This window comes from Ptychodera flava, chromosome 21 (assembly GCF_041260155.1).
Source record: "Ptychodera flava strain L36383 chromosome 21, AS_Pfla_20210202, whole genome shotgun sequence".
NCBI classification, from domain to species: domain Eukaryota; kingdom Metazoa; phylum Hemichordata; class Enteropneusta; family Ptychoderidae; genus Ptychodera; species Ptychodera flava.
In genome coordinates, this window is record NC_091948.1 from 6,733,612 (window position 1) to 6,877,790 (window position 144,179).

Genomic DNA, 144,179 nt, shown 5'->3' on the forward strand with positions numbered 1-144,179 from the left:
GTATGTTTTAGGTACTCTGTAATCAGCTTATTATAGCGACGGTTAAATTTCTACAAATCATATGTAGTTATCTTTTATAGTTGAATTTGGGCTATGTAAATGACGCTTTCTGTTTGTGACTTCCATGCGAATACGAAAAGGAAAATGAATATGAAAATATTTTCAGGATCTTTTGGATCATCATTGATCATTACGGGCTTGATCAGCGCCGCCAACGGACTGCTCCTTTTTGTTTACAACTGGCGAGCAAGACTGCGCATGTATTTCCGACTGTGTACGGTTGTAGACGAGAATGACGTCATCGGTGAGACCGTTCCTCTTATTAGTATATACTGTCTCGTAGTCACTAGAATTTCAGACATATTGACTTGAAATAATAAGATTGTTGCAAAAATCAACGAAGAAGCAAAAAATTTTTTAAAATTCGGCACATAGATTACTGCGGTGACATCACATCCGGAAACATGGCCGCGCGAATTTTCTGAAATCACGTGACCTCCTGCTTTTGTGACTGCATATTATAAGGTAAAAGGACCCTCTGGAAGTGGGAGATTTTATCGTCGTAAGATATTTCTTGTTTGAGTATTTCAAACTGTCTCAAATATTGGCCGTCCTGATAATTATTTAGTACATATTTCACTTGATGCTTCTTTCTTTGTGACGCAGAACAAAAACTCTGAGAAATCCAGCATGGCGTCACATGTCATCTATGGTTGATCACTGTTTTTGTTCATTGTCGTTCTATTTTGATCACCTGTGTTGAGAAAATCGATATTGTTTGTAGACGACGTGAAGCTTAAACTAATGTAGTTTGACGCCACGCTTGAAATTTTGAGGTGACAGGGTAAGAATGGGAGAAACTCGAAGTGCAGTTTTTACTTAATTATGATAATTAGACGAATGTAGTCGGCGACAAGCTACATACCAAACTCTCGTCCTTAGTCACTGTTTCTGATCCATAGTTCCATAGCCACTTCCGCAAGTTTATCTCTCATTCGACCGACCATTTGCGCTCTCATTTATTTATTTTCTGCTTTCAGATTTTCTATTTTGTACATATACGTTTTGTATATACTGTATATGATGTCTACAGTTGGCACGACACGTGCAAACACGCGCAGTAGTAGTGCACGAGAGAAGCCAGCATCGAAATCAAGTACACACAACACTAATCACACCACAGTTCAACCAGGGAAGCAGGTAAGGGACACGGGGAAGTATAAGACAAAGAAAGTTCTGTCAAACCGTCAGGTCACTAAGAAACCTACGGCACAGTAGCGTCTTGTGGTGGGCAGTTCCCATAGATGGCCCCTTCCAGGTGAAATCAACAGTAATATTGTCAATACCGTACAAATAAAATTACCCGTAAGCATTCAAGCAGTGATATTTCACGTGGGAAAAACTCCTGTGGTAAAGTTTTATTCTTAATATTCGCCATGAGAAATTTTTAATAGGTTCAGAATGATGACCCAAAACTCCATACCAATTGAAGCTGTCAAATTTCTTGTGATCACTCTTTTGTCAGTGTGTAATATTTGAAATGGAGACAAACCTTAACTAGAAATTCAGAGAGAATGTCAGTTTTGTCTTCTTAGATTAGCCCTAAAACCATGATATGATGATACTTGTCTCTTTGAAACCTCACAAGAGTTCAAGGTAGTTTGTATGGTAGACCTCCATATTATGTGGTTCAAGGTTTCCATTGTGGGTTTCATAGTTACTTTATGTACTCAGTCAGATGTTCAATTTCATTTTCAGGACATCAGTCACGGTAAACATGTTTTTTTGTCATTAATATTTTGTCATGTTGTGAAAAATGTTAGAGCAATTAGCAATTATTTGTCTGAGAGTGGCAATATGTAGGTTGGTACATTTGATGCAGCAATTTTGTATATCAGTGTTTTCCTATGGTCCAATGTCATCAACTTGAATTTCTTAGTCATTTCTCATTATCATAATGCTCAATAGCTGTAGGCAAAAACATTGTATTATATATAGAATATATTTTTGTCACAATGTTGATGATACCTTTACATCAGAAGTGCCGTTACACTGTGTTTACTGCAATTATGAAACCAGGAAGTCCATAGTATAATATCCTGTCATCAGTCACCAGCTTAATCATCGATTGGCAAAGTATTGAATGATAAATTGGAATGTGGGGAAAATTTGACACGCCTTGAAAATGAGGGTATGATTGATGTGGGACCTGTGTACTACTCATTACTGTAATTAGAGTGACATCCATTATGGTATTGTCTTGCATGAGGCTTGGTGTTTTATTTCTTGTCAAGGTCATTGACTCAAAGGTCAATTTGATGTATAGCATCATAATAACAATGTATTGTTTACCAACACACTTTCACATATCAGCGAGTGACTAGACAAAACAAAATGGTGATAAGTTTTATTTGTGAAAAAAACGTGGTGAGAGTTCTCAAGTTATGTTGATTCAACTCCTTTCGAGCAAACTCGTAGTTTGAATTTGTGATGATCAGTGTTTTTTCAGGATTGAGAATGGAGGTAAATCCTTAAGGGACCCCGTTACCATTAAGGATTTCCCCATGCATGATTATATTGATTCAGCATGGAGGAAGTTCAGTAAAATTACTGGAAAAGATTGTTAGCCTTTACCAAGATACCTTTCTTCACAAAAAAACTGAATCGTGGTAGAATTATCTTGTGGTAACCATGTAAAATTTTGAACTTGATACTAAGAACTAGAAGTGCTTTTCCAGAGATTAGTCAATGACAATTGGTTGATTTCTGTTAAATTTAATATTACCTTGACTGTAAAGAGAGAGGTCCTGTCTGTGACTGTATATGGGACACATACAATGGGTGTATTGCTATGTACAATGTATTCCAACATCCCTTGTACATACCCAAAATTTTAAAATGGCGACTGTACCGAAACTGTCGACCCCAGTCAAAGCAGCTTCATATGTACGAAGGGACAGAACCAACATTTATTTAGCAAAGTCTTGCAGTGATTGGAAAGCTACAATACTGATAAGCTATGGACATGCATCAAATACTGAATTCTCTTCACATTTGTTCTGCGCTCATCTCCAATTTCTGGAAAGAGGCAATGTTATCAACAAGAAAGTCGCGCAGACTGGACAATCCCTCCCTTTTAAGTCATTCAGTCATTAAGAAGACTACAAATCTGGCGCCAGCTAGTGTACGTTACTACACTTCAAAGTTGTTGCCTTCATTTATTAGAGTGATATTGGCAAATGTAACCACTAGGTTAGGGATGCGACCTTTTGGTTATATGAACATTACCCAGAAAAGAATTTAAATTAGAATTTAAAAAAAAGAAAGAGAAGAATTGAAATTAGAATTTAAAAAAAAAAGAAAGAAAAAAATTAAATGACTTCAGAATGTAAACAAAGTCACAGTGAATTTTTTCTTCTTCATCACAATCTGGTGTACCACAAACATTTACCGCAAATGCGATGGGTTGATTACAGTTTGTTGTAGTTGTACAGCAGTTCTTCAGTGATCATTAAGACATTATCCAAGAGCAACATAGGAATGTCCAGTTCTTTTTTCCCTCCATAGAATTTGATGTCACAGCTGATATAATCTAGAAATAAGGAATACATCTCTGTTTGCAGTTTGTTGACATACAAGTTCAATACTTAATCTTATTTTCAATATTTGTAATATTTATTATTTGAGCCACATATCAACATTTTATTTTGACACAAGTTAATAAACATCTTGATTGTAAATATCAATATGTATACATATGTCTTTTAACATTAAACATTATGGCTGTGTCACTGTCAGTAAACTTCACAGTCATTCTGTTACTAGTGCGTAATGTAACGAGAAATCATGTGTTTCATTCACATAATTGTTTAAGATCTCAGCAGCTGTTATTCTTAAAGTGCTGTGATCATTTGATATTTTTTTGCCCATTGAATTCAAACCAGTTTTTATCTGGTTTGTAATCTGTTTCAAATCCAATCCAGTAGGGTTTCAGGTGCCAGGTTGTGGTTAAAATACATCTTAGTTGTGTTGAGGTTTTCTGCGATAGTAGTGTAATTCAATAGCATTTGATGTCATGATAAAGTTCAGCTTTCTTACCAGCAGTGGAGATGAGATGGATTTAGCAGTGTAGCTATAAATACCACCAGAGAGAAGAAAGAAGATAGCTTAGGTTTCATGTGTTGTATTATGTCTCATCCTCAAAAGCTGTTAGGCCTGCATGCATGATTCTGATAATAGCCACAGAGCTGTGACATTTGTATGGGATTTTTTTTCTTTGAAAGTGAATGCACATGTATAGATCTGTTGAATGTTTAGGTCTGCGAATGACCTCTGAACTTTGCAAAGATGAGATTGATAACCGTGAAGTGAAAGCTACGAGATGAGATGTGGAGAAGCTGTAGTAATTGCAGTAATCTTTCAATGGGTGTTTAGCCATTCTCTTTATGGAGAATTCATAGAGATTTTGTGTGGAAACTCATGGGGTATACATCAATCCGATACTTGTAATACAGCCTGTGGCATTTAATGTTATTGTAAAGACTTGCGTACGTATGACCTGATTATGTTATTTTGAAAAATAAAAGGAATGTTTTTAGTAGGTAATATAATTTCTTATGGATTACCCCATAAACTCATCATGGATGGGGAATAAAGAAGAAAATTGCTGTCCTATGTAATCTATGATGACTTTCTTGATGTATGGATAGGCAGGGTGGAAATGATGAATAATGATGTACAAGAATTTATCGATGGACATTTCCAGACTGATTTGCGTGACTGTAACTTCATATTTGCAGGTGACTTTTTTTTTTTGTCATCGCTGTGGATGTTAAAGAATAGACATTTTGGGAGAACACCTTCAGGTAATTAAGTTTCTCTTGTCTTTCAGAATGTTCAGCCCACAGCAGAACAGCTTCGTATGGCACAGATAATTTCCTCAGATGATCCAGAGACATTAGCAAAGATACAACAGGTACTTTCTTTGTTGCTTTGAATGTTTTCATTTCTTTATTTGTACATGTCTAAATTACAAAAATTTCATATAGGATGCATTAATAAAAGTATTACATATATTTAAGTAGCTGCAATATTTCAAAGGCGATATTATTTTTGATTTACATTCATAAAGGCAAGTGGACATTGAACTTGTTTAACATTTTTCCACACTGTGTCATTTGCCTTGTCAGGATGGGGAAGTGTCATAGATACGGAGTTATATTTCACTCACACATTATTCCACTGTATCTTGGTATCATATTATAGTTACAATGAAATATGCTTTAAAGAGTGTGGGTTTCCATTGATATTCTGGCATGGCGTGGTTCCAAATTCTCAACATTCCTGTTCGAGAATACTTGTAGCTAGACTACTAGTACCCACATAAAAAATGTATGGAAAATTTCAGCACTTTCCAGTGTTTTCTCCAGGGCGCGCGAACGCGCGAATCGCGCATTTTCAAAGAGCAGTCACCCCAAAAATTTATCTGGACGCGCGACCTGGCGCGCGTCTGTGGCCCCTGCCATACCAGACAGTTAGTTGGCCTTTTGATTTTGCAATACGTCACTGACTCGTCACGCCAATGCGTCTGTAATGCGTCTGCTGGTGCCTAATATCGCTACATCGTCCCTGTGGGAAAAAAAAATAATCGCTCAGCTCTGGTATCTGCTTGCCGCGCCTGTGTCCAAAAATAAACAACTGCCACATCTGTTGTAGCGTATCACAGTCCGTCATTTCCCTTGTGTGTTGGTCTTGGCCGCCTGTCAGAAAAAAAAAACTTTGTTTATTGTTCAATGACATCCGCCTGAAATATAAGTGTTACTATGTTTCAAAATTATAATTAGCATCGGCCTGGGACGAATCACTTTGATGCTGAACTTTCATTCGAATTCCCCTACCAGCCACCGCCACGTGCATTTGACGATCGAGATACAAGTCATGAAACGAAATCGCCTTATTACTGCCTTTTACAAACCCAAGTCTGATGACAAAACGTCTGAAAATTGTGAAGCGGAAGAAAACAAAAAAACTGATAGTGAAGAGACGAAGTCTAAAGATGTGCAGAGAGACGTTGAAGAAACAGCTGAGACGGCCGGAGAGACGGGTGCTGAAATTGGAAAGCAAGGAAGAGAAAATCCTGGTGAAGTTACATTGGATTCAGACGACGATACTGAACGACTTCCTTCTAAAAAAAGAAAAAGGGAATCTTTTTGGCAAGACTCTGGCTGAAAGGTTATCCCTGGCTAGAGAAACCTGAAGATGGGCGTGGAATGCGGTGTAAGGTATGCCGTGAAGCCGGAAAAGATAATTCGTTCACTACGGAGAAGGGTTGCAGTAACTACCGAACATCAACTTTAAAACGCCATGTCAATAACGGTAAACACAAAGATGCAATGAGAGAAATATCTTTGCGGTCAAATCTAAAGGTTGCCGTCTCAAATGCAGTTACTCAAAAAGAGGATGCAATTCTGGTCGCTATGAAGGCTGTATATTGGCTGGCAAAGGAAGCAGTCGCAACCGATAAATACGCGTCGCTTTTGGAGCTGTTGAAAGCTGCGCGGTGCGAACCCGTGAACAATCTGGAGGTAGGCAAAAACGCTACCTATCGATCGCATACGACGGCAGAAGAATTACAGCAAGCCATCGCTGATACGATCAAAGCCGATGTTGTCGATAGAATAAAAGACTGTGACTTTTATAGTATTTTGTGTGATGAAAGCACGGATATTTCGACATCGGGCGTCTAGTCGTTTACGTGAGAAGTGTGACCGGAAGTTTCGATGTTGAGTCGCACTTCCTGGGAAATTTGTATATCATCGAAAAAGACGCAGCATCTTTGACGGAAAAAACTTATCAGTACGTGAATGAAAACCAGTTAGAAAGGTCGAAAATGGTTGGTTTCGGAAGTGACGGGGCCTCTGTCATGACCGGTGTGAAGAATGGCATAAGCGCAAAATTGAGAGATATCAACCCGTTCCTCATTAATATTCATTGCGTCGCACATCGTCTCGCGTTGTGTACGAGCCAAGCTGCCGCGAGTGTCGAGTACTTGAAGGAATACAAGACTATTTTGACAAGTTTATTCTACTATTTCAAGCAGTCGTCGCTGCGATCTTCACACCTGAAAGAAGTTGAAGACATGCTTGAAAGTCCGCGTCTCAAGATGAAGGAAATCCATGACGTCAGGTGGTTTGCGTTCTACGATGCGTTACAAACCGTATACAGGTCATGGAACGCATTGGTGACCTACTTTGACGGGCAGCGTTCATCGAAAGACCCAAAGGCGGCAGGCTTACACGGCAAGTTGACGCAGTATAAATTTTTGGCGGTGATGTATTTCCTCATGGATGTGATCCCCATCGTGATGCGACTCAACCTTATTTTTCAGAAGGACGACATAGATATTGCAGCGATCAAGCCGACGGTCAGCGTTGTCCTCGATCAACTGACACAGATCAAGGACGGCGCAGTATCGGGTTTCTACACAGACAAACTTTCGGAGATAGACAGTGACAATGGGACGTTGATGGGACACAGAATTATGAATAAATCGAAACAGAAAATGCTTGTTGATGATGTGAAAAGGGCATTTCTAAGTAATTTGATCGATAATATCCAAACCCGTTTTCCTGCTGATGGTACGGGGGTAATATCTGCATTTGATATTCTTGGTATGAGAGATTTGTCATTTGTTGCTAGCGATCAGTTACCGCATTACGGCAATGATAAATTAGAGATTTTAATCTCACACTATGGCTTTGAGAAAATGAACAAAGAAGGTCAAATTTGTGCGCCTGTTATCAACCCAGATAACACACGGCATGAATGGTCTGTTATAAAGCCAGTAGTCTTACAGCAGGCCTATCCCAGAGATAATTTCACCACTTTGTGGAAATTTATCAATTCAAATCACAAAGATACAGTGCCAAATTTGATAGCACTAGCAAAGATTTTGTTGTTTTGCCAGTAACCACTGCAATCTGTGAAAGGGGCTTTTCAGCCCAAAATAAAATCAAGACATCATTGAGAAACAGGCTAGAAGAAAGTTCCATTAACAGACTAATGACAATTCTCATTGAGGGCCCAGCACTACCTGACTTTGTTGGTGAGAAAGCCCTGAAGCTGTGGAAAAGTACAAAGGCCAGGAGAATTTTCTCAGCATCAGGCAGCAACACAAAATGACCTTGCACTTAATGTACAAACACTGTATTCATAAGGTGAACTGTGGACTGTTTAAAGCTTGCTGAAATTGTAGTTAATGTAAAATTATTGTAATTAATATTGCATTAAACTGCAAAGTCAATAAACTCCAGTATTCAAATAAATAACTTTATTGAAATTTGAAAGATGAAAGCTGTGTAGATTGGTCTGCAACAGTGTGAAGAGCTTAGTGATTACAGCAAAACCTACAGTAGAGATGAAAAAAATATTAATAAACACTTACACTATGAATGCATACATATATTTAAATTACTGAATTAATTTGCATAATTTATGCGCCCCCCTATTCTCAATCAAATCCCCCCTATTTTTTTATGTTATGGGTGACATTCCCCCCTTTTTTCAAAATCCTGGAGAAAACACTGACTTTCAAGTCTTTTTAAAGATTTTTTGGGTCTCGTTGAAGATTAGAATACTCTATAGGTGTGTGTGCAGTCCAGCATAAAGTCAGAATGTGCCTGAGGAGAGAGATTCAAATATTACATGGCTTGCCTGAAAGCTGTTGAAGCTTGTCAAGTAAATAAAGTTCTCACCATCTAGTTTTTGAGAAAATTGAACGTTTAATTATTTACCATACAATTAAAAGATATTGGCCATTTTTAATTTGAAATATCTGGAAATTTCGGGTTTTGTTGTTTTAGTATCAAATTTGCACAACAAAATCAGTCTTGATATTGAAAGATAAAAAAGTTTAAAGTTGCCTTGAAGCAATTTTCAGCCAAAGATAAAATCTTTAAGTTTCGTGTCACATACATGTACTACCTTAATATTAGGTCAACTGTGACTTTAAATCAGCAATACAAATTCTTTTCTGTCAAAGCTGCTTTTGTGTTTTTGAAAGCAGGAAAATGTCAAAAGTGACTGTTTTAGAAAGAAAAGGCTCTTTTTCATTTGTTTATAGTAACTGGCCTGATGGTTATTAAAGAGCTCATGGGAATGGTTTGTTGACCTCCATAAGATTATCTTCTTACATTTTAGGTGCATTTTAAGAAACACATAGGCACACCACAGAGATGGATGAGTTTTGAACTATTTCAATGTATGATTCAATTGTGAATGCTGCAATCTTCATAGGTTAAGGAGGACAATGCATAAACATGGAAATGATAGTGTTGGTGTTTGTAGATGACGTTTGTGCATGAAGTTATTAATTTCCCGTGGGCTTGTGAAATTATTTTAGGTCAAACCTATTGTACAAGAAGACAAAAATTATAGAATTCAAAAGAAATTAATTGCACTCCACAGATTCTTGAATTCTTGAATTCGAGTCAATTTGCAAAAATCCTGTTTCTTGAATGGATCACCTTTTTTCTGAAAAAAAACCCCAAAACATGAGCAGATGTGTTTTGCTATGTGCCAAAGTGGTCATGACTGTTTTTTTTCCTGCCATGCTAGGTGCAAGATGTCACTGGTAAAAGCCAAGATGAAGTGATGGTAGCGTTGCATGACCACGATGATGATCCGGAAAAAGCTATCAATTTCCTCCTTGAAAATGGAGACGCTGATCAGGTAAGTGTCATTGTTTCTACATTCTTTGTTGTAACTGTGTACTTGAGTTTGTCACTGTCTGAATCAAAATCTTGTCCAGTCTTAAGAGATGCTGTCCTATGGCCTTGCCCTCTTTCTTTCAATGTCATCACAGGACAAAACACTGCAGTACACAATGCCATACCTTTGTAGCAGAGAACAATACCAGCAGATCATAACTTGCCTTTTCTTATCTCTCTAGATCTCCACTCTATGAATTCATAGTCTACAAAATCATATCTTTTACTCTTATGCAACTAGAGATGGGGGCCTTGATTTTAAAACAGTGTTCACAAAAGCGCACAGTGATGTTGTTTTGCTGACTATGCTATTTGCTTTTTATTGTGCTAGCAACCTCAAAATGAGTCAGAGTTCAGCTGGTATTACATCAGTTGTTTTCAAGGTCAATCTCTTAGATAACCTATGTTCGAAATCCTGTTACTCATGTAGTGTTAGATATAGAGACAACTAAACGTACACTGTACAAAAATGTGTGACCAAGTTGCATCATTGGAAAGAAACCATGTTTACTCTTTTTAAAACTGGTTAATTAGCATAATGCTTTTAAAAATTGTAAATTATATAGTAAAAACTTATAAAAACCCCAGGAACTTTGATCATTTGCAGTTTTTCTACCATTGCTGTCAATTTTTTTTTCTATATACATGAATGAAATTTAGTTAATTAAGAGGTTAAGTAATTTTAAAGTGTACAGAAATGTTAATTAGAGGGCTCGAAATCAGCGGTAGTCTCGTGTCAACAGACTACCAACTTTTCCCTGGGGCTACCAAAGTCCATGAAATGGTAGCTCACATGGACTACCAAAGCCTGGGACATGAAATTCAGTCAGTACTTGGCGTGCTTTGTCCGGTCTTTCCCTTTTGGACGAGCTAAATGCAGTCGAACCCAGCTGGACACAGTAAGGCCAGACCATGACTTTGTTTTGCAAATTACAAAGACGACCCTGCGATGGAACTTTGCAACAAAGTTGCAATATCTCAACCGATGTACTTGGATGAAAGGCGCAGAAAATGATAGCAAATGAAAACGTATTCTCATTGCATTTTGATCAAAAGGTATCAATCCCAAACTCATCCTTACTACAGAAAGCCCATGGTCTGTTTAGCCCTGCTGAGAAGGTAGTGGTCATTGCCATGAAGACTATCAAAATTGGCATGCAACTCTGAGAATGAAATGGTTGTCAATGCAATGATAGGTCACCAAACTTTTTAGTATCACTGTTGTCAATTATACCAGTTTCCTTTGGGGAACAAAGGCGTGCAAGTATTCACATCAAATGTCTAACAAATTCACTTATGGGCAGAATCTTGAAAAAATGCTTTTTCTTGTCTCGGTAATGAAAAACAATAACCCTAAACTAAATTATGCATGGGCTACCACAGGGCTCGACGCAAGGTCAAATCATCCACTAGCCCGAAGGGCTAGTAGCAGTTCATTTTTAGTAGTCCTAAATGAAATCTACTAGTCCTGCTCAAGCAAAGCCAAATGTTGCTCTCATGTTGTAAAGAGTGTATATGACAATTCTCATATTTTTTGTCGCAAAGGTTTTTAAACCCAATAACTAACTTTCATGCAAGACTAGCACCTTTGCTTACTGCAAAATGTTTAACTTTGAATCATATATAAAGCACTAAAATAACCTGAATGAAATGTCCTGTGTAGGAGGAGAGGTCATGAAAATAGCCTATTGCCATCAAGAATAAAATCAGAGGTAGGGATGAATTTGTTGGAAAATCCTTCATAGCTCAGGTAGTGCACCACTAATTTGCAAAGAACATGTTTGTTCATGGTGGGGACAGATTTGTTTCTCCTGAACTGAAATTCGTACAGCCATTCACAAATGTTCCTGTGGAGTGCCTTCATATTTTTGACATATATCACATTTTAAAATTGACCAGCTTGTGGGGAGGACCTCTCATTTGTAATAATGGTTTGTGAAAAATTTAGTTTTTATAGTAAAAATGTTGCATTTTACCATTTCATGTGCTTGTGTCTTTTATGAGTTTTTGCCAGTTACTGGTAACAAAATGTGATTAGCACAAAAATAACCAATGACTCCCAGAAGTGATTGGATACAACAGTCTGATACACCCATTTCATACGTTGTTTTTTCACTACTATTTTAAGGTTCACTTCACTATTATTGCCCCAATAATTTACACTTTTCCGCTAAAATGGCAAAACAATAAGTTGCTAGCACCAAGTTATTATCTGTGAGGAATTTCCTCACCCGTGCAAGCAGTAGCAACTTGCTATAGCACTGTTTTGGCAAGCTAGACGGCTCTTTTTAAGATCAGCTTCAATTAAACTAGGGGGTCTTGACTATATATGGAGGTCAGCATGTGGAGGCATTCTAAAGCAGGGTCAAGCTGGCTACGAACGATCGGAGGTGTTGTTCGGGAATGCCCCTGAAGAAATCTTGAGAAAAATCTTCTTTGAAAGGCAAGGATACAGTGTTTGAACGAAATTGTGGGGTTGCTCATGTTTTTAGGCGAAGTGATGAGCTTCAAGCAAACCAAAATACACGACGTGCAGACAATTCTGTTTGATGCTCAGCGTTGAGCCAATCCCGGGGCCATGTTACTGTACTGGCATGTACAGTACAATTTGATTCTCCCTAGCAGGTAAACTGTTTCATTTTAAGTTGGTGATCAATAAAGTTTGCTTCACTGTTTCACTGTCCAATTTGTTTGGGTAAAAGTCAGTTTATTTTTATATAAAATGATCGAGGCTTGGTTCATTCTTATCGAATGAGTGGCCCGGCGTCCCATTAGTTTTGTAGAGATAAACTTTCCTGGACAACTATCGAAAAATTGCACTAGTCCGCAGGACTACCTCCGAAGACATTTTAACTAGTCCTCTTGAAAATTTACTAGCCTCGGGCTAGTGGGCTAGCGCTTATGTCAAGCCCTGCTACCAGCCATTGTTACTGGGCTACCAATTTCAGAAAATGGTGGCCCAAGTGGGTTACCAGGGAAAAAAAGTTAATTTCGAGCCCTGAATTAGTTAAGTAATTTTAAAGTGTACAGAGATGTTAATTAGTTTAGTAATTTGAAAGTGGACAGAGATATCGAAGATTGATTAAATAAGTGTTTGTCAGTCCCCATGGAAAAAACCCATAGGGACTTGAAGAATAGACAAGTCAGCATGTCTGGCTGTTTCAAGTACCCTATTCTCTCATAGGACACATAATTTCAGGTTTTTAGATTTTTGTAATGTGTTCCAATATTTGTTATTAAGGGAAGGAAATTCCCTAGTTAGAGAGGAATGTACTTTGTTTCAGAATTTGTGTAATAGTTACCCCGTTGAAATCATTGTGAAAGAGCAAAATGATAAAAAATAACATAATCAAAAATGTAATTCTCTTTAAATTATACCATTTTGAAGTAACTGCCCATATTTCATGAAGTCTTTCTATGAGCATAACATAGAGTACCTTTCGTATATTTGCGAAATTGAAATAATTTTATATTCAGAACATTTTGTTGTGTATTCTCTATGTTCGTTTCTTGGATCTGAGGGGTATCAAATAACAACATCTGAATATCTGGCATTGAACTTTCCATATATTGCCCAAATAACCTTCAGCAAATATGTATCATTTTCCCTGCCCAACACCAGCTGCCTGCTGCTATGGTTGGTTGCATTGTTTTGCAGCTAACGATTTACATCTGTCATCTGTCAATGAAATTACAGGGACAGTGGGAAACAACAGGTCGAAAGAAGAAAGGTCGGAATCAGCCAGCGATACAGCGGATGGAACCCTCATCTACTGCCAGTAAAGACAAAGTCAGGGAAAAAGACCGTGACAGAGACAGAGGTAGCAGAGAGAGGGAGCACAGAGACAAAGACAACAGAGATGGTAGCGCTAGCCGTGGTCGAGGTCGGGGACGTGACCGTGATCGTGATGGCCCACCACCACGTATGAGGGGTTGGTAACCAATACTTTCTTCACCGAAATGTTTTGTGCTTCCTATAATGTAGTCCTTGAACAAATTTTTCCTTCTTATTTGTTGTGGATGATTTGATATAATTTTAAAAGCTTTGAAAGTTAAAGTTCATAGCAGGCGGTGTTTACGAATGTGATGTAAATGGTGTGGCTTTGATTGGCATTGTATCATGTGTTCACTAATTACCGTAAAATTCCCAATTGAGGCCGCACCTCTAATTGAAGCCGCACCCTGACTTTGAAACATTGTCTTGGCTCATTGTTTGCCCATTTGGGGTTTTTGAATTGTACCATAATAGAAGCCGCACCCCTTCTCTGAGCCCATCATGAAACAATGCATGCTGAAATTCACACCAGCTGACTTGCATCGCGTCATTGACTTGTGCTAATGATTGACAGGTGTCTTTCTTACAGAAAAAATACCCAATAAAAAGTTACTTTTTAACACTTCTACCATTGTGCATTTTGTCATTGATAGTAACAAAAGTACAAACAATGCCCCATGTATCGGCACGTTTGTGTGAATGTTTGAACACGGCAGTGTTTGTCAGTGTGGTAAACATCGCTATACCTGATGCAACAATTTTGAAGCAACGGTGTTTGTGTACAAGTTAAAATAGTGGACAGATTGAGATACTATGTTTCAAATACGTAGTTTTCATTCAATACCCACGTACCCTTACCGATGCCTGACGTACAATTTACAACAACACCACCTGCATCATATTGACACGGTGAACTGCCTATACTGTACTGTGGCTGCTGAATGACTATGATGGGTGCATATAAGCTTGTACACGTTCCGTTTTTGATCATGAGAAAATAAAATTTGACCACAAAACAGTTCACAAAAACATGCCAGTAAAGTTACCAAAGGTCATTCACTTGCCTTTATTGCACTATCCGAGTAAGAGCCACCGGTTCGGCAACGCAAGACAGCTGTAAATCATGGGGACCCATTTGCCATGGACACTTAATTTATGCTAATTTTATGCACGATTTTTTTCAACATCATTTGATCTTCTATCGCTTTCAAAATCGACTTACACGTCCAAAGAAATTGATTGTACAATCTCTGAATACAGAAGTGACATTTTTGTGAAATTTCAGCGTCAAAAAAACCCCCTAAACTTGAAACAAAGACATCATGCATGCCGCTGGTCAACATGGCCGACCTTAGTGAGACTATTCTATTTAGGGGACGGGGGTCAGCAGGGTCAGAGAATCAAGAAAGTACTGGAAAACGTGTCATTTTCCTTACGATGCTGTCAAGGGAACTCCAGTTTCCCATGGTTTTAACAACTTTTAATAGTTTCCTTATTATCTAAAAGTAATTTTACCAAGTTTAACGACCAAATACACTCTCCTAACGTTTCTATATTGGAGTTACACTAGGGTAGGTGCTTTTAATGCGGGTAATTTATTCACGCAGAATTCATTGGTACTAATTTGCATAACAATAGCGATTGCCCCTGCAGTGCTTGGTGAGCATCGAGAAAAATATCGAAACACAGGAAATGTACGTAATTGAAGCCGCACCGGGACTTCAGTGCATGATCCCAGGGGTCCCTCAAAAATGTTTCTAATACAAGCCGCGGCTTCAATTGGGAATTTTACGGTATATTTATGACTTATACAACTATTGAGTAATAACACTAAGATTTGTACCTCATTTAACAGTTTCCACCTGCGGGAAGTTTTACTAAGAGATTGTTCATATAGTATATCGGTTTTGGGACTACTGAAAAACACATCTTTTTAGCCAGCATCCTTTTCTAGCCAATTTAGCTAACTCTCTCAGTTTGCTAATTTAAGATGCCACTATTTAAACTTTTCACCATGTTTACTGTGTGTAGGATGTCATTTTAGCAAATTTAAAAATCTGCTGATTTCAATGAAAATAAAAAATCGCTTTAAAAAATGCATGGAGCTTATTTAAAATGTCCTAGAGTAATTTGCAAAATTAAATATGAGACGAGTTTTTTATCTGGTATCAAAATCCAAATGTTACGGTTCAGGGTGAGATGCTGACCAGATTAAGTCTTTGCTGATGTGATTTTCATAACTAGTAATTTCCATATACAGTTATTTTTGGCCACAAAATATTTCATGATAGAGTCCACCATACAGGTACCTCACATGATTTTGACTTATACATTGAGTGTATGCCAAGATACATATGTTTACACACATGACTTACATATTAACCCTTTGGGTGCTGTCATTTTTCCCATCAAAATTCTTGTGCAACATTATATCAATTCTGAGAAAATTTCGCATTTTTTTGTAATTTTTGAGCAGATTGACATTACTCTTTATTTGCTATACTTTTTGAACAAAATTTAGGACAAAATTTAAAGAAATTTGTTTCGATATAGAAAAAAATTGTCTTGGTTGTATTTTATAGTCGTCAAAATTGACTTTGGCACTCAAAGGGTTAATGACTTCTTTGCACAATATATGCTTACTGATGATCTCTTTGCATGATAACTGATCAAATATTCCACATCACTCATCAGCGTCCCAAAAGTCAAGTTATGTGACTTGACTATAAATCACATAATTCACTTCGATAAATAGAACGCCATTGTGTCAAGCAATTTGACCCAAGTTTCATAGAATTCACAAACTGAAATACTTTTCAGACATCTTGAAGCAATGTACCGGTACTTTCTGATTATATATCTCACATAATTATGGAGAGTGTTTCTTTATCTCAAATTTCCTGTAAATGCCGCATGAATTGGCAGAACTTTCATCGTACGCCCATTGATTATTTTAAGTAATGCACCCAGAAATGGAATGGTGTGGCTTGCATAACAGTAATCTGCTGACAGCAACCTTGTTTACATGTACGTCCCAAGTCAAGTCACTCATATTCAAAATTTTCATTTTGGTCCTATGAGTAAAAATATGAAACAGGACAGTATAAATATTTGCTTTTTGTTTGTGTGTCGTAGGTCACTTTTGTTAACTTTTTTAAGTGTCATTCCGATAAAATAAAGGAAGATGTGAAATTCCGTTTTCACTGGTATCATTTGCCACCTTTGTTTACTTGCTAGGTCGAGGAAAAGAAAATGGATCTGTGTCGGAGCGAAATGAAAGAAACCGTCAAAATGGTGAATTTGGAGGTCGCGGCCGTGGCTCCAGGGATCGTGATGACAGGTGGAACAGAGATGATAACCGTCCAGGTGGGCGATATGGTACGTCTATGATACTTTCATGTCAATTATATGTCGTAGTTACTGGTTAGAGTAAAGGAGAAAGAGCACACAAACTCCACATGAGTGTCTTCAAGAGAGTGTGTGACAATTCTGAGTTATACAGTATCCCTTAAAAGTTTAACTGTGCTCCAGAAGGGTGATGTGTATGGTATCGTTGTATTACAGGTCAAATGAATGGGCCATCTCGCAGAGGTAGAGGACCAAGAATGGGGTAAGGCTGTGTGTAGACTCAGTCCAGTCAGTAGTCACTATGTCTGGCTATAGTAGCTTTCTACCGAATGCATGGGTGGAATTCAATAGAAGATTGCACTGTGTTGTCATGCGCAAGTGACAGCACATTTCTGCAGTCTCATTGATTTGAGTATGCTTGGATATTCCTGCAGTCTGTGTAACATTCAACGGCACTATTGTTAAAAAGGAAATCAAGCTAGTCTCACCTGAGGGTGTTTAAATAATGGATAAGACTATAAGACTTCTTTCCTTGAAGCCAGAACTATTTGGTATAGCTAGGCTAGGTGATCATGCTGAGTTTGTTGTGAGTGTTCAGATCTTCACTACTTCCTAAGATGTAAAAAGGCTGCTTAGCCCTTTCACCCCCAATTTCCTGTGTGTTGGTCCGCCAAACCCATTAACAACAACAGGATCGTTTCACTCTCTGGTGCTAAAAGAGTTAATAAGCATGGTAGAGAAAGTTGGTTGGTGAAGGAATAATTTTGCCATATATTGAATAGATTCTCCTCTGCTGTAACATAGCTAAGTCCAAACCTGTTTTCATGCTTTGTGTGACAGGACTTTTAACAGCAGTGATTACAAAGGCTCCAGAGAATTTGTCAACAGTAAGTTGGATGAGATCAGTGTTTGGAGCAACCCTCCAGAGAGTACAATAGCACCAAATACAACAACAGAAACTGGTAAGATTTCTTGCGTTGTCTGAATCCTGTTGACTTTGTGCATAAACTTCAACCTGTAGAGAAATTTCTCATCCAGATGTGAAATGTTTGCTCCTTGTAGTATCACGTTGAACATGTAGAGATTTGTCCTCAGTGTAACATTTATATGACACAAAAATTCCTGCAGTTTTTAAATAGATGATAGTGTTGCAATATTGTTGGTGGTATTGTGTACAAGTTTTTGTATTGTAAGCTTTTAGCAGGCTACTATTGCGCAAACTTTTAGGGGTCCTAATTAAAAAACAGTCGTTTTAATTTTTGGCATATTTTTTGACGCAGCACACCAATTGTTCTTTACATATGTACTGATCGAATTCATACTTTGCAAGTCTTCGTTTTCTGTTGAAGTTTAATATATATTGAAACAATTTGCTTTCTGTTTATTCCATTCAATAACATGCATCTGATGTAAAGCTATAAACACAGTATGAAATACATGTGTTGTGCTGTGTTTCATCTTGAACATCAAAACTTTTCCTGATATTTGTACTCTGTGTAGACCTTTGTTCCAGTACAGGAGAACATTTTCAGTGTGAAACTGTCAACTATTGTGCATTTCTCCAAATGATTGATGTCTTTATTATGTACTTTGTGTGTTTTTGTTTCAGGTACGTGGGGTGATGTGGTTCATAAAACAGAAGAATGGGGTGCTGAAGGTGATTGGGGTGGTGACTTGACTGAAAGCAAAGTCTTTACCCCAAGCATTGCCCCGCCGCGTTCCCAAGCTCAAAAATCTCCAATACCAGACCAGTCGGCGACTATGTCGAATAGTATAAATATCGCGGCATTGCTCCAGAAATCGACGGAGCCTACTGCTCCAGCAGGTGGTGACAGTGTAAGTTCAGCACGACCAAGTTCCCATGTGCTTGGTGGTGATAGTGTCAGCTCCGCCAGGCAGAGTTCCCATGTTTTGAGTCAGTTTACTGACATGAAAACACAGGCTGTTACGGAACCTCCAAAGCCTCAGGTAAGTGTTCACTTTTCAGCCTGGCCTGTAGTCTCCTGTTGAAAGTTGTTAAAATTTTCTCTTATATAATTGCACTGTGAGAATCTGAAATGAACAACAGAATAAGTTCATGATTATTGACACATATAAATGTAGAGAAATTTGGATTGTACCAATCATCACAGTTTTCTGCGTATTTTTGTCCTTTTCATGTAATTTCAGGCAGTAGAAATACACCAAAAGTGATGTTGACAATAGATGATTGTTTGAAATTTGTGTGTGTGTGTCTAAGTATGGGTGTATGCATGTTTGAGAGATATTGACAGAAAGGTTATAAGTCATTTGTACTTTGCCTTGTTTTCATATTATACACCACTGTTTGTGTACCATTGTAGGTTGGACTTGTTAGCCAATCCCAGACGCTTGGCCCCCAGTCCCTCGGACCAACCACATCTGTTTCAATTGGGCCAGTCTCGCTGGGTACCATCATGGCGGTTGGTTCTTCACCAGTTGGGAGTACAGCGGGAATGGTTGGGTCTACCTCACATCCACAGAGGCCTCAGCAACCCAAACCACAAAAGAAGAAAATGCCACCGCCATCAAAGGTAATATCAGAGGCTTTCACCATTGTGAAATCATTTCGTGAGCTTCATCCAGTTCAGTCCTCTTTCTACCAGGCTCCATAGACAAACCACAGAAATAAATACAACTTGGGAGAAAGAGGATTAAAGGTATACTGTCACCTGTTCCAATTTTACCACAGTTACCATGGAAAGAGAAAATCTAACCAATCACAGATTTTAAGCGGGTGGCTGGTTTTTAAAAACAGCGCCCTCACATGGGTATTTTGAATACCAAGGAATGCCCCTTTGACCATATATGAGCAATTTAGATTACAGATGACTGTATACCTTTAAGGTGCAAATGTGAGCAGAATGCCAGAAGTTTTAGAAAGGAAATAAATGTGTGTCAGTGTAGACTTTCTGCTGAATACGTTTCTGAAGGAACATAGGAATTGTACTTTCTCTAGACTGCAATCTGTTCTTGTGTCATTTGAAATGTTGTTGTAGATATCTGCATTCCTGTGTTAACATACACAACTGTATTACTGCAATATTGACTGAAATACTTCCTTCACATGCATCAGAGTGACAAACATTCTTCAGTCAAGTACCTGCTGTATTGACATCTTATTCAAGTGCAAAATTGAAATGTGACTGACACATTATTACAGTGTATCAATGATAGGTTCTGTAACTCCTCTGCACCCTTTGTCGGCACCCAGCAGATGAAGCCAGTTTAGGAACTGATTACATAAGATTCAATCGTTTGTCTCAGATTCCAGCATCAGCTGTGGAGATGCCAATGTCTTCATACAGCAGCTCCATGGGGAGCTTGGATGTTCAGTTTGGTGCACTTGAATTTGGAAGTGACGTTGGAGACTTCAGCAGTACTAATGATTCAGTTGCTACCTGTTCGGCACCATCTCTGATGTCCTCAAGCTCTGTCAGGTAATGAGCTGGTAGTTATCCCTTTTCCTGCCAAGTCCATATTTCACCACCAGGTCAAGATGGTTAAAATTAATGAAACATAACGTATTCCATATGGTGTATTTTAACATAATACTGTACATTTGAAGGCTGTTTAAAACATAATACTGTAAAGTTGATTTTTTTTGGACAAAAGATGCTATAACATACCAAGCCAAGTGGATGAAAATACATCATGTTTTGGCTCAATACCGCTTTTTACTGACTTGGCTGATGGGGAAGTGATACAGTTATTACTGTCTGGCAGGAAAAGGGTTAAACCACCCTCTGTGTTGATATGGAGAGATTACATTGGCCAATGGGTCATTGAATGAGTACTGATATGTCTAGTATAAGATGTAGCAGCATCATTCTGTTTTACCCTTATCCTGTTTACCCCAATTCCCTGTAAAAAGGTCCACAATCACTATATAACAATGGGCTTGGGCCAAACCATGGTGGTGAAAGATTTACTGATATTTAAAATTCAAAATGGCCGCCATCCTTGTGTTAACTCTATGGAGAAAAATAAAATTTTCAAATTTCGAAAAACTGAGCTGTTAAAAAGTTTTCTTACACCAAGAGTTTTAAAATGAACCCCCACAAGTGGTATATCAGAATAGAATTATGAAACTTTCCCAAATATCTGTCCCCGAGGTGCGATCTACCTTAAAGGCGGAGCCTCCCTTTAAAAGGAAGCCAAGGTATGGCGGCGTTTATTGTGTAAGTGGACACCAAACAGGCAACATGCGGGCATACGCTCCTGAAAATGCCACTTTTTAGTTTTCCCCGGCTGCAAAAACACAGACAGACTGCCAAGCAGTCAGCGCGAAGCTGCTGGTGATTGAACTCTGTGGTTATATTCAAAGTCTAACGCGACGGGAAGACAATTTTTTAGGAAATTCGAGCGTTTGTGGTGGGGAATCAATGACTGTTGGCGATTTGAACCGACTGTCAATCAAAAGCTTGCATAAACTCTGTTTGCAGGATTAGCAAAATGTGACAAAAGGTTGAGATCAGTTTGTGTAATCAAGGTTTAATATAAAAATCAAACATAGTACTGGCCAAGCGTTTGACTGGGAGGAGAACTCCACTAATGCGAGAACCTGGGATTGAAAAGTGCGGCTTTAAGGGGTGAAAAGGTGTCCTTCAGATTCTACAAAGTTTAAATTTCAGTTTGATGAACTCAGAAGGAGAGGAACGCAGACCTCTAGCCAAATAGAAATCTGAAGTTATTTTCATATAGATGGCCATAATGATCTCTTTGCTAATACACAACAGAAATATTGTGAGGTATTTGAAGTGACATCTTTTCTGTGCTTTGACAGCAGTGTTAGTGAAGTGTCATCCGTGAGTAGCCACCTATCATCGTTTTCAAGTAAACCCAGCGATACCTATGATGGTTCTATGATGAGTTCATCTATGATGTCTAGTACGTCAGTCACAATGACAACCACGGCACCCATAGTGTCCTCCCTTGAACAGTCATCGATGCCAGCCTACAGTCAGTCGACGTCCACGTCACAGAGTAAACCTGTAAGCATTTGCTTTGTGATTTCTGTTTATGCGTATCATTAGTCAATTTTCCTTCAGCACTCTCTTGCATGTTACTTCAGTTGCTCAAGAGAAGCAGTATGATTTTGAGAATGTCCTCTTGATACATGTCACTCAAAATTTTCAGGCATTGATTTTGTTTCCGAGAAAGCCATTGTATCACTGTCATTGACACATCCCATTGAATTCTCCATCATTCCATGGAATTCTACATGTTCCCTGTCTTTGTCCATGACTGATCCCTGATAAGAATGACTTCAACTCCAAGCTGTTTTCGAAATCAAGCTTTGACTAAAACACTACCTACTGTACATTATGGTGTGATTGATGTTGAATGATGAGCAATGCTTTTACTGAGAACGCATCATGAGGGTTCAGTGTAGCTCTGACAACACACTCCGCACCTCCTGATCAAACATTTGATCTGTAAGAGATGGCAAAGATACTTTAATGCACCTAGTGAGCTTCTCTTATTAGGAAAGATGTAAAACGTCAAAATTCGGTCACACATGGTGAGAATTCCATCTTAAAATGTTTAAAAATAATAGCTGGCGAGAGAACACAGATGTAACTTTGTTGTTTTTGTTTCAGTTGCAGCCGGACCCTCTTTCACTGCCATCTCAGTCAAGTTCTCTCATGGGATCCAGCCAGAGAATTTCCCAGCAATCGGCACTGGATGGTAGGTTACACTGCCCATGTTTATGTTTCCAGTTGGGTTTTTCTCAAGGACCGATTCACCCTGAATACCTCTAACTTTACCCTAGCTTGTTATGTTTCCAAGAGCTGAAAATTTTAAATAACGGATTTACTTGAAATATCAGATGAGGAAAGATACATTTTGTCAGTTGCATTTCAGTCCCTTGTAACTGATGTCGTCTGTCCTTGTCATTTCAGCTGTACGGTCTGTCACTTCGACGTCGAGTCCATCATCGATGACGTCGTCGATGTCAGTTCCACAGACAGGACCAACATCACTGTCATCAACAGTGCCGCCACCATCATCACTGTCATCACTCAGCAGTCACAGTCACTCATCAAACTTACCATCAACGTTACCATCAGCTGGCAGTAACCTCATGTCGTCAAGTAGTCTCTCCAGTCACCACAGTGGTCTCTCACCGTCTTCTCATACTGTGAGTCCTTATCCCTTTCATGATCTGGATATATCATATATGGACGGTATTTTGATAATTTGGATATATCATATATGGGATATATCATATATGGACAGTATTTTGATAATTTGGATATATCATATATGGACGGTATTTTGATAATTTGGATATATCATATATGGACGGTATTTTGATAATTTGGATATATCATATATGGACGGTATTTTGATAATTTGGATATATCATATATGGACGGTATTTTGATAATTTGGATATATCATATATGGACGGTATTTTGATAATTTGGATATATCATATATGGACGATATTTTGATAATTTGGATATATCATATAATGGATGGTATTTTGATAAGTTGGATATGTATCATATATGGATAGTACATATATATGGACAGTATTTTGATAATTTGGATATATCATATATGGACGGTATTTTGATAATTTGGATATATCATATATGGACGGTATTTTGATAATTTGGATATATCATATATGGACGGTATTTTGATAATTTGGATATATCATATATGGACGATATTTTGATAATTTGGATATATCATATAATGGATGGTATTTTGATAAGTTGGATATATATCATATATGGATAGTACATATATATGGACAGTATTTTGATAATTTGGATATATAATATATGGACTATTTTGACAATTGGATATATATTATAAGGACAATATTTTGATAATTTGGATACAGTATATATAGACAGTATTTGCATCATCTGGATAATATAAATGGACAATATTTCGATATTTTGGATTATGTAACATCCAATTTACTATTTTGATAATTTGGATGTATCATATATGGACAGTATTCTGATAATTTTGATATGTATGGACAGTACTTTGATAATTTGTATATATATCATATATGGATTGTATTTTGACAATTTGGATATGGAACATCTTTGTTTGATATGTAATTTGGATATGTGTCACATATGTTTTTAGTATTTACATTTCTTAACTAGGTTACACATTCTGTCAAATCCATGGAGTTTTCTCTCAACATACAGATGTCTGTATCGTTCAAATTCTGTCCTTGAAAATGGGATTGGGTCCATTTGTGTTATCTTTTAGGCACTGAGGGATTGACTTTACTCAAGTGGTTTGCAATATTCACAATGCAAGAAGACAAAGGCAAACTTAATTTGAAGAAATGTTCGTTCAATGACAGTAGCACATATGACGAAAGTAGTTTATTTTGATTGCAGGGGCTGGGATCGTCCAGTCACCAGCCAACGTATTCATCGACGACAACGCTTCCAAGCCATTCTAGCAGTGGGCTGTCAGGGTCGGATGTGACTGGGAGCTCTCATCCATCGCATTCGTCTGTGCAGAGTTCACCGATGTCAGCTGGGAAGCTATCGGGACTCAGTAGTGTCAAAGATAGTTCACTTGATAGCCATGTACATCAAAGCCAGGTAACAATGCTACAACAAAGATTTGTTCATGTTTGAGAAAGGGTATGACATAATTCAGGGATGAGCAAATCCTAGTAGGTGTGAAAAAGTACAATCCCGCTGTAAGAATCCACTTGCCCCATGGTCAACACAGTTCTAAATTTTGTGTCACCTTCAATCTCATTAACAATCATCACAAAGTGGTGTATGTTGGAAATATTTCACTACTATGCTGTGGATTACCTAGTCTGGCAGAGACCCTGCGATTCGCGTTCTTCCCTGTCCGAACACGCGTGCGCCCTTCAGAGACGCGACGCAAATCCCAGGGTCTGGACGTTCTTGCAAGCGACTGGTCGGATTTCTGCCTGATCCAGGTACTTTATAGAACACCACACACCCGTTAATCAAAAAAAAATGACAAGTACCATAGCCAAATAAAATTAAAAATGAAAAATAAAAACATACCGCGTAATGTCTACCAACTACTAGTATATATTCTCTCCGCCCAGTTAGATAGGTATTTCTTTTGACGTAACTACGCTTATGAATATTCATATACTTGCAAGAACCAACAGTCGCTGTGTCTGGCAGCGCGTGCTCACAGCTGCACAGCGTAGTCTTCAAATGCAGGCCCACCGTGGACTCACACAAAACAAGGCAAAACGACTGTGGAGAGTCTATGGATTACCTAGCAATGACAATGCATTCTGTGGAAGTACATTCTGTAGAAGTTCTTCTTCATCATCAATTTTCCCAAAGTAACTAGTCTGCTGGGGTATTTGATGAAAAAAGTGCCTTTGAGGTTGTGTTAGTGGAGTTGCTCACCCCAACGACATTGAATAGAAGAATGAGTGTATAGCAAAGGACTTGCTCTTTGTCACTACCATGATAGGGAGTATCTCTAATACACACACACACACACACACACACACTTTGATTTTGAGAATTTTTAACCTCTGCATTGCCATGGTTTGGCCAAATCATTGGTCATCAATTGTGATTGTTGAGCTGTGTACAGGGACTTTTGGGGTTTGGGAGAGGTTAACTTGCATTCTCTCTGATTAGTGTTTTCTGTTTGTATGGCTGCCATGATCATGTTGTCCGCATAATTTAGACTTAGATTTTATTTTCATACATATGTCACTTGCAGATGCAACATACTATACTTTCTGACAATAACACAGTTTTTCTCTGCACATGCTTCATAGAATATTTAACCAACTTATTAAAATAAGTTTTTAAGGATATTTTTGAAGGCTCTATTGCGGTAAAATACTCCTTTCTGTAAGATGATACTATTTGTAGTTGTGGCAGTACTATGTTATGTGTTCGATCACAGTCTTGGCTCCAGCTACCTGACTTTTGTGATGGCGTGCTCTTCTGTGTACATTTTCTGATTTCTGTGTGATCAGATCATCGATAACTTGTTTATTCAGGAATTAGAAATATTTACAGCAGCACCACTTTAATAGTAATCTTAAACTGTTTTATATCAAAAAAGGACTTGGCAACTTAGGTTGTAATGAGCAACATACAGACGTGATAATTGTACATTGGGAATTCCACAATTATTTTGTTACGATAGTCTAATTTTCCTACCTGTTTTGATTTCTTTTGGCAGTCAACATTGGGTAGTGGCAGTCTGGGATCGGTTTCCTCATCTCATTCTGTGCCATCGTACAGCAGTCCCAGCACCACGTCTTCGTCGACCATGTCGGCAAATGTCTCGGCAGCATTGGGTTTCTCTACAAGTACGGCTACTACTTCTTCAACGACAACGAAAGCGACAACACAGAGTACATCCAGCAGTAAGAGCGCCCTCAACCTTCCCCCTGGCATGCCTCCGTTGCTAAATCAGCTGGCAGCAGGACATCAGTACATCATGGCACCTGGCTTGCTTCCCGCCTATGTAAGTAACTATGGAGTGGTAGCTGTGTTCTCTTCAGCTTTGAAAAAACAGGGGGGCGGCAAATTTACATAGTGATGCATAATTTGCATTTCTTTTATCATGAAAATTTATTCTTTTGTATAGTTATTCACATATTCACTCCAAACACAGAGGGGTGGAGCACCCCTAAAACCCTCGTGGAAAATCGTTGGTAGTAAGATTAAAAGATGAAAACAATTTTAGAAATACTCGATTTTCTAGATCAGCCCTTACAGATCTTATCAAATTAGTGCAACTATTGCCACTCTGAGGGGTTTTTGCCATTGGAAAAGAAAACAGGGTGTATGTGCATTTATAACATTGAGCAATGGCAGGTAGCTTTCATTTCAATATTCTTGTCAAAAATATGACTGCAGGCAAATACGCGTTTTAATAGGTCTAGTATGTGTGTACATGGCTGAAAGATTGACCTGTAAAAAACTTGAAGACATATTGTGAGAGGTTCTCGAGTGGCTATGTCAAGTGATGATGAAAAATTAAACTTTCGTTCTACTGATTACTCTCTGAAGAGTTTCCTGAATCTGATGACAAGTCAAAGCTGTTTGTTATTGTGCAGAAAAATGGGAATGACATGTAGTATGTAAGTTTTTCTGATTTTTTTTCCATAATACCAGCACCAGCCGATGTACAACTATGAGGATCTTCAGCTACTGCAAAGAATGCCAATGGTAAGCAAATCACTTCATTTGGAAAAACAAACAGACCAGAAATTCATTTTGTCCTTACAGCTTTTGATTTTTGAATGAGTTGAACTTGAAGGTGAAACTCTTGAAAATCAGTGAAGAATTTTTAACCATAATTTGGTTTTTGGTTAAAATCTAGTAATTTGTCACCATTTTCAGTCCAATACTGCCATTTGATTTTGTGCCCTGTTGATGTTTGTAAGGATGCTCTGAAGTATGGTGTTGGTTTTTGATTGCCCTTTAAAGGTGATATCCAAACAAGAAAGATGTTTTGATATTCGGTTTATTGTGATGTCAACTGATGAATAATATCTACTTTCGTTCTACTGAACATTTCTTCTGTAGAGTTATTGATTCTGATGATGTCACATAACTACCTTATTTTTACACTGTCTGTCGTCGTTTGTGTCAAAAAGGCTAAAATCATATACAAAGTGGCAATGTTACCTCAGGGACATTGTTTGTTGCCAAGAAGACTTCAATGCCTGTAGTTAGGATGCAATACCACAGTACTCGGGGAATTGTCTTTATGGCATTATCAAAACACTGTTTCGCAAATACTCATACAAGCTTCAGTTGCTTTGTTAGATTTAAATGTTTTGCTGATATTGTGTGAAGAGGTTTTAAACAAAAATTTAAGCATTACAGTTCTACATTTTTCTCCTTACCGGTTTGGAACCATGGCACAAATAATATGCAGTGTTGGTTGCTGTGTGTTAGATGGGTTGTGTTGACCTGTGTTTTTTGTTGTGATTTCTGTACAGGGCTATCCCTATGATATGCAGCAGTTCCAGCCAAACACTACAATGACCACTGACAGGAGTGGTGCTTCACTCGGTAATGTGCAATATTCTGTAACTGAGGCTACCAAATTCAGTCGTACAGACGCTTCCTCACCGATCGTCACCTCAGTAGCATCGCAGCAGCAGCAGCAGCAGCAGCAACAACCTGGGCAAGGCAGTCACCACCAACAGCAACAACAGCAGCAGCAGGCATTCCTCAATCCAACGCTACCACCGGGATATAGCTACGGAGGTCTTGCGTATTATCCAGGAACCGCTGGTGTAGTTCCAGGAATGCAGTATGGTCCTGCTATGTTCCCAACAGTTGGCACTGTAAGTGAATACAACTATATCCCAAGTAGAAATGGTCATCTTTGACATAGGGAAGACCCCACTAGAATGTGATTTTAATTCCGTCATACCTTTGCAAGGAAATCTTATTACACATTGACTGTACATCTGAACTTCCTGTATTGTCATTCACTATGTCGATCCTCATTCCTAACCCTTCGACAGACATGGAAGACATTCTCATGTTTATCTTCTGTTGGTTGTGGAGTACTACCATTTCGTGATCATTCCCAAGAGCTGCAACCTAGTGGATGAAATGATAAATTCTTTGCAGAAAGCTAATTTTTGATGTACTGCTATTTCTGTCTTCAAATATACAGTAAAAATCAATCAGTGAAACTCTTGTACTTTATTGTATTTGTAGGTACCACCATCAACAAGGTCGCAAGGCAGCACTGCTCCTCATTCTGGATTTCAGCAACCAGGGGCTTACGGACAACATGGCTCTCATGGTGGATATGGAACTGGTATGTACATCTTGCGCCAAACCCTGATATGCAAATCAAAGTAATCATAACAACTCAACTAGGGTTTACACTTTGTAAACTGCTTCCAGAATAAAGGTTAGAGGGCCCCTACATTAGAAAAGCATATCAAAGAGAAGATAACTGTGACATGAATTCACCGTAATAGAGCCTAGTCTAGCCCCCTGGCCATGCTTTTCAGATGCACAATCAAACATGAGTGCACTGTTCTAAATTGCCAAAAAAAAACATAGCCTGGTTCTAATCTGTACTGGTGTTCCGGAGTTCCTGATTTTCTATCTCATTTATGCAAGTGGGTAGCACACTTTTGTTGTGTGACTGAGGTGACTTGACAATGCTGATTCCATGACCCATGTTGCACAAGTTCAATAAAGTATGCACCATAGAAAATGTATGAGGTTAACTTATGAATTTGTAGTGGTAAATGTAAGATCAAACAGTCGTGGCAATGTTTTTCATGGTTCTATTCACATTTTAGGATTGTTTACACAGCATGGCACATAACACTGTCTTACATTTTATGTTGTTGTAGGTTATGATGATTTGACTCAGACGGCTGATTTCAGCAAGCCAGGATACCAAACAGCCTCTCAATCTCAATCCAAAGGTACTGGGGCATCAGGTAAAAGTGAGCAATGAGTATATTATTTCTCTTCCTATTCCTCTCCACACATCATAACCCTCCTTTGACCTTTATATCTCTGATAGTCAGCTGTTCTGTAATGAATTTTCTGTCTTACCTGTGTCTGTGCAGTGATTGTGCAGTTTTGAAGGCGAATGGCATGTTTGAAATGTTCGTGATAAGATCTGTTGTTTAAGAAGTCAGCCCTTCAGAGTTTCTTGCATAATCATTGTCATTTGCAAATTTGTAAGACCATTTCTGCTCATAGCATGTTGTCAAGAGGAGTGCTTGATAGTTTTACTGTAAAAGTCTGAATTGCGTCTATCGGTTATTTATACATTGAAACTTTCCAGACCTGTTGTGACCCAAAAAATGTGGATCATTCTCGCAGCACAGCTTAAGAAGCCACAGAAATTTGAAGGGGATCATTTCAAGCTGAGCTAACTGACAAGTCTTTCACAAATTAGTTTCAGGTACGTCAACTAGTGCTGCAAGCGACATGTCAGGCTCAGTGTATGGCAGCAAAACACACGCTCAGACCTATGACAAGCAAGGATTCCATGCTGGAACCCCACCACCATTCAACATCCCCCTGGCCAGTGGCAGTCAGGGTGGCACCATGAATCCCGCCACTGGGTACGCCACCTCACCAGCGCAGTATGTGCCGCTGATGGCACATCCACATCAACATCAGCACCAACACCAGCACCACTCACCCATGCTTCCCCACCAGCTGCATGGTGATGGACCACAAGCTGGATCTGCTCAACGCTCTCAAGCCGGCAGCAACCAAGCCAAGCAAGGAGTCAACAAACAAACCTATTCCTATAATTGGGGAACCTAAGGGGACAGAAAGATAAAGTCACAGTAACCATCAGATGTTACCATGGTGACTTTTTATTTCCATCTCCCCCCAGCTCATGATGTCATTTATTTTCTACTGATGACATCACTGCCCTATGTGACATCTGTGATGTCACAGTGACAAAAAAAATTGCCTTTGTTTTATACTTTGACTATTGTCACTGTAGTTCAACATTGATAAGTATGGTAAATCCCAGCTGAATCAGGACATTGGACGAAAGAAAACATGAAAATTAGTGTTGTGTGTGCAGGAGTAATTTGAATATAGTCTATTTTCCTTTGTGCTGTGTATAAAAAAGCTGCTTTATTTGAATTTAATAGGTATTTGATAGTAAAAGAAAAATACAAGGAAGCAAATTTAATATTTGGATACTTAGACTTTGCTGGCTGGCTTCTCTGTGTTTTTCTCCTTGAATTACCAGTATATCCTCTTTCTAATTTTTTTGTTCCGGAGCACTCAGTGTGTAGTTGAAGACTATCTCAGGACCTGCAGTTAGAGGCAACATTTATAGTTGATGTTTGGGGAATAAAACGAGTTGCCTTTGCTAAGACAACTCTCACAGGTTGATGCCTGGCTTTGTTAGAAGGCAGGCATAAACAAAAGGTGCTGTAAATATTTACCTTGTGAGGGCGTTAATCTGGTAACTGCTTCCCAGCATCAACATATTTAGCAGTGCCTTACCTTTAAGGCCCCTGGGATGATCTTCTAAAGACTTTGCCACAGAAAACACAATTTTTTCTTCTAATAATTGTTCTGAATCAGTTTTTTTTTTTTAAATTATTAGGATTTTGTGTCTCCCACTATAGAACAAAAGACATTGCCGACTCTTAGCCACGGAACTTGATCTCAGTGTTAAAACAAAAAAACAGCTGACAAGTCCAGTTGGAAAATACAAATAAGGTAACTGACCGACAGCTACCCTGGCAACTTTAATGAAAAAAAAAGATAGGTGCGCACTCTTCATGTGTCCAATGATACCTATAGGTTATTTATTCATAGATATGCAAAATTACTCCGTTATGAGGTGATTAAGCTAGTTTTTACCACAGCACCACCATGAACGGACACCAGATCTGGAAATGCCCCTTTCTTCTCAGCCCTTTTACATTGAAAGCCAAAACGCTACAGTCCCCTTTATAAAAGTGTGCTTAATTCTAATAAAATTATGGATCAAGTTTTCAAACTTCCATGTAGATTCTTTTTCTTTTGTATGTTCCTGTATTTTTTCCATGTCTTAAATGTATTATTGTCGTTTTATTTGCTTGTCGTCCATAGCTTCAACAACCATCTTCCGTTTTTTTTCTTAATAATTTTATCCTTTTTCAAGTTGAATGTCACATGAAGTGGTATTAAAATGTCAAAACTACATTGTATTCCAGTGTCCTAGATTCGGTTCATCTTCTGTCAAATCCTACAAGCCTCACAGCAGTTGCGATCTTACGTTGAAAAAAAGCATTCTTGACAACCATGCCAATACCAAGACTGGATAACTTTGTACCTAGGGATGATCCCTCAGACAAGTTTTACCATAGACCTTGAGAAAAGTTCTCTGTAGGGTCTGTGGTTTGTTCACTCACTAAACTTTTTACGAAAGACTAACTTGGGCTCATTCTCTGAATATATTGACAGTAAGTTGAGTATGTGCAGTATTGCTGGTTGAATTTTTATCGACCATAAACGGTGTCCAAACTTCAACATCCGAACTGCAATTGAAATTTTGACTCGATAGATTTTTTCCTGACAAAATTTAAAACATTTCAATGGTTGCACAGTGACCTAGGTGTGATGCCAAACACGTATGCTAGGGATGGATAAGAGGCTGGCAACAGCATAAGCTTTTCAACTCCTGGTGAATGGTCATTGTGACAACCACGGACAGTAACCAACAGTAAACTTACAAAGGTCGGTATATAAGCAATATTTTTCTGTTATTAGTATAGTATGTGGGAAATGTGAATGCTCTTCTCAGTGAGAAACTGATAAAGCCCAACGGGCTTGACTTCCTTGACTGAGGGGAGGGCAGTTGGGACCTTTTTTAATATGGAGGGAGGGAAACTCATTGGGAGACGGGGAGGGGGGGGGGTGCCCAGATGCGAAAATGCATCTAAAAATTTGAAGTTAAAGTAGAATGCATAAAGTTAGGGGAGAACCATTTGATTTTTTGTTTGGGGTGCTATGGGGGGTATGGAGGAAGTGTGTATGGGAGCAATTTTTTTTCCTGTCAGTGACAGCAATTTTTTTTTTGTACTGTCAGACCTGCATCAATTTTTTTTTCAAACACAGTAGCAGTGCAAATTTTTTTTATTGGTCATCAAGTTTGTAATGTGTTGTATATAAGGGAGCCGTCATTGTTTATGGCTTGAAACTCCGAAATTTCGAGTGACCCCCCCCCTCGCCAACCCTGATGAATTAGAGTGACCTCCCTCTCTAACTCTGAAATTTTGACCGACCCCCTCCCACTTAGAAAAGTTAAATACCAATACATGTAATTGTAAAATTTACAAAATACAGCAACAGTAAAGACCTTTTAAATCCTGATCTACTCTGCTAGACTATCGTCAGTTATCTCATGATGGTTCAAAAAAGGTGAACCCATCAAAATGAAATTCAAAGTCACAATAAAGTAAAGATATAAGTGCTCACGCTATAACCAGTACCGGTATCTAACCATATAGTGTATTGTTTAATTTGGATGGGTATTATGACAGGGTTTTCACTAGGATATCTGACCGGGCAGAATTTGAAAGTGCAGGGGGAGAACACGCGAGAGGCTGAGGGGGAAAGTGTTACAGGGGCTTTCCCCTATCTTGCATGGAAATTTTTAAGACATTGATGTGTGCAATGGTGCAGTCTGGTGCAATCTGAGAGATGTTTTTAATTGTTTTTAATAAGTGAAACTGTTAGAACACCCCAAGGGGGAGAGCACGAGAGGGGGGTTCCCCCTCTCGTATTGGAAATTTTTAGAAATTGATGTGTTTAATGGTGCAATCTGAGAGGAGTTTCAGTTTATTTTGCACTCAGTAAAACTGTTTGAAAATGACATTGAACACTGATATTTTTTTAGATTTTTGCATGATCAGTGTTTGAGTCACAATATTTAACAACCAAACAATGACAATACATTTTGTGAAAAATAGTTCTGTTTGCCAGAGACTGAAGACAAATGAATATACAGGAATGGAAAATCTGTCCCCTTCTTGTGTCATTTCTCCAGCTGCCAGCTTCTAATGAAAAGCCTGAATATGGCAGGTTAAACTGTCAAAATGGTCATTGAACTGAGGTCAGTTAAAATGTGTTTCTGTGATAATAAAGGACGAATTCACAACAGTTCAGTTTTGTCCTAGATCCTGTGAAAATTTTGAGAAATTGATGTGCGCCACAGTGCAGTGAAGTGCAATCTGAGAGGTATTTTCAATTTGTCTTTTACCATTAAAACTGTTAGAAGACTCAAAGGGGGGAGAGCACGAAAGAGGGGTGCAAAATATGATTTCTTGGGTCAGAAAAGGGAAGGAAAACATTGGGTGCACTGAGGTGTAAAATGACCTATGTAGTGCATGCTTATATCATAAGTGCTGGGAAAAAACATAAGAATTGCTTGTGGTAAAAACATTTGCGCCGCCTATGGCGAAACGCCGGCAAAGAATACATGAGAATAAGGTTTCCAAATTTTGCTCATTTGTGGTGCATTGTGACAATTTTTTTTTTCACTTCTCTCTGTTATGACAATTTTTTTTTTCTCAGGCCATGACAGGATCAATTTTTTTTTTCCTTCTATTGCACCTGGTGACAAATTTTTTTTTCTCAAAATCCTCCATATCCCATTCTCGCAGGCCAGAGCGATAATTTCCGCTCCGCTGACCTACGCAAATTCGGCGTTGGGTGATGAGACTCGCCGAAGAGGGCGTGGTGTACGATGATGCCATATCCCCCCCCAGAAATCAAATGGTTCTCCCCTTAGAAGGTCAGAAACTCAGGTCGACTGTTGTATAAGCACAATGTGAACATCAGAGAAGCAGATTATCTCCCTTCAATCAACAAATTCCAATGTAGGGCAGAATGATCATCATACAGATGGGAAACAATTCCATAAACCTGATATCAGCATCACATGTTCACAGACCCCACGCATTCACGGTTATTCCCTTCTCATTGTAATCGCCATACATAGGATGTGAAATACAAACGGGAACTTGGAGTGTCTGAAGTTCTCTCTGTTTTTAGCTATTATAGACTGTAGTCTATAGAAGCTATTTGGATGGGTATCCATCCGGCGTCAGTCTGTATGTATGTATGTCCGTTTGTGAGGCTGTCTGTCCACTCAAATATCTTGAGAACCACAGTGCTTACTGATTTGATATTTGTTGTGTAGATGAAAAATATGATTATGAGACTTTCTTTTATTTTTTGATATTTTTGAAGATATGCAAATTAGCGCAAAAAAGGTGTTCTTGGTAAAAAATCTTCATAACCGCTGGTCAGACAGCTTTGATATTTGATATACAGGTCCCTAGCGATAACCAAACTTAGATTTGTTCAAATTGTGATGAAATATGCAAATCTGTATTTTTAAGGATTTTTTTGGTTATTTTTGGTCAAAAATTTATTTCATCAAACCGCTTGTCTGACAGCTTTGATATTTGGTATACCAGGTTCATAGGGATGATCAAATATGATATATTCAAATTATGATGAAATCTACAATTTTGTATTTTTGGGGCAATTTTTTTTATTTATAGTCAAAAATAATTATTTCTCAAAAACTACTCATCTGATGGCTTTTATATTCGGTATACAGGTTCCTACAGATGAACTAAATATGGTATGATGAAATTATGATGAAATCTGCAATTTTATTTTTTTGGTACAATTTTTGCCAGTTTTGGTCAAAAAATTTGTTTCTCAAAAACGACTCGTCTTATACCTTTGATATTTGGTATACAGGTTCCTAGGGGTTGTCTTAGTGTGATATATTGAAATTTGAGGAAATTTTCAATTTTTGAATATCTGGCTTAATTTTTGCCATTTTTGGTCAAAATCTTTGTTTCTCAAATGTTACTCATCTGATAGCTTTAATATTTAGTATACAGGTTCCTAGGGTTTATCTAAATGTAATATATTGAAATTATGATGAAATCAATAACCAATTTCGTATTTTTGCAGCTAATTTTGCCATTTTTGGTCAAGCCATCCTGAAATGAACTATCAAAGATATCCACCTTCATCATCACACAAGTGTCACAAAAAGTTATTCTCTACATACACAGTGGAGCTCTGTTGACTGTTCGGTCACTTGCTTTTTCAAAACCGCTGGTCAGACAGCTTTAATATTTGGTATACAGGTCCCTATGATGACCTTAGTGAGATAATTTCATACAGTCAGGAAATACTTAATTTTGTAACCATGTCTATAGTAGCTTCAGGGACATTGGCCTCATGTTTTAAGGTGGTGTTTTTACTTTGCACATAAAAGAATACTTCATCACATTTTTAAAAGTATGAATCACCGGTTTATCCAAGTTTAGCAAGTTTTTTATATCTTGATGAAGAAGAATGGGATGACAAAATCCGAGACCAATCCACACGAAGCCCCTTCCTTGACAGCGTAGAGGTAATTTGCAAATTTCTAGACCCGTGGCGGAGAGATTGATGGATCATCCAGAAATGAGCGAACATAGCTTGGTGAACAACAAAGGTACAAGGAAGTAAAACTTATAGCGTTGACAGCCATATACAAAGGACCTGCACATGCGCAACTTTAGTTTGTGAAGGTTTAAGCAAATACAATTTTATGATCCGTTGGTATCAAAAATACCCTTTCTATTCCTCATCCACATTTTGTTTTGGAAGAACTATTTATGCGGCTTTCTTTTCGGCACGAGGGCGCTATTTGATCAAAGACGCGGTGAAATATCCATGCATCTCTGCGAACAAAAATACGACAACCAAAATACTATTTGACCCTTGAGAAGAACAAAGAAAGAAAGAAAGAGGGACTCGATCAGCCCGTCCCGCGTACAGATCTGAAACAAGCCTGTTACATGTGTTAAGAGCTTTGACGGCAGGATTCCAGATAAGTAGAACACAGGACGAAACGCGCACCTGATGTTCGATAGTATCACGGAATTTAAAACTGCACGACTAAAACTCAGTAACAGAGAATATGGCAGATCTCCGGTCTTTGCAATGGACATGTTTATTCCAGGTTCATCATCAAATCAGGTACAAATTAATGGTAAAAATCTGTATGTTGTGCTGTGTACAGAGCTTCGTGAAATCACATACTATTAAACATGTACTTTTGATGCCTGTAAATGAGGCGTGTGGCATGCATGTTGGTTAACTGAGAATAAACAAACAAACGAATGAATCAATCAATGAATGAATGAATCAATGAATGAATAGATAATAAATAAATAGATAATAAATAAATAAATAAATAGTATACCCTATAAACCTATTAAAGTATCGATCAGGCTCTCCTTGAAACTTCTTGAAACTCCTTGAAACTTTGCCTGGCAATAAATTCACATAAATTGAGAGCTGTTTTACATAATTTCAGATTAAACATTCTGTAAACATAGAGAAAAGTAATAAAGGCGGCGCGAATAAACTCTGCCTAAGAGATAAGTATGGGTTTGCCTTGTCAATTAAAGAATTTACTTCAGTTCGTTGATCGTATTATCGGAGGTTGTAAAGGCCGCCGTATGCACTATATCGATTTTTTCCCGGTTGTTTGTTGCCATGGTTCCCGCTAGCGTCCGCGTTTGTAACATACTTCAGCCGAATCACCCAAACATGCTGCATACTTCATGACGTGGAAAATATAGGTCTGCCCGTGGGTGCTGTGAAAGAGGTGAGCCATGGGACCCTTAGCGTAGATATTGACGTCGTGGTTTGCCCATTCGTTGCGGATGAGGGACTGTTGTAAGAAAGTTGGAGACTCTGAAATCGAAAATGGACGTCGACAAAATATAAAAGATGGTGTCTTTAATAGATTTATAAATATGAACAATGTTGATAAAGATATAGCATTTCTGCCATCGTTTTATACTCACCAATCTGATTAAAACCAGATGTAGAGTACTGCGACGTCTTCCTATGCGTACGCGGTATTCTCTCGCCTCTTGAGAGGCGACAGCGAGAGAATACCGCGTACGCATAGGAAGACGTCGCCGTACTTACATCTGATTTTAATCAGATTGTATACTCACATAAACACCCACAACTGCACTGGACTCCTGATTTATGTTAAGAATTTATGTCAAATTCTGGCGGTTGTTGCACAGTTCGTCGCATGATCGCGCATTGTTACTGTGCAATGCTACGACTATAGCCTAGACCCTATTTCCGAGGAACTGTGCTACAACTGTACGAATTTGGCGTTAATTCTGAACATCATTTAAGGTTCCAGTGCAGTGGGATGCTTATGCGAGACCATGATGACAGAAATATTATACTTTTTATCAACAGCAAATGTTCATATTGATAAATTTGTTAATAGCATAACCATTTTTTATACTTTTGTTGTGAATAGTATTGCCTTATGGCCCCATGATTGACCTATCGCAATAGCAAGTGCTTCTCTGCACTTTATATTCTAAGCCTTTTTAAATACCTTAAACATATACCATGCCAACTCAAGCGTCCAATAAATGTTACTCTTTATCGGTAGTGAGAATTGTACCGCCCACAACATTTTAAAGATTTTTACCTGTGTCAACATTTGTCAGATCTGGGGAAGCCAGTTTCACGGATCGTCTGCAGTACAGCCTCTGCGCTGGGACCTCCGGGATAATTCAACGTGGTGAGCGGCAGACCATCCAGGTCTTTCTCGAGATCATTGACACCTGTTGATGTAGATGCCAGCAGCTTATATTTTGCAGTCACGTTGAGAAATTCTTAACAAGCATTGGTTACACGAGAATTAAATTATGTATTTTTTATTGATTTTGCTGGAAATTGAACCGTCAAACAGAGTGACTGTATCACCTTCTTTATTACATGCCTCATAATATCGAACGTCGCGCGCTCCATAGGATTCAATGGTAACTCGATGATTACATCAGAGCCTGAACTATTTTCAACTTGAAAAATTCGGGATTTAAACATGATCAAACTACGTGTTTTACATAGAAGATACTGTTTTTACAAAATTATGCATAAAAATTTGATAAACCGCATAACAGTCATTTGAATACATCAATGCGCCATTCGATAATTAAAACCGTTCCACTTTTTTCAACAGATTTTCGTCTAACATGGAAATAAGCATGTGATTGTCATTTGTGCGTGATCCAAACAGTTTTTGAGTGAAATCCATATAACAGAAGCATGTAATAAAAACAGGATAGCTAAAACAAAGAACTGTGTACCCTTGAGGCAAGAGACCATTTTCCTCATTACGTCGGACTATAACATAACATATATTGTCTAGCATCCGTATATTCCATTAGATATTATTGCCTGAATATATGGGTTTATGTGTCCCCGCGCAGCAGGAGACAATTTGCCCTCGTGACATCGGGCAAATTGTCACCTGCTCTCGGGCTCATAAACCCATATATTCAGGTAATGATATTTTTATTACATGCCTCTTCACAGTTAACGCTATATTATTGCGCTCGTAGTTAGGGGAATTTACGAGTTGAGGTACCAGTCTGGATCGTAATGCTTTCAGTAACTGAAGCTGACACACCAAGATGTAGATTTAACACAACCTTGTACTTTATTGCAAGATGGCGACCGTAACTTTACCGTCCAAGGTCTGATGTCAAGTCTCTATTCTAAGCTCTCCACAAAGTTAAATACATCTTCAAACTTAGATAATTACAAAAGTTATCACGTGGTAATTTTCCCGCCAGTCTTTGATTGTTTCTTAAGATTAAATACGATCACACCATGGAATATCCCGTTCTCGATTGTTCTCAATGAAAATCTTAACCAATAATTAATTAAACCATCACACTATCTCCTATCTGCTTCTCGTACGATCTGGGTCAATGACCTTCACACGCCTTGGCCACGTGAGGGACGCTTCGAGATAAAATCTCTACAGGGAGGGGCGTTACACTCTCCCACCTTTTTTATAACCAGCGTCCTCGCTGGTCAAAACGAGTGACGAAGCATGGCGATAGCTGACAATTACAATCTACTTAAAATAAAAACCAGATATGAACTGTAAATGCTCACGTGTTTCATTATATATTGAAGTTATGTGTAAAATGCCACATGTTTGCAACTTCATTGAAATTATTATCATCAACATAATGAACAATAATCACCGCCGATTAATGCTAAAAGGTCATGAAGTATACAAATATGTAATTAGCTGAAATAAAAATATTAAAGTTATTTGACTGCTCTTATTGTATCATCACTTTATATAGCAAGACATAAGTGTAATTACCGTTGGCCAAGTCCTTCAAGCCATATATGCCGAGGTGTAAAAGCTCATTAGATATGCAAATTATAAATTAGCTGATATGAAAATGTGAAATGACTTTCGATATTGTTTTAACCTAGTACCTGGTATAATCATCAATGTACATAGCATGTTTTGCCAACTTTGATCAAGTAAATCCCGGTATATATCTCTAATAAGCAAAGTTCATTAAATATGTAAATTAGGAATTGGCTTAAGTAAAAATGCTTAATGATTGTCAATAATGTTGTATCATGGTATCTGTAATATGTGTAGCAAATGTTGTCAACTTTGGTCAAGTCAATTCAGATATATATCTCTAATTAGGAAAGATCATTAAATATGCAAATTTGGAATTGGCTGAAGAGAAAATGCTTAATGACGTTCAATAATGTTGTATTATAGTGTCTTTAATGTACATAGCAAGTTTCATCAATTTTGATCAGTCAATTCAGATAAATATCCCTAATTATGAAAATTCATTTAATATTCAAATTAGGTTTTGGCTGGAGTAAAAATGTCTTTTGACTTTCAATAATGTTATATCACAGTATCTTTGATGTATATAGCAAGTTTCAACAATTACATTCAAGTTAATTCAGATATATATCCCTAATTGGGGAAAGTTCATGAAATATGCAAATTCAGAATTGGCTGAAGTAAAAATGCTTTATGACTTTCAAAAATGTTGTATCATAGTGGCTTCAATACATGTAGCAAGTTGCATCAACTTTGGTCTAGTCATTTCAAATACATATCCCTAATTAACAAAGTTCATGAAATATGCAAATTAGGAATTGGCTGAAGTTAAAACGCTTAATGACTTTCAATAATGTTAAATCATAGTATCTTTAATATACGTACCAAGTTTGGTTAATTTTGATCAAGTCAAATCAGACATATATCCCTAGTTAGGAAAGTTCATTAAATATGCAAATTGGTATTTATCTTTCATGTCACCCCTTAATGGTTCCCACTGCTGATATATCTTGGTATGATCAACATTTGTAGCAAATCGCATCAAATTGTGTGTAGTCGTTTTTAATGTATATCTGTTTTTTCTCAAATCATTAATTATGCATATGAGCAAAAAGTATGCAAGCAACACCCACCAAAAACTAATCAGTTCTTTCCATTTACTAACTGAATATATGTACCAGATTTGATTCTGATCTGATACGCCGTTTTTGAGATATTGGACCCACAGACAGACAGACAGACACACAGACGGACAGACAGACAGACAGACAGACAGACAGACAGACAGACAGACAGACATCGCTGCGACATATGCTCACGTGTGTAAACACGTGAGCAAACACTTACAGAAATACTAATAAAATCATTAAAATACATCCAACTACAAACCCAAAGTTCAACTATTCTACATAAAATACAGAAAATCGCTACAAAGTTAAATACAGCTTCAAACTTACATAATTACAAAAGTTATCACGTTGTAACCAGTCTTTGATTGTTTCTTAAGATTAAATACGATCACACCATGGAATAACCCGTTCTCGATTGTTCTCATTGAAATCTTAACCAATAATTATTAGCAATAATGAAACTATCACACTATCTCCTATCTGCTTCTCGTACGATCTGGGTCAATGCTCTTCACACGCCTTGGCCACGTGAGGGACGCTTCGAGATAAAATCTCTACAGGGAGGGGCGTTACAATACTTATTTACATGCAGTTCAGTTCAGTTCAGTTCAGTTCAGTTCGGTTGACGGGATTAGTAATCCTTTCTGGTCATCTCTGGTCATGCAGGGCTTTCTCAAACAGTTTTACCATTATCGACCAGCAGCATCAAACAGATTTTAACGAAAGTCAAAATGGTAGTGCGCGCATGGATATTTTACATCTGGCGTTATACCATGACGTCGAAAACGTCGAAGGGCTTCACCGGACCGGGTAACTATGGAAACCGCTCCGTACATCGTTCATACGGCCTGCCAACTCCCCGCTGATATTCCTATTCAAATCAATGCACTGATTTGCACTAACATTGCGGCATGAAAAAAATATAATATTGGTGGATGTGTAATGCAATGCAATGTGATGTGATTGAATGTGATGTAATGTAATGTAATGTCATATAATGCAATGTAATGCAATGGAATACAATATTATGCAACAAAATGTAATTTGATGTAATGTAATGTGATGTAATGTAATGTAATGTAATGTAATGTAATGTAATAATGTAATGTAATGTAATGCAATGCAATGCAATGCAATGCAATGCAATGCAATGCAATGCAATGCATTACTTGATGTTGTGTAGCATTACCAAGTAGAGGATTTCCTCGGCCAGGATAACCAAAGATATTGAAGGAGAAGCTGTGATCTGCCGTAACGATGGTCAGGGTGTCATCATCACTGACAAGCTCGCCAGACTTTGCGATGGCCTCTTCGAAAGCTGTTCCATCGACGAGAGCGTCAAATACGCTCTACCGTCGTGATGACCGTGGTCTATTCTACCACCTGAGAGAGAGAGAGAGAGAGAGAGAGAGAGAGAGAGAGAGAGAGAGAGAGAGAGAGAATTATTGTGCATGCGGATCCCATTGGTTTCGTAAATACTTCGTTAGCGTAAGAGAGATTATTTTGCATTAACATAAATCAAGCAAGATCTATATATAGTACATATGTAACACTTAAGAGCAAAAGACATGCATCTGAATAACGTTTTATTTATTTTATTTTATTCATTTATTTACCTGTCTATCTGACTCGGCTCGAGAGTCCAATACCAGACTCCGAGAAAATAAACAGAATACGTATACACGAACAAACAGTATAATAGCAACAGACAAAACAAAAATAAACAGAAAGAACTTGAAATACAAATGCGCATACAAAGAATGGACTATAAGAATAAAAACATCTGGATACAAATGTCTTAAAAGTAGTAATAGGTAAAAGTATTATACAGAAATGTCATTACACAGTGTAATACTCCTAGGGATAACAGCAAAGTTTCAAATATTAACCTGCAACGTCGAACTTGAAATAAAAACGAAGCCCTAGGCGTCTGAGTGGTGTTTAAAATGACAGTTGGAATAAATCGTAGGGATAAGGGCATCTCCCTGAAATAATTCCATTTCAAAAAAAAAAGTTTTTTTCCCCTGGTCATATCAAAGTTGAGTTTGCTTAAGTTCGGGGTCAGACTATAAAAACCTGAAATTTTAATATTTTATATGAAATGAATTTACACTTTACAGGATTATTGTCACGCAAATGTACCTTAATGGATTTCGAAACCCTATTTATACCTGGCAATTCTACGTATTCAGTCACCCGACGCAGAAAAACAAGTGCAGCATAGTATGTTTGTGACATCAACCCTATTATGTTACCACAGTTGCATAACATCTGGTATCGCTCATATGCACTATAGAAGCCACTGAAACCGAAATATCCACCGAGAAAAATGTCCTTGTGTGAGGATTGCCAGATCGTATAGAAACGAATGTTTTATTTTCTGTTTCTTTCGTGGAATTGATTGGACATGTAAAGCCAGCAAAACGTATTTTTTTTAATGCTCGTCTATGGTGCATTATTTAAAGCTCCATAAGCTGTATCTTTTGGCTATTGTTTCAGAACTTTTGCCTTGTGGTTTTCCTACACTTTCTGCATTGAATCCCTAAACTGTAATTTAGTACCAAGTATTTAGCATACCCACACAACCTATATGAGTATAATCTTCATTGTTATTGTTGAAAATTGTATTTAAGTCCGGACTAGAATTCATTTGTAAACAATAAACAATGATCACTACACACATCCAAGCTATGTTGACAAAAAGAATACTCGAAATTTCAGGATGACAAACGGATTAGGTTCAGACACGGTAGTTGATATACAGATGCAGCATTCTGAAAAACTCGCCACAAGCTACAGCTTATGTCCCTTTAAAATGAAAATCAATAGTGTTTTTGAAAATCCACGACACGGTATCGCACGGTGCATTATTGTCAACATCCCTTACCGAGGAGATAATCTGTTTTTGTTGGATCCACGGCATTAAAATCTTCTTCATTCCACACATATGAAGCGCTAGATCCAGCTTTCGATTTTAACCAGTCATAAATCAAGTTTTGCCCATCTATTCTTTTTCCATATTTGTCAGGATATTCCGGATCTGCAGCGGTATCTGGCATGAAATTTCTTCGGCCCCTCCTAGTACGACCTTAAAACAGACAAAGAAAAAAAGAACTCTATAACTTTTGATGAAGATTTTCCCCAAGTTTTTTTGTTTTTGTAATGTCAACCATGATTTAGTTCTCTTCTCCCCAAAGCATGTTTAGATACACAGCATTCAGCTTGTCAACTCCGTCTGTACATGTTCAGACTGTATTGTTATTGTTGACGGGTGGATTCATTCTGGTCCGGACTTGAATTCAAATATCAACAATAATAGTGCATTTACACCTGTAGACGCTATATTGACTAGCTAAATAGTGGATGCTCCGACATGCTTTTTGGAGCAGAAAAAAAACTTCCTTTTGGTATACAAATTGAAAATAACCAAAAAAAAAAAAATCATCAAAAGTTAAAGCTATTGGCTCTTTAAATATTTTCTGTACTGTTTCGCGCTCTCAGAAATCAGCACAATCTCTTTCAAGCGTTGCCCACGTCAGTTTCGAATGTGATCATCGCCAATTCGCATGTCAAAGAACGCTTCAAATGACGCATGAAGTAGCAGAATCTTGAACTCGGAAATCAAAGGCAATGTAAGTATACAACGATTTGTTTTAATGTTCGAATCTAAAGAAGAAACTCTCAATGGTTTGTATCATTATACTTTTGGATATTCCTGTTCCCCTTTCTGAACTTTTAACAAAAGAAGCTCAAATAAAACCCTGTATTTTAGCCATTACACTTGGTATAGACCGCTGTGAGCATCCATTTTCTGCAATTATAACAGATTCGTTCTAATACGGCTAATGCACGCTCAACTAGGTCTAACTTTCGGGTTCTAGTTCTTGTATATTGCGAACGAAACTGGCATGCATGGATACCAGGTTCAGAGCATAGAGAGGCTGCACATTTCGTGTTTGCAAGGGAGCATTCCGGAGATACAAGCTCGAGCAAACGGCGTTCTTGCCCTGAACTCCATTCCCCCCCCCCCCAAAAAAAAAACCCATACATTTTTCATGTCATTTCTGCACGGGACACGTAAAAATGATGACGATGATGATGATGTTAACAACAGCAACAACAACAACGACGACGACGACAACGACGACGACGACAACAACAACAACAACAACAACAACAACAACAACAACAACAACAACAACAACAATAATAATAATAATAATAATAATAATAATAATAACAACAATAATAATAATAATAATTTTTCCCTCTAAATGGCCAGAAAAGTCGATATTATATCCAATGGTAATATTTCTTTAAAAAGACTTCATATACCTGTATATCGTTTCCCGAACTATCTTTCACTAGTTGAAGAGCAATATCCTTGCAACCTTTTTCTGCCTCTGAGTCAGGGAGGCTGGCTTTCAAAGATCTCTCCGCAGAGTGGGCGTAAGTATTGGCCGGTGTTGCATGAGTGACGCGGGTGGTTGTCACAACACCAGTGGCCATACCTGAGGAAATATTTAAAAAAAACCTGCACTGAACACAAGTATATACGTGAAAATAGCTAAGCTTATACGTGCAGAAATATTATGGAGTTACATATGAATAGCAAATTTTGTTACACGCCGATGCATTCCGAACACTTGAACTGTTCATAAGTTAGTTGATTTTTAAATGACAAAATACGAGTTGCCCGGCAAACGCTGTTCCATGCTCCGGAAAAATAAAACAACAGTAAACGAATTTAAGAAATTTCCACATACCAGCATCTTGGGCAAGTTTTAGGATTGAATCGAGAGAAGGGTAAGGGTAGGTGCACACGCCTTCTTCCACGCGCTGGTCCATTCCGATTGTGTTGTATTTGCTCTTAACGCCGCAGAGGTAAGCCGTTCCCGAAGCGGCCGAGTCGGTCACTTGTCGATCAACGCAGTACGTCTACAAAAATCAAAACAAAACAAAACAAAACAAAAAACCCAAAACAAAAAGAAACCCTCAAGTTATTTATGAAAGGTACAATAAGCCGCAACAAAGTTGCGGTTTGTTTCAATTTCGGACCAAGGTTGAAAATGTTAACATGAAATCTAACTTGGCTATTCCACACACGAGTGTTTGAACGCCAATTCAGACAACGATATTTTTGTCAAGTTAACGATATCTTGCTTGCCCATTAGTTTAAATATGAGCGTAATGAATATCTTACCTTTGACATGCCGATGTGACGGAACCTTTCGTAGTAAAGTTCGTACTCTTCACCGCCGTCGTTGTCAGGTTGTTTTTGTCCTTTGTAGATTCTTGTTGCCGTGATACTACTGATACTGTTGCCGTCACCCAGAAACAAGATGATGTTCTTAGCAACGTTGTTATTGTTTTCGATTCCTAGAGCTCGTTTCAAGTCACGTTCGGCCATTTTTTTCCAATGTTCTGGTGCTGCAAAATCCAGCGTGTATACGAAAACTTCTGTAGAATCCCACCACGCATATTTGGTTACAAGTACAATACAAAGCTTATTTCTTTCCCGTTTTACAAGACCGATTTTATTCCTTCAGTGTGACTCAGCCATTCAAGCAGGTAAACAAATGCATGTTGTGTCGAGGCGTATGGCCCTATTGTCTATTTTTTTTTAATTTATAGCGGGTGGTGTTTAAAGTAATGAAATTAACTTTAAAATGCGAAAATGTTAAAGAAATCCTTTCACAACTGCTCGGTAGTCGTCCTAAATATTTGGTATACAGGAAATTGCGGATGACGGAGATTTGTTCAAATTGTGATGAAATTACACATTTCACACTTCCGTTAAGCATAGCAATTACTATGACATATAATGTTCACTAAACAGTAACTACCATTTACAAGTATGGCTGTGCCGCTACTTTCTTCGTTTGGTTTTTAACCTATCACTCTACACATTCAGTAAGTGAGTCTTTGTACGTCTGATTAAAGTGCAAATAGATTATGTTTATGCTGAAATATTTTATCACTTACTTTGTTCTAAGCAACCGATGTGTCACTGCAACATTTTGAATAATATTAACCGCTTAATCAAACCTTTGCAAAATCAGAGCAAGTACTTAAAGAGCCAAAGCGAATTATTTTTTGAAATAAAGATAAAGATCACATACACCTGTTCTATATCATTGAAGTTTTTGTGACATCTTGCCTATTTGTCATTGACCTTTTATGACGGTTCGTCCATTTGCTCTAATGATGTGATTCTTGACAGCCGGAGTAGAGGTTGCAACGTAGATAAATTTACTTTTTTTAAGTGTCTTTTTCTTTAACATTCTGGAGTTCGACAAAAAACATACGAAGTCGTCCGCACTGAAATTTTCAAAAATTGAAGATTTAAGCTTCATGCAGTGCGATGCTTCAACTTCCTCGAGAGCATTTTTGATAAGGAACATAGCGCAATTAATAAGAAACACGACGATATTAAAAATAAACGGAAACCAAACTTACGCTGGGAGTTGACATCATGACACAAGAATGCCGCTAAGATGATGGATAACACCTTACAATTCATGTTTGTTCCGATCAGCCTCAGGTTTCAGAAAGCTTGAATGTTTGGGGTGTAAAGTAGTTAACAATATCTGCCGGATATATAGCAAAAATGTTTTTGTACAGGTAGAATTTGAGATTTACTGTAATTTGCAATGTTAAATTTTGGGGTATGGGGTAAGTTTTGGTCAAATTTCACAAAAACTGTAGAAGATGTTGCATATAGAACAACATGTCATCTTTAAGAGGAATAAATTCCCTTTCTAATGATACCAAACAAGTGAGGTTATATTGAAAAAAAGCTCAGCACATGACTTACAAGAAGACAGATTTGACGAAAATGCATTTGGGTTGGAAAATGGTGATTTTGCGGTACCCTTCAAAACATGACAATAACAGCTATTGCGTCCCTATATTTTTTCTCTTAACATTCCATTTCGTATTCTAGGGATCCCAAGGCTTCTGAAAAATACAAGTTTGTTATCCTGTGGGGGGGGGGGGGGGGTGCACGTAGACCCCCTCTAGCCCACGGACTAATTTTACGGTACAGGTGCGCACGGACTTCCCCAGGCCCACCCCTGTAATTACTGAAAGCTTCCTAAAGCCTACCTGCGTATTGAGGATTTCAAAAGGTGTGATATGCTTGATTATAAGCTAAATCTGCTGAATAAGTTAATTTATTTGAAGTTTACAAGAAAAAGGGAGAAGTTCGGCCACTTTGGGAAATTTGTCGTAAACCATGCACCCCTCTACCGCAACAGCTTGGCGCTACATGATTTTTGTGTAGATCTGCGGAGCGGAAATGTTCTGGCTCGCGAGAATGGAAATTTGCGCTCCGGCAGCCTCACACGATCGGGTCGTCGACTCAGCTCGGCAAAAAGCACAGGCGACCCAAGTATTACTGAGTTTTTCACACAGTTTTCTCTATCATTTTCTCTTCTTTCTTCATGCTCTGAATGATCGGAATAAATAAAATAAATGGTTTATATAACCTAACCTAACCTAACCTGTGACTCTTTATTTATTTTACACTCCATTACAAGGACGTATATCTCCCATACACACATGCTGTAATTAATTAGTCAACACAACTAATTATGCTAATCCGTGGAAAACTCCCTTTTTCATTAACATCACTATCTTTCCGATGTTGACCAACCTCTGATAAGTCCACGGATTAGCATAATTAGTTGTGTTGACTAATTAATTACAGCATGTGTGTATGAGAGATATACGTCCTTGTAATGGAGTGTAAAATAAATAAAGAGTCACAGGTTAGGTTAGGTTAGGTTAGGTTATATAAACCATTTATTTTATTTATTCCGATCATTCAGAGCATGAAGAAAGAAGAGAAAATGATAGAGAAAACAGTGTGAAAACTCAGTAATACTTGGGTCGCCTGTGCAAAAAGGTAAACTGAAAGATCCGTCACTTGAGGGCACAGTCTGCCCTATCTTTCACCGACTTAGTTTCTCGAAAATCAAAAATGTTATTTTCCCTACAGAATAAACCAGTCATGACGGCCATTTTTTATTTCAAATATCGGTAAATCGTGGGTAATTTGTTTCTCTGGTACGAATGGTGACCCCCCGAGTTCGAGTCTCGATTTTGAAATGGCTGAAAGCTTCCTTGACGACAGTTTCAGCAAAGGTTTAAGTCTTAGGCTGCGTTCACAAAAAACCAGTTGGGGGGAGGGCTGGAGGAATTCAGGGGGATTCAAAAAGTTTTGGGGTAGTAGAGGGGGGACTTGAAAGTAATGCTCTGCCTAAAGGGGGGGCACCTGTTGGTTCCCTTTTTTACGATTCAAAGGTTTAGTGAGTAATTCAATGAAAATCTGATGACTTTACTGTCATGCAATTGTTGCAATTTCAGTAACAATTAAACAAAATCTAGAACCATTTTGTCACATTTCTTTACTTTTGCCTCGAAAAAATCTAAAATTGTGTGAATTTTTGTAAAAAAAAAACCCATGTAAGCCTGGTATCTGGGCAGAAGCTTCAATTGTTGATAATTTTTTTTCAATATTTCTATGCAGTGGGCCCTATATCTAATACAGTTTCCTTGCTGTCTCCCTACAGCATACTTAGGGACCGTTCAGTTTTTACGGCCGGGGGGGGACCGGCAAAATCCAGGGGGGGGGGGGTCATCGTAATTTTGGAATCGGCAAAGAGGGGGGGGTCATTGCTTTTTCACAGGTAGGAAAGGGGGGGGTCACCACATTTTCAAAAACATAATACATACAATAAAGTTCACTTTATGCCATGGCCATGATCGACCCTCTTTACCGGCGGGCCGCCTTTGGCGGCCCACTACAATAAATAGGTTTACTTCATGCAATGGCCATAATCGACGTGTGGCCCATGACCCTCTTTACCGACAGGCCGGGACTTTGCCAACCCACTACAATAAGCAGCGGGCTGCCTTCGGCGGCCAACTCATATTACAGCAGTATCTGGTTAAGTGCCTATCTCATCTTTGAAAGACCATTCAAATGCTCGCGACCCTGAATGGTAGCACTGAGACAAAAAGGGAATTTGCATAACAGTGTGATGGACATGTTGTCTATGGAAATGAAGTTAAAAATTACCTTACAGTTGTCCTAATTAACAGACGTTTGCATGGATGTGGTTGAGAAGTTTGTGCACTGGCATCTCTGCTATATGGATAAAGTGCGCCGCGTACCGGAGTTAAAATCCAAACCCATCGGGTAAATTTGACGTATGGGTTTCGGTTATTTTTCAGCCGTTGGGGGGGGGGGGCCGGTGTCATCAAATTTTTTCGTCTGACAAAGGGGGGGGGGGTTGTTCTTTTTTCACAAAAAATGCAGGGGGTCTATATTTTTTCGAAAACCGGCGACAAGATTTTGCCGGCCCCCCCAGGCCGTAAAAACTGAACGGTCCCTTACACACACACTATTCACTTTGTCGACAAAAGCTTGTATAAATGGATATTGGGTGATAATCGAATTAGAGTCCAGACTGAAAGTCATTTGTAAATGATACAAATGCGGGGTAAATATTCACAGGCTGTGGTGGCACGCTGAATACTGGACAGTTCAACATGCTGTAAATAGGAAGTAGAACAGGAATGCAGTTGTACAAACTGAACAAAATTATCAAAATACACCACTGAAGTTAAGTTCGTTTCCGATCTTAATATTTTACTGTCGCATGATCATGAGTCTTACAGAGGTGTGTACGAACTGAGGAACCGCTCCCATCTCACTCCGATTGAAGTTGAAAAAGCTTGTGTTTACAAAAAATTAAGTTTATCAACAAAAAAGTCGCGCACGCGCAGCGCGACGACCACCGCCCTTTAAAACAATAGGAGCTTGTTAAAATAATGTAACACTAAGTTAATTGGATTGAGTTAAGTCTACCTAAACACGATTGGAACTAATTTTGGATAATTGGATCTTCATACTTTTCGAATTTCTCAAAAGTGTTAGGTGCCCTATAGCTGAGTGTTGCAATATTACTCATAAAACAAGTGTGTAACTTAAAGGGACATAAGCTGTAACTTGTGGCAATTTTTTCAAGTTTTAACCACCGTGGAATTCATTCTTAATCATCAACGATGACTTGTTATTGAGGTTTCTGGGTAATGTCACTTACTGTGTATAAGTTCATGTTCTGCCTTTGCTACACCAGTATGAAATACTTAGTATTCTGCTAATTTGTGACACTTGCAAAGTATAACTTATTACATAGCGGAGGTGGTATGAAAGATTCTGCAAATTCAAATTGCATTTCCAGGCACTTCGTTAAGCTTGTTTCATTTCGCTGAATAGAACTTGTCAAAAACGTACGGCCCCTCACCTAGTAAAGACATCACAGTCAGAACCATTTGGCCAAATCCCCACCCTTAAAAAGAGTGGTTCAATAACCGAGCCAAGTTGTTACAATTATTCAGATGTCACCCCTCCACACACTGTTGAGTTCATGAAGCACTCACACTCACTTACTATCACACATCACATGCAAACTTTATCAGAGCAATGAATACAACACTTTAAGCTTACTGTGTGAAGACAGCCTTGGGGACAATTCTGTTCAACAGCAAAGCGATCAGCCCAGAGTAGAAAATTCAGTAGATTTTCAAAAGGATTAGTGGATCCATCACAGGGTGTCTGGAAATTTTTCCCACCGAACATTTCATGCAAATTTTACCAATTTTTATGACTTTTTTGTAATTCTCTTAATCAGTTTGGATGAAATGGACATTAACTCTCAATGACTACAGGTTTCGACAAATATTTTGGCAAAAAACTGAAAAAAATTGTCTTGGGTACATATTATAAAGGCAACAAAATGACGTCTTTGTAACAAGTACAGCTGGAAGTGGCAAATCTTTGTGCTAACAATCACTTTGTGTTAGCATACTAATCCAAACATTGAAACGATGCATTCTCATGGTGCATAGTGGTACCCCCATCCCTACTCACTAGCATCATGCAGGAACAAGTTGCCCAATTAGGTTGTTTTCTTGCCAGCAACATATATCGGCAAGAGTCTCGAAAACTGAGCTCATCGATCTCTTGCAAGTATTATTTGTCACGATTATTTGTTGACTGCTCTGTGCCAACGCAGCCCTTAGGTAGAGCCTAGGGGTGTGTGCACGTCAAACTCCTAAATGGCTATATGGACTATGCCATGTCACCTTCCGCGTTCGATTTCACTGTGAAAATGAACAAGTTCATGTATCATGTATAATAGTCGATCTTTCCCTTTCATTCTCAAAATTCATACCTGATACTTCATCTGTTTCAAAAATGCTGATTACCGTGTGGTTACCAGCGGAGTTCAAAGTACACACCGCCAAAACATGATGAGCGTCACGGTGAGCAAAATTACAGTCAGCCCACACTGAACATTGCATTGGGCACGTCGGTGCTGCTTACCCATGTCATTGTGGGTGACTGGAATGTTTCGGAGAGGCGTCTTTCCAAATCAGTCGAAAAGCACACAATATGGACATTTTTGAAACAGATAAAGTATCAGGTATGAATTTTTCAGCCAACAAGTAACTCATCACATCAAACTTTATTACAACAGAACAACAACTTGGATTGCTGGTAAAGAGCCTAGGATAGCAGACATGGTGTGTGTGGATCTGGTGTTGAGTTGACTACGTCTTACCTCCTGCTAGACAATGTTTCAACTTTTGCAGAGTTGATTACTCCATGAGAGACTTATATTACCGTCTTGCTGATAATTGCGCTTGACGGTGTTGGCAACACCTCGATTTAGACATGTCTAATGCCAATGGGTCAACGCAAACCATTGTAATTGCATTTGTGGACTAACAGTCAGAACCCACCTGCCCTGGTCTACTAAAACACATCTATTGGTCTGGATTTCTTTTCTCATGAGTTTAAAATATCACAAGACGCAAAGCTGTATCATTTTAACAATTTTTATTATTCTGTAAAAAAATTTCATATTACATAGTAAAAAATTTTATCTCAATCCTTGTGCAGTGCTTGAAGATACTATATTCATTGAGTGAAATGGAGGCACAGCCTCATTAAGACATGATTCAATATATTTCCAAACTCCATAAAAAATATTCTGCACGGTGCTCAATAAGTTTTGGTGTAAAGGTGGCCTGAAAGAGATGAAACAGTGACATAATACAACATCACGATTAAAAGTCTCTCCTTGTTTCAATTTCAATAGCTTGAATCCATAAAATATATTCCTGCCTCCTTGAATGTTCGGTTGGAGTACAAACTGCCTTTTAGATTTGGAGCGACATAAATATTTAGGCCTATGGAGTGGCTGGCAAGGGTACAAAAGTTTTAAATCACATTCCGCAACACAGAGAACATCTTCGGTATTTTTTGTCTTGAAGATGCAAGCACTTCAGTAAAATTAGCATCAAAACTTTCTGATCCTTTCACCCAGTGTCCTTGTATACAGGTCCACCCACTATATAGTACTACTACGTTGAATGCAATCTATACTGAATGCAAGAGGTAGGTGTTGAAGATTGGTCGTGACTGTGATTGGAAGCAGAGTATTGGTCAAATAATCATTTCTGCCTTGTGTAAATTAAATTATCCATCTGTCGGTCATATTTATTTTCAATTTATTCAAATATTTTTCTGTCAATTTAACAAAATCTGTTAGTTTCATATACAGAACACACAATTGTAGTAGTCAGATATTACAAACACAACCTAATGAGCAGTAAACAAAGCTTGCTTTTGATTTCCAGAAATAGAAAAAACTGTAAACAATTTCTCCAAACAATTTAGATGATAGAGTACTTCACAATTTTAGCAAGTGATTGAATTTTGTAAAATGTGTGATACTTTTCAGGGCTATCCTGTTGTTGTGGTTATAATACAAAAACAGAAAAATAATAGAAAAATCGAAATGTAACAAAAAAGAGGATCAAACAAACAGTGTACTGTATTACAAAACCCCCCCAAGCATTAGAATGGGGGCTCTATGCATGCTTCATATGCCCTGTTGATTCTATCCTTGAATGCTCTGTCCCACATGATGAAGTATGTACCACCATTTGCTGCAATTATTTCTTCTCATCTGGTGAGATCATGATCTGTGCTGTATCAGCCACGACCAACATTTTCTCTTCTGAATGAGAGAGAGAGAGAGAGAGAGAGAGAGAGGTTGTTAGCTATCAGCTGGACAGCTTTGCAATGAGACAATTATTTTATTTTGTTTTAGTATGTCTAGGATTGTTTTAAATCTGTCCTACTTTTTATGTTCCATACTTTAAAAGGTGTTAGACCAGGGATCAGTTATAGGTCAGATAATTGTCGCATCATAAAACAAGTTCTAGAACCTAAAACACAAATCACAGACACAGTTTGGAAGATTGACAGGACACCTTTTATTCAAGCTAATGTTGACTGAAAATACTGCACATTAGTGCAGGGAAAGGAAAAAACGATTTTTAAGAGGCTATTCAAATTGACTGTCATGTGGTCCTTACTTAAACAATTGTCAATTAATACAAAACAATATTTGCAAATATTTAGGCTTACAGAAAATATATACTTTGATGGGGTTATGAGCTTGATTTTCTGCAGAGAGTTAATTAATTGGAGGGCTTCAATACTTGCCTTGGAATCTTAAAGTGAGATTATGAAATCCATGTGATCAGACACAGTTGATGTAAACTGCAGTATAATCACTTACCTGTTTCAGCATCAGCGTCCAATAGTTCACAAGTACATCCGTCAGGAATAACAGGTTTGATAATCCTTTTGATCTCCTCGCCCCATTCCTCCCTTTCAAAATTAAAACTGAAATTCTCCATCACTTTGATTTCCCCATTGCTGCCGTGGTTCTTGGCTTTAAACACTTCCTTGCCACAGAGAAGTTCACCAAAGTTGGCCGGCATGGAGTTGAGACACTTTGGGCATGCTGTGGAAGAAGGCAAAAACAAAGCTACATCAATTACAGTGCATCTCATGGAATTAAAAACAGTTGAGAAGCTAAGGCAAGTAAGTGGTATTTGGGTAGTCTTCAAATTTTGATGTCAATCGGAGAGCAGTAATTGGTAGAAACTTGATGAGTTGACTTTACACTAGCAAATCACCACAAAAAGATGCATCATCTATGCAGAGGTGTCATTCCTACAGTACACAAGGTGATACATAGAAATATCTCATTGTACGGACCCTTTTTGTAGGGGAAAGTAAGTCTTATGAGTCTACTCCAAACAAAGACATGTTGAAATAACTTGGTGCTCTGCATGAAGACAATCTCTGTATTATGTTTTGCAAGTAACATCATCAATGTTGACGAGACGGTGGGCTTTCAACACATGAAGGTTCTGTCATATGGCAACCAGATACATCATGCACTGACATGCGTCTATTCAGTGAAATTATAGTATCAGGTAGTTGCAAGTTAAAAAGATCATATCATAAAGTACAACTTCTGTACGCACGCAAGAAACACAGTATTGTTGTGTGTGAAGTTTTCACAAGGTACAGGTTTTATACACAGAAGACACATTCATGGCTACAAGGTTGATGTAGTGTGAATTGAGATATTTTGCTGGTGACATACATGTACATTACTGAGATTTTTCCAAAGAGTGCAATGGATCAAAACCTTTATAGTGCAGTGCAAATTATGAGACATAATGGTATAGGCACCGATATGGTTATTTCAGTGCAAAACAAAATATTAAAATCAACACAATGTTTTCCAGACGTGCACACAATCTACAGCAGCATTACCTTACAGTAGGTATTAAGATAGTATGTGCCTCGAAAGTGAAAGACTTTTGCTCAAACTTTCCTTAAGGACTCTTTCCACAGTTTTCTTCTAAAATCAAGAATAAAAATCTGGGGTCACTGCGCAAAATTTGATACTTAAAACAAATAACCCAACATTTACTGATATTTGAAATTCAAGTTGGCTGCCATTCCTGTGTCAACTCTGAGGAGAAAAATAAAATTTTCGATTTTTGAAGAACTAAGACACTGAACATTTTTATTATACCAAATGGTTTAAAATGAGCTCCCACAACTGGCAGATTATAAAAGAACTGTAAAAGTTTGAGAGTTCGAATGTCTGTCCCTGAGGCACATTCTACCTTAAATAGATTTAAATCGAAATGTTAAAATGCTGACTATAAAAATAGGTTGTTTCATTTCCATCCCAAATTGATCAAACAAGAAAGCTCCACCACCTATCACCGCATTGATGAAGTGAAACATCTATAGCAATGGCTGATATGCGATAAAGACTTACTGTAAGAGTCACTTGGAAGAAGTTAAGGTTTTGTAGACTAATTTGAGGAGCGTATTTGGGATGCAAATGAACATCTTTCACACATTTTTAAAATTTTTGTGGTAAAATGTAGTCTCAAGCAGTTATGGCCTGTTTTACATATCACCATGCATATTATAAAACATGCAAGCATAGGCATGACATGTGATAGCTGATTAACTGCAAATCAGATCAAATCCATTACCAGTCTTGACAAGGCTATAATCTTGAACTTCATAGTTACAATAGTTCCCGTCGGCTTGTCGAACATCCTCAATCAACTACAGAATATGTTATGGTCTTTACAGATGTATCAGACGTATACTGTCCATTCTCATTAGTGCTGTTTAAACACGGCTGAGTGATCTACACACACAGGTTGATGGCACTTTGTATCTGGTACACTCATTTATCTTCAACTCATCCTCTGCAATCTTCCATTTCCAAGAACATCTTCCAACATTCGCAGCGCACTCAGTAACATCTTATTCATCAGGCTTAATTCATACTGAACTCATAAGACTTTCTTGTGTTGTTTAATAGCATCACAGGACCATGATTTGATAAAACAGAGAGAACTCCTTTTTTCTCAGCTTTTCATCCTGCTCGTGTTTGATCAGTGTGCACACTGTAATTCCTATGTAAATTAATAATTTCAGCCGCACACAGCCAACAGAAGTGACATAATTACCATCCAACTTCATTTGTCTTCAACCAAATGTCAGTATAGCACTAGAGTTTCCCACTGCAGAGTTTTTTTTTGTATCCGATACAATCACCTTTTCTATATATATTTGGACATAGTTGTGGAACTCCTAGAAATGGCATTGGTTTGAATGCTCCTTTAATATTTTTTGTTCTATGAAAAATATAATGCACTCTGGTAATTATTTACGTACAGTACACTTGGATTTCTGGATTTATGCATAATTTTATTTTCATGTATGTGTGTCTGAATGAGATGACAACTCAACTGTTTCAGACACAGAATACAGTGACTGATTTATAAAAGCATAAAAAATGTATTGTTCTGAATGTATGGTAGAAGACAGTTTAAAATCGACAACTACAAGGAATGTTTCTTGCTCATGGAAAAAAAAACATCAAACATTCACTTTTACTAGCACTGACATGTGGGAATAGAAGGTACAGATTAGGCATGATTAATGCTCCCTACATGAACTGTAAACATTCACATATTTGAAGATATCAAAAATGTGGCAATACTCAAATTGTCATCATTTAATTTTCCCAAAAACATTAACTCCAGTCAGAATGGCTTTCTTTGATGCCAGTGTTTTGTCAATCTTGAAATGTAAACTTAAACATTCTTAACGCAAGTTCATCGTTACGCACACTTTAAAGGAGAACGGTAAGTTTAACTTGAGAATTTTGACGGAAACTTTTTAAGATTAAATGTTGCATTCTTATAATCTTTTTTTTGAAATTTTGTCTTTCTCCTTGGTTTAAAGCCCCAGTAGCTGTATCTCCAAGCGTCATTTTTATGATTTTACTTTCAAGCTAAAATAAGTTTGTGAGAATATAATAATTTAGGTGTGTGTATACACTTATTAATATCTACCCGCTGGGACTGTATATACAATTTTAAACAGGATAATACTAAATTGTAGCCTCATTTGGAAATGCAAAAATCATGGATTCTGTGCATATCTGCACTGAAATCTTCACATAAACTGCCCGGAGTAGTCCATTGTAATGAATGTTTTCAACTGTGACATTGTATGTTCTGTTTCCTTTGTAATATTACTAATGTTTTAAAATGGTGGGAAATCAAAATGACAGTTAAAATTTGAATTTACTTGTCAAATGTTTCACAAAGGAATGGTTTCCTAATGCAGTAAAAGCCCATATCCCTTCAGAGGGTAGAATTAAGAGAAAACCAGGAAAGAATATAAAGATATTTTGAGGTCAATAACTTTCAAGAGTTACAGCTAGTAGGGCTTTAATCTACAAATCTCTCCAAAATTATGAAAAAATACAAATGTGACAGAACAATCTCAGAACTAAAACAAAATAATGCACAAAAATAGAGAAATGCTCCTGTACCAGCACTTTTGATAAAATTAAATGTTTTCCTATAATTGACAGAATTTCAATATATGCTCACAAAACAAGCAGCAAAAAACTTTGTACGGCATTTTGAATGACCTACATAGGAAATGTACAGTTCAATGCTGCAAGAAGGGATGTGATAACTTATTATCAAATTACGCTTACAAATAAAGTGTGATAAAAATATCATGAATTTCACTTTAATAACTTGCATAGGTGATGTACAGGGAAGTGCCGAATGACAGAAAGAGATTACAGATATTTAGGATAGAAAGGACATGGTTGGAAAAAAGAAAGTTTGAAACATGGATCACTATTTACCATCTGGTTCCTCAACTTCAATATTTAGAGACAACCTCTCCACACAGGTGTCATACGTCTCAATGGCAGATGTGTCTGTCAAACAAAAGAATGTGAAGAGTTTTTGTTATCAAAATTGAACATGCAAGCAAAGTAATGTGTCATAAAACTATTCTTTACTTTGGTTTTGTTAGGAATTCTACAAATTGTGTTGTAATTACACACTTTTACATTGCTGTCTGAAGCAGATAGTGCCAGACCAAAAGTTTTTTAATGAAATAAAGGTAATTTTCATTTGAATAATGTTGTCTTTTGCAATATCACCCGTCCTGAGTATGTTTAAGTATTGTTGGAGCTATCGTAGTAAGAAAATGATGGGAACCTCTGATCAACATTCAACAATAAGTTTCATGGGGGTGCAGGTGTTTGTGCAAAACTTACAGAATTAAGTTCTTTATCAGACATTAAACTTGTTATGTCACCTCTTAATGAGAGGGCATTTCAAGAAACTGACCACAAGGCTCAGCAATAAACACAGGCATGAATAAAGACAACATTTGTCAGACTTTCTGTTAGCATGCACCCAATGGGGTACACACATGAGGCTACAATGTAGCAAAACACCACCAATAATCATCAGCACTATATAACAATTCAGTGGAAAGTGGTTGTCTCATACCTTTATCGTAGTAGTCGTAGATGGACACCCAGCCAGGCTTGGCATCTTCAACCTTGATTAAGTGTTCAATGCCAAATGTGAAACACATAGTTTCATGGCTGATCTGTAGATGGGACAAATTACAGATGTCTTAGCAGAACTCTTCAATTTGCAGATTTTTGTAAGACAACAACCGAGAATTACAAAATCAGCTGTACATCCCAGCTATGTGACTAAGTTTGGTTATGTCTTTTACCTACCTCATCAAAATAGAAAATGACTTTGTTTTTGTCAACATCAAATCTGGCCATTTGGTCGACTATTTTTGATGCAAATCTCAAATCATCTTTATTGGGATAGTAACCAGACACCATCTTGACTTCTATAACAGCCATATTGGAGGAATCATCTTCACCCATGTACCTGTGAACATTAAAAATATAATTTTGTGAACACAAACCAGATACGTAGTATGTCCTGACAACAAACTGCGAGCAGCAAAGATCTCTATAAGTGAAGTGGCACAAATTTTGTCAGTAGCATCAAAGTCTTTTCATGGGAATACAAATAGTCTCAGAAGGAAATTTAGATTGAGCAATATAAAGCATTGTTGTATACCTTTGCAATTTGATAAGTTATTCAAAACAGTCTACAAAGCACCTTCTGCAAGGGATGTAAACATCATCATTTGACATTCTTTATTCATTTTTGTTCACGTATTGAAAGTAATGCACAACTTTTTTCTGCCACAAGAAACATAAAACTATTGTTCTTACTCTACTGTTAGACGAATGGTTCATCAATTCATTGATGAAATAATTCAGATACATTAACATGCAACACAAAATAGCCAGCTGAGATTTTAGAAGAAATCTTACAACTAACAAACAATCCCACGCAGCAAGATATGTCCATACAGACTCCACAAACCAGGACACCTTCATAATCGGGGAACCTCTACGTAGGAGTTAGCTTTGTATGAAGTTTAACCCCTTTCACCACCATGGTTTTGCCCAAACCCATTGTTTTCAATTTTGACTGTGGACCTGTTTACAGGGAATTGGGGGTGAACAGGTTAATATTGAATAGAATGTAATGAGGCAATTAAGGACCCCTGTCAGCAATGGGACTCCTTAACATACCCATGGATATCCTTCATGGATAGTCTTATTTAACAACCGTTAGACACATTTACTAAATCACAAATAGATGAAAAACTTGTCAAAATGTCTACGGTTAACCTCTTCACTCCCAATTCCCTGTAAAAAGGTCCACAATCACCATGGATAACAATACGTTTGGACCAAACCATGGTTGTGAAAGGGTTTGAAAGAAATTCAGTCATCTGTATCTATGGTTGAAAATTACTGATTTTCACAGTGTTGGTCACTCAAATACAAGTGCACTCACATCACTGACATTTAGTGAATAAACGTGGATGACACATCTCCATACAGATGAATGCAAATTTTGACTTTGGTAACTAAGTAACTTTAGCATAAATATGTGCAATTCAAGGACTTGTATCAATGGTAATAGCATGTTTTTTACCACAATGATTCTACTTGTTGTGGTACGTGAGTGGTTACAATACACTGGCCATGTGTTGCTACAATCACATCTGTTTTTGCTGATTTAAAAAATAGATGTCATTAAATGGTAAAAAATAGTGTCAATGACACTTTGTTCACATTTGGTTTGATGTAGCAGGCCAGACTGAGTGTTCATGCAACATTTTGTAGCTTCTTTGGGCCTTACATTGTAAGTATAATAATGTCAAGTGCATTTGAACACATTTTGATGCATAGTCCATCAAATGCAAAGGCTGAGTATGTAATGGTTGACAACCTTTGCATTGGACACACACATATATAACACCATGCAAACTGGTACATCATAATTAATGATACAATCTACCATACCAAGGTAAAGATGTCCTCTTGTGATATTGTATTACATGGAATTAATTTAAACAATATTTGGTAATTCATCAAGTAGTAACATTTAAGAAAACAACTTATTATTGGCTTGGAGGTCTTTGGTTGTATTTCTATAAAAATATAACAAGTCATCGTTGATGACACAGTCCCCACTTGTTAATGGTACTTTGATTACATGTCCTCAGAGAGGATAGAGTCCTCTTCATTAATTAGGTCTGTAATAAAAATACTTTGATACAGATGGCGCTCAATGGCCAAGAATGAGTTCCATGGTGATGAAAACATGAAACCAATGTAGGCCACCATCCTAAAGTTCAGAAAATGAGTCAACTAGGAATTAATCAACAGGATGTTGCAAAACATTTTTGCATACAATTCTAACACTTGACAGATTATCACTGGTACCATATTTGAGACATGCCCAAGTTTTGGCTAAGGACAGGAAAAAATTGTAACAAAATGGCTGCCATGCAGCCATATTGGATCATATCATGAAACAAATTGACATACATATGTATGACATAGGTTAATGTCCTTGTACCAACTTTGAATAAAATCGGTTGAGATATGCCTGAGAGTATTATGGCTCTGTTCATGAAAAATCGTAACAAAATGGCCGCAAGGCAGCCATATTGGATCGTATCACATAACAAATTGACATGCATATGTATGACATTAGTCAATCTCCTTGTACCAACTTTGAATAAAATCGGTTGAAACATATCTGAGTTATGGCTCTGTACATGAAAACATCGTAATAAAATGGCTGCCTAGCGGCCATATTGGATCGTATCACATAACAAATTGACGTATATATCTATGACATAGGTCAATGTCCTTGTACCAACTTTGAATAAAATCGGTTGAAACATGTTTGAGCTATGGCTCTGTATATGAAAAAATTGTAATAAAATGGCCGTCTGGCGGCCATATTGGATCGTATCACAAAACAAATTGACGTGCATATCTATGACATTGGTCATTGTCCTTGTACCAACTTTGAATAAAATCGGCTGAAACATGTCTGAGTTATGGCTCTGTACATGAAAAAATTGTAATAAAATGGCCGCCTGGAGGCCATATTGGATCGTATCACAAAACAAATTGTCGTGCATATCTATGACATTGGTCAATGTCCTTGTACCAACTTTGAATAAAATCGGTTAAAACATGTCTGAATTATGGCTCTGTATATGAAAAAATTGTAATAAAATGGCCGTCTGGCGGCCATATTGGATCGTATCACAAAACAAATTGACGTGCATATCTATGACATTGGTCATTGTCCTTGTACCAACTTTGAATAAAATCGGCTGAAACATGTCTGAGTTATGGCTCTGTACATGAAAAAATCGTAATAAAATGGCCGCCTGGAGGCCATATTGGATCGTATCACAAAACAAATTGACGTGCATATCTATGACATTGGTCAATGTCCTTGTACCAAGTTTGAATAAAATCGGTTGAAACATGTCTGAGTTATGGCTCTGTACATGAAAAAATCATAATAAAATGGCCGCCTGGCGGCCATATTGGATCGTATCACAAAACAAATTGACGTGCATATCTATGACATTAGTCAATGTCCTTGTACCAACTTTGAATAAAATCAGTTGAAACATGTCTGAGTTATGGCTCTATACATGAAAAAATCGTAATAAAATGGCCGCAATGCAGCCATATTGGATCGTATCACAAAACAAATTGACGTGCATATCTATGACATTGGTCAATGTCCTTGTACCAACGTTGAATAAAATCGGTTGAAACATGTCTGAGTTATGGCTCTGTACATGAAAAAATCGTAATAAAATGGCCGCCTGGCGGCCATATTGGATTGTATCACAAAACAAATCGACGTGCATCTGTATGACATATGTAGTAATCCTTGTACCAAGTTTGAATGAAATCGCTTCTTGCATCTCTGAGATATCTGCGTGAACGGACGGACGCACGCACTGACGGACGGACGGACGCACGCACGGACGCACGCACGGACATGACCAAACCTATAAGTCCCCCCGGACGGTGTCCGTGGGGACTAACAAAACATAACATTCTGACTCGCAGTTACTGACATTTTCACAAAGTTTATAATTTTCTTGTTCATTATTTTTTATCTAGCATACTTTTTGCTGATGATAACTTCATTCAGACAAATTCCCATCAACAGTTTAGCATGAACCGACACACCAAATACAAAAGTGTAATATGCGGCGGTTCCCAAGTTTTTGCAATTCTACCACAGAATTCAAACAAAGAAAGCATACCAAGTTTCAAAGCAATTAGAATAGCTAATTCAGAGGAAATTATTTTTAATCTAAAATTTGAAAAATTTTCCCCAAAATAAAGACATCAAAATTTCACCACAATTTGAACAAATGCAATAGAGATCAACCCTAGGATAATGCCTATCAAGTTTCAAAGCAATCAAACAGGAATGTTGGGAGAAAATGAATTATTGACAAAAATTGGAAACGCTGCTGCGAAAATACCACCAAACATTTCATCACAATTTGAACAAATCTAACTTAAGTCACCTTGAAGGACCTGTAAACCAAATCTGACATATAGTTCTAGAGGTTTTGCAATTTGCAGAATTTTTCCTCCCCCCCCCCTAATTTGCATATTTTTAGTACCGATATGTTCATTTGAACAAATTCACATCTCCACCCCTGGTTGCACCTGTACACAAAATACTAAGACCATCGGTGCTGTGGTTTTTGAATTTTTGATGTGTACATACATACATATATATATCTACATACATACATATGCCGCCGACTTATCATATAAGGTCTCTTTGGTATATACACCAAATGTGAGCTAAACACTGGTGTGAGATGGCCTTTCATTGGTTCAAAATTTTCAACATCTCACTTTGTGAAAACTAGACCATAATGGAGCATGTTTGATCCCTTTGGGCTGGAACATGAATTATCAAATGTCTTGAATTGGAAATCAGACTTCCCAGGGAGAAATGATAATCTTGGTATAAGGTAACACCCCCCTCCAAAAAAATAGCGTCAATGACACTGTAGCTCCCATCCTGGACTATTTAGTGTTTGTTCTCTGGTCAGATATTTGAACATGTGTGAAAGGGATAAAGTGCATGAAGTGAAAATACTTAAATGAAATGTTCTGGAGACAGTGAAATATGTTTAATGTAATTATTCAGAATATAAAATGGAAAAAATACAGAATTAGATATATCGAATACTGTGATACAACCATTAACTCAACAAGTCATTTACAATGACACAGTCCCCACTTGTAATAGGAGTATTAGTCTTGATGGGGCAGGAAAATGTGGTCATTAAGAAGTATCACTGGAGTGTATATGTTGAGATCTATGGGCACATAGGTCTATGTCGTTGTTCCCAATTTGAAACACATGAGGCATGTCTAAGTTATGGTTCTAAATCGGGAAAAAAGATCAGACCTCTAGCAGTATTGGCCAGCCAAGAAATACATATGCGCATTATAAATGAGGTACAAGATGTGACATCTTAAGGTCTAATATCCTATCAAAATTGGAGGGTATAGAACTTGTGGTTACTGAAATATGCATATATATGTATAATCAAGGTCAAAGGGCATCGAGGTCACATGACATTTTGAAAAAAAAATTATATTGCTAATTAATCCCTATATGCCAAAAAATCAGATCTCTAGCTCTATTCGCTTGCCTAGAATTAGATGTGTACATAATTAATGAGGTAAAGCGTGTGTTGTCATAAGGTCTCCCATCCTACCACAGGGTCCGGCGAGCAATATTCGTCTAGAAATTATGAATATGATCAATAAATGTCTTGTATTAAACTTTTTTTCATTATACAAGCCTTACCTGTGTCTAGTGTGTGCCTATTACTTTACCCTAGCTATCTGTGGATAGTATTTCAAAGAAAACAGTCTATATCTGTTAATTGCCCTCCCTAATCCCCTTCATTAATTTGTTCTGCCGATCGCCAACGCGGGGGCTTATCGCCCTGACCAAATACCTCGTTAGCAGCTCATAAGGTAGTAGACGGAAAGGGCTGAAACTCTCAGGGTCCGATTTCAAAAAATCTCCATTTTCGAAGGGTTAGGTGACGTAAATTTTCGAAAAAAGTCGGCATCAGCTTTGTACTTAAGCAAGCAAGAACGCTGACTAGTTATTTACAGGATTCCCATGGTCGAAGACTGAGTACAACGATCGACTGGTTCTACCAGTCGATGGCATGAGGATGGGAGTAACGCCGGAAGACGGAAGTTGCGACCTTTGACACTATGCTGGCTCATATCTTGTTTACGGGAGCGAGCAAATGGACAAGCTGTAAACAAAATTTGCATACTTCCACAAAAGCTTCGCTTAGTGTCAAGGTCGATTGATATACTATCAGTAAGTCTCCCCACTGTGTTTTAATGCATTAAAATACTCCGGCATCAAAGTTGGGATGTTAAGTTCGTTCAAATTTCCCAGGCTTTCATTTGGTAGACGCAACTAAAACTCTAATAAGCCACAAACACTAAAAACACCGTGTGAAGTAATTGCAGTGTTTGCCCCATGTGTGCAAAGTCGGGTTGATTAAATCATGATTAAATCTAGTGAACATTTCTGAAAAACACGAATGTTTCTCGGATCGAAATGAATTCGTCTGTCTGTTTATGATTTGTCCAAAGACAGCGTAGTGGACGACCAGTTCCACTGCCAATGGCTAGACAGTGATGCCGCGCCTACTCGTGTCTGATCCGCACAACAGAAAGGATCGCGTTGAATTTTCTAGCCGCAGGCTCCAGTTGGCAACAAGTAAATTGCTTTGTAGAGATTTATCGTGAAGGAAAGACAACGGGTGTGAGAATGAACACGAATAGAAAACCAATACTATCACTAGGAAAATTCTCATGTCAATGAAAGCAACTCGGATCTACAAGTTACGCATTGACATGCCTTCTTTTCGTTGTCGATGTTATGAAACACAAAACTTTTTCTTTTGAATCTTTGCAAGTCCCCCACCTTCCTAACATGTCAACTGTCTGATGTGACCCAAGTAAAATTATTGTAGCTGGAGACATATTTTGGTGAAAATACATTGATTTGTCTGAGATTTTGCTGTGACATCATCGTGAAATAAATGATCGGCAGCGTTCTTTGTGGCGATGGAATAACCACAATTTCGTGGTTAGTTGCCACATTCAATAACTTTCCTATTTTAAAGTATATCCGACAGGTGCACGTGATACACCACGAGAGAGAGAGAGGGAGAGAGAGAGGGGGGGGGGGAGAGATTGTATCCAAGAAGCCGACTATGCTTGTCTTTGTAGTGACTCTCTAGGTTCGTTTATTTTTTGCCTGTTGTTTTTTGCTTTTCTTTGCAATTTCGCTGGTTTAATTGCTTGTGTTACAGATTCATTGACATTCCTGGATCTTTGCGTTGTTTATTATTATGTTCACTCCTTTGGATAAATGTAACGGAGATCGGTTTCGAATCAAGTATTACGCAAAGAAATGTTTGATTTATATAAGTGATGAACCTTTGAATAAAAAAACGAGAATATTTTGATCCACTATGACTTTCCCCATTGATCCGGCTCAAAAGTCAAGTAGTAAACCTAGCGATGACTCGTGGAATGATGGATGTTGCTGTTTACTTCGGAAAGTGTTTTTGAAATGTTACGAAATTCTATCTGGGAATTAGTAGTTTATACTGTATGCTATATTTATACGACCATGGTTTATTGTACAAAGGCAAAGGAAGGCATTACAAAACAGAATAGCAGCCTTAATTTCGTTTTAATTCAATTAAATTTCCGTTACTGTTTGCGCGACATCTCCGTCACAAGATCGTCATTGGTCTGTACGTGGTCTGTACACGGTCCTGCCGGCGAGACCGTGGTCTGAATACACGGAGGTAGAAAGAAAGAGGGACCTCCATGGTCTGTACAATGACCGACGTAGAGAAAGGAGGTATAGCTACACTTGCCTAAGTCTGACGCATCTATGGCATTTAGATATCAAAACAGAGTAGTAGAATTACAGGACTTGAATTCAGCAGACTGTCGCATTAGTTGTGAGGTGGTCGAGAGATAGGAGCAACACGTACATGTCACGTAGATCGTGGAGTAGCGTTAGGAAAGCCATGCTATAGCGTCCGCCCGAGAAACTCCAAACGACCAGGGCCAGTTCATAATCTTGGAGGTAACATATCACACCTGTACGCTTCATAATCAGTTGATTTTCTCTCACAATGACAAGGAAAGTACTTCATTTGGCCTCAATTTTATTAGACATAACGGGACAATATATCTCTACTACCTCCATGGTCTTCCTGACTCCAATATGTCCGTATCCATTACTTTACACGAAAATTCAAAGCGGACACCGTCGCTGCTGAACTACTTAGAAGATTACGTAATGGCGTTCGCGCATACATGCATACCTAATAGTATACGTTGTTTATTCCTGTTTATCTATGCATACATGCATAAATTAAGTGTCTAGGTACTTTACTCCCATCCTCTTGCCACGGACCCTGAGAATTTCAGCCCTTTCCGTCTACTACCTTATGAGCTGCTAACGAGGTATTTGGTCAGGGCGATAAGCCCCCGCGTTGGCGATCGGCAAAACAAATTAATGAACGAGATTAGGGAGGGCAATTAACAGATATAGACTGTTTTCTTTGAAATACTATACACAGATAGCTAGGGTAAAGCACAGTCCCTCTGTGACACAGGTAAGGCTTGTATAATGAAAAAAAGTTTAATACAAGACATTTATTGATCATATTCATAATTTCTAGACGAATATTGCTCGCCGGACCCTGTGATCCTACTAAATACAAAGGACATAGCACTTGTGGTTACTTATTTATTGACATAAACATATATTTTAGGTAAAAGGTCATCGAGGTCACATGACATTTGGTCAAAAAATTTCTCTCCTATAGTTATCCCTATATACCAAAAATCAGACCTCTATCTCTATTGGCTCACTCAAAATTAGATATGTGCATAATTAATGAGGTACAATATGTGGCGTCATAAGGTGTCCCATCATACCATACGTGAAGGCTGTAGCACTTGTGGTTACTGAGTTATGGACAAATATGTATATTTGAGGTCAAAGGTCACCGAGGTCACGTGACATTTTGTCAAAAAAATTGTTTTGCTAAGTTATCCCTATATACCAAAAATCAGACCTCTAGCTCTATTGGCTCGCTCAAAATTAGATATGCACATAATTAATGAGGTACAATATGTGGCGTCATAAGGTGTCCCATCATACCATACATGAAGGCTGTAGCACTTGTGGTTACTGATTTATGGACAAATATGTATATTTGAGGTCAAAGGTCACCGAGGTCACGTGACATTTTGTCAAAAAAATTGTTTTGCTAAGTTATCCCTATATACCAAAAATCAGACCTCTAGCTCTATTGGCTCGCTCAAAATTAGATATGTTCATAATTAATGAGGTACAATATGTGGCGTCATAAGCTGTCCCATCATACCATATATGAAGGGTGGTAGCACTTGTGGTTACTGAGTTATGGACAAATATGTATATTTGAGATCAAAGGTCATCAAGGTCACATGACATTTTGTCAAAATATCCGAGATATATGCGTGAACGGATGGACTCACGGATGGACAAACAGACGGACATGACTCAATCTATAAGCTCACAGGACTTCATCCGTGGGGACTAAAAATTGTGTCACTGCATCCTTTTTGCAATATGAATACGATGAGAAACTAAATTTTTATTTTTCGTGGCCTTATACATGGGAGTCTATGGAGATCTGCCTTATACATGGGAGTCTATGGACGTGTAAACTAAAAATATGTAAATTTCACCACGATTTGCCCAAATTTGGGAAAGCGTCACTCCTATGCACTTCCATACCAAGTTTCAAATCAATCGGACTTGTGGTTTCAGAGCAGGATATTTTTTGACCAAAAATGGGAGAAAATTACAAAAAATTCGTGAAAAATAGCAAGTCCAAGATACTGACCCAAGATGTGCACAATCATTTCATGTCAGCCTAAAGTACTTACATGCTAATTTTTCATGTAATCTGCTCAGTGGTTCTTGAGTTTTTTCAATTTTGACTGTTTTTACATTTTTTCACTTAATTTGCATATTTTTGGCAATGACAACTTCATTTGAACAAAATCTCATCTACAGCCCATCATCCATGTACACACCAAATATCAAGATGAAATGTACAGCGGTTTTGGAGTTTTTGATGTTGACGGACAGACATACAGATATACAGACATACAGACATACAGACACACAGACATACAGACATACAGACATACAGACATTTCCCTAGCCTATAAGAATAGCTTCCATTGCCATATATACATATGGCTATGGGAGCTAAAAAAATTCTTTGTGGTCCTTGACATTTAGAAATAGGTGATGCGGCGACATGGTTTTCTTCTTTTTTCTTTCTTTTTTTAAAATTCCTAACAATACTGGTTTGGCACTATAGATGCAACAGTTGTTGTCTTTTATCACTGGCTGCATAATACTTCTGTTTTCTTTTCAGCATTTCTGGACATGCACACAGGGATATCAAGGATAGCTGCACTGTTGAGTATGTAACCCCCAAAAAAGGAATGACGCTCAAGTGCTGAAATGACGCGCGCGGTGTGACCATGAACAATTTTTTTAAGCCTAACCTCACCTTGCACAGATTTCAACCCTGCGATCACCAGAACAATTCGGCTCTGTCTCTTCTCCAACATCATCTGCCAATACAAGTTCAGTTGATGATACCAAGACGGACACATCAAAACTTGGTGGCGCAGGGGATTCGGGAACGTTGTATTTCACGCTTGCCTGTAAATCAGCAAAAAGTGTTACACTTATTTTCCACAATAAAAGCAATCATTATAAGAGTTTTAACCAACACAATGCTAACAGGTTGTTAAAATGAAGTTGTTAGGCTGAAGGAAGAGAGTACCCATAAAAGTTGATTTACTTTGTATAGGATTCAATGAAAATGTAGTACCGGTACGACTTAGACTCAAAAATTCATCAGTTTAGGGCTGTCATACACAACACTTTTATGTATGGTGTTATCTATTTGTGTTTCTTTCTTGTAACAGACAAGAAGCATAATCACTGTCACCCCTATTTCCCTCTTTGAAGGCCCAATTTTACCACAGAAAATAACGGAATAGATTCGTACCACTGAAAGGGTTAAACCAATGGACTCATATTGTCCACATCTCAATAAGCAAATTTATACACTTCCATACAAACAAACTAATACATTACACGTGCATGGATCAGAAAGTCTAACCTGCATAAGTGCACAACCAACACCACCAGCTTCAACGAACACCGTGTCTGGTAAGACTGGAACTTCCGTCCTTTGTAGAACAAGTTTATTGAGATGGTTGACTTCAAAACGCTCTACCATATCAGTAGACAGGAAATCAACATACATGTCAATTCCGTCTTGGTAGATCTGACCTGCATAAGCAGCAAGAGCCTGGAGGGCAAGAACAGTGTCCTGCAAAAAGGAAAAGCAAGTCAATGCTTTTAACAAGGTTTTAATGATAAACATCATTTTCAACAACACAGAACGTAAAGGGTTCGCTAATTTTTTTTCAATCCCACACAGATTTATTATAAACTCAATAACGGTACATATGTCTATAAAATGTTTACTATCATCACTTATTATCGATGTCTGTGATCCACTTGGAAATAAATGCCAAGCGTCTGGCACATTCAGGCACACATGGATAATAGGTATTCCTTTTTTTATCATTGACTTAAGTTGAGGCGTAAGTATTTTGACATTTAAGGGACCAGGAGTAGACAACAATTGATGAGTAAAACTTGACACATTAAAGAAACTGGTAATAAAGTACAAAAAATTAACATATCAGGTCTTAATTTTAATATATCAAGTTTACAGTATCAAGTTGGCCTTTTAAAGTGAACAGTTTTAAGTCTGAGTGGCATTCTTTAACTTTCACTTGGCTTGAAGATGTTCAATTTGCTGATCTCTTCATAAAATATTTATCCAGATTATTGCCTTGTACAGAACTGTCGTGAGATAGTTACTCCTCATTTCTCTGCACACAACATCCAGTCATCCATGTTTAGCATACTAATATCTGTGCTTATACACGAGAAGCATATTCTAGGCAGATCTCCCATCCCTATGAATAACTTGATGATTTATTAGGTTTACAAAAAAAAGCTGAACGCTTCAATTGATAGAAAAATATCACAATTTCCTATGTCACAAACCTGAGTTGAAGAGAAACCACCATATGCATTTCTCTGTTTAGTTAACCACCTCACTGTAGGTAGAACTCGTCCGATAACATCTCCGTCAACCTCAACATCAACAAGCTGTGCTAGAAGAGCATATGATGTCATTTCAACATTAGATGATGAGGACTGGTGGTACCATCGCCACCACAAGGGTCGGTCGTCATCCTCCTCTTCTTGTTTCTCCTCTTCACCCCAATACACAGACCCTTCTGAAAAGGACAAATGGCATACCAATGTTAAATGAAGCCAATTGTATTGAAATGACATGACAAAGGCTCGGGCTTAAAATTTTGCACAATGAAACCTTCAACCTTCAACTGTGTCGATTTGACAGGAGAAATTGAATTTTTGTTTTTCACAATATATTAAAGACAGGGAAGCTTTGTTTACTCCAAGACCTCAGAAATGAGCCCACATAAGTGGTAGAGCAGAAGAGCATCGCAAAAATACAACCATTAATGCAAGCATGCTTCCACTGTTCCAGTTGAAGATGTGAAAATATCACAAATAATTAGAAGAAATTCAGTAAATTAATTTTAATTTTTTACTGCAATTAGAAAGCTTTATGATTAGTAAACTCTGACAGTGATAGTATTATGGCCATTTAATTCGGTGATGAGGCTGTATTGTTTGACAATCTGTTCTGATCATTTGCATCCTTCAGCTTTATTCAAGGAAACTTGTAGAATGCTGTTTGACATCTCTAGCAGAAACTGAAGTCAAACGGTGAATAGTACTGTCCGAGGATAGAATTTTGGCCAGGTTCATTGAACCAGTGAGAATTCCCAACAGCAGGCTAAGCATATCAGCTGTGTATCCTTACCAGATCTGATGGCAATGCTGTCGAGTTTCTCCAACATGTAAGCCTTCCTGTCACTATTTGCCAGGGCAAAAGCATAGGAGACTATGGCAGTGGTGTATGGGGCAGTGATATTGTCCACTTTGCCTTCCAAACATGAAAGAGCTGCCTGCACACTTATGTCCTGAGAGAGTAAAACAATATAAAAAAAATACCGTCAAGGACAGTGTGCTCACATTCGGTTTGCATTGGTCCATTCGAGAAATATTTAAACCAGGAAAAACAAGAATGTCAAAAGCAAATAAGGTCTCCAACTTTAAGGTACTGGAGGTCATCTTTAGGAACATGCATATCAACTTCTATAGCAATGGGACAAGCAGATCCTTAATACATAAGCAAATGTCAACAACAAAAAATAGACAGAGAAGGTTTGATAAAAAGAAAAGAAGGGAGTGGGTAAAAAAATGTACCAGGGATCTGGTAAAAAAAGTAATGCTACCTCATCAATCTTCTAGACCCTAACCCCTCCTGATTATCAAATGTTCCATTCCTTGGTATTACATAACGCCAGATGACAGGAAATTTATTTACAACCTTGGGAAGTTTTTAATTAATGCGATGAGTGTTATCATTCTAATGTAAACAGTGCTTAAGTTAGTTACAGATAGTGAAATGTCTTCCACTGTTGGCGGTGATTACAACATCTGGAATTATCCTGGATCCAAATTTGTCATCAGTTCTTGAATGTCTTACATAGAAAAGTTGCAAAAATTGGTCCGCAATGAAAAAATTCACCTCAGCTTTGTTTTCTGGATCAAAATGTCCTACAAATTGATACCAAATATGACAAAATTATGTTCACAGCCTTCAAAACTGTCTCACAACATATCCTGGGTTGGTGTAGGTCATTTAAGGTCACAAACTGAGAAAATTACCTAAAATATACCAATTTGGGGTTTCCCAACACTTTGAGCAGAAATATGTCTAATAACATACCTCATGACTTTATACCAAATTACAAAGCTATCAAACAAGTAATTTTGAGAACAGGTTTTCTTGACCAAAAATGACAATATTGTCTTAAAAATACAAATTTGTATATTTCAGGACAATTTCCACATATCTAACTATTGTCATCTCTGTACGTCTGTGTACCAAATATAAAAGCTGTCTGTCCAGGGGTTTCAAAAGAAAATACTGTTTAAGATTTTTTGACCAAAAATGACAAAATTGCTCCAAAATAGTAATTTTCCCAATTTTGTCATAATTTCAACAAATTAGAAGAGTAACACCCTCGCAAAGATCCAACCCAAATTTGAGAGCCATTGGGCAGGCGGTTTCAGAGAAGAAGAATTTTTACTGAAAATGAGAAAAATCACCAAAAAATTCAGCAAAAATACAAAATTAAGGATATCTTCACAATATTTGTAAAACTGTTTACGGTTCACCTAAGGTACTTACACACAAATTTTTAGAGCAATCAAAACAGCAGTTCTTGAGTTATTAATTCTTGACCATTTTCACATTTTGTAAGCTCATTTGCATAATTTTGGCAATGCAGACTTCATTTGAACAAAATCCCATCTATAGCCCAGGATGCATCCACACACCAAATACCAAGCTGAAACGTGCAGCGGTTGTTTTTGATGTTGACGGACATACTGTACGTACATACATACATACATACATACGTACATACAGACACCATCGACTTCAGCTTATACGATAAACTCACATTGGTATAACCAAATGTGAGCTAAAAAGTTTTAAAGTGAGCATTCATAAAGTAAGCATTCTAAACTAAATTTTACCTTGAGGGTCAGATTATCTTGGTCAAATGGTTATCTTTTCAGTGAAAAAATAATGAGGGAGCAAATTGACTGCTGTTTCTTGAAACAAAATCATTTCTGTCTGTGTTTGACTGCCAAATGGCTATGCTTCCTCCACCTTTGTTAAAGCCACGTAAGAATGATGTGGTGAACACCAATCCCTATTTATAGTTTTGAGCAAGTCTCCAAGCCTATTACAAGAAACAGCATCTTCAAATAATTTCATTTTTCTGAGAATTCGTTCATGGATGTACGTCACATGTTATGGCACAGACATTTTCAAGGCACAATTATAGAGCAACAATGGGGAGATACATAGTTCTACATCAATCAGTCTGCACTCTCACTCACTCTGCTTTTTCAGGTTTTTATATGCAAAGTGCCGGTCATCAATGTTATGCTTCTGATAAACAGTTGAGTAAGTCTCTCACATGGCCAAGTATAACATAACAATCTACATTTTTACTTTTTTCATTCATCAGTGCATGGCATCAGCCCCTTGCACAGTTTTTTTTGCAGAGATAGACACACAAGTGAGCTGGTCTGTATATAAATGTCAACTGAATGTAAAGTGCAAAATTTCCAGGTCAATGGTGTGTCAACTATCGAAAGTTGTATATGAAAAATTGTACACAAAGTCTAAATATCCTACAATTACCAAGCAAGATACACTTACTTCTGCTGGAATGCCTGCTTCCAACATCGCAATCAGAACAAACGCTGTAAGGATGTTTCATCCGATACTCCACCCTGTCACAATCAGAATAGTCAAGAAAAAGTGCAATAAACGGGAAAAGTCTGTCAAACTTTCTTTTGGCAGCAATCAGTGTCATATGCAAGATCCTGTATTTAATGATGAATCCACAAGCTCAATGAGCTTCCAAGTAACAATTCAAGGCTACTTCAATGCTATTCAAACAACTTCTTGTAAAGAACAGAAAATACCACAAGCCATACAGTTGTGAGAAACAGCAGCCATGACAGGATTATAATAGGAATGTTTCTTACTAAATGATGTAAACAAATTTAGGAAAATGATCAAAGTGTTCTAAATGTGTAACACACCTTAAGTCGTTTGTTGTGAACACTACCGCGTTTGATGAAGCAGCCAGTCTCTGGATTCTGTTGCTTCTTAAACCAATTGATGCTCACAGCAAGATCTTTCTCATCAATAGTGATGTACTTGTCAGATTGAGCAAATGACTTAACTACGAATGCTGTTAGCCTACGAAAAACAAACATCAGTGGATAAAAAAGAAATGTCGTTAGCACAGATTATAGGCTAAATCAGACATGGGAAGTACAGAGAAGTTAGGCACTCATAGTAATATGATGCTGGTGGCCCTCATTAGTTTGGTGCAAAACGTTTCTAGGTGCCCTTAAATTCAATTTCGCCACTTGAGTGAGTCATAAAAGTCTCAGGTGGTTGACCATACTTTCAGTATGGTGAATTTCTACAGGTAAAACACAAGATTAAAAAGCAAAAGTAGTGTTTTGGTTTATGCAGGAATTTAATGCCAGAAATGTCTAAAAAGATGAACAAGTTTAGCTAGTTTCACAAACAAAGAGAACAGTGTTTACATTTTTGCAAAAATTATCTATGACATCACCATCACAAACTCTTGCTGTGGTGAAAAGTTGACTTTTTACCCACAGTGCATTTCAATATGATGCAGTTTGCCACCCAAAGCACAAGACAAAAGCTATTTAAAGTGGTGAGAATTGTCAGCCAGCATCAACAGGCTCAGAGAAGTAGTAGTCGATCGTGTTTTTGCTGATGTGGAGGGAAACTGTAATTCACAACAATGTAAAAGTCACGGCTTTACTTGCCATGGTAGTCTACAGATTGGAGCTCAAAGCAACATGGTGACTTGCTTTCACTGACCGTATGGCCGTAACGAGGATCTCATCACACACTGGTAACTCTGATAACTATTAATTTGGTTTCAGTGAACATCCAATTACACAGGAAAGCAGGAATTTGATTTCTTTTGAATCTGTGAAGCTTTACATAACTATGTTGACTGTAATGTTTTAGTGCTCACCATGTACTGCCCTCTGGGTCTCTCTCACCAAATGCACTGTATGAGCCATCGCCATGTCGGTACGTCAATTCTCGCTGATAACCTGTAAATTAGAAGATGACATACCAGTTGCACCAATTAAATCAATCATACACTTTAGCCATAGTGCATTCTAACTGTTTGCAATAAGATTAGCCTTTCATGCAGACAAATGAATGATCTCGCCTCTGTAAGTGTCCATCCTGTCCAATGAAATGTTATCAATTTTCTGTTCCATTTAATCTTGTTTAAACTCCTAGGAAAATGTTGCTTTAATCCAATCAAACAGCAACTAAAGCTGAAATGTTATTTTCAAATTTAACTAAACATTCTAGGGTTAAAACAATACCTAGCTAATAATTACTGTTCTGAAATCTGACATAAAAGACGTTGCTCGTCATTTTGTGTTGTCATGGTTGAAGACAGACATACCTTTTCTCATATTTGCCAAGGCCTTTTCCTCAATCTCTGCAGTGACCTGGTCAGTTTGTGTCAAGTATTGTAAAACAAAGATATTCGGAGTGAAAGATACCATATTCTGTTCTCCACATCCATATGGAACTGTCAGCAATCTATCCAAACCTGACAGAGTGGGTCCCATTATGTCACCTGTAGCAAGAGAAACAACAGTCTGTCATGTTTTCCTACTTTACAAGATAGATAAGTATAGTTTTCATTTGTCCATGGTAACAATTCGGTAAAATCCCCCATTGGACTTATATTCACAAGGTACGCAATCAAACATCTCCATTCATAAGAACTGCCTCTTTTGGTTGTATACCTACCAACACTTGCAACCTCTACCTTCCTTTTTGTTAAAATGACAGCATTTCATCTCAACCTCAATAAAAATTTTGATTACGATGTGGAGATACAGGTAAGAATATGTTACAAATAGGCAAAACAATAGTCATTGTATAAAAACATCTCTCTGATTTAGATCTGTAAGAAATGTGATTTTCATCACTAATGTGGCTGCCAAAAGCATTTCATGACATAAAAATCTACTCTTGAGATTTCGGAAATATAAGTACACTGGACAAAACCCAATGAAGGAGTTACTTGTGATTTCTTATAGGCATGGGCAGAAAATGCTTTACTTGTAACATTTCAGCAATTTTCTATCCATCTATCTGCTGATGATGCTAAATTTGAGAATGATGTTACGAAAAGTTCACCGAGTAATACTCACCAATGACAGAGAGAGTGGCCCTGGCAGACCCATCGATGACATTATCAGGCACTTCAAGTCTGATTCTGCTTTCATAAACATCATCGGTTTCATCTACAGTTCAAAAAAGGTAAGTTTAATAATGGCATGCAGCTTTTCTGATTTGAAATAATCAGAAGACTTGTGATCTTAAAGTGACATTGTTTTTTGTGATCTTAAAGTGACATTGTTTTTTGTGACAATAAGGTAGAGGGTGCCTGGGAGATAGATGTTCAATCTCTCAAACTTTTGCAATATTGTTTTGCCCTTCTTACCGTGGAGGGTCATTTTGAAGCTTACAGACTAAATAAAGTATTAAAAGGCTAAAGTTTTGTGAAAATTGGGAATTATATTTTCCGCTATAGTTGACAGAGATGGAGGCCATTTTGAATTTCAAGTATTGATAAATATTGGGTAACACGGTGACCCCTGATTTTTATTATTGATTTTGTAAGGGAATGGTTGAAAGCTTACTTGAGGAAAGTTTGAGCAAAAGTTTCTTTCTTTCATTTTTGAGGCATGAATTACCTGAATACATGCCAACAATCAATATTTGAACCCAAAATTTATCTAAGTATGTGACAAAGAGATCATGACTAGGTCATATTCAACAGAGTAAAAGAAAAAGTATATTGGATTTTATTTATGGGTATATTGGATTTTATTTATGGAAATAAATTTAAAGAACACACTGACCTTGTGGGCAAAAGAATGAACTCACGGTGTACTCCTCTTCAATTCCTTCAGGCTAAAACCAAAATCAAAATATATGTGAATATTTGTTTTAGGTCCAATATGTCATATTAAAAAGAAACATCTTGGAATTTTGCAGCAATTGAGGAAATCATGATTTCTTTTAGCACAATGGATGGGAAGATGTTAATCAAAGCTGGACTTTTGTGAGAATTTTATGAATTTAATAGACACAAACTTTGTGTTTGCACTCTTTGAACAAACAAAAGAGCTGTTAAGTGATGTAAATAATGTGTCAGTCACTTAATGAATAGTATAACTCAAAATCTCACCTCAACAAGAAGATTCTCGGAGAGGGCATCTCTGGCGCCAACTCTATCACTCATCACAGCTTCATTACCACACAGCTCAGCTCCATTGACGGACTCTCCCAGCACTGTAATTGGGATCTCGCCAAGTGTGTTTGGTACGATGCGGTAACTGACAGTCGTAGATTCACTTCCACAAACACAAACTCTCTTGACAGGAGAATCTTCCAGGCTTTCAAAGTCATCGGACAGTGATATTCTCAATTCAACCTAATGGATAAAAGTACAAGTTCCTTTAACAAGGATCAGTATAATACCGTAGACGGGTTTGTTCAGAAGGTAAGCCTGTGATGGAAAATGATTTTTTGTTGGGAAAATGTATCATGAAAAGAAAAGTGATCTACAGTGTACTGTGCCTTATAATGCCTATTCTCACAAATTAATGTACCCATCTGTCTAGATCCTTTAATACAACAGATTTACACATTTGAAAATAAAATGTTCATATTAATGAGAATGCCAGTACTTCAAACTACAGAATAGAATGGCTTAATGTTTAATCTACGTTCTTAGTAAAAACATCTCTGCCAATAAAAGAAAGCTATTTTAATTAATGTTAATGACCAAAGTCCCAATCAGCCAGACAAAATGCTCACAAAACATCCTCCCACAGATGAATAAACATAATATATTTTGTGATAAGATTTCCCATGCAATAAAACATGACCTTCTGTTGTTCTTTGGGAGACAATTTCCAGGTGAAAACAATCATGGTTAAGCTACTTAAAAAGATGTTCTGTATGTAAATCTATAATCAGTTTTTGTAGGTTGTGGTCTCTAATCTCAGTTCTTTTTGTGTATGACTTACAATTATCAATAATAATGATTTCTTTATAAAGCGTTTATATCCACCATGAATAAAGTGATCAAAGAGACATACAAGGTTAAATAGCCATTACAAATGCAAAAGATGCAAAAGTAAAATTAGAAATGTTCACAGCTAAAAGAAATATTGTATCATAATATTATTATTATATTATGGGGTACTTAGCGATGGTTAACTGCAGGAGAAGACTATGTGACTTAAAAGTGGCCAGCCTATGGGAAGTCCTAGATTCTGATCCCTGAAAACTGCCTATCAGCATGGGTAGCACTGCGAATATCATGTAAACATAACCTGTGACTATGGCACTCACTGTGAGACACTGTGACAGGTAGTTGAACACCGTGACCAAAATGGGTACTTTCTCTCCCCGGATCACAGAATATGGCAGTGTGTAGGACAGGAAGAAGGGCTGGAAGGCTGTCAGTTTAGCAGTTTCAGAAACACCAACACCTTTCTCTGATGAAGTACAAAATCCACTCCCGATCCATTCTGTGATAGTATGAGGTACTTCAACTTCGGTCACTGAATTACCACTTTTGCTACAACGAATAAAAACAAATATTTTGACAAGGAGTGACCACAAATTTTTCTTTGCATCCATAAATTCTTCCATATTGGAACAGGTAGCTAGGATTATTTTCAATTATTTTAAATGCTCTACTGTTAAACTTTTGCTCAAGACAATGCTATTTCCTATACTGTTCATTAATATTCAAATTTATTTTCATAAATAATTGCCTTTTTTTAAGATTGGTCTTTTTAAGTGAACAAACAACTGAAAGTTTATAGCATTAAATATGGCAAACACTAGATATTTAGCCGTTGAAGGACAGAAGTTGCAAATTACGTTACTACCACATCCATTTTCAGATAATTTCAATACACTCAACACGACAGCATAAACTTGAAATATGAATAGCAGATGCAAGTATTTTTCTTGCTCACCTACACATCATCTTAGCACTCATTTGTAAATGCGATTGCGGAATTCATAATAACTTAAAGAGTCAGAAGGCATGTTTTTGTTGGCCTGATGTATAACCCTACCCATATTTAAAAATTTTGAAAAAAGTTCAAAAGTTAGTACCATTGTAGCTGAAGTAACAAAGTGTTTGCGTTTACATTCTATGTATTCAAAAGTTTCATAAACCATAGGATTGTCAGTTTGACGTAATGATCTGCGGATGAAAGCCACTTATGATGACAACTGAGGTGTTTGTTGGATATCTATTTTTCTGTCTCCATCTCTACCCTATATTGATGACTCTGAGTGGTGTGTTTTGAAGCTATAGAAGTCTGCCTGCCTTCATCACTTGATTGTGAATCTGTGATAATGTTGATTTGCAGTTTTGTCCTGACCAACACTGCCCTGTATAAAGGTGACCATAACAAAGGGTTCGGCATATTTCAAATGCATACATCTGAAAGTAAGGTTAATGCAGACAATATTCTAAAGTAAGTTAAAGGTCATCTTCCCTAGAGTGATGTGATTGTTTGTGAGTGTTATCAATAAGATGGTTCACCATTGCAGATGTGCCGATTCTGGACTCTTTTTATGGAAATGTATCCATATTTTAATCAACGACGATGGGTAAATGATCACTATATCCTACTTACCCTACTCTTTGAAGCTTCCAAAGCCAAGTTTCCGGGAAATATGTTCGAATTTCCACCAGCGGGGAAAAGTTCTCATCTTCACCAACTTCTGTTTCAATGAAAGCAACTCTTTCATCAGCCTCCGCAATGTCCATTTCTTGTGCCTCTGGAATAGCTTCTGGACCTGGAGCAGCTGCCATGTAAAAATCACAAAGTGTCACAAATTTCAGTACATGACTTTATGGTGTTCAGCTTACAGGGTTACAGTTGTCAGAACTGTGCTCAAAGGTTGTATGGGAGTCATACTACCAATGTGAAAATGTATCCACGGCACAAAGGTGAAAGTTGAAACATGTTTGTCATAATCTGTACAGTATAATTTAAATGTTGCAGCTATGATGATGCATCTAGATACCGTTCACGAAATACATTGTTTGTTAACAAGAAACTCGCTCAGGCACAGTTCTGATGACCGTTTCCGTTTATAAAGGTAGAATGCACCTCAGGGACATATATTCAGACTTAAAATGTTTTCTCTTCTTTTCTGATCTACCACTTGTTGGCATTCATTTTAAAGCTCTTGAAAATTGGCAATTTTATTTTGCCCGATAGAGTTAACACAGGCAGAGGAATGGTGGCCATTTTGAATTTCAAATATTAGTACATAATAATATGTTTATCTAGTACTAGTGATGTGACCCCTCATATTTTAATATTCTTGATTTTGTAAGATAATTGTTAAAGGTTTCACTGAATTTGTGCAAGAGCTCAAGTCTTTCACTTTCAAGGCGCATGCTACCTAGTATACACCACAACTTGAACACACACAGACAAAGTTTCTCCAACTTTCCATGCTCATAGGTCTGAGAAAATATTTGTATTGTCAAAACAGATAAGGACTTTGTTGAATGTTTATACATCAGCAATTAAAGACTGGAAGACTGGGCCGTGTGAACAATGTACTGACCGGTTCCATGGTTACCTGGTCTGGTGAAGGCCTTTGATATTTTCAAAGTCAAAGTAAACTATTAACACATACTGTTTTCATTTATATGTTTGATGCTGGTCGACAATCGTAACAGTGTTTGAGAATGCCCTGCATGTAACTAAAGAGGCATGTAATAAAAACATAATTACTTGAATACATGTATCCTCGTAGCAGGAGACAATTTGCCCTTCTGGTGTCAGGCAAATTGTCACCTGCTCTCGGACACATAAACCCATGTATTCAGGCAATAATAGATAATATAGTTAGCACAAGTTGGTACGTATGACACCTTGACATTGAAAAACATGCCTCTGAGTTTGATATTCCATAGATCTCACTATTTCACCTTCAAGTAATTATTATTGACAACTGAGCCATAAAAAGAGTGAACCTCCTCCTGCACGATAATAGCTCATCATCACTGGGTATCTGCGCTCTTCACATGGCCTTGTTTCGAGAAGTACATCAGTCATGACCACCATATCGACATTCTGACTTCCCAAGTCACATCAGGTAAAGACAGTCAATGTTTGAATCGGAAATGAGGAGAGAGAGAGAGAGAGAGAGAGAGAGAGAGAGAGAGAGAGAGAAAAGAGTGAGAAAAGTAATGTACAGTTACCCGCATATACGATTCCTCCTCTTCCACGCGTGTTATACTTTGTGCAAGGTCTGGTTTCCAAGTTGACATTTGTCATGACAACTAGATCTGTTGTCTAAAATTGAAAAGAATGGCATCAATTACACTGTTCTAATGTTAACAGGACTGACGTAATAAGGTTCGCTGGTTACCAAAAAGTGGTCCTGGAGAAGATGATTTGGCTAAAATACAAGAAAATTTGACTTTTAGTTATGAAAATTTTGTCATTATGTAATCACACTTCAACAAAGTCATCTCAAACAAAAATGAACAGAAAAGGCTATAGCTGGGAATGTTGAGATATAACACACAGCACATGCAGGGACTACATGGTAAAACTCTGATCAAAATTCCCTAACTCTTTTACAAAGGGCATCAGAACTTGGACACTCTCTTTATTAATCCATCGCCCATCTTCACACCAGATCATACTAAGCTGATACTCATGGCACTCTCAAAGTTTTGCATTGACTACTCAGAGACATTTTACACCCACCTACCTACATACTTACATACATGAACAACAATTCAGTTTCCCTAGGCCACACTTCGCATTTAAGTGATAAATGTAATATCAAAATTACGGTCTTGATCATAAAAGAAAAATATCTGCTAACATAGAGCTGGACTGAAAGATTCTCCCATGTGTGGGCACATCAGCACCTCTGACCCTGCACTGCGACTTAAGACACAGCGTTCAATATTCTGATCTCCAAAAGAAGTTTTGCCTGTGAATCTGCAGATACCGTGTGTGACAGCTGGTAGTTTCTACTTAAACGGACAATTCTTGAAATTCATATGGTGTCACTATATTCAAGTTAAGGTCGTGAAATATGATGAATACAAATAGTTTGACAAATCATTCAGAGTATCAAAATATTATAAAATATTTGTTCTCTTCAAAATTCTGGAAGCCAAGCGAGTTGTGACTGTGGCAGTCAAATAGGAAATACTTGACTGTATTTTTGAAGAGAGCCATACACTCTGCCCACAAAGCATCAATCAGCTAGAATTGAAGACATTAACTGCATCTCTAAACACCAAATACACTGGTGCATCAAATTACTTGAAACAATTTGCTACCATACCATATAATAAAGGTGTCCTCTTGTAATAATTGTATTGCATGGATTTAATGTAAACAATATTTGGTCATTCATCAAGCAGTAATATTTGGAAAATATCTTATTATTGGCCCGGAGGTAATTTGGTAGTTTTTCTCTGCAAATCATCACCAACATGATTTCACTGTTTTTGACCTGATGGATGCTGGCTTGCACAACACTTTTTATTGTGTATCTTTGTGATCTTCATTATATTGAACTCCTGTACTACATAGCAGTCCAGTAGTATCTGTGAGCAGCTAGTGTTTGGCTCTGTACAATTTGAAGGCGACACACTGAAAGTTCAGGTGTCCAAAGCAGAAAAGATTTTCAACCTGAGATTTGATAATTTACCTTGAAGGCTGTCAAAGCATCATCGTATCGTGAATATCCACCACCATACCACCAAGGCGCAATACTCCTCTTCTTCCTGAAATCAGCCCGTCTGAGCCAAGGATGATACAGATCATCATCATCACAGTGGGTGCTTTCATCAACATAGCCGTACGTATTTGACAGATCATACTCGTCAAGTGTTTTAAATACCTGAAAGACAAGAAAATTCAACATTTTAAAAGGTTGAGCTGAATCTGCATTCATATCAACATTTAAGAGCAATCTGTAACTTTACCCTTTGGTAATTGAAGACTGCACAATGAATATTGAGATTTTTCTTCAAATAGTTTAACCCTTTCACCCCCAGTTCCCTGTGTACAGGTCCATCTGTACCATAGAAAACGATGGATTTGGGTCAAACTATGGTGGTGAAAGGGTTAAATGAACAACAATATTAATGAATTCATGTATCTCTTGATCATAGGCCTGATTGTTATCTTACTGAAATATGACCTAATTGTTACAGATTTTGAAGTCTGAAATTATGAAGTCCCAGAAATGCATTTTTTGTGAAATTTATCTTTAAACCTACATTTTTGTGAGGTGGTTGAACATCATTTCATTGAAATATGCACAAATATGGAATGAAATGACAGATACTAATATTGAATTTGCTAAAAATCTTCAATGTCAATCTATGGAACAATTTCCATGGTCTAAAAACTGGTGTACAACCTCATCCCATGCCTTGGTTATTGTACTCATGCTTCTGGACGAATTCACTACTTCATATTCACAGTGCAAAACACTAGTCTGGACTTCCAAGTTTCTGAACAGCTACGTTTCGGTATAATGTGCCTCAGGGACAGATATAAGGACTCCCAAATTTTACAATTCTTTTCTGATCTACCTTTTGTGGGGGCTCATTTTGACGTTCTTGGAGTAACAAATATTTTCACTTCCTTAGTTTTTTGAAAATCAAAAATTTTATTTTTCCCCATAGAGTTAACACAGGGATGGCGGCCATTTTGAAATTCAAATTTCGATAATGTAAGGTAACCGGTCTCTCTAATATCAAAGTTTGCCTGATCACCCCTGGTTTTTATTCTTGATATAGCTACAAGTTTTGTTTAGGAAACATTGGGGAAGAGTTTAAGTCTTTCACTTTTGAGGCAAAGACACATCTGGTCTTCCTCTTTTCTCAGTGCAACTGCAGACGGAGACAATGGTTATACATACGGCAACACTGTCAATAAAAAGTTAAAGGGAAACCTAAGTCCAGCGACTTTGACCGTTTATCCCTTCCAAAATCACCCTTGAATAAAATGCAGCTCAAATTTGCAACATAATTGCACGCGCTGACGACTACGGAGCGATGAAAAGAGACGTTGAAGTAGACGACATTTATGGTAATGTAAGGTAACCGGTCTCTCTAATATCAAAGTTTGCCTGATCACCCCTGGTTTTTATTCTTGATATAGCTACAAGTTTTGTTTAGGAAACATTGGGGAAGAGTTTAAGTCTTTCACTTTTGAGGCAAAGACACATCTGGTCTTCCTCTTTTCTCAGTGCAACTGCAGACGGAGACAATGGTTATACATACGGCAACACTGTCAATAAAAAGTTAAAGGGAAACCTAAGTCCAGCGACTTTGACTGTTTATCCCTTCCAAAATCACCCTTGAATAAAATGCAGCTCAAATTTGCAACATAATTGCACGCGCTGACGACTACGGAGCGACGAAAAGAGACGTTGAAGTAGACGACATTTATGGAAATGAGCTCGGAATCCCATGGGCGCGAAAGGGCTCATGGGAGGAGCGTGCGTGACGTCATCGGCGATACACGATCGTGTGTGACAGCCTACCAAAGCATTGGAGTCTATGACTGCAGGAGTGCAGTTCTGCACGTTACGACTCTTTAATGCTCAGTAGCATAAAAAATAATTAACTGTTGTTCAGTTGAGTGCAAAAATCACTCAAGAAAGAACAAACGGAGTCAGCTTTTACCGCCTTCCCACAGAACAGCTTTTTCAAAGACCGTCAGTGGCTAAAGAAAGTCGGGCGAGTTTTAAAATCTTTAAAAGATACCGGTACAAAGTTATGTTCTAATTCTTTCATGATGATTGTTTTATAAGGGATTTTGGGACTCTGATACCGATACAAGACGATACTACACAATGCGGTTCGTATCTTGACATGCTGAGTCAGCCTACTATCGCAGGTTTTAACCAGATAAATATTAATATTGGCGATTTTGGGACTCTAAAATCCGGAGACGAAACTACACAAAGCGTCTCTTATCTTGACATCCCGGGTCTGCCAAATCTCCGATATATAACCAATAAATATAGGCAATTTCGGGACTATACCTGGTAATATTGATATTACAAGATACTGGAATGACTTCTTGCCTACTGTGTCTTGGCACGCCGGGTCTGAGAAATCGCCGATATTATATTTACCCGATAAATATCTATTATGCCGGGACTCCTAGGCCAATATCAATACCAGACGATCCGAGATTTACTTGCACTGTGTGGCGTCGGCACGCCGGGTCTACGAAATCACGGATATTTATCCGATAAATATCGGCGACTTAGGACTTTCACTCTGATACTGGACGATACTTTGTCAAATTGTGGGTAAATATCCGATGTATATCGGAGATTTCACCACCTACAGATCTGACCACCCGACTACCTCTGTCCGACTCTGGCGGTAGTCAAGATACTGTATGTTTTACATTATTAGATTTATTAGTGCACGAAATATATTTATTACATGTAAAACGTTTTTTTTTTTCATTAAATGTCCACACAGGACTTCGTCGAGAGGGCCGATCGGATATCATCGGGACTCGGGAGGCCCTTGCACAAATTACATTCTTTACATATTTGTAAACATTTTTACTTGGCGATCGGGACTTGAACAGAGGACATATCGGAAATCATCAGGAGTTTGGGCTGGTCTTGTGTGAAATAAATTCCTTACAACAAGCTTTAAGATAATACTATTTTTTTAAATAGCGGGCAAATTTCCATTATATCGGCGATTTCATCACTTTGTAGATCTGAGTAAGCCCGCCTTCCTAAGTTCGACACCAGCTTCGAAAAATAGACGACACTATAATAGATTTGTCAAATCGCGAATAAATATTTTCCGATACATATTGGAGATTTCGCAACCTTAAAGATCGACCAAGCTCGACTTACACGATAACACATACAATCAGTCAATCATTCCGTATCATTCACGAACCAAAAATTAATTTTAAGCGACTGATACAGAAAACTTTTAGGAACGTAGCGTTTAAGGATCGCAGGGTCACTCAGTCTCTCCAATCCAGTTCGGGGTCTGTACAAACACAGTGACTCCCTCTGCTGAATCATACACAAAACGCAAACAACCAAGAACCATGAACGATGTGTGGAGATGCTTTCCAATTATTACATATCTTAGTTCAAATTAGTATGGTTTGATTTCAGTCAGGGAAAAGTAATACTCGATGTCAGAAATATCGCTGTCCGAACTCTCCATAGTCGTCTTACGAACGCGCTGAACTGTACACAATGCTCCTCCAGCTGCAAGCTACAATCGTCTGTATCGCCAATGACGTCACGCACGTTTCTCCCATGAGCCCTTTCGCGCCCATGGAATTCAGGGCTCATTTCCATAAATGTCGTCTACTTAAACTTCTCTTTTCGTCGCGCCGTAGTCGTCAGCGCGTGCAATTATGTTGCAAATTTGAGCTGCATTTTACTCAAGGGTGATATTGGAAGGGATAAACGGTCAAAGTCGCTGGACTTAGGTTTCCCTTTAACTTAAAGTATCACAAGCCAAGTTTTCCAATCACTGGAACTTCTATTTGTGGCTCTAATGATGTGTAATTTTTCTGTACTAATAGCAGGCTTTTCTGCTATCAGCTGTTTATTTAACCCACACCTTTGAAGCTGGTGCAAGTTAATGCTAAACAACACAGTTCATGTTGGCATGAAAATATTTCTATTAGTGCTGGTAAGCTAGCAGCTTAAGTATCAATGAGTGGGGAAGAGCGTGACCAGGCAAATAGAGGATTGCTGGAAGAGATGACGCTGAAAACTTACCTTTGCTTTGGTAAGTTGGTTGCCAGTCTTCATGAGATGGACACTTTTGTCAACAACTCCAATTGCACAGAGCGAACCTGGAGCAGCAGTTAATTCAAGTTGTGTGTTTGCACCAGGTAGTGTTTCATCTTCTGCAAATTGCAGCTTCACCTGTTGCAATAAAGAAAGAACAACTGATTACATTCATGACCCAGGATCTCCCTCCATCAAAAGATCACTGTTGTGTGTTTGACATTTAGAAGAATTGAACTCCGAACCAACACCCACCTCATTTTCAAATTTCCGTTGAACTTTAAATTTGATACTGTCAGCGATCACTTCACCATCACCCCGGATGTAGTAAAGGAGTAATTTACAATTGGGAGCCATTTGTCGATCTATTTGTAAGGTCAAAGTGACTTCACCATAAGCACCTGGCTCTGCAATCTCAACTGATGGGTCAACAGGTTCTGGCCACCATGGCCAATATTCATCTATGGTACAACAAAAAAACACACAAGATGTCATTGTAGATATACAATGTTCTCTCCAGGAATTTTTGAAACAGTACTGACAAATTTGCTTAACAATAAACATGTAAATATTATATAAATGTTGCAATACACTCTCATTAGCATTATTCTTGATATGCATTTTTTAAAAATCAGACATTAAGTACATCATCTAAAATATGTATACATTCATTCAGTTTCTTCCAGTTTTCTTAAGAGTATAATTTCCAAAAGGCTTGATAAAAATTTTGACAGTGTGATGTCACAACTAACTGACTGTATTGAGCAAGTAATTCTTACCGATAAGAACCTCCTCAAGAACTGGAATATCTTCACTTCCATACTCTTCTTCTGGTGCTCTTGTGGGAGATGCAGTGGACGGTCGCTTTGTGGTTGTCAGATGCTGTCTCTCAATCTCTGGTAGTAATTCGATCAGTTTACGATCGGTATGGACTATGTCACCATGAGACACCATCTGCACAGGGGAAGGGGCAAATACAAGATAAGACAGTGTTCTCCCCAGAAATTATAGTTCTAACAAAGGAAATCAGTCTTCTGCTCCCTTGTTTGTGATCACAGGCGAGAACGATCGATAAAACCTTCTGATCTCTAAAGTCTGAACATGGACATTCTCTTTTTCACCTTCATGGCTACACTATCGCATGTACCCCTATCGTCACTTGATTTGCAAACAGTTAAAAAGAGTAACGCAAAAAGCTGAATGTAAAGCTAAAGACATTTACACAATTTTGTTCTTTGACCAGAGTACGAATTAACATATGCTACCTGTGTATTGTGAAAAGGTCTCAATTCATCAACTCCAATTGCAAATGTTCATACTGAGCAGTGCAGAACTTTCCAACATGGAAACACCATCTCAAGCCCGGGCTTTAGGCATGATTAATCAGAAAAGTCTACTGCAATTTCACAATTTTGTATGCATTTACCAACTCAAACTACAGTTTCTCCTACCTAGTCTTTGTAAGCTTAACTTCGACATACAGTGCTAAAATTTACAGATCAGACCACTGTAAATAGCTGCGACGGTAGCTAGCTTGAAACAGCCGCCATTTTTATACATCTCTGTAAGGCTTTAGAGTAAAGCACTTTAGTCCGATAGAGAGGTAGATTTTATAACAAAAGTAGACTTGGCAATGGAGCTGTAGCATTATGAACACAGATCAATGGTAACATATAGTAGAAGGTCGGGCATTGGTAAAGACTGGAAGATTCCATTTAACAGGAGGGACGTCTCGCATTCCAGCATGACTAAGTGATAACTTTCGATCATGAGCAAAGCAGCTAGCAGTATTAGACTGCGTTTCATGTGTGCTGTAGAAACCTTGTACATTGTGCAAACCAATGACAGTAGTCAATGAGCAAAAGTTATGCGAAATTTTACACAATGTATAAAATCTTGTTGCTAACAGCTGAAAAAAACACCATCGATGGACATTTTAGATTGCTCTTCATGACCTTGTAGGTCTAGCTATTGCCGCCGAAGAGGCCCCTATGTGAGTGGTGTTTTTCATAGATTTCCTTAGATCAGGGTTTATGGTTCAATAGTGCAAGTTGAGGTATTCTGTATCTCAAATGAATGCATTACCATACTTTCCACAAGAGGTGTGAAAGTGGTATTGTTTTGCTGTATACACAGAAAATCTGCTGTCTTTATTGCAAATCAAAACATTAATTGACCGTAGTCAAAGCTCAAGGTATAGACAATGGTGACTGGGCCATTCAGAATGGCAGCCATCAGAGCTGAGTGGTGGTACACCAAAGCAGAGTGGCTGTACACCAAAGCACAGTGGCAGCCATCAGAGCTGAGTGGTGGTACACCAAAGCAGAGTGGCAGCTGTCAGAACTGAGTGGTGGTACACCAAAGCACAGTGGCAGCCGTCAGAGCTGAGTGGTGGTACACCAAAGCAGGGTGGCAACCCCACCACTCTGATTGTCTGCTGGGGAGAGCACTGTCAAATGATCTTTAATTAATGGCAGAAATTCTCTTTTCTCATGCATTTACAATTAATGTGTGCAGGAGTTTGGTTTCTTGTTGCACTGTTATATACAAAGAAACCATACAAAAGTGAATAATCTTCAGTTAATCAGGTATTTGTTTATACCTTGATAAAATGTAAACTATCTGCATGAGTTATCAAAACTTGGAGGCTCACCTTGATGTAGAGATCTACGAGTTGGATATCCTGTGTGGTGTAGAAAACTGTGAAACTGTATTCTGAGTCTACAGGCAGAGTCTGTTTAACAGGTTCTATCTGCACAAAGCTGCCACTAGGTGAATACCAAGGCTTGATGGATTTACTTGCGTGCGGGTTGTACACTCTATACACATAGCGGTGAAGGCGATAATCATATGGCTCTGTGAATCCTGGTCCAGTTGCCTGTATAACGTATGAAAACAGTAATCCATAAGATTTTTTTTCGAAAAAACCCAAAAGAGATCTGGTAATTTATTGCAGCAATAATTTATAGTGTGAAGAAAAATACAATATATTACGGTATTAGTTATCATATACCTTATCGATATCGATAAAATGCATGCATTCGCACCCTGACAACAGTCTGAACACTTAAGCACTCCACTGGAAAATAACTTACCCTGATGTTCATTCTGCTTGTGTCAATTGCAAGGTTTTTCAGTGTGAAGTCAAAAGCACCGTTGACTGAAGTAAAGTTCTTGTCCAATATATCTCCATCATTTGTGCCTACTACTAAATTAACCAGTTTTCCATCAGCTGGGGAGCCATCAGGGTTGGTCACTTTCACTTTGCCAAAGTATGGAACTCCTGGTTTGAAATTCTCTGGCGCTTGGATTTCAAGCTGAAATGGTGAAGTGGAAATGGAGGGACCTACACGCTCACCAGACAGGGTTACACCAGTATTTGCCTCTGTAAACTCTGCAGTGACTTTAAGATTAGCTTGCCAGATTGAATAATTAGAAGATACTAAATTGAGCTCCTCAGAAGAAACATAGAATGGAGCACAGCCACTTGGACCAGTATCCTGCAAGAAAAAAAAAATCCTTTGTAACTTAACAGTAACTTTTATCAATTGTTTCATTTCTAAATTAAACAAAGTTGTTCATTTTGACCTTTTTGTGACGTCAAGAAAACATCAAGAATACTTGCTTTATGTCCCTCTAAGTGTACAAAATGATGGTCTTCATGGTACATAACTAGCTGCAGAAGTGTCAAACATTACCCCTCTGCTGAACGGAAACAGATGAATTATTTGTGACCTTAGGACAGAATATAATTTGTCCTATTTGGACTTGCTTTCCTATGACAAATAAACATTGTGCCACCATGTAAGGGATAAGCTGCTGTCCTTATCTATATGAAAGATGCTGCCAATGATTCTGGCAAAGATTTTGACGCTGCTAGCTGTATATTTATTAAGTACTATATTAGGTTTGGCAATTTTCAGATTACAGTTCTTCTTTTGCAAACTGAAATACGGAGTGGATGATCAGTGTTAATCAATTACAATTGATATTGAGCGTGGTTCAATACAAAATCACAACAGTGATTGGTCAATCATGATAACAATCATAAAAATCCAATGTACTCAAGGTGATAGTCTAAAGGTATTTAAACTACGACATGAAAATATACCTCTACAAGTCGCAAGGCACATGGTCTATCTTCTCCATAGTATGAATACCCAGAGATGCAGATGGAAGCGGAGACTGCGCCACGTACAGGCTGGCCATAGGTATATCTATAAGAACAAACAAAGTGCTATCAACATCTGCTGTTACACCAGGTGTTGACATTTCATCCCTGTATATGAATACACAATGTTTGAGTGATATGGCATTGCTGACTGCATGCTTGTAAGATAAAGGACTATCCATGAAAGGTGGGTGTAAGCTTATTGTACTGACTTATAAACGTCTGATCATGACATTTGAAACTGGATTTACTTAAAACATCCTGTTGATAAAATGATAGTCTCTGGGTTGTACTGGTATATACAAGGAAGTATCATGATACGGTAACACTGCATTCAACTTAAAAATATCACTTGTTGTAGTTGAACTTATGTTGCTGCAAAACTTATTTCATCATTGTATTGTGTGATCAATGTATGCAACAAATTACAGCTTTTATACTCCACAGTGACTTTAATGCTGTGTATTCCATTTTGAAAACAAAAATTGAACAAACACAAATAAAACGAGTTCTTGTATTCAAATCATTCTGCTGCTACAATATACTGTCATCAGTAGTGATTGCAATGAAAATGTATTTCCACTTGATGTCACACTCATTGAACCCCCCATACTTGCTACATTTTAACTTTGGGACAACATGTACCAAATCAAGTTTTGTAAATTTAGAATCCCAGGTCAATATATATATATATATATATATATATATATATATATATATATATATATATATATATATATATATATATATATATATATATATATATATATATATATATATATATATATATATAAGTAAACAGATATCCTTGGGACAACATGTATCAAATCAAGTTTTGTAAATTTAGAATCCCAGGTCAATATATATATATATATATATATATATATATATATATATATATATATATATATATATATATATATATATATATATATATATATATATATATATATATATATAAGTAAACAGATATCCTTGTGGGAAATTACAGACAAGGCGATGCGGAAAGCAGAGCGTTATACAAATGTACATAATAACACAAATTACTTCAAGTACAAAGTAATAATATCTGTTTCATGCATCCTGCAATCTTCAGACATAAGATAATATACAGATAGATTGATGTAATCACATCTGCCATCTCATGTGCCCTCAGCAAATTAATCCTCTTCCTGCCAGGCTCCATAGACAAACCATAGAAATAAATAACACTTGGGAAAAAGAGGAATAAGCTACATGTGGACTTTGGCGATTCAAAACTGCGCGCAACATTAAACTGCCCAGTTTTCATATTAGGAATACAACAGCACTGTTTTCTGCACAACCATGTTCTTTACTCAAACATCTACAAGCATATTTGTTTGATCCTTTTTGTAAGATTTGATTTATGTTGACTTGTTAATCAGTAGTACGTGTAAATCAATGCACAGCCACTTGTACCTCAATAAAACAAGATACAGCCTGTATAAACTGCTCTAACTTACAACCCTTGATACCAATTGTACCATTCTCCAAACAATGGAAATAGGTTTGAGATTGCTAGAAAAGAAATATTTATCTTGGAATGCTTATAGACACAGCCCAAACATGACTCTTTTCTTTTGGGTGGCTCAAGCAACAATAAACAATTGCAAGATCGGCACTCTTATGGACTGTAGTTTAACCATCTGAGTTTGAAATATATAGATAAGGCTAACATGGATCAGGGGTCTAGCTTTCGAATGACCTTCTAGTTTTCTTCAGCATGATTTGACCTCTAGAATGAGAACTAGGAATGAACAGTTGACTGTTTTCTCCCTGTGTAAAACTTTTTGTAAACTCTTCCCGTTGCAGAAACAAACTTCTCAAATTTTGGTTCCACCAGCACAGCAAACTACCAAACAAGCAAATGTGAAATGGCATCCTCATGACACAAACTTTAAATTTGACTTGACAATCACAATTATTTCATTGATGAACTTGGCCATTACATGAGTGTCTTAAACAGTCCATGCAATGGTTATATTACTTGATTTTAATATCCCGATGTTATCAACACCAAAGTTGACTCGAAGACAAGATATTAGAGTTATGTTCAATAACTGTAAGCGGGAAAGGGCAACATCCCATAAAAGCAGCTCATCTGATTTTCTACAGTGCTGATAAGCCATGACCAGGTGTTATAAGCATCATAATTTTATTATTGTTGGTCACGAACAAATTGAACCTTACTCTACAGGGCATTTTCCTGAAAAACTTGCTATTACCTACTATATTTCTCACCGGGGTGTGAACTCTACTATATTGTGAACAAAACAGTTCCGAGAGTTAATCATTGACCAAATAATGCAAATGAACAAACTTTAGATACTGTATCTTGTACTGGCATGGGATATCTTTAAAATGATAGTGTCCATATTTACAACCAATCATTATTGCATCTCTGTTATCAGCTCTTGACTCTAACACTACTTCCTGAGTGAAACCTTATGGGGTTGTTAAAAAGACATCGATCAACTATCAGATCAAGGGTCACACACTGTGTCTTCCGATTCTTATTGTACCATCAAAGAGAGTGTAATGGCACAATACACTGAATCCTTTTATAACATTGAGGATAGCAATTTAAGGAACTACCTATCTCTGATAAATTTTCGCTCAATCACCTTCATTGATGACTTTAGCACCTGTGTCACCAGACCACAAAATTCAGTAAAAAGTCAAGTAACAGTAATATTGGTGGTCTTTCTTCACATAAACTAATTGGAAACTTCATTTTATTTCTTATCAGGCTTGTACCTGCAGTTCATTGAATCAGTCTGTTTCATGGTAAAAGTTACACTTGACAATCTCAAGTGAACTTGATGGAACATCATTTTCCAAATTCCAGTAGTGCAGAATCAACAAAACTTTGAAAGAGTCTGTCCAAATCTTTTCCGCCTCATCTATTGTATACATAGGCATGAAGCAATACAACTCATAACCTTTGACAGGTTCTTATAATACAGGACAGAGATGACAGCAATGGAGTACATTTCAATACACAGTTTTCCATACCTCAAGAAATTTAATGATATCTTGAGCAATTGCTGATAGTCGAAAAACACCATCACCAGATACTGTTAATGAATTGTCCACATACCTGCTACAGATTTCCACACTGATGATCTTGTCAGTTACAATAATAAATGGTGGGGAGTTCACAACAACTTCGAACTTCGGAAGAACTGTGAATGTACATGGATATACAAAACGTGAGAAAACTCCACTTTTCAGCAAACGAGGAATATTTAAAAGTCATTGTCATAGCCTCATCAAGATTACAGGAAATGTTTCTGTTCATGCAATAATCAAGTAAAGTTAGGGACCATCTCAGATTGTGGCATAAGTTCAAAAAGCGAAATTCATTCATTTACGGGGGAGGGGGGTTTGACCTCCATTCATTTAGTGAACTTCACTTCTGCACTTTTTTTTGTGATTACAAGTTCTCTGCACATTGTGTGTAAAAATAAACAAAAACTCCACACTCTTACCAAAAAGATTTACTGCAACTGTTTCCAACTCATATGTGTCATGCTATGGTTAGTACTCAAATTTGATCGATTATTGACTTGACCATGTAACATGGTCAGGGGATATATATTCTTCAGAAGTGATATCAACATGATATCGTACTCTCAGGCAGACATCAACATTTCACACTTTTGAACTTTTGTTTAGGGGGAGGAGGGAGGGGGTTTTGATATAAACGAAGAAATTTCATTTCTTCAACTTATGCGACAATCTGAGATGGTCCCTTACACTGATCTAGTAATCAGGTTCACAACAAACACTGATAATAATCTTTTTGTCTGAGCACTCTCTGTATGGCAACTTCAAACAAAATTGGAACTCCTATATTGATACACATGTTAAAATTCAACTTGTGTGATAAAATAATAGCTTGCAAAGTTTGCACATCTAGATCTTTACACTATTTTATTCATTACATCTGAATTCAGAGTCATTAAGCCACCGGAAAATCAGACCAGTGTCTGACAGTATTGGTCAACTGTCTTTCATCACTAATTCTCGCTTGTGGTGCAAAAAAACATGGCTTCATTTGTTTTAAGAGTATACATATGTAAACTTTACAAACAATAGATGTATTTTGTGGTTTTTCTTTGTTTGGACGAAGTAAACATTGTATATCAGTAAATGTCCTCTTATTTTCCTACCTTTTCAAACCTTGGCTATTGTAAATTGTAAATATTCGTTTTACAGCATTGATCTAGACTTGTAATTTTGACACAAATAAAGCTGGTCACAAGGTGATCTCATTGACACTACCACTAGTTCCTGAGGCCCAACTTACCTGAATTATTCCTTCATAGATGGGGTCAGACTTGAGACAATCAAACACAGACACACAGACAAAAAATACACATGCAATATCTCTCCCCCCTCTTTCTTTCTCATCCATATTGTCCAAACAGTAGAAAAGAAAGTTGATCTTGTACTTACCATATTCAGCCACTTCAAATGTCTGTTCCGTTGTCTTGCCCTCCATCAGACTTTTGATCTTCCACATTCCAAGTACTGGTTCTTCAGACAGTTCGAGCTCCAACTCAACAAGACCATCTTCTGTTGTAACATTACTCCACTGCATCAGTCTGACACCGGCTGGGTTTTCAATCCATACCATGGACAACTGAACAATAAAACACAAAAAGATTGTTTACTTTCACCTGCAACTCTACTTCATTTATTATCACATACGCGGTGCAGTAGCAGTAGCACATGCATATAGCACGCGAGTGTCTATGACTATGTACATTACATGTAATAAGTTCATTCATTTATAAACAAAGACTTCTGGCATACAGAAAATTTTAATCTCAGTGATTGACTGAACATGCCCATGAAAATTACTTATCTGATATTTTTCAGTTGATGTAAAAGATAGAGAAATTCAACTCCAGTACTTTTCTTCTTTTTTGCAGCTAAGCTCCTGAGAGAATTTTGAATTCAAAATAGAGTCATTACATGCCAGATATTTCCTCAGGACTTGACATAATTTTTCACAAAAATGTATGAAATTTATCCTAAACTTCTTTCTCAAAACACACTATGGGATGCATCTTCAATGATATTTACAGTAGCATCTTCAAAAGGATGTTTACTTGTGACAATTTTAACTCTAGACAATGGAAGTTTTTGGGGAGCTTTATGCATAAAATAACTCCCGGAGCTCTTGCAGCCAAATGAATGTTAATGCCACAATTAAGCCTTTCTATACATGTATGTGATGTCTCTAACTACCAGATGGTATTTTATTGAGTACAAACAGATACTTAAGCTGCACAAAGGACGCTCCTCATCAATATTTTTTCACTGATCAAATACATAAAGTGACTTCTGCTAGTATGTTGATATGTCCTTGGTTACGAATTCATTATCAAAATGAAAGTTTCACTAATCTTGCATTACTGTAATATACTACAATACATTTGATGGTATAAAAGTATAATATGAACTGCTAATTCAGCTGCATAGGAGAGAGTAGACAATGCTGTTTCAAACACACTATGACAAAGAAATTTTTACAATACAGTATATTATATCCTTAGATAAGATCTTACCATGGAAGGATACGGTTTGAATTCTGTTCCTTTTAAGTTTAAAATCCTGAAGAGCACTGTAGGAATAAAAATAGAGGAGGTTTCATAACAATGTCAACATTCCTCATAAAACTGATCATTCTCTATTTAATGATTAATTTTTTAAGTTTTGGAAAGAAAAACTATCAGAAATATAGTTGACTGATACATGTACATAACAATTCCAGACAACAAATGTTACCATTTTCCTACTACAGTAGGTCTGTTACCAACTATCCTGCCAAGTCAGTCAAGAGCCATGATGAGCCATAACTAATTTTTACCAACCGAGAAATGTCTAATTCATGGATATGATTTATTTGTGCTATACTTGACAGTTTAGACATCCCTTACTGTAAAACCAATGTAAACACCATGTGTGTCGCTATAGACTCAAGGGCTGTGCTGAGGCTTGCAGACATTAATGGATCCTATGTGAATATACAAGGCCTAGAATTCAAAGTGTCGGAAAATTTATGTAATTTCCATGACTTGGAAAGGGCCAATGGATACAGGACCACCAAAACTTAGAAAATGTATAAGTGATGTGCTATTAGGAAAGCATAGTGAAAGACATCAGTAAGACAGAAGTCTACAAACTAAGACTGGTGAAAAAGTGTAAAATTGTTAGTGTGACAGTGTTCAATGTAAGTTAAGAAAGTGAGATTCAGGCAAAAACATGTTTACAAGACCACTATGTCATTGATTGATGGGGATCTCCTATGTATCCATCAACTGTTTACAATGTGAAGTCACTTTGATAAACCTATCACAACCAATTTACAAAATATATATAGCATGGTATTAATTTACTCTTCTGCCATGAACGTTGGACAGTTTTGAAATCATCCAAAAAGAGACAATGGATATACCAGCGAAGAGCTGTACACAAAGCTAACACATTTGTTGTTTTGTTAACACACCCATAGTCTGCCATACATCACAAATCAATGACATCCCTTAATGACAAGCACAGGCTTTCAACACTTGATGAGATGAACATCTGTTGGTTTCGAACCGGTTGTGAGATACAACGTATGATCAAATTTCACTGGAATAACCTCGACTGGATCATCCTTTGGTTCGCTCTTACACTGTTCACACAAAGTTGTGCCGTTACTTCAATGGGCGAAACTTTCGTCAGTGTTATAAAAGCAGTCTGAATGCTCAGCATGGGCTCAGCATCGAACAAGTTTTGTCCCAATTCGGCATGGTGTGTGTGTGTGTGTCTGTCTGTCTGTCTGTCTCCCAGGGCAGAGCTAAAAGCTGCGTCAGTCCAGATTTCTGTGTTTGGACGCATTACACCAGGCATGTGAAAACTGAATAATTAGTAAGAGCTAATATTCAACTTTAAATTTAAAATCTTATTGGGTCAGAGTTCACACAGAATCTGTTTTGCCTGGGTTGTCACAAACTCAGAATGTATGTCAGAGATATTCAGACCTTCATGTTATTACAATGCTTTACCAGTCTGCTGCCTGTGCCGACTCATCTCGGAGCAAGTGAAGTATATCGTTTTCATTGTGTAAAATTTCTGAAAAATTTCCGAGTTTGACTCCTTATTTTTCTACTTAATTTTGAAAGATAATAGTTCAAACCATTCTTTAGAAAAGTTTAAGCAAGCAAAAATTGTAATAGTTAGACTTTTAGGTATATGCTACTCTAGAAAAATTTCCGAGTTTGACTACTTATTTTTCTACTTAATTTTGAAAGATAATAGTTCAAAGCATTCTTTAGAAAAGTTTAAGCAGGCAAAAATTGTAATCGTTAGACTTTTAGGTATATGCTACTCTGGAAAGACGCTGTTTTATTTTTGAGTCTTAAGGGATCTACAGGAACGTCATTTGAGTATAATTAACAGCCCAAGAGATATCCACATGTGCAGTGTTGCCGCCAGGACGTGCCCTTGCGACAATGTCCCACAAACGGAACATGTTGTCCCGCACTCTTGCCTACTGCGGGTCACCTCAGGCGCACTCCTGAGTCGACTGTTATGGGTGTAGTCTACAAGAAATATCTGTTACTCACGATGATCTTTGTTTTGCATAATTATTTTTAGGCTTACACAATGTACTTTCGGAGTTAGCTATATGATTAACAGTAATTAAAACGCTGCACTTAATATCATAATTTGCTTGACTGCAGTCTGTCTGAGCTCTGATTTGCGGCAGATATGGTATACTGCTTCAATTGCCTGAAATTCAAGCATAGCGACGCGGTCCCGGTAGCTTGAATTTTGTTCAGTGAAAGTGTGTTACGAAATAGTGCAAAATTTGATTGACAACTGCTTGTTGTCCCCAAAATGTACAAAATGTCCCCAAAAATAAATGGCAGTGGGACACAGTGTCCCCCGATCTAAAAATTCCTGTTTGCAATACTGCATGTGCACATGTGCTAGGAGATTTGGACAGCCATTTGCATTTTGTTACTCATGATTTCTTAAGCAGTTTTGCCTTCGGTGAAACTGACAATGTCCTGCTTGTGCACTATAGATGAAAATGCTGCGCAGGCCAGCTCTTGCAACCTGTGGAGTTCGTGTCCAAACATGGGATCAGAGTTTGTAACTCAACATTGTAAAATTGCATGTTCACCAGCTGGTCATCAAAGTTCACACATGGCTGCATCAGACTAAATCTGGTACAACATGTTAGATTGACAGCCTGCTGTAAACTCTTTGTTTTACTGAAGGAAGGATCAGAGACGCTTTGAGAAAAATAGTCCTACCTGTCTGTCCTGGTTTGTAAATGGGTTTGTCTGTTTGGATAAAAGTTTTTGCATTTCTTGACTGCAAATATATCCTTTTCCCATCAGCAAAAGAGAACTGGTCTTCAACAGACAGACTGTGTCCACTAACATTAAGTTTCACAGTATAATAATCATTGTCAAGTGAACGGTCTGGAATCTGAAAGAAAAGTTGTTTTGCTGTCACTACCTCTATTTCTGCTTGCCTCATTCATTCTAGAAAATGCTGTATGTGTTACACATCTTATCTGAGACTGCACATCCTTGAAATATTTTTCAAGAACAAATTTATGCTTAATTTGTATGAAAAAGAATGTGAAAGGGGAGTAATTTAATTCTCTGAAACCATTCATATAATTTATATGAACTGTAGAATATCTCTCAGCTAAGATAAATCTGGTGAACTTTTTTGTGTGAAAGCATGCTGCATTTTTCTGACACTTAACATTACTGTAATTTATTTCCTTGTCACAACAAACCTTGAGATCTAAGCATTCATCGTGACCATCCATGACATATTCTTCCCTGGCGATAACTTCACGCTGTTCTGTCTCTTCAGTCAAACTGATAGTGATGAGAACATCGTCTGTCACCTCTATCAATGTTATGCAAACTTTCTCAACTGTTCCAGCAATCATGGCTTTTGGAGCAGAGATGAGGTAACCCCTGGCATGAAAAGAGAGAGAGGAGGTCATATTCATTCTGTTCAATTTATGCATTATTCTTATTTCTAAAGTTAAAAAACATGCCACTATTACACATCTTTTGAATTTCCTATAATGACAGATTTATGAAGTTGCATTCTGATATTTGAGACAATTTACAAAGTACAGCGCTGTAAACACAGATGTCCACCATATTGAAGCTATGGCACTGAATGCTATTTAAAGGGAGTAGTGCAAGAAAATTAATGTTAAACTGTCTATAACTGAAATAATTGTAACCCAGTATCTTTTGCTCGTGAAATTAAATGCAACATGTATTGTTGATGGCAGAATTTTAGTCCTGAGTATAATTCATTTGTCAACAATGTCACTGTATACTGTATTATGTAAAGCTGATGATTCAAACGTCCACATATTTTAGGGAATGGAGTAAGAAAAATGTGTACAAAATGAAAATATTATCAAATTTACGATTTTGGTTTAGGGAATAGAGTAAGAAAAATATGTACAAAATGAAAATATTATCAAATTTGCAGAGCTCTTGTCCTTTCAAGCATTAAAAATTAAAGGGGCACATTTTTTATCAGCCTTTCAATTATCTCTAGACTAATTGATTGAATAATCACAAGGAGAAAAAAAAGTATTAAAATCACATCAACGGTCGATGTGAAAAAGCACCACGAGGAAGCAGTTCGAGAACCAGAGATTGATGACTGCCTCTTGAAGCATGATGACCAGTGGATCAAGTTCAACCACAACAGGGATTACTCGCAACTGTAAATATGCTTAACAAGCACACTGTCACATGTTTTGTCCATTTGATGTATTTTGACACATTTGACATTAAGTCAAATGATATATCAATAAAATTTAAATCACAAACCCTAGGGTCTAAATTTTAATCAAGCCTGCCAGACAGTAATAACAGTATCACTTCCCCATCAGCCAAGTCAGTAAAAAGCTGTATTGAGCCCAAACATGACGTATTTTCACCCACTTGGCTTGGTATGTTATAGCATCTTTTGTCCAAAAAAATCAACTTTACAGTATTATGTTTTCAACAGCCTTCAAATGTACAGTATTATGTTAAAATACATCACATGGAATATGTTGTGTTTCATTAATTTTAACCATCTTGACCTGGTGGTGAAATATGGACTTGGCAGGAAAAGGGTTCATTTCCTCATCATGAAATCTTTGAATGGCATGATTTTTAGAGCAAAACTTTGAGATGAATATCAAAACAAATGGCTTGGTTAGAACAAAAAATTGAAATTTCAAGATGCAACTGGTTTCCATGTTGGTGAGCTACTTTCCAGGGTCACATATGGATTAGATAACCAAGTGGAGTACAAGACTATCACAGCCCATCTCTTGTGCAGTCAGCATGTTAAGCTGGCTTGTGCTGACCCGGGCTACATCAGCCACAGCGCCTTGCAAGAAAGGGGATATGAGATAGAATGCAGAACAGAGGTAACAAACATACCTCCATCGCATGTGCATGTAGCTTACCAGCTTGCCCCCTTTTTACAAATATCTGTTTCGTGTCTGATATGTTTACATGGGTGCTGGGAAAGAAGCTCAAAAGATGCAAATTTTGCTATTTATGTAACATATCTCACTCTTATCATGTTATATGTACTTGCAAGTAAAATTTTCAAGGGTCTCTGCAGTAATGTTTACTCTTTGCATACTTTGACAGACTTGGTCTTTGTTTAAATTGCATAATGTTATTGGCTATCAGACACAGTGATAGCAGAATCAAATGCCCTGGAGTCTGGGCATGCTTTGCAAAAAAGAACATAGCTTTATAATAGAGGGGAAGTTCACCAAGACTAATTTTTCGTATGTGCTACTGTAGCTTTTGGGATGCTTATTCCAGAAAAGCCATTTTTGCCATGTAGGTTTTTACAAAAACGGACAAAATAGTAGCAGAAGTTGTGGTTAGGGCTTGGTCAACTTTAATGTATTTTGAATCATGGGGAAAAAAGGGCCAAGCTTGGCGCTTTCATCACATGATATGGCAGAGACAGATTTTCCCGAGTCTAAAACTTCAAAATTCTGTCATGGTATAGAAAGTGTGGGGGCCATTTTGAAGCACATGGAGTGAATAAAGTTTTTATCAGATTATTTTTGTGAAAATAAATGCCTTATACTTCTCTACAGAGTTAACACGTAAATGGCGGTGATTTTGAATTACAAGGGTCTGTAAATATTGTGTAATTTATTTCTCTGGTACTATATTTTTCAGGGCAACAACTGATTTTATTCTTGATTTCCAAGAAGACTGGTTTGATGTCTCTGTACAGGAAGTTTGAGCAAAAGTTTCAGACCTTTAATTTCGAGATGTTGAGGTAGTTCAGTTCATGTCAGATCCTGTTGATGGTACGGAAGTATCTGTCAATGTTATTCTTGAAACTATTCACGTCTTTAGAAAGTACTAGAGAGTCAGATAAAGAGTTCCACTCATCAACAACGCGGAGGGAGGAAGTATTTACGGATGTCAAGTCTCAGTCCTACACGATTTCTTTTGCAGCTACTCTGCATGTCCTCTTGTAGTTTTACACAAATATGTTGCAGTCATCTATATTTTTCAAAATCTTGTACACTTCTATCATATCACCTCTTACACGATGAGTTTCAAAGGTGGTTAATTCAGGTGAGGATAATCTATCAAAATATGATTTGCCTCTTCATTCTTGGACAGACTTGGTAAAACGGGCCTGAACTTTCTCCTATCTGAGAATGCTCTCCGCTATATGATATCAATCACTAATGCACAATAATAACGTGGTAAACGGTCAACAATGCGGTACTATTACCACAGTGGTGAGCATTGTTAGAAGTTACTGTAGAGGTACACCTCCTCTGCGGTTAAAGTTATTTTGTACGAGCTGTAAAGGCCATCGACTAGTTCGAGTAGCATGCCTACAAAGGCACGCAGGCTCGATCGCTTGTGCAACTGATATGTGAACCTTATCGTAGGTGTAAACTTTACATCGCGAGCACCTGTGGCTGTGCCATCCGTGAAAGCGGTAACTCGCAACTACCTCCGTTGGCCACTCCGATCTCAACACGGTCACTCCAAAAAGTTCCCGTGGATCTCAAGTTAGTTTCTCTCTCTCTCTCTCTCTCTCTCTCTCTCCGTTCATACACAGTTCCTCCATGGAGAGACTAATTCGTACCACAGTCGCTTGCAGTACAGGCAGCTGCCCTCGATGTGCATCGAAACACACACAACTGTGGTTCGTATACACACAACAACTCACCATTGAAACATCCGTCGCGGTCGAGTGAGGTTCACAACATCACTGGCATTGGATATGAGTACAGGAGCTCGGCTCCTGGTAGTGGTAGTGGCTTAGTTCTTCTATGCACCCAACTTACCCGTAGTTGGATGCATGCAGAACGAGAGTAGAGTCATCTCTCATGGGCCGAACACCCCCTAGCGCCCGTGGATTTGCAACACTGCACTGCAAGCTGCACGAGCACGCTTACTGTATTACAACTTGAACTTATACACTCATCGAAACGTAAACTTTTTAAATAGTTCTTACCTTTCTGCGAAAGCCTGCATCGCAAGAAGCGATAGAAGGATAAAGGATGCAACTGAGTGCATGTTGAAATACGGCCCAGGTCACCTCAAGAAGTTGTCTTTTCTGCTCTCCTTTTAACGGTTATCTGTCCTCTTTGAAACTGTGGCTTGCTAATCACTGCTAATCATGCTTTATAATGTTTTGGCCGAGCCGATTCACCGCTGTTCTGGACGCTGCTAACAATACTTGCGCGCACTATTTCCTTGACAGCTTAATAATAATTCAAAACAGGGTCAAAACGATGGCGTATTCAGTAGATCGTTGGACGGATTTGTGTATTGCATGGACATTGAAGAGATAAACGAAACATTTTTTTGAAAAAATTGGCGAACTTAAAAGATTGTCTGCAATGATGGACGTAATAATTTTAAGAAAGTGAGAAGTAAGTCGGCCATGTAAACTTTGGAACGTAGACTTCTGACGTCACCCACAGTATCAGGCGATGCCAAACGCTGAAGAACGTAAACAACTTCCGAACAGATTTGCTATTGTCTTCTGTACAACGACCGGATGTTATGGAGAAGACACAGGGTCGCGGTAAGCTCTGTTTCTCGGAAAGTGGCACACGTGTAATAAACTTCCTCTGCAATCTTTTTGAGGCGAATGCGATCCCGATTTTTATTATAAATTGATTCTCGGAAGTCGCCCCGACGGCGACGTCGTACACATAATACAGAAATCGCAGTCACCGCCGGTCAGATTGAAGTTCAAAGGGTCAACACACACGGTCACTGGAGTGACATGACCATGATCACCGCAAGACAGTAGCGCAGGCAGCAGAACGAGAGCTACCTGTGCATGCTACTCTGATACATCGTATTTTCTTTAGGGACGGACCATTAGATCTTGGGAGGGGGGTGGTCAAAAACAGAAAAAAAAAATTTTCAGAGCAAAAAGTTAGGAAAAAAAAAATCTTCAAACTAGTTTGCAAAATAAAAAAAAAATCGGAAGACAAAGGCGTAAAAAAAAAATCTGCAAAAGTCTTTAAAATTTTGAATTTTTTTTAGATTTTACCGACTGAAAGCAACTTTCTGTATTTTTTAGTACATCCTCCAGGCACATTTTTCATTGTAATTTATACATTTAGAGTGACTGTATCCCTTATACTGGAAGTTGTGATTATCTTAGCTTTTCAGGACTTTTGTATTCTGATCACTTGAAAATTATGAAATTATAGAGCCTGTTTTCTACTTGTTTCCTGCGTACAAACCAAGCAGGTACACTAGGTAAAACATTGAAACTATGGTATGGTTGTCAAGACAGAAAGTTGTATTTGCCTTTTAAGATCAAGGTAAACAGATGCAGGCTACATCAGTTTCATTTTTTTTCACAGCATTTTATTGCAATGATGAATGCAAGAATGGGTGAACAAGTAGAAACACGTCAATAATGATAAAACAACATATCAAGTCATTATGTGTTATTTTGCTTTTAAAAAGGCATTTTCAATTCTTTTTTTCTCAAAAAACAGCCTCAAAAAACAACAGCAACACATGTTTTAACATTCAACAATACACTACCGTACGTAGAATGCCATCTATCCAACAAATCCCAACACAAAAACACACAAAAGGGTTGAACTTTGGAAGTTTCTCGATAGCAAATACTGAATAAATCTGCATGAATAATCGTTTTTGTGTAGCAAATTTCAAAGAAATTGGACAAGCCCTTTCAGACAAATATTGAAATTTCAACACATCTATACACATCCAATCAATTTGGACATGCTGCTACAGAGAAATAGATGTTTTGATCAAAAAAGTGCATCAATTGCTCTAAAAACACAATATGCAATTTTAACTATATTATTTAGCTTATTTTAGCTTCTCAGCTTGTCAAAATTATTGTAAATCATGAGATATGCATGATGTTTGGTGGGGTGAATGTAGGCATTTCACCACGCAGTAGAAAGGGAAGCCAGGAAACAAAATAGTAAACCAAATAACACCATTTTTATCTCTATTTTTCAAAAGCTCCAACAGCAGGAGGGGGGACACCCCCCTCCTGACCTCCCCCCGCAAAAATACTCCCCAAGTGCCACCAAATACACCATTATAATCTCTATTTTTCAAAAGCTCCAACGGCAGGAGGGGGGACACCCCCCTCCTGACCTCCCCCCGCAAAAATACTCCCCAAGTGCCACCAAATAACACCATTTTAATCTCTATTTTTCAAAAGCTCCAACGGCAGGAGGGGGGACACCCCCCTCCTGACCTCCCCCCGCAAAAATACTCCCCAAGTGCCACCAAATAACACCATTATAATCTCTATTTTTCAAAAGCTCCAACGGCAGGAGGGGGACACCCCCTCCTGACCTCCCCCCGCAAAAGTACTCCCCAAGTGCCACCAAATAACACCATTTTAATCTCTATATTTCAAAAGCTCAACAGCAGCAAGGGGACACCCCTCTCCTGACCTCCCCCCCCCCCCCCGCCGTGACCGCTTCGTGGCCGCTTGTGATGCTTGGCACCACATCTTTGCCCTCTTTATCTTCAGACAGCGACGAACTAAAAAAAAATTATAAATCTGAAAATTTACTCTGAAAAAAAAAATTTGCACAGCTAATCTCAATTGGAAAAAAAAAAATTCAGAAATTTACAATAGTAAAAAAAAAATTTTCACAATTTCATTGTGACCACCCCCCTCCCAAGATCTAATGGTCCATCCCTTACCTTCCTCGTTAACTACATGTATGCGGGTTTTTTTTCTAATTTGGAAAGTTGCAGATTTTTTACCCGTTTTGTAAGGAAACCTTTTAACTAGAAGATTAAATCCGAAGGGCGCTCCACTTGCACCAAGGGCACTCGACTCAACGCATTGCAAGCGAAACCGTCACTGATGCAACAGTATTAGAATAAGCCTAATATAATAACTAGTTGCATCAGTGACGGTTACTTCGCTTGCATTGAAGCGAGGGCCTGTGACTGTAAACAATCGATAATAATAATCTTTAGGCCTATATACAAAACTAATACACGATCAAGAGGAACGACTGCATTCACAAATATGATTGGGTAGGGAATTGGAGCAATACAGGATGGGGGGAGTTGAAAGTTCTGGGCCAGTACAGGGGATTTGAATTTCCATGCACTGACTTATAAGAGATTGATCTGAAAATAGTTTGGTACCCTATTTTTGTTACATTTTCAGATATCTCAGTTTGGTAGTATGGGTATTCAATAAAAAAATAAACGAATAACATCATTCAATGGCTCTAATATTAATAATATTAATCACATTCTGGTATTATTACATTTATTTTTTAAAAAGTCTAAAATAGTATAAACTCCATTGAATTTCCATCAACGAGTAGACCTTGTGACATTTAAAGTGAAACATCAGTCGTGATGTTTTACGGCAAACGTCGAGTTATGCTGATAGGCCTAAATGTCATCGGGTTTAAGCTTATGGTGTTCTCAAACTACATTTGCAATTTGAAAGTAAATTTATGTAAACAAACAAAATGGCCGCGGCTCTCCACCTACGATGCGATGTTACGACTTAAAAATTTGAAGGACTTCGATGAACTATGATATTTCTGGTAGCTGAATACGGGAATAATATGTAATGTATGTTCAATCTTGTAATGTTTTCCCTTAAGTTCCTGTAATTTCAGCGGTGGCGTTCGCACGGTACAGTCTACCTAGCCCCACAGGCGTACGGAATGTTTCCTAGATCGTCCCATAGGCATGATAGGCGCGAAGCCGTTTTTTTCTACGGGCGGCACATGCGGCAGCCCCTGGTGAACTCCCCTGGCGTCGGGTGAGAGGCCATAGAAGCGTCACATTACACAAAGCAACCTCGAAACTCAGGGCTAGGCACAGGCGTACGGAATGTTTCGTAGATCGTCGTCGGATGGAAAGTGACTGACACTGTACTGTGAGGCCGAAGGCCGAACCTCAGTACTGTATAAGAATACTATACAGTACTGAGGTTCGGCCTTCGGCCTCACAGTACAGTGTCAGTCACTTTCCATCCGACGACGATCTAGGAAACATTCCGTACGCCTGTGATGGAACCCAGGGCTATCTCCGAACTAGCAGTGAACGGCGTGGCGTACGCGTGACAGCGATGTCGCCCGCGCGACACCGGTTGGCATGGCAACTCTCAGTGTAAACGACATGGCTGCGGCATCTTTCCTCTCCGTACGACGATCGAGCACGATCTAAATCTATAGAAAGTTAAAACACTGGAAAGTTTTCATAGTTACCGATTTTAATAAATATTGCCCCGTAAAAAATTCTTCCCGTGCGACTATTTTTGAGTCCTGGTATCTTTTCTTATGGTTTAACACCTCAAAATCTAAGGTTTTTCTATCATTCGTAAAATTCTTGGCATGGATATACAATACACGGTCAGGCCTATACCCTGCTCCTTGCGTGGTAATCGTATCACCATTCTTAACATTATCACTTTTCTTATCGTCAATATTTTTGGCATTCTAGGATGTTGTAAATGGATTTGTACTTTAAAAATAAATTCATGATTTTTATATGCCGTTCATACACAGGCCATTGAAACGTCTCTGAAACGGTTCTGGGCCAATACTGACACAGAAAGTTATGTGTGGACACTCCGAAATGGTTCTGAAGCGTTTCAGATTTGAGACGGTTTAGTCGGCCCGACCAGAGCCGTTGTAGGGATTAACTCTATCCGCAAATCGCTGTGTGGACAGACTGAGCCGCTTCAGAAGCGTTTCAAACGCCCTCACGCGACAAGTATTTGTAACATAAAACAAACAACAACCAATATACAATATTCACTTTCGCCATGGCTGCCGAACACAGTACTACATCTCGCGGTGTACTGGTCCGACGAAGAGATAAGCTTGATACCAAAAACCCTATCAATTCGACCAGAAAAAATTCATTACGATTTGAAAAACGTCGAATTAATAGGAAATTAAAACTGCCGAAATAATTTAGTGGTCGAATTTAATTTGGAACGACGAGGATGAAATTTAAGCGAGACATTTTTGCCATGTTGAGACTGCTTCAAAGCATGGACTGTGAAATTTTGTGAGGTCGACAAATTTCGTAACAAAAAAACCTCAAACGCACGTTGGTGTCACATCAAAATCAAAGTGGCCGCGATTACAAACGGAACAATCTGTGAGACTGCCACCGGCCGCTCGACGGACGACACGTAAGTTGACATCGTGTGCCAGCCCTTGGAAATATATTGTAACTCCTTGACAGGCAGATGAGATAGTCTTATAGCGTTTGATGCATTGAAAGTTTGTAAAAATAATAAAAAATGACATCACCGATCATAAGAAACGTGGTGTTGAAGATAATAGTTTTAAAAGAAGACTATGACGACCATATTTCTGTAAGTATTATCTAACTTTAGAAAACCAACATCTGAAGATTTACTTTCACCAACACTTTTGGATTTGTTCCACTCTTTATTATAAGATTAGTCGAATTTCTGGAAAGTAGGTGTACATTTTCGATGTCTGTGTATCGTCTACACCGAAGTCATATCCGAAAGAGTATAATCAGTTCGCGACCGCGTAAACCTCTCTCTCCCTCTCTCTCTCCGGCATTTCAATGTTTTATATTGTCGACATTTATATATCAGTCTGAAGTTTCAGGTCACTGCTCATTGCAAGTAGTTGATGTCAATTTTTCCGTATCGGGCATGGTCTCTATCGTCACTCTAATTGTTAGTGTTTTCCTGTTATATTCCATATCAAACTCAAAACACAACGTAAACAACGCTGATAATATATTGCATATTTCGTATCGAAAACCGGTAAAGTTCGTAACTGGTGACATGTCACGCCCTGGAGAAAGTTCATCACCATCGATCGAATGTCCGTGGCGCTTTTGCTTCCAAATAGACATATTGAAATGCACAGGGAACTTCGCGGTATGGCAATTATATGAACTTTACCTTGAAGAAAGTCTGTGACTTTAAACTGGCCGTACAACCAACAATAAACATGGCGGAGCAATGATACCGATTTCAGAGACTTCGATTTTTTTTCATTGCGACCTCGACCGCTGGTGAGAGCGAGTCGTCTATTTTTTTCCCACTGGCTATTTGGCTTTGAATTTTCAATTGCCATCTTGCGCTAAGTTAAAGCTAAAAACAAGACGGGCGTTCTGTGTAAATCAATAAGCCTTTTGAATATGAAAAAATCGGACATCTGAACCTCAACACGCAGTTTTAAAGTTGTTCTCCGAATCAGGACAGGGACATCGGCCCGGGACATCGGTGAGGCCGGATTTCACGTAGTAGCTATGGAACCGACGGCTCTGTCTATGGTTCGTTGTAAGAAACCATGCGATGTACGCTCCCTTGGGCCGTGGAATTTCGCCGTATCGCCTCTACAGACTACACCGTCTATTACCTAACCATGCTATTAAACAATCACACGATAGTTCAGTAACATATATCTTCATTAATCTACCGATCATCCACCGTCGAACACTTCGAAAACAATGGTCGCGGTCACGGATTCAAGGACGTTCACAAGAAGAAATTATCAATAAGTGGCGCGCAGAATTATTTTTACTGGTTTTGAGAACTTCTAAAATAACTTGTAATCTGTATATCTTCACACATCGAACCGATATTGTATACCTATCACCGTCGAGAACCGATATTGCATACCTATCACCGTCGAAGTTTATGTCTTTCACTGTAGAGTTCTTTTTATCCAAAACACATATTCAGAAGAGTCCCACAGAGCAGTCAAATGAAAGGATAATTGCTTCAAGCGAATGAAATTGCACGAAAGAATGAAAATCAACAGCACACCATGGACGTGATTTAAAACAATAGAGCTTGTGAATAGGACTATTTGAGTAAAAAGTGCCGTTTTTCTCGCAATTTTAGCAACTGTAACGACCCTTTATTCTTTAATACCTTTCCATAATTGAATTAAACTAGGTTTAGGGCTTATACACACAGTGTACACTGATGTACAGAACTTTAAAAAGTATTCTGCTGGTAACGAACAGGGGTTTACACTCTAATGGGCGCAGTAAAACAATGGTCACGTCCATAGATTCAAGAACGTTCACGGGGAGACACGATGGCAAATAGTGCAGTGTCGTAAAAAAATTGCTTAGACTAGTTTTAAGAACAGTACAATATCTGGTCATCGGTGTACCGCTACCTGTGAATCGAAACGACAAGTGTAGACCTATAGCTTCGAAATTTTATGGGAGAGACACCACGACTGAGACCGACAGTAGCATAATAAACTATTCCCAATTGTTCGTCGTGTTTAATACAGACATCTCTGTAGGTGATTCTGGTTTCTCTTGAATCAAAAGTCCGACATTGACAAAATTGACATAAAATAAGTCCGAAAAGTTATGTTTTATTCAACTAACTGATTCATCTCCTTTGATATCCCCTATTAGCTACATGTAAACAGTCCGGAAAGACTGACATCGATGTCTCCCGGGCCCCCATTTCTTCACCGTTTTGCAAAACATCTCATCAGCCGGACGCATGGGCAATATCTTTGTACGTTGGTCAAAACTAATGACAGTATAGGTCAGGATGTAACATCGGTCAAAGTAATATTGAATATGGAAGACGAAAATGCTTTCATTGATTGACAAAAATGAGAGGGAACGAGTCAGTAAATATCGAACCATAAAGGGGAGATCGAGACTGCCATCCCCCATGATTAATCAACTGGGAACAAATATATATTTCGATCAACAGACTTACACAACCAGAGACAGCATTTTATTCAGCTTTAAAATAAGTCACCGCCTTTCCTATAATAACACCCCGTTTGCTTTTCGATCTACTCTGCTCTGTCTCCAATCGGTATGGCCGTCCGGGTTTCGCCTGCCGTACTGACTGATACATGGTTATTTCTTCACATATTTTTTCATCGTTTGGCATAAAATACAGCATCTCTTTGGTGCACAAGGCAAATCAACGTTTAGAAGGAAAGTCACAGGAGGTTAGGATATTATATACCGTAGGTGAAATTAGAATGGAATGTTGAAGATGAAAAGACTTTTATCAGTCGACAAAAATTGCCATAAACCGAGAATTGAGATTGTCTATATGATTTATTAATTGGGAACAAAAATATTCGATTGAGTCATTAAGTTTGTGTTTGATTCGTTTTAAAATGTGTTCCTACATTCTTATCCGATTGTTTGTGTTAATAAAAATGTTTGTTTCGCCTCGGATATTTGTAGGGAAGTTTGGATTATACTGTGTTCCCACTAGCCAAACCAACGCCGCCGGTAACTAACGGTTTTGATTGGTAAACACCTGTGGATTAACCCTTAATCTCTACTTATGTCCATACACGGAATTTCCTCCGGTGTTTTGAGGAAAACACCGGTGTTTTGCGCCCTCTACGTTCAATATATGTCTATAGTACAGGTTGGATATAAACAACAATGGCGGATGTCCAGGACGCAACTGTAGCGGCGTGTCTCCTGTATTTTCACCTTCATATGCGATCCAGACGGATTCAACAGTTCAATCGTCGCCTCAGGAATGCATAAACGGACTCACAACGAGACCCAAACATTGATATTCTTGCCTCGCTATTCGATGAGCAAGATCACTAAAACCCATTAAAATAATTTTTCACAAACCAAACAAAGGAAAGAATCTACACTGCGACTGATGAGAAACCACACTCGGGTTTCGAAACGCTAGCGTCAAAGGGCCACTCTATCAACTTTGTAACACCATAGGTCCGGCTGCGTCTCGCCATAAGCTTTCCCCACACAAACAAAAGATTAATACCGTACACACTAATCCAAACTTCCCTACAAATATCCGAGGCGAAACAAACATTTTTTATTAACACAAACAATCGGATAAGAATGTAGGAACACATTTTTGAAACGAACCAAACACAAACTCGACACAAAAACATTTTGGATAGTTAGGTGGGCAGCCTCTTTCACACTTTATACATGGGAGCGAGAGATCTGTTGTCTTCCATGGTTCGTGTCGAGTCCAGCTATGCGTGCTGTGCACTCGAGCTGATAGGTCAGAGGTAATGTTTTTGACAAAAGTCGTCGCGAGAGGGCGTTTACACCGTCGTTAACCGTTCTGACACACAATTTGCGTCGGCGCGCCGTTGCAGGTCTGACGAAATTCGACGCCGTAGATCGACGCCGTCGCAGCACCGTCGTTAACTGTTCTCACACGTGGTTTTCGTCGTTGTTTACCATAACAACGGCGTTCACAACGTTGTTAAATGCTGTGTCAGAACGGCCCTTTAGTGTGGACGGTAATGTTTTGTTTGTGTGAGGAAAGCTTATGGCGAGGCGAAACAAACATTTTTATTAACACAAACAATCGGATAAGAATGTAGGAACACAATTTAGAAACGAATAAAACACAAACTCGACACAAAAACATTTTGGATAGTTCGGTGGGGAGCCTCTTTCACATTCTTTACAGCCAGTACGACGTCGTTCGGTTCAGCCATCTTGTTATGCAGTCTGCTTGGCCATACACACCTTTTGAACTCGAGAGGGCGCATTAAGACGTCTTAAATATCAAAACAATGGCTTAATTTTGTGAGTATGGACACGAGCGGACCCAAACTATTAATCCCCTGTGTTTACAAATCACAAATAAAGTCGCTGAAACGTTTCAATTTTTGCCTGTATGAACGAAGTATTAGAAGATGATGATAGGCCACGCTTCGTCCAACCAATTATAAGCTTAATGGGGATAATATTGTTATGTAGGTCATTTCCCCCACACTCATCATGACCTGAGTTCAATTAGTCTAGAACATTCTCAAGGTCACTGCCCTTGATGACCTCACAACCTTGAATTCAATTAGTCATGTTTGGAATGTTCTGGAAAGTTGATTAGTTGTGTAAGGGAGATAATTTTAGAACAGTAATTAGCATGTCAATAAAAGTTCTAGATTGTTCTTATATGCCTTTATAAAAGGGACGTGCTCAGCTTCCAGTCAGACTTTTGGGATCGTGTCTCTTGTGTGTTACTAAACTCCAGCAGTAGTCATTCTCAAGACTTTTCAAGACCTTCACTGCCAACGCTGGATTTATACTGTGGACTTTGTGCAGCTTCAAGCCTGCAAGGACTGTTCATTCATCCAACTGACTGTTACAACTCTGAGACTGGAGCTTTGCCGTCCCAGCTGAGATAAGTAGTCTGTACACTTTTAAAGCTTGTACTCTATCCCTGACTTAGCAATTAGTTTTATTTTCGTAATAAATTTTGTTTAAACGTTAACTGCTGAGTTCACCCTTTTGTTCGTTTTCTCTGCACGTAACAAAATTGGGGGCTCGTCCGGGAGACGAATATTTTGAGCCGTTTGACAACATTTTGACAGCCTTTTCAAAACTACTATATACTGTGAACTCAGCGAAATTAATCATGGCGGAATTCAAGCCAGACGAATTTATGGATGACCTTGATCAGGACGCATTTGATTCCCTCAAAAGGACAACCTCATTGCACTGGCCAATTTCCTTAAAGTAGATGTCAAAAGATCTATGCGCAAGCGGAAATACAGTACCACATTGCAAAACATTTAGTTAATTCTGGCCATTTTAGAAGAGTCTGCCTTAAAAGATTATGAGCCTGAGTCTTCCTTCGAACTCAAAAAATTAGAATTAGAAATTCAGGCAGATTTGGAGCTTAAAAAATTGGCACTAGAAAAAGAAAAAATACAAATGCAATTACAAATGAAAGAAAAAGAATTGCAAATGGAAGAAAGACAGAAAGAAAAAGAAAGGCAGGAAAGATTAGAAATGGAAGAAAGACAGAAAGAGAGGGAATTGGAAATGAAAGAAAAAGAATTGCAAATGGAAGAAAGACAAAGGGAGAAAGAAAGAGAGGAAAAAGAAAAGGAAAGAGAATTAGCTGAACACCGACTGCAGTTAGAAATGAGACGTTTAGAGCTTGGAAAGTCAGGAAAATTCTTCCCTTCAGACAATTTTGACATCACTAAGCATTTCAGGTTAGTTCCCCCTTTCCAAGAAAAGGATGTTGATAAATATTTCCTTCATTTTGAGAAAATTGCTCAGAGTCTGGATTGGCCTAAGGAGTCCTGGTCTATGCTTTTGCAGAGTGCTTTGGTGGGTAAAGCCAGAGAAATTTACATTCAGTTGTCAGTAGAGCAGGCTTCAGATTATGATTCTGTGAAGGAATTAATTCTCAAGGGTTATGAGTTGGTGCCTGAAGCTTACCGTCAGAAATTTAGGGATTGTGAGAAGGTGAAAGATCAAACTTACGTTGAATTTGCTCGAACAAAAGAACAACTGTTTGACCGTTGGTGCTCTTCGGAAAAGGTCAGTCAGAATTATGACAAATTACGACAACTTGTTTTGATTGAGGAATTTAAAAGGTGCATCCGGAGTGACATCAAGACGTTTATCAATGAACAAAAGGCAGATACATTAGAGGTTGCTGCACGTTTGGCCGATGATTATTCATTGACCCACAAATCTTCATTTCTCAGCAAACCATCCCAGTCCTTTTCCTACAGAAACAATGCAGGTAAATTTAACTCCTCCTTTTCATCCAAGAATTTTTCAAAGGACAGTAGAAAATCAAATGACAACAGTTCACAGAGTTCAAGTAACACTCCCACATCATCAGATCCCAAGTCTCAATCTCCTTCTGAAAAACAGTTTGGTACACTTTCTTGTAATTATTGCAAGAAAGACGGCCATTTAATGTCAGAGTGTTTCAAATTGAAAAGAAAACGTGGAGGTCAAAGTGGTCAAAGTGGATCTAAGCCAACCGGCTTTATTTCTTCATCAACTCAATTAGAGTCTAATAATGTGTGCAACACATTTTCTGAGGTTAAACCCCTCTTATCCCCAATTAATGAGGTCAAGGTCAATTCTTCTCAAGATAGCATTATGGGTATTTTCGAGCCATTTATTCATAATGGTTTTATATCACTTTCTAGTGATTTCTCTTCCGCTACCCCTGTCAAAATTTTAAGAGATACCGGGGCTTCCCAGTCTCTTTTGTTGGCAGATACCCTGCCGTTTTCTGAAAAGTCATTTTCAGGTTCTAAAGTTCTTATTAAGGGGGTAGATTGTAATGACTACATTCCTGTTCCTCTCCATAATGTCTATTGTCTTCGGACTTTGTTTCTGGACCTGTGACTTTAGGTATTAGGCCTTTTTGCCTTTTGAAGGGATTCACCTTCTTCTTGGAAACGACCTTGCTGGGGACAAGGTCATTACTAATCCACTTGTGACTGATAATCCTAGTTTAGATCAAAATCCAGAGCCAATAGAGGAAGACATTCCCGGCCTTTTCCCATCATGTGCCATTACTCGAGCCATGTCAAAGAAAACTTCTGAGAATCAAAATACTCTCAAAAATAATGTCACAGATGTTGACTTAAATGACACCTTTCTCAGTCAGGTGTTTGACACGGATCATTCCGTTATCCCTCGTGGATTTGAAACTTCCAGTAAAACTTCTGCTGACCAAAGTCAGACATTTTCTAGATCAAATCTCATTGCAGAACAACACAAAGACCCAGATATTTTGTCTTTGTTTGACAGGGTAGATGATGAAGATAAAACTTCAGATAGCTCTGTTTCCTATTATACAAAATCTGGTATTCTCATGCGTAAATGGAGACCTCCAGACGTTTTGGTTGATGACGATTGGGCTATAAAACATCAAATTGTCGTTCCAAAGCCCTACCGTGCTGAAATATTGCGCCTGGCCCATGAAACCCCCTGGGCTGGTCACTTAGGAGTCAGGAAAACTTATCATAAAATTCTCAGTCACTTTTATTGGCCTAATCTCAGGCAGGATGTAGCACATTTCTGTAAAACTTGTCACACATGTCAAATGGTAGGAAAGCCAATCAGACCATTCCAAAGGCCCCTTTACAGCCAATTCCTGCATTTCAAGAACCATTTAGTAGGATTCTAATAGACTGTGTTGGGCCCCTACCAAAAACAAGATCAGGAAATGAGTACATGCTGACAATTATGTGTACATCAACCCGGTTCCCAGAAGCCATACCACTGAGAAACATAAAGACAAAGACTATAGTGAGAGCTTTAGTCAATTTTTCACTTTATTTGGCCTCCCTAAATGTGTCCAGTCCGATCAAGGCTCCAACTTTATGTCTGGTATTTTTCAACAAGTAATGGATCAGCTAGGCATTAAACAGTATAGGTCATCCGCCTATCATCCAGAAAGTCAGGGTGCTCTTGAGCGATTTCATCAAACTTTGAAAAACATGATTAGGACCTACTGTTTTGACACAGAGAAGCAGTGGGATGAAGGAATTCATTTTTTGCTCTTTGCTGTTAGAGAGTCAATTCAAGAGTCTCTGGTTTTAGCCCATTTGAGCTTGTATTTGGACATACAGTCCGTGGCCCACTTAAGCTCGTTAAAGAGAAATTCCTATCAGACGATGATGATTGTCTGAATATTTTGCAATATGTGTCAGATTTTCGTACGAAACTCTCTAAGCATGTGAATTAGCCAGAGAAAATCTTGAGTCATCTCAGCAGTCAATGAAAACCAAATATGATAAAAGCACCTCAAAACGGAAGTTTGAACCAGGTCAAAAAGTTCTTGTTCTACTTCCAATTCCTGGCAAACCACTCCATGCTCGTTACTTTGGGCCATACCTAATTGATAAGAAATTGAGTGATTTAAATTACATCATAATACACCTGACAGGCGAAAACAAAAACAGCTATGTCACATAAATATGCTTAAGCCATATTTGGATAGGGATAATCCTACTAAAACAAAGCCTGTCAGTACAGTCAGTTCTGGCCATTATGAAGATAGTGATACTGAAACTGACTTGAGTGAAAATACTCTAAACTCAAAGCTGGGCTCGGTCAAGCTTCAGAACTCAGAAATCCTGGAGAAGCTGGAGTCTACAAAGTTGGCACACCTCCAGCCAGAACAACAACAACAGCTGAAAGAACAATCCATGAACATTTGTTCCAAGATGTTCCAACGAGGACAAACATCATCTACCACAACGAAGATGTCTGCGACAGTAATCCAGTGGAACAACATCCAGACGGACTGAATCCTGCGAAAGCGGAATATCTCCAGGAGGAAGCCAAGTATTTGCCGAACAATGACTTTATCGAACTCAGTAAAAATAACCGGACTTTGCCGTGCATACTTTATGCCAAATTCAGTGCCATTTCAAGTTTTCCACAACAAATTGCAAGAAGATAGTCATGGGACATCCTGTTTGCTACTTTTCACACAAATTTAACAAATCTCAGAGAAACTACTCTAGAATTGAAAAAGAGTGTTTATCTTTGATATTAGCTTACAGCATTTTGAAGTTTATGTTACTTCTTCAAATCAGCCAATAGTGGTTTATATTGATCACAACCCTCTTGTTTTTCTGCAGAAATTTAAAGGCAAAAATCAGAGATTGCTAAGATAGAGTTTAATGTTACAGGAGTTTAATCTTGACATTAGACATATCAAAGGCAGAGACAATTTAATTGCAGACTGTCTCTCTCGTATTTAGAGTTTATTGTTGTTCACTTTCAAGAAATTTTATTGTTGTTCACTTTCAAGAAATTTTACTTTAGAGTAAAACAAAATTTGAGTACTTAAATCCTTTTCAAGATTACATTTGTAAAAGAAAGATTTTTCTTTGAAAAATTTTCTTTTTTGAAGAGGGGGTGTGTTATGTAGGTCATTTCCCCCACACTCATCATGACCTGAGTTCAATTAGTCTAGAACATTCTCAAGGTCACTGCCCTTGATGACCTCACAACCTTGAATTCAATTAGTCATGTTTGGAATGTTCTGGAAAGTTGATTAGTTGTGTAAGGGAGATAATTTTAGAACAGTAATTAGCATGTCAATAAAAGTTCTAGATTGTTCTTATATGCCTTTATAAAAGGGACGTGCTCAGCTTCCAGTCAGACTTTTGGGATCGTGTCTCTTGTGTGTTACTAAACTCCAGCAGTAGTCATTCTCAAGACTTTTCAAGACCTTCACTGCCAACGCTGGATTTATACTGTGGACTTTGTGCAGCTTCAAGCCTGCAAGGACTGTTCATTCATCCAACTGACTGTTACAACTCTGAGACTGGAGCTTTGCCGTCCCAGCTGAGATAAGTAGTCTGTACACTTTTAAAGCTTGTACTCTATCCCTGACTTAGCAATTAGTTTTATTTTCGTAATAAATTTTGTTTAAACGTTAACTGCTGAGTTCACCCTTTTGTTCGTTTTCTCTGCACGTAACAATATTGTTACGTGCAGAGAAAACGAACAAAAGGGTGAACTCAGCAGTTTACGTTTAAACAAAATTTATTACGAAAACAAAACTAATTGCTAAGTCAGGGACAGAGTACAAGCTTTAAAAGTGTACAGACTACTTATCTCAGCTGGGACGGCAAAGCTCCAGTCTCAGAGTTGTAACAGTCAGTTGGATGAATGAACAGTCCTTTGGCTTGCAGGCTTGAAGCTGCACAAAGTCCACAGTATAAATCCAGCGTTGACAGTGAAGGTCTTGAAAAGTCTTGAGAATGACTACTGCTGGAGTTTAGTAACACACAAGAGACACGATCCCAAAAGTCTGACTGGAAGCTGAGCACGTCCCTTTTATAAAGGCATATAAGAACAATCTAGAACTTTTATTGACATGCTAATTACTGTTCTAAAATTATCTCTCTTACACAACTAATCAACTTTCCAGAACATTCCAAACATGACTAATTGAATTCAAGGTTGTGAGGTCATTAAGGGCAGTGACCTTGAGAATGTTCTAGACTAATTGAACTCAGGTCATGATGAGTGTGGGGTAAATGACCTACATAACACACCCCCTCTTCAAAAAAGAAAATTTTTCAAAGAAAAATCTTTCTTTTGGAAATGTTATCTTTTAAAAGATTTAGTACTCGAATTTTTTTTTTTTTCTAAAGTAAAACTTCTTGAAAGTGAACAACAATAAACTCTAAATACGAGAAAGACAGTCTGCAATTAAATTGTCTCTGCCTTTGATATGTCTAATATCAAGATTAAACTCCTGTAACATTAAACTCCATCTTAGCAATCTCTGATTTTTGCCTTTAAATTTCTGCAGAAAAACAAGAGGGTTGTGATCAATATAAACCACTATTGGCTGATTTGAAGAAGTAACATAAACTTCAAAATGCTGTAAAGCTAATATCAAAGATAAACACTCTTTTTCAATTGTAGAGTAGTTTCTCTGGGATTTGTTAAATTTGCGTGAAAAATAGCAAACAGGATGATCTACCCCATGACTATCCTCTTGCAATAAAACAGCACCAGCAGCCGTATCACTAGCATCCACAGCTAATTTGAATGGCAAAGTGAAATCTGGTGCAGACAACACTGGGGCACTTTGCAGTATGGCTTTAAGTGTATCAAATGCCTGTTGGCATTGCTCTGACCAAACAAACTTTACTTTCTTTTTAAGTAAGTTAGTCAAAGGCTCAGTAATTGTGGAGAAATTTGGACAGAATTTTCTGTAGTAACCAGCCATACCGAGAAAGCGCATCAGTTGTCGTTTGCAGTTTGGTATGGGAAAACTTGAAAATGGCACTGATTTTAGCATCAACAGGTTTTACCTCACCCTGTCCTACAGTATGTCCGAGGTAAGTTACCCTAGCCCAACCAAACTCAGATTTGGCAAGGTTGACAGTCAACATTGCTTTGCTCAGTCTCTCAAAGAACTTCCGCATGAGCTTGATGTGTTCCTCCCAGGTGTCACTATACAGGACGACGTCGTCAACGTAAGCTGCACATCCGTCTAGCCCGGATATGACGTCGTTGATCATCCGTTGGAACGTTGCCGGAGAGTTCTTCATTCCGAATGGCATCACCTTGTACTGGAACAATCCGTCTGGTGTAACAAAGGCGGATATTTCACGAGCATGATCCGTCAGAGGGACTTGCCAAAATCCCTTCAGTAGGTCAAATTCGTCACATACTTGGCTTTTCCCACTCGGTCGATGCAGTCATCAATCCTCGGGATTGGGAAGTGTCTGTCTTTGTTAAAGTGTTGACCTTCCTAAAGTCCGTGCACATACGATAACTGTGATCTGATTTGGGAACAAGTATGCACGGCGAACTCCAGTTACTTTTACTGGGTTCAATAAAGTCATTGTCCAGCAGGTATTTGACTTCTTCCTGGAGATATTTCGCTTTTGTTGGATTCAGTCTGTATGGATGTTGTTTTACAGGCTTACTGTCCCCAACATCAACGTCGTGATAGATGACGTTTGTCCTCGTTGGAACATCTTGAAATAGGTGTTTATATTCGTGGAGCAGTTCTTTCACCTGTTGTTGTTGTTCTGGCTGGAGGTGTGCCAACTTTGTAGACTCCAGCTTCTCCAGGATTTCTGAGTTCTGAAGCTTGACCGAGCCCAGCTTTGAGTTTAGAGTATTTTCACTCAAGACAGTTTCAGTATCACTATCTTCATAATGGCCAGAACTGACGGTACTGACAGGCTGAGTTATAGTAGGATTATCCCTATCCAAATATGGCTTAAGCATATTTATGTGACATAGCTGTTTTTGTTTTCGCCTGTCAGGTGTTATTATGATGTAATTTAAATCACTCAATTTCTTATCGATTAGATATGGCCCAAAGTAACGAGCATGGAGTGGTTTGCCAGGAATTGGAAGTAGAACAAGAACCTTTTGACCTAGTTCAAACTTCCGTTTTGAGGTGCTTTTATCATATTTGGTTTTCATTGACTGCTGAGATGACTCAAGATTTTCTCTGGCTAATTCACATGCTTTAGAGAGTTTTGTACGAAAATCTGACACATATTGCAAAATATTCAGACAATCATCATCGTCTGATAGGAATTTCTCTTTAACGAGCTTAAGTGGGCCACGGACTGTATGTCCAAATACAAGCTCAAATGGGCTAAAACCAAGAGACTCTTGAATTGACTCTCTAACAGCAAAGAGCAGAAAATGAATTCCTTCATCCCACTGCTTCTCTGTGTCAAAACAGTAGGTCTAATCATGTTTTTCAAAGTTTGATGAAATCGCTCAAGAGCACCCTGACTTTCTGGATGATAGGCGGAGATGACCTATACTGTTTAATGCCTAGCTGATCCATTACTTGTTGAAAAATACCAGACATAAAGTTGGAGCCTTGATCGGACTGGACACATTTAGGGAGGCCAAATAAAGTGAAAAATTTGACTAAAGCTCTCACTATAGTCTTTGTCTTTATATTTCTCAGTGGTATGGCTTCGGGGAACCGAGTTGATGTACACATTATTGTCAGCATGTACTCATTTCCTAATCTTGTTTTTGGTAGGGGCCCAACACAGTCTATTAGTATCCTACTAAATGGTTCTTGAAATGCAGGAATTGGCTGTAAAGGGGCCTTTGGAATGGTCTGATTTGGCTTTCCTACCATTTGACATGTGTGACAAGTTTTACAGAAATGTGCTACATCCTGCCTGAGATTAGGCCAATAAAAGTGACTGAGAATTTTATGATAAGTTTTCCTGACTCCTAAGTGACCAGCCCAGGGAGTTTCATGGGCCAGGCGCAATATTTCAGCACGGTAGGGCTTTGGAACCACAATTTGATGTTTTATAGCCCAATCGTCATCAACCAAAACATCTGGAGGTCTCCATTTACGCATGAGAATACCAGACTTTGTATAATAGGAAACAGAGCTATCTGAAGTTTTACCTTCATCATCTACCCTGTCAAACAAAGACAAAATATCTGGGTCTTTGTGTTGTTCTGCAATGAGATTTGATCTAGAAAATGTCTGACTTTGGTCAGCAGAAGTTTTACTGGAAGTTTCAAATCCACGAGGGATAACGGAATGATCCGTGTCAAACACCTGACTGAGAAAGGTGTCATTTAAGTCAACATCTGTGACATTATTTTTGAGAGTATTTTGATTCTCAGAAGTTTTCTTGACATGGCTCGAGTAATGGCACATGAAGGAAATAAATCGGGTATCTCTTGTTCAATTGGCTCTGGATCCTGATCTAAACTAGGATTATCAGTCACAAGTGGATTAGTAATGACCTTGTCCCCAGCAAGGTCGTTTCCAAGAAGAAGGTGAATCCCTTCAAAAGGCAAAAAAGGCCTAATACCTAAAGCCACAGGTCCAGAAACAAAGTCCGAAGACAAATAGACATTATGGAGAGGAACAGGAATAAGTCATTGCAATCTACCCCCTTAATAAGAACTTTAGAACCTGAAAATGACTTTTCAGAAAACGGCAGGGTATCTGCCAACAAAAGAGACTGGGACGCCCGGTATCTCTTAGAATTTTGACAGGGGTAGCGGAAGAAAAATCACTAGAAAGTGATATAAAACCATCATGAATAAATGGTTCGAAAATACCCATAATGCTATCTTGAGAAGAATTGACCTTGACCTCATTAATTGGGGATGAGAGGGGTTTAACCTCAGAAAATGTGTTGCACACATTATTAGACTCTAATTGAGTTGATGAAGAAATAAAGCCGGTGGGCTTAGATCCACTTTGACCACTTTGACCTTCACGTTTTCTTTTCAATTTGAAACAATCTGACATTAAATGGCCGTCTTTCTTACAATAATTACAAGAAAGTGTACCGAACTGTTTGTCAGAAGGAGATTGAGACTTGGGATCTGATGATGTGGGAGTATTACTTGAACTCTGTGAACTGTTGTCATTTGATTTCCTACTGTCCTTTGAAAAATTCTTGGATGAAAAGGAGGAGTTAAATTTACCTGCATTGCTTCTGTATGAAAAGGACTGGGATGGTTTGCTGAGAAATGAAGATTTGTGGGTCAATGAATAATCATCGGCCAAACGTGCAGCAACCTCTAATGTATCTGCCTTTTGTTCATTGATAAACGTCTTGATGTCACTCCGGATGCACCTTTTAAATTCCTCAATCAAAACAAGCTGTCGTAATTTGTCATAATTCTGACTGACCTTTTTCGAAGAACACCAACGATCAAACAGTTGTTCTTTTGTTCGAGCAAATTCAACATAAGTTTGATCCTTCACCTTCTCACAATCCCTAAATTTCTGACGGTAAGCTTCAGGCACCAATTCATAGCCCTTGAGAATTAATTCCTTCACAGAATCATAATCTGAAGCCTGCTCTACTGACAATTGAATGTAAATTTCTCTGGCTTTACCACCAAAGCACTCTGCAAAAGCATAGACCAGGACTCCTTAGGCCAACTCAGACTCTGAGCAATTTTCTCAAAATGAAGGAAATATTTATCAACATCCTTTTCTTGGAAAGGGGGAACTAACCTGAAATGCTTAGTGATGTCAAACTTGTCTGAAGGGAAGAATTTTCCTGACTGTCCAAGCTCCAAACGTTTCATTTCTAATCTTTCCTGCCTATCTTTCTCTCTCTGTCTTTCTTCCATTTCTAACTGCATTTGTATTTTTCTTTTTCTAATGCCTGTCTCTCTTTTTCCATTTGTAATTCTAGTTTCTTGATCTCCAAATTTGTCTGCATTTCTAATTCTAATTTTCTGAGTTCAGAGGTAGACTCGGGCTCATAATCTTTCAGGCTGGATTCCTCAAATTGGCCTAAATCAACTAGATGTTTGGCAATACGGTACTGTATTTCCCTCTTGCGCATAGATCTTTTGACTTCTACTTTAAGGAAATTGGCCAGTGTTATGAGGTCATCTTTTCTGAGGGAATCAAATGTGTCCTGATCAAGGTCATCCATTTCCTCTGGTTTAAATTCCGCCATGATTGAATTTCGCTGAGTTCAAAGTATACAGTAGTTTTGAAAAGGCTGTCAAAATGTTGTCAAACGGCTCAAAATATTCGTATCCCGGACAAGCCCCCAATTTGTTACGTGCAGAGAAAACGAACAAAAGGGTGAACTCAGCAGTTTACGTTTAAACAAAATTTATTACGAAAACAAAACTAATTGCTAAGTCAGGGACAGAGTACAAGCTTTAAAAGTGTACAGACTACTTATCTCAGCTGGGACGGCAAAGCTCCAGTCTCAGAGTTGTAACAGTCAGTTGGATGAATGAACAGTCCTTTGGCTTGCAGGCTTGAAGCTGCACAAAGTCCACAGTATAAATCCAGCGTTGACAGTGAAGGTCTTGAAAAGTCTTGAGAATGACTACTGCTGGAGTTTAGTAACACACAAGAGACACGATCCCAAAAGTCTGACTGGAAGCTGAGCACGTCCCTTTTATAAAGGCATATAAGAACAATCTAGAACTTTTATTGACATGCTAATTACTGTTCTAAAATTATCTCTCTTACACAACTAATCAACTTTCCAGAACATTCCAAACATGACTAATTGAATTCAAGGTTGTGAGGTCATTAAGGGCAGTGACCTTGAGAATGTTCTAGACTAATTGAACTCAGGTCATGATGAGTGTGGGGTAAATGACCTACATAACAATATTATGTGTGTTTATGGCTTCCAGAGAGCACGAGACCGCAGCACAGAAGTTCTTTGTGTAAGACTATCACTTTGCCTATTTACATAAGCCTTACATCGTTATACTTCTATGACATCATCAGGGTTTGCTCTGGTTACATAAGTTGATTAGCCTTTTTGGCTAATTCAGAGTGAACACAAGTAACCTGATTTTTTTTTGAGAGGTGGGGTCAAGGGTCACTCACATATTCATGTCAAAAGTCATATCATTAAACACTCAAGAGTAATGATAACCAAATATTTCAGAAGTCCGCCACTTTCTCATCATCATATGTATCCTTCGTATCATCGCATGACTATTGAACACCACTTGAACTTTCAGAAATCGACCAAAGAAATTGTGAAGTACAAAAAAAATACAGAAAAGAGTAACATCCTCAAGATCTTCATGAACGTGGCATGGCATGCCAGGATCACACTGATACTGATACTAGTACACGTGCACGGCAAAAAGAGAGCAAAACTCAGTAACAATTTCCGAGCTATAAAGTAAACAGTGTTTTACAAAGCTGTTTCAAGTCAAACTGACTTACACAATCCCTCGATATACAAGTGACATTTTGGTGACATTTCAGCTTGAACACGGTGGAGGGACCGTGGCTTGAATCATACCCTGAAATAAAATATGGACGTGAAACAAAGACATCATCTATAAAGCTGCCGTTCACGTAACGTTCAAGAGCATGATGTGAACCGTGAACTGGCATGTGCATTGGCTGCACGTAAAAGCAACTCTACTTTCCAAGATCAAACGGTCCGTGTCTTGTGGAAACAACAGCTAGCAGTGACAATTGTAATGGTCACCGGTAAAAGCTCTTCACAGATGAAAGGATGATCGCTGAAAACAACTGAAATTGCATGTTTTGACCACGACAACCTTCCGGGAAAACCTACAGCGTGAACGTGAACAAACGATGGTGGACGTCACTAGAGTGGGACTGTATTCTAGTTAGGTAAGGCCGCGTTCAAATAAAATGGTGGGGGGGGGGGGCTGGAGGAATCGCGATTGAAATCTTATTTTTTTTCAGATCCCCCCTCAATACCCTCAAAAATTTTCAAGTCCCCCCTCAATACCCTCAAAAATGTTCAAGTCCCCCCCATTACCATATAGCCGCATATTTATTAGGAATTCACGCACAGTAAAAAAAAACCATGTAATGTGTCGTTCTGCACGCAAATGTTCAACACTATCTCTTATCAGCAGGTTGTAGAGCAATATACCTAGGGCAAGTTCTTAAAATGATTCATTTTTAAATGCATCAGTGGACTTTTTGGATTTCTAAGTCTAAGCCGACTTGACTCAGTCTAAGTCGACTTGAGTTTATCCACCTCTGGCCAGTTCAATGGCACCAGCTGAAAAACACATAAAATGACAATCATGAGAGAGTATGAAAATTGTGTATTCCTAGCTACGTTTAACCAAATTGTGAAAAAATGAGCACAGTGATCTACCAAATTTTTTTTTCAAAAGTACAAGACATATACAACTTAGATGCCACTTATAAAATGTTTTACAAAATTGACAATACTGGAAGGTTAAAATATTCCATGAAATTAATGTTTTAATCTCAGAAATTTTGGGTGTAATAATGGCAAATTTGATAAAAATAAAAGATTCCATTTAGTCACACATTTTTCCATTTAAATTAGAATCTTTACTATTCAAAGTTTTACTTTTGTGTTATTGGTACAATGAGATATGAAAATTTCATTCACTGCATGAACTTGAAATGAATGGTTTTATACATTGATTTTAAGTGATTTTAGAAAAACTGACTTTTCACCGTATATTTGTATAAGATCAATTATGGTGACCCCATCTTTTTTCTCTAATATTTGATTGTTCTCATATGCCAGAATTCAAAAATCCATGGTAACTGTTAGTCCCCTAGTCTTCTATGTGTTACTCTCTGGCTGGATCTTGTGTACAAGTAGATGTATGTTTCACTGTCAATTGAGTGTCCTATGACCGAAACTCTTCTTAAACTACATCAGAGTCAGAGCCAGTATGTAGTAGCAGGGCAGTAGTTGTATTAACTTTTTATTTTGACAATATTTTTGTTCAGTTTATACAATTGTGTTCTTGTTCTATTCCCTACAGAATGTTGAGCTATCCAGTATTCAGCTTGCCAACACAGCCTACGTGTACCGTGCATTTGCATCATTAAATTGTCACCAATATTTAGACAAACGGGCTTTGTTGACAAACTGAATATTGTGTTTTTCAGCATGCTGTAGATAGACACCGAGAAAATGTGTTTGATACATTGCATAAAAATATTGAAAAATTATCAACAGTTGAAGCTCCTGCCCCATTACAAGGCCAACTTGTTCTACGAAAATTTAATGACATTCATATATTTTTAGACCTTTTCGAGATTAAGACATTTGTTTTTTTTGTTAACAAAACAAGTATAACAAAACAATTCTAGATTTTGTTTAATTATTACTAACATTAGAAGCTGAACCATTGGACGACATCAAAATGTTGGGAGTCAAATATTTTCAGGTCCCCCCCTATAGGCAGAGCAAAACTTTCAAGTCCCCCCTCGACTACCCCAAAAATTTTCGAATCCCCCCTGAATTCCTCCAGCCCCCCCCCCTCATCACTTTTTTTGAACGCGGCCTAACGGGGACATTTCGGGGGGCACAAGTACATTTGTTAACGTTGGGTAAGTGTGCCATTTTCCTCACGATGCTACCTCGGGAACTTCGATGTCCCATTAGTGTCTTTGATCTGAAAAGTACTTTTACCAACTTTTACGACCCATTATACTCTGAAAACAGTGACGGGGCTTATACTTAGATGAGTAAGGTAGTACTATGGCGAAAGACTTCCCAAGATGTAAAACAAAATACCGCAATGCAACAGAACATCGTAGAACAAAGTGACCGAACGTGCAAATTTTGAGTCGCCAGTCTGGCGATTGTTCTGACCGTCTGAGTAGCCAATGAGTGGATCAATTCGCCATTTTGCCGTCTGGCGAGCGGTAGCGCGAACACTGCGTCATACCGAATAGCCCTGATCGCGATTTCAGGTCTGTTATAGCTGCACTTGTAAATATAGCTGCACGCGCACGACATCGGACACCACTGCCTGAAATTCGGACATATAGCGTTTTGTTGTTGCATGCGTGGCTGTTCTTGCAACTTGTAGACTTAGCCATAAATTAGTGTGATTCTTATCTTTGTTTTACATTGTAACACGAGCAGGTTTTATTTTCGTCGTTCTTGCGGAAAATGCAGACAAATATTATTTTTGCATATTAATGAAAGAAAAAATGACGTCATTTGCGATCATTGCTATTAAGTGTTCATTTAGGCACAGCCACCCCCGGAAGGACACTGATTTAGGTTTGTACACTTGATTTTGAATCTTCTGTATCAGATCCAAAAACAGAGTTTACTCACCCTAACGTCTTTTGCAAACGTCACAGACACGGAGAGAGAGAGAGAGAGAGAGAGAGAGAGAGAGAGAGAGAGAGAGAGAACTTTCATTTATTTTTGTGCTTGAAGCATTTGGGAGTTCACCTGGAGTCACACGACCAGCTTTTGTTGACGTTTCTCACCTGTTCTCTCTGGGTCGCTCATTCCTCGGACTGCCGATGCCACGATGACGTCGTGTGACCCGTGAAAAGAAGGGCATTAGCTATAGGCTAAACGACACCAAACGAATGTACAACCCATTTCAAATAACAACATACATTTTCTCAGAAACATGATCGACGATCACAACGACAAAGAAAACTACAGGAACTGTTGTACACTTAGTCTAGCACTTTTCCTCTGGTCATATTTCAAAGCTCTATCATGTGTGGCATGGTTCCAAATCGCGCGAAAAGATATGTGAGTATGTAACTAGTACTTTACAAGCGAACACAGAACATAAAAGGCACAACAAAATGTCTTGATACGATAAAAAGTTAGTGGGTCTTTTGGTCGCAGCTAAAGGTACGCGAAAGTCAATGTCATTTTAGTCAACTGTTTGACGCAAATAACACCGTGTCATAGGAGCGACAATCAAAGCCCGTGACAGAAAATACAATTATCTGTCCATTAATCGTAAACTAGCTATTGCCCTTTCAGGAGTTGGTGTGGTTTAAAAAACAACCTAACAAACAGACCGATTGACCTCAAGGTTTTCAACACTTTCGTCACGGTCCTTAAACATTACCTAGAAACCGCGTAGAAGCTTGACCATCCTTTCCCGTTTTTTTTTCATGTCTCTGATATATACAAATAAAGAGCATTTCCATGCTGTTTTATAGGGTAGAGTATGGCCGTTCCAATTTTTGCGAAAATAAGGCTTCATAGATTTATTCTCTCTCTCTCTCTCTCTCTCTCTCTCTCTCTCTTTCGTATTGAGTAATTAATGAACCAAAATTACAGGGATAAAACAAGAAAACTTTCATGTTTCACTCATGGCAAGATATAGTTTGTTAGGCCAGAAAGAAAAAATAAATTGTTCATCGGAATCGCCGCTTCTACTTTGCCCGATTTGAATTTTTTTTTTGTGATTTCGGCAAATTCATACTTCTGCATTGCAAATACTTTAGTACCGCCGCTGGCGGCGCCCTACACTTCGTCGCAGGCATGTGGGATTCTGAATGAGACTTTCGACGTGTCCGCACTGAGCTCTGTCAACAAGTTGTGGCGACGTCAGAATTTTGCAAATCAAGACACAAACTGGGTCAATTTTTGGCTGAAATTTCTCTATTTTGTCAATAAGCAGTATCAGCGTACCTTACCTGAGATATTTCTGGTTAGCCTAAAAGGGGGGAAGATTATTTTGCCTTGTCTGCATCGTGGCAAAAAAATCTGAGGGACCGCGGTTACCTTGGGGAAAAAACATAAAAAAAAAAAAAAATGAAAAAAATTGAAAAAAATTATAAGACATTTCGCTCGCCGCTCCTGAACCTTGGTCCAAAAATCCGATGAACAAGATTTTTTCTCTGGCTTTAAGTGGTAGTTTAAGTTAACCGTGGAGAAACTGAACATTTCTATCTGTTCATCAAGTCAAGTTTGCCATTATAGATAATATATAGATAATTTCAGGGCTGTAACAGACTTCGGAATTTGAAATATTGATAAGTATACCTGTCAAGACATCGGCATTTTGGCTGAAAACTATAGTGCGAAAAAGTGTTGAAGCTTATAAGGGACTGGTCAGTTTCTTCGGCCTGGGGGGGGGGCGGTGGATTATTTTTTGCCGACGTCAAAAAGTGGCTGACCCCCCCCATTCCAAATTTTGAAAACAGGGTGACCCCCCCCTATTCCAAATTTCTAAAACAGGGTGACCCCCCCCGGGCGCGACAAAGGTAAAACAAAAGATGGACATAAATTATATATATATATATATATATATATATATATATATATATATATATATATATATATATATATATATTATATTTTACATTTTACATATATTTATATTTTAAATAGTCATTCTATGTTTTAGTGAAATTGTTGACATGTCAGTTGTAAGATAGGAATTTCAAAGTGTCAATCTTAAAGTTTAAATACAGTACATTTTGAATGAGCTGTATTTTGAATGAGCTGTGAATGTATTTCACACTTTCTCTGCTTAACCAGATGTCCTGAACTGTTGTACAGAAATGGATGTCAATCATTAATATCAAAGAGGAAAAAAGCAGTGAATCAAAAACTTTGATGGGTGTTAAGACTTGCCAACCATCCAATTAAATCTACTGAGGAGCCATAGAGAGCTTTTTTTTAGCCAAATCTGATGTGTACAGTGTCTGAGAGGACCTTTTCTTGTGTAACATTGAAACCATAAAAGCACAGCTAATAATGACAAAAACTGCCTTTTTTAACTGTTATTTTGTTCATAAAAAAGCATCTTTCTACAGAAAACCTATGAAACAAAGGAAAATAATTGCATCAATGAGAAGGAAATTAAGATATCTTGTCATTTTTCTATCTCTAAAATAAGTCACTGTATCAAATATATATTGTGAAATATTTGTGCATGTTGCTTTCTCATACTGAATTCTCACAGAGAGAACAGAAAAGTATCAGGAATTTGTCATCCTTTTCATATGAAATGCAGATTTCATAATGGTACACTTTCACTTAGCAAACATCAAGATATCTCTGAAAGTATGGCGCCCGAAGGGCGCGCCAAAAAATATGAAACATCCTGATATCTCTGATATATATGCCTTGTATATTAAAGTCATGCACCTGAAGGGCATGCTGAAAGATGTATGATATATTAAAGTTGTTACGTGCAGAGAAAACGAACAAAAGGGTGAACTCAGCAGTTTACGTTTAAACAAAATTTATTACGAAAACAAAACTAATTGCTAAGTCAGGGACAGAGTACAAGCTTTAAAAGTGTACAGACTACTTATCTCAGCTGGGACGGCAAAGCTCCAGTCTCAGAGTTGTAACAGTCAGTCGGATGAATGAACAGTCCTTTGGCTTGCAGGCTTGAAGCTGCACAAAGTCCACAGTATAAATCCAGCGTTGGCAGTGAAGGTCTTGAAAAGTCTTGAGAATGACTACTGCTGGAGTTTAGTAACACACAAGAGACACGATCCCAAAAGTCTGACTGGAAGCTGTGCACGTCCCTTTTATAAAGGCATATAAGAACAATCTAGAACTTTTATTGACATGCTAATTACTGTTCTAAAATTATCTCCCTTACACAACTAATCAACTTTCCAGAACATTCCAAACATGACTAATTGAATTCAAGGTTGTGAGGTCATCAAGGGCAGTGACCTTGAGAATGTTCTAGACTAATTGAACTCAGGTCATGATGAGTGTGTGGGGGAATGACCTACATAACACACCCCCTCTTCAAAAAAAGAAAATTTTTCAAAGAAAAATCTTTCTTTTACAAATGTAATCTTGAAAAGGATTTAAGTACTCAAATTTGTTTTACTCTAAAGTAAAGTTTCTTGAAAGTGAACAACAATAAAATTTCTTGAAAGTGAACAACAATAAACTCTAAATACGAGAGAGACAGTCTGCAATTAAATTGTCTCTGCCTTTGATATGTCTAATGTCAAGATTAAACTCCTGTAACATTAAACTCCATCTTAGCAATCTCTGATTTTTGCCTTTAAATTTCTGCAGAAAAAACAAGAGGGTTGTGATCAATATGAACCACTATTGGCTGATTTGAAGAAGTAACATAAACTTCAAAATGCTGTAAAGCTAATATCAAAGATAAACACTCTTTTTCAATTGTAGAGTAGTTTCTCTGAGATTTGTTAAATTTGCGTGAAAAATAGCAAACAGGATGATCTATACCATGACTATCCTCTTGCAATAAAACAGCACCAGCAGCCGTATCACTAGCATCTACAGCTAATTTGAATGGCAAAGTGAAATCTGGTGCAGACAACACTGGGGCACTTTGCAGTATGGCTTTAAGTGTATCAAATGCCTGTTGGCATTGCTCTGACCAAACAAACTTTACTTTCTTTTTAAGTAAGTTAGTCAAAGGCTCAGTAATTGTGGAGAAATTTGGACAGAATTTTCTGTAGTAACCAGCCATACCGAGAAAGCGCATCAGTTGTCGTTTGCAGTTTGGTACGGGAAAACTTGAAATGGCACTGATTTTGGCATCAACAGGTTTTACCTCACCCGTCCTACAGTATGTCCGAGGTAAGTTACCCTAGCCCAACCAAACTCAGATTTGGCAAGGTTGACAGTCAACATTGCTTTGCTCAGTCTCTCAAAGAACTTCCGCATGAGCTTGATGTGTTCCTTCCAGGTGTCACTATACAGGACTACGTCGTCAACGTAAGCTGCACACCCGTCTAGCCCGGATATGACGTCGTTGATCATCCGTTGGAACGTTGCCGGAGAGTTCTTCATTCCGAATGGCATCACCTTGTACTGGAACAATCCGTCTGGTGTAACAAAGGCGGATATTTCACGAGCACGATCCGTCAAAATCCCTTCAGTAGGTCAAATTTCGTCACATACTTGGCTTTTCCCACTCGGTCGATGCAGTCATCAATCCTCGGGATTGGGAAAGTGTCTGTCTTTGTTAAAGTGTTGACCTTCCTAAAGTCCGTGCACATACGATAACTGTGGTCTGATTTGGGAACAAGTATGCACGGCGAACTCCAGTTACTTTTACTGGGTTCAATAAAGTCATTGTCCAGCAGGTATTTGACTTCTTCCTGGAGATATTTCGCTTTTGTTGGATTCGGTCTGTATGGATGCTGTTTTACAGGCTTACTGTCCCCAACATCAACGTCGTGATAGATGACGTTTGTCCTCGTTGGAACATCTTGAAACAGGTGTTTATATTCATGGAGCAGTTCTTTCACCTGTTGTTGTTGTTCTGGCTGGAGGTGTGCCAACTTTGTAGACTCCAGCTTCTCCAGGATTTCTGAGTTCTGAAGCTTGACCGAGCCCAGCTTTGAGTTTAGAGTATTATCAGTCAAGTCAGTTTCAGTATCACTATCTTCATAATGGCTTGAACTGACTGCACTGACAGGCTTTGATTTAGTAGGATTATCCCTATCCAAATATGGCTTAAGCATATTTATGTGACATAGCTGTTTTTGTTTTCGCCTGTCAGGTGTTATTATGATGTAATTTAAATCACTCAATTTCTTATCAATTAGGTATGGCCCAAAGTAACGAGCATGGAGTGGTTTGCCAGGAATTGGAAGTAGAGCAAGAACCTTTTGACCTGGTTCAAACTTCCGTTTTGAGGTGCTTTTATCATATTGGTTTTCATTGACTGCTGAGATGACTCAAGATTTCTCTGGCTAATTCACATGCTTTAGAGAGTTTTGTACGAAAATCTGACACATATTGCAAAATATTCAGACAATCATCATCGTCTGATAGGAATTTCTCTTTAACGAGCTTAAGTGGGCCACGGACTGTATGTCCAAATACAAGCTCAAATGGGCTAAAACCAAGAGACTCCTGAATTGACTCTCTAACAGCAAAGAGCAAAAAATAAATTCCTTCATCCCACTGCTTCTCTGTGTCAAAACAGTAGGTCCTAATCATGTTTTTCAAAGTTTGATGAAATCGCTCAAGAGCACCCTGACTTTCTGGATGATAGGCGGATGACCTATACTGTTTAATGCCTAGCTGATCCATTACTTGTTGAAAAATACCAGACATAAAGTTGGAGCCTTGATCGGACTGGACACATTTAGGGAGGCCAAATAAAGTGAAAAATTTGACTAAAGCTCTCACTATAGTCTTTGTCTTTATATTTCTCAGTGGTATGGCTTCTGGGAACCGAGTTGATGTACACATTATTGTCAGCATGTACTCATTTCCTGATCTTGTTTTTGGTAGGGGCCCAACACAGTCTATTAGAATCCTACTAAATGGTTCTTGAAATGCAGGAATTGGCTGTAAAGGGCCTTTGGAATGGTCTGATTCGGCTTTCCTACCATTTGACATGTGTGACAAGTTTTACAGAAATGTGCTACATCCTGCCTGAGATTAGGCCAATAAAAGTGACTGAGAATTTTATGATAAGTTTTCCTGACTCCTAAGTGACCAGCCCAGGGCGTTTCATGGGCCAGGCGCAATATTTCAGCACGATAGGGCTTTGGAATCACAATTTGATGTTTTATAGCCCAATCGTCATCAACCAAAACATCTGGAGGTCTCCATTTACGCATGAGAATACCAGATTTTGTATAATAGGAAACAGAGCTATCTGAAGTTTTACCTTCATCATCTACCCTGTCAAACAAAGACAAAATCTCTGGGTCTTTGTGTTGTTCTGCAATGAGATTTGATCTAGAAAATGTCTGACTTTGGTCAGCAGAAGTTTTACTGGAAGTTTCAAATCCACGAGGGATAACGGAATGATCCGTGTCAAACACCTGACTGAGAAAGGTGTCATTTAAGTCAACATCAGTGACATTATTTTTGAGAGTATTTTGATTCTCGGAAGTTTTCTTTGACATGGCTCGAGTAATGGCACACGAAGGAAATAAATCGGGTATCTCTTGTTCAATTGGCTCTGGATCCTGATCTAAACTAGGATTATCAGTCACAAGTGGATTAGTAATGACCTTGTCCCCAGCAAGGTCGTTTCCAAGAAGAAGGTGAATCCCTTCAAAAGGCAAAAAAGGCCTAATACCTAAAGTCACAGGTCCAGAAACAAAGTCCGAAGACAAATAGACATTATGGAGAGGAACAGGAATGTAGTCATTACAATCTACCCCCTTAATAAGAACTTTAGAACCTGAAAATGACTTTTCAGAAAACGGCAGGGTATCTGCCAACAAAAGAGACTGGGAAGCCCCGGTATCTCTTAAAATTTTGACAGGGGTAGCGGAAGAAAAATCACTAGAAAGTGATATAAAACCATTATGAATAAATGGCTCGAAAATACCCATAATGCTATCTTGAGAAGAATTGACCTTGACCTCATTAATTGGGGATGAGAGGGGTTTAACCTCAGAAAATGTGTTGCACACATTATTAGACTCTAATTGAGTTGATGAAGAAATAAAGCCGGTGGGCTTAGATCCACTTTGACCACTTTGACCTTCACGTTTTCTTTTCAATTTGAAACAATCTGACATTAAATGGCCGTCTTTCTTACAATAATTACAAGAAAGTGTACCGAACTGTTTGTCAGAAGGAGATTGAGACTTGGGATCTGATGATGTGGGAGTGTTACTTGAACTCTGTGAACTGCTGTCATTTGATTTTCTACTCTCCTTTGAAAAATTCTTGGATGAAAAGGACGAGTTAAATTTACCTGCATTGTTTCTGTATGAAAAGGACTGGGATGGTTTGCTGAGAAATGAAGATTTGTGGGTCAACGAATAATCATCGGCCAAACGTGCAGCAACCTCCAATGTATCTGCCTTTTGTTCATTGATAAACGTCTTGATGTCACTCCGGATGCACCTTTTAAATTCCTCAATCAAAACAAGTTGTCGTAATTTGTCATAATTCTGACTGACCTTTTCCGAAGAACACAACGATCAAACAGTTGTTCTTTTGTTCGAGCAAATTCAACATAAGTTTGATCCTTCACCTTCTCACAATCCCTAAATTTCTGACGGTAAGCTTCAGGCACCAACTCATAACCCTTGAGAATTAATTCCTTCACAGAATCATAATTTGAAGCCTGCTCTACTGACAACTGAATGTAAATTTCTCTGGCTTTACCCACCAAAGCACTCTGCAAAAGCATAGACCAGGACTCCTTAGGCCAATTCAGACTCTGAGCAATTTTCTCAAAATGAAGGAAATATTTATCAACATCCTTTTCTTGGAAAGGGGGAACTAACCTGAAATGCTTAGTGATGTCAAACTTGTCTGAAGGGAAGAATTTTCCTGACTGTCCAAGCTCTAAACGTTTTATTTCTAACTGCAGTCGGTGTTCTGCTAATTCTCTTTCCTTTTCTTTTTCCTCTCTTTCTTTATCCCTTTGTCTTTCTTCCATTTGCAATTCTTTTTCTTTCATTTCCAATTCCCTCTCTTTCTGTCTTTCTTCCATTTCTAACTGCATTTGTATTTTTTCTTTTTCTAATGCCTGTCTCTCCTTTTCCATTTGTAATTCTTTTTCTTTCATTTGTAATTCTTTTCTTTTTCTAATGCCAATTTTTTTAGCTCGAAATCTGCCTGTATTCTAATTCCAATTTTTTGAGTTCGAAGGAAGACTCAGGCTCATAATCTTTTAAGGCAGACTCCTCAAAATGGCCAGAATTAACTAAATGTTTTGCAATCTTGAACTGTATTTCTCGCTTGCGCATAGATCTTTTGACATCTACTTTAAGGAAATTGGCCAGTGCTATGAGGTTGTCTTTTCTGAGGGAATTAAATGTGTCCTGATCAAGGTCATCCATAAATTCGTCTGGCTTGAATTCCGCCATGATTGAATTTCGCTGAGTTCACAGTATACAGTAGTTTTGAAAAGGTAGGCAAAATGTTGTCAAACGGCTCAAAATATTCGTATCCCGGACGAGCCCCCAATTTTGTTACGTGCAGAGAAAACGAACAAAAGGGTGAACTCAGCAGTTTACGTTTAAACAAAATTTATTACGAAAACAAAACTAATTGCTAAGTCAGGGACAGAGTACAAGCTTTAAAAGTGTACAGACTACTTATCTCAGCTGGGACGGCAAAGCTCCAGTCTCAGAGTTGTAACAGTCAGTCGGATGAATGAACAGTCCTTTGGCTTGCAGGCTTGAAGCTGCACAAAGTCCACAGTATAAATCCAGCGTTGGCAGTGAAGGTCTTGAAAAGTCTTGAGAATGACTACTGCTGGAGTTTAGTAACACACAAGAGACACGATCCCAAAAGTCTGACTGGAAGCTGTGCACGTCCCTTTTATAAAGGCATATAAGAACAATCTAGAACTTTTATTGACATGCTAATTACTGTTCTAAAATTATCTCCCTTACACAACTAATCAACTTTCCAGAACATTCCAAACATGACTAATTGAATTCAAGGTTGTGAGGTCATCAAGGGCAGTGACCTTGAGAATGTTCTAGACTAATTGAACTCAGGTCATGATGAGTGTGTGGGGGGAATGACCTACATAACAAAGTAATGAGCTTGAAGAGCACGCTGAAAAATATTGAACATACAGATATCTCTGATGTATGTATGCTTGATATGTTAAAGTTGGGCGTGCTGAAAAATATGACTGATTATTAAAGTTACGCGCCCGAAGGGCGCGCCTAAAAATACAACTGAATGATGAATTTTGTGGCTGACACTAGCATTTTAGGCAATGATGAGCCTGTGTCAAAATTAAAAAACACACTGACCCCCCCTATTGGGCATTTCAAAAACATGGTGACCCCCCTATCACCAAAGTCAAAAACAGGGTGACCCCCCCATGAATCCACCGGCCCCCCCAGGCTGAAAAAACTGACCAGTCCCTAAATAGGGTGGAGATTTTAGTTGACATTCCCCGCAGATTAGAACATTGCTTTGTGCGGCCTCGTAATGTTTACAAGTTCCTGACCATAAGTGTGGTGATTACAACTGTAACAGCTCACCTACGAGGTGCGATTAACGACTTATACAACGAAAAACAGGCCAATCTTCTCTAAAATTTGAAAATTACTGTCAATAAATCGTCTACTTTTGATTTGAATACCCACAATGGTATGGAGTGACCCATTGTAGGTTGAAAGGTTCACAGAGGTCATTCTGCACCTGGCAGGCGAGTTTGGGAGAATGACCTATCCCAGACAAGTAGGACAAGGGCTCTGGTCAACTGCAAATCTGCACTTGAATAAGGGCTACAGAGTGGTATAATGCACCTGTGTAGAAGGAAACTGTTTTAGTCTGATTGGTTAAATAAAATGGCTTGCCTTACTCTAGCTTGTTGGCTATTTGCTAGCGAGAAGGAATTCAATCTGTAGATGCATGTGATTGCCTCGTGGATGCATCAGGCTTTCAATACCATTTTCGTGTTTTCCACTGGTCGGCGGTATCACAGAATTTCTTTCGACTATTCCACAAACGTTACAAAAAGGCTGTACTTATTTCCATAATATTTGTCACATATGTCCTGTGTTTGATAATTTCAGGTGAATGCGGCAACATCTCTGTACCATCAGGGATTCGATGAGCAGCTTATCAAAGAACAAACAGGTCACAGATCAGATGACGGTTTACGCGCCTCAAATGTATGTCTACTGCACAACAAAAGCAGGTGTCGAATATATTACTACCACCTCCATCTAGTGTTAAATCAGAGGAATCTGTAAGTAAATCAGTTTCTCAAGTTACGACAAACAATGTAACAAAACAGACAAGATTGGTCCAACCCAAGAAGACGCCGAATCTAAAGGTGGGCAGTCTTCATCAACAAATCATGTTGCTTATATTGAGCATGGTCCAAAGAAAGTTAAAATTGAATTATAAAATGTGATGCTATAACATATCAGTTGAACAAATTGTCTTCATTTTGTTATTGAATGTGTGTGAATGCTTTAGACATCTCGACTTGACCTATTGTTCTCTTGCAAATTAGTAATCAGTCATACTTTTTTCATATCTAAATAAGTAATCACTACACTTTTATTGATATGATAATGATTTCCTTTTATTAAAGTGTGGTGATTACTTATTTACATATGAATAAAAGTATGACTGATTACTTATTTGCATAAGAACAATAGGTGTCAGTCGTGTTTTCAGGGATAAATGGATGGCAAGAACAATAGGTCACATGACCTGGAGTGGTATAAATATTGCAAATCAGCTCTTTCTTTATAAATAAATTATCATTATTGTTATTATTATTTCTTTCAAGTCTGCGTATATTACAAGTGAAAAAAACCTGTCTCAAACATGTTTTGTCAAGCCATGATACTATGAGAGACAAACTAACCTCGGTATACGGAAAGTCAATACTATACAAAAAAATAATCATTGGATACAGCAAATATTATGCTGTGGGAATGTAATTGTTGACACTAGACACCGTCATTGCTTTCTTTTTCTGCTTTCTGTCGTAGGGAAGCTGTAGGCACTTCTCTTTGACGACAAAACTTTCAAATTGTCAAAAATCCAAGGTACGATTGACATCTAAAATAGTTTTAAACACCCTGAACGTTTCAATCGTTAAGACAGTGAAACCCCTCAGTGTTGGAAGTAAATGCCCCTATCTTCTGCATGAGAGAAAGTTAACTGTTCTATTTTAGGGAGTTGCAGAAATTATAATGGATGCAAAGTATATTGACGATCTAATCACATAGTCATGAATTTATCGGTCAAAGTAATTTGAAGGTTCGACGCAAGCTAATGACTATATGTGTACCTTGTGTATTTGTATTCAGATGGGTTCTGTTCAAGTAAGGCATTCTCAACCTATACGACCATTAACTATGCCCTTAGGAAGGTTTGACTCCGATTATATGTTAGAATATTCACAAAAGAAAAAGTGTTTGACGGGAAGGACACTAAGCCCTTCGTTGAAACGTTCTATTGTGTGACATGTTCAGGTATTCATAGTTCCACTGCTGTCAATCAAACTGAAGTCTTAGCCAATCAGAATACAGAAAAGTACTGCCACCGCCCAGCCGCCATCTTGTCCCACATTGATTACGCTGCGTCACATAGGCAACTGAATGATCTGAGAGACAGGTGAGGTTTTATTTCCGTGAAAGTTACGTCTGTGCGATTGTAAATACCAGCTGAAATGGTGAAGAGGTGCGCGTGGGGCACGTGTAAGTCGGATGAAAGATACCTTGACCCAGCATCAAGTGTCTTCGGTGGATCAGAGCTTGTGGCTGACCACATTATCAACTCAATGTTGAAAATATCAACAAACACAAGTATGTTTGCTCAAAGGTAAGAAATCGTCCATTGTGTTCATTTTTATGTATTTTTTGCTTACCATGTTTCGTCTGGCAGTAAAGTTTTCCCTTCCGATGCCTCGATAATGCCGCGCCCGTACCCCTTTCTAAGTTACGTCATTGCCACCGTGACTACAAAGGCCCGGGTGTCGTCTGCTCACTATTTCCCCAAATCTGACTTGACTTGTCTGGATGGAACCGTATTTCTCCATTACTTGAATGGAATTTATTATACTAAGGCTAGCCGTGGCTGTCGGCGGCCGTCCATTTACGGTCATATGTTCATGGAAATGATAGTTTTTGGAACTTTTGGTTTTGAGTGTGTTGACCCGTGCACATCACATTTAAAACAAGTGATTTGGTGACAATTCTTACTCCGAGGTCATGCAGACATTTGAGAACGCTGATAAAGATTAATGCCGAAGACCGCCATCATGTCAGTTGTAACTGTTTTACCTATAAATGTGATTGACGTTCCTGTTTCTTCATTAGCACTTTCCGGTCGCCGAGGGGCCAACGCAGGGATATCCCGACCCACTACCAGCTGATGGCAGTACTTATACACCCACAAGGTTACCACCCAAGAGGTCGCAATCTGCCAAACGTTATCATTTACCGCCTAAAAGAAAGTGCCTTGCCAGTTTGTTCCAGAATGAGACGAGGTAAGTGAGGTGGTTGCTACGTTTCAGAAAAAAGAAGTACAAGATTTGAGAATATCATACATGATGGCCATGATTTCCACACTTTGTTCTCCTAGTGTCCCTCCTCCCATTTGATTTATTTCAAGTTTTGGTGTAAAATAATTGTTAATCCTCTTGGCATTTTCGTGCAATGGAAGCTGGAGAGTTCACTGTTGATCAATGTTAAAGCTCCACCAGTGTTCACTGTCTTCAGTATTCCGTTTGTTGTCGTTGTTGTTTTTTGTTTTGTTTGTTTGTTTGTTTTTTTGGGAAATTTTGTCCTGTGATAAACTGCAGTTTCTGCTACAAATCTTTGAAGCCTGATTAAAGACAGCCTATATTTATTGTCAATATTGTTACTGTTGAAAAACTGAGTTCAAGGTTGGACTAGAATTTACTTAGCATTTCAGCATACTGTGTAAGAAGAAGAACGATGAACTATGGTGATACAGAACTAGACTGCTGAACAAAATTAATAAAAAATTACAACTAATTTCCTTTTGACAGCTCATACATGTATCTCTTTTATATTTCAAACTTTTACCTTTAGATATTTTCATGGAGAAACATTACTATGAGCTATATGCATTATTTTTAATTATAGCATCCAACGCACAGATGTGGGAAGGAAAGAAGATAATGAAATCATGACCATACAATCAGCAACTAGTAGTGTAGGCACGCAAACAGAACATGCATGTAAGTAGAGTGTAATTTAATGTTATCGAGTGATATGGGGACAAAGTTACATCGCTTTATTTTTCAATCATTTGTTTATTCATGCAAGAACAAAAATATTTGTTTCCAGGAAGATGCTGGCACAACAGTCAGAGCTCTAACATTTAGTTTGCCTTTGTACTAATACGGGTACTCTGATGATTAAAAATCCAGCATGCATCAGGGAGTAGAATAACTGAGTAACTCATGAATGTGAAATTCAAATGCAAAGTATTTATTGTAGTAGATCGCATATTATACAACTGATTGTGTCATAAGTTTGATTAATGGAACACTTCTCAGGGTAAAAGCACTAATGTATTTAAAATATGAATCAAAGTTTAGACAGGTATGGTTTTGCATGATTTTGGAAAAAAAGGGAAAGCTTAGTTAACATATTCTGCATATATACAATATCTGGAAAAATACGTTGTATGAACAAATCATTTTGTGTGAAGACAACAAAATCACAGAATTCTGCACCTGACACCATTAACTGACCCTGTACTTGAGAAAAATATGAGTGATTTTTGTCCAAGAGTTTATTACCATCAGATCCACACTTGAGCATGAAATGGGGAAGTTTGTTGATAGCCTCATCAATAGTCAAATTTCGCGCACTATAAGGACACTTACACTCAATCACTCCACACCTACCATTATCACATACTCTACCATCTGGTGTTGCACCCAAAAATCCAAACTCTTTATTTACAATCAGACCACATTCATGTATGTGTCTATTTTTGAATACATCCAAATACTTAGATTTTGCCTTTGATTCATTGCGTTTACCATATTCAAGAGAAATAGCTGAGATTGATTTTCTTTCAAACAAACTATCTAGAAATTTATCTGATGGGACTGATTTCCGATTGAAAATTCTGCCAAAATTTGAAGCAGTCACTCGACAAGCTCTTGCATTTTGCCAACTGTTAAACCCAGCTTCACCCCTAGTCTGTAGTTCAATGTCTTCTGGGTCGACTTGCTTAAAGGCTTCATTCAGGCTTTGAAATTCTGTTGGAAGCTTGACAGGTGCTGTATTTGGAAAAAGTGATGGTCCACATTCACAACTGTTCAATGGCTTCGTGGTCTTCATATTTTTCATCTACAAGAAAAAATTAATTATACTGGGATAAATTTGAAGTACATTATATATGTAAAAGAATCTCACACCCTAAAGGATCTGGGATAAGATTTCTCTCATGACTTGGAGATATTTTATCACATACGAGTCACAGACATATGTGAGAAAAATATCATCAGTTCGTATGAGAAATCTTATCCCAAGTCCTTAGTGTGTGAGATTCTTTTTTTCACATGACCAATATGTGTTAACTCATTGAATTAGTGAAACATTGACCCTATAGCAAGGTCACTTCACTATTGAAAGTCAAAGTTTTTGTAGTACACACCATGACATTGGATATTGTTTCATGGGCTAGTCATGGAACATTTATTATATCCATCAGCGCTCT

General features: G+C 38.0%; 4 protein-coding genes and 1 pseudogene across 15 annotated transcripts in view; 2 read left to right on the forward strand and 3 right to left on the reverse strand.

The window, feature by feature from the left end:
* The first annotated feature begins 398 nt into the window (after positions 1–398).
* Positions 399–31,588, forward strand: LOC139121241 (ubiquitin-associated protein 2-like). Of its 12 annotated transcripts, none has more exons than XM_070685952.1 (21): positions 399–525; positions 1,041–1,200; positions 4,892–4,975; positions 9,616–9,729; positions 13,465–13,699; positions 16,780–16,920; positions 17,107–17,152; positions 17,731–17,852; positions 18,500–18,858; positions 19,233–19,442; positions 20,176–20,348; positions 21,695–21,902; positions 22,512–22,599; positions 22,815–23,053; positions 24,291–24,500; positions 26,101–26,388; positions 27,042–27,095; positions 27,875–28,225; positions 28,608–28,710; positions 29,261–29,356; positions 29,818–31,588. In XM_070685952.1, the coding sequence occupies exons 2-21, from the start codon at positions 1,081–1,083 to the stop codon at positions 30,192–30,194; spliced, it is 3,618 nt and encodes a 1,205-aa protein (XP_070542053.1). In that variant the 5' UTR covers positions 399–525; positions 1,041–1,080; the 3' UTR covers positions 30,195–31,588. The 12 variants fall into 12 exon arrangements, with proteins under 12 accessions (XP_070542053.1, XP_070542058.1, XP_070542055.1 ...); XM_070685957.1 differs by having other exon boundaries at positions 29,261–29,350; XM_070685954.1 differs by having other exon boundaries at positions 21,698–21,902.
* A 5,012-nt stretch (positions 31,589–36,600) lies between these two features.
* Positions 36,601–47,268, reverse strand: LOC139122180 (alkaline phosphatase, tissue-nonspecific isozyme-like; annotated as a pseudogene).
* Positions 47,269–52,692: 5,424 nt separating this feature from the next.
* On the reverse strand, positions 52,693–105,410 carry LOC139121245 (alpha-2-macroglobulin-like). The gene is given in 33 exon segments (XM_070685969.1): positions 52,693–53,845; positions 54,413–54,640; positions 58,394–58,468; positions 59,052–59,154; positions 59,291–59,453; positions 69,646–69,800; positions 70,267–70,479; positions 71,229–71,464; positions 72,079–72,238; positions 74,560–74,594; positions 74,597–74,633; positions 74,949–75,108; positions 75,929–76,010; positions 76,379–76,555; positions 77,139–77,231; positions 77,853–77,904; positions 78,182–78,427; positions 79,354–79,582; positions 80,661–80,832; positions 82,019–82,118; positions 83,722–83,913; positions 87,808–87,957; positions 88,075–88,280; positions 88,599–88,773; positions 90,473–90,697; positions 90,915–91,319; positions 91,931–92,036; positions 95,112–95,196; positions 96,473–96,659; positions 97,591–97,646; positions 100,333–100,510; positions 100,830–101,016; positions 104,573–105,410. Coding segments are annotated over 33 exon segments (4,995 nt in total). The 5' UTR covers positions 104,635–105,410; the 3' UTR covers positions 52,693–53,780.
* A 35,737-nt stretch (positions 105,411–141,147) lies between these two features.
* LOC139122181 (uncharacterized) overlaps positions 141,148–144,179 on the forward strand; it is a 3,818-nt gene continuing 786 nt past the window's right edge. Inside the window, exons 1-3 of the mRNA XM_070687600.1 lie at positions 141,148–141,299; positions 141,797–141,966; positions 142,589–142,683. Coding sequence (XP_070543701.1) covers positions 141,148–141,299; positions 141,797–141,966; positions 142,589–142,635 — 369 coding nt within the window. The 3' untranslated portion in view covers positions 142,636–142,683. The remainder of the gene's footprint in view (positions 141,300–141,796; positions 141,967–142,588; positions 142,684–144,179) is intronic.
* The window catches only part of LOC139121242 (uncharacterized), a 7,950-nt gene continuing 6,686 nt past the window's right edge, over positions 142,916–144,179 (reverse strand). The window contains exon 4 of the mRNA XM_070685966.1: positions 142,916–143,809. Coding sequence (XP_070542067.1) covers positions 143,036–143,809 — 774 coding nt within the window. The 3' untranslated portion in view covers positions 142,916–143,035. The remainder of the gene's footprint in view (positions 143,810–144,179) is intronic.

Excerpts from the sequence above, each read along its gene's own strand:
- LOC139121241 (XM_070685952.1), top strand. The coding sequence starts at position 1,081 with ATGATGTCTACAGTTGGCACGACACGTGCAAACACGCGCAGTAGTAGT. Across the intron at positions 4,976-9,615 it reads CATTAGCAAAGATACAACAG|GTGCAAGATGTCACTGGTAA; the intron begins GTACTTTCTTTG and ends CTGCCATGCTAG. Across the intron at positions 26,389-27,041 it reads CTGGCTTGCTTCCCGCCTAT|CACCAGCCGATGTACAACTA; the intron begins GTAAGTAACTAT and ends CCATAATACCAG.